At 40.6% G+C, this 141,225-nt stretch overlaps 13 protein-coding genes and 2 long non-coding RNA genes across 25 annotated transcripts in view; 3 read left to right on the forward strand and 12 right to left on the reverse strand.

Moving 5' to 3' along the window:
• Positions 1-2,237, reverse strand: part of fyna (FYN proto-oncogene, Src family tyrosine kinase a) — a 17,801-nt gene extending 15,564 nt beyond the window's left edge. Inside the window, exon 1 of one of the 2 annotated variants that reach the window (XM_019254463.2) lies at positions 2,056-2,237. The gene's annotated coding sequence lies outside the window, so the exon portion shown is untranslated. Of the gene's footprint in view, positions 1-1,875; positions 1,998-2,055 lie in introns of those variants that run through there. The other variant, XM_027275256.1, reaches the window with a different exon arrangement.
• A 3,916-nt stretch (positions 2,238-6,153) lies between these two features.
• On the forward strand, positions 6,154-8,867 carry marcksb (myristoylated alanine-rich protein kinase C substrate b). Its single transcript, XM_010746653.3, has 2 exons — positions 6,154-6,588; positions 7,511-8,867. Exons 1-2 carry the CDS (start codon positions 6,493-6,495, stop codon positions 8,096-8,098), a joined length of 684 nt encoding a protein of 227 aa, XP_010744955.3. The 5' UTR covers positions 6,154-6,492; the 3' UTR covers positions 8,099-8,867.
• A 3,065-nt stretch (positions 8,868-11,932) lies between these two features.
• Positions 11,933-27,885, reverse strand: col10a1a (collagen, type X, alpha 1a). 2 transcript variants are annotated; one of them, XM_019254469.2, is made up of 3 exons: positions 27,720-27,885; positions 16,274-16,418; positions 11,933-14,405 (listed from the first exon to the last, which is right to left on the reverse strand). In XM_019254469.2, the coding sequence occupies exons 2-3, from the start codon at positions 16,401-16,403 to the stop codon at positions 12,571-12,573; spliced, it is 1,965 nt and encodes a 654-aa protein (XP_019110014.1). In that variant the 5' UTR covers positions 16,404-16,418; positions 27,720-27,885; the 3' UTR covers positions 11,933-12,570. The 2 variants fall into 2 exon arrangements, with proteins under 2 accessions (XP_019110014.1, XP_010744956.1); XM_010746654.3 differs by lacking the exon at positions 27,720-27,885 and adding an exon at positions 16,776-16,883.
• A 9,077-nt stretch (positions 27,886-36,962) lies between these two features.
• Positions 36,963-44,506, reverse strand: si:ch211-266g18.9 (transforming growth factor-beta receptor-associated protein 1). Its single transcript, XM_027275277.1, has 11 exons — positions 43,703-44,506; positions 43,324-43,518; positions 42,987-43,141; positions 41,694-41,776; positions 41,182-41,529; positions 41,031-41,088; positions 40,808-40,951; positions 40,492-40,626; positions 40,275-40,419; positions 39,774-40,195; positions 36,963-39,670 (listed from the first exon to the last, which is right to left on the reverse strand). The coding sequence occupies exons 1-11, from the start codon at positions 44,367-44,369 to the stop codon at positions 39,527-39,529; spliced, it is 2,496 nt and encodes an 831-aa protein (XP_027131078.1). The 5' UTR covers positions 44,370-44,506; the 3' UTR covers positions 36,963-39,526.
• A 1,344-nt stretch (positions 44,507-45,850) lies between these two features.
• On the reverse strand, positions 45,851-48,780 carry fhl5 (four and a half LIM domains 5). Its single transcript, XM_010746655.3, has 6 exons — positions 48,671-48,780; positions 48,296-48,476; positions 47,954-48,128; positions 46,968-47,137; positions 46,607-46,793; positions 45,851-46,436 (listed from the first exon to the last, which is right to left on the reverse strand). The coding sequence occupies exons 2-6, from the start codon at positions 48,455-48,457 to the stop codon at positions 46,285-46,287; spliced, it is 846 nt and encodes a 281-aa protein (XP_010744957.1). The 5' UTR covers positions 48,458-48,476; positions 48,671-48,780; the 3' UTR covers positions 45,851-46,284.
• Positions 48,781-56,147: 7,367 nt separating this feature from the next.
• Positions 56,148-62,472, reverse strand: fut9a (fucosyltransferase 9a). Of its 6 annotated transcripts, none has more exons than XM_027275267.1 (3): positions 62,200-62,472; positions 58,890-58,958; positions 56,148-58,620 (listed from the first exon to the last, which is right to left on the reverse strand). In XM_027275267.1, the coding sequence occupies exon 3, from the start codon at positions 58,610-58,612 to the stop codon at positions 57,530-57,532; it is 1,083 nt and encodes a 360-aa protein (XP_027131068.1). In that variant the 5' UTR covers positions 58,613-58,620; positions 58,890-58,958; positions 62,200-62,472; the 3' UTR covers positions 56,148-57,529. The 6 variants fall into 6 exon arrangements, with proteins under 6 accessions (XP_027131068.1, XP_027131067.1, XP_027131064.1 ...); XM_027275266.1 differs by having other exon boundaries at positions 58,890-59,003; positions 62,200-62,471; XM_027275263.1 differs by having other exon boundaries at positions 58,890-59,156; positions 62,200-62,471.
• Positions 62,473-64,472: 2,000 nt separating this feature from the next.
• Positions 64,473-69,236, reverse strand: manea (mannosidase, endo-alpha). Of its 2 annotated transcripts, none has more exons than XM_019254465.2 (5): positions 68,953-69,236; positions 66,847-67,441; positions 65,846-65,955; positions 65,625-65,701; positions 64,473-65,517 (listed from the first exon to the last, which is right to left on the reverse strand). In XM_019254465.2, the coding sequence occupies exons 2-5, from the start codon at positions 67,331-67,333 to the stop codon at positions 64,884-64,886; spliced, it is 1,308 nt and encodes a 435-aa protein (XP_019110010.1). In that variant the 5' UTR covers positions 67,334-67,441; positions 68,953-69,236; the 3' UTR covers positions 64,473-64,883. The 2 variants fall into 2 exon arrangements, with proteins under 2 accessions (XP_019110010.1, XP_027131052.1); XM_027275251.1 differs by lacking the exon at positions 68,953-69,236 and adding an exon at positions 68,745-68,811.
• Positions 69,237-70,118: 882 nt separating this feature from the next.
• On the forward strand, positions 70,119-71,830 carry LOC104936457 (uncharacterized). The gene is made up of 3 exons (XR_797600.3): positions 70,119-70,229; positions 70,598-70,730; positions 70,821-71,830. It is a non-coding gene; the product is annotated as an uncharacterized LOC104936457 (long non-coding RNA).
• A 522-nt stretch (positions 71,831-72,352) lies between these two features.
• Positions 72,353-83,728, reverse strand: LOC104936456 (serine/threonine-protein phosphatase PP1-beta catalytic subunit). Its single transcript, XM_010752489.3, has 8 exons — positions 83,596-83,728; positions 79,880-80,011; positions 74,557-74,787; positions 74,370-74,474; positions 74,206-74,277; positions 73,772-73,923; positions 73,067-73,201; positions 72,353-72,964 (listed from the first exon to the last, which is right to left on the reverse strand). The coding sequence occupies exons 1-8, from the start codon at positions 83,645-83,647 to the stop codon at positions 72,860-72,862; spliced, it is 984 nt and encodes a 327-aa protein (XP_010750791.1). The 5' UTR covers positions 83,648-83,728; the 3' UTR covers positions 72,353-72,859.
• A 1,204-nt stretch (positions 83,729-84,932) lies between these two features.
• Positions 84,933-91,908, reverse strand: LOC104936458 (phospholipase B1, membrane-associated-like). The gene is made up of 23 exons (XM_027275068.1): positions 91,819-91,908; positions 91,623-91,674; positions 91,418-91,498; positions 91,035-91,100; positions 90,691-90,946; positions 90,404-90,508; positions 90,210-90,305; positions 90,049-90,120; positions 89,883-89,960; positions 89,713-89,773; positions 89,578-89,636; positions 89,065-89,132; positions 88,933-88,976; positions 88,685-88,784; positions 88,551-88,602; positions 88,341-88,421; positions 87,515-87,580; positions 87,280-87,374; positions 86,919-87,000; positions 86,160-86,264; positions 85,968-86,063; positions 85,755-85,829; positions 84,933-85,627 (listed from the first exon to the last, which is right to left on the reverse strand). Exons 5-23 carry the CDS (start codon positions 90,706-90,708, stop codon positions 85,373-85,375), a joined length of 1,608 nt encoding a protein of 535 aa, XP_027130869.1. The 5' UTR covers positions 90,709-90,946; positions 91,035-91,100; positions 91,418-91,498; positions 91,623-91,674; positions 91,819-91,908; the 3' UTR covers positions 84,933-85,372.
• On the reverse strand, positions 90,743-94,726 carry LOC113744600 (phospholipase B1, membrane-associated-like). The gene is made up of 16 exons (XM_027275069.1): positions 94,676-94,726; positions 94,483-94,552; positions 94,272-94,379; positions 94,080-94,127; positions 93,613-93,681; positions 93,185-93,259; positions 93,044-93,104; positions 92,904-92,962; positions 92,599-92,672; positions 92,440-92,483; positions 91,819-91,927; positions 91,623-91,674; positions 91,418-91,498; positions 91,035-91,100; positions 90,923-90,946; positions 90,743-90,772 (listed from the first exon to the last, which is right to left on the reverse strand). Exons 2-16 carry the CDS (start codon positions 94,540-94,542, stop codon positions 90,743-90,745), a joined length of 960 nt encoding a protein of 319 aa, XP_027130870.1. The 5' UTR covers positions 94,543-94,552; positions 94,676-94,726.
• A 2,229-nt stretch (positions 94,727-96,955) lies between these two features.
• On the reverse strand, positions 96,956-100,424 carry LOC113744613 (uncharacterized). The gene is made up of 4 exons (XR_003461677.1): positions 100,335-100,424; positions 97,453-97,644; positions 97,113-97,168; positions 96,956-97,017 (listed from the first exon to the last, which is right to left on the reverse strand). It is a non-coding gene; the product is annotated as an uncharacterized LOC113744613 (long non-coding RNA).
• A 58-nt stretch (positions 100,425-100,482) lies between these two features.
• LOC104936455 (protein yippee-like 5) lies at positions 100,483-104,542 on the forward strand. The gene is made up of 3 exons (XM_010752487.3): positions 100,483-100,617; positions 102,019-102,167; positions 102,285-104,542. Exons 2-3 carry the CDS (start codon positions 102,027-102,029, stop codon positions 102,507-102,509), a joined length of 366 nt encoding a protein of 121 aa, XP_010750789.1. The 5' UTR covers positions 100,483-100,617; positions 102,019-102,026; the 3' UTR covers positions 102,510-104,542.
• A 3,367-nt stretch (positions 104,543-107,909) lies between these two features.
• Positions 107,910-119,828, reverse strand: lclat1 (lysocardiolipin acyltransferase 1). Of its 3 annotated transcripts, none has more exons than XM_027275104.1 (6): positions 119,777-119,828; positions 113,791-113,958; positions 113,168-113,366; positions 112,029-112,175; positions 110,687-110,803; positions 107,910-109,741 (listed from the first exon to the last, which is right to left on the reverse strand). In XM_027275104.1, exons 2-6 carry the CDS (start codon positions 113,956-113,958, stop codon positions 109,215-109,217), a joined length of 1,158 nt encoding a protein of 385 aa, XP_027130905.1. In that variant the 5' UTR covers positions 119,777-119,828; the 3' UTR covers positions 107,910-109,214. The 3 variants fall into 3 exon arrangements, with proteins under 3 accessions (XP_027130905.1, XP_010750788.2, XP_010750787.2); XM_010752486.3 differs by having other exon boundaries at positions 119,705-119,812; XM_010752485.3 differs by lacking the exon at positions 119,777-119,828 and adding an exon at positions 119,415-119,770.
• A 7,129-nt stretch (positions 119,829-126,957) lies between these two features.
• lbh (LBH regulator of WNT signaling pathway) lies at positions 126,958-137,463 on the reverse strand. The gene is made up of 3 exons (XM_010752484.3): positions 137,182-137,463; positions 131,953-132,055; positions 126,958-128,895 (listed from the first exon to the last, which is right to left on the reverse strand). The coding sequence occupies exons 1-3, from the start codon at positions 137,208-137,210 to the stop codon at positions 128,650-128,652; spliced, it is 378 nt and encodes a 125-aa protein (XP_010750786.3). The 5' UTR covers positions 137,211-137,463; the 3' UTR covers positions 126,958-128,649.
• Between the last annotated feature and the right edge of the window lie 3,762 nt (positions 137,464-141,225).

Consider the following 141,225-nt stretch of genomic DNA (forward strand, 5'->3'; position numbering starts at 1 on the left):
ACAACTCTGACAATCCTCCTCCTTTTGGCTGCCATTCTCTGAAATAGTTACAATATTTGCTTGTGTCGGACAACGGAGTTCATTCAGCGTATCAACAACAAGACAATGGCCACATTTCACTCTGCTACAAGATTATCAGCACAATGCAATTCACTGTTGAGTCTTTCAAAGCATTCTTCACGTACTGAATGAAGTAGTTATAAATCCCACAGCTGAGCTTCATACAGTATGTACGTGTGGGTTTAAACCTAAACTGTGATTTGGTGTCACAATGTTCACAGTTTGAGGCCATTCAGTCGTCAGAGAGATTTGTGCCCAGTAGATGAATATTTTCCAAATAGGAGAAAAGGGCAAATTAGAAAAACTTTTTTTTTTTCCACAAACAGGAGCAGATTCTCGCTGCTTCTCCCTGTCAGTCTGCACTGAGGGGGTTTAAACTGCTCTTTCCAGATCTTGTGCCAGTGGAGGGCAATGTTCAATGTAAGAATCCACTGGAAATAATGATGTGGTGGGACTTCAGCGACAGAGGTTGGACGTTTTGTGGTGGAACTGAGTAACACTTTGGTTGATAGAAAGCGCAAACTGATGCACAAGCCACACGCTGGATGTAGAGCCGCAACGATTAGGCGACTAATCAATTAGTAGACTGACAAAAAAATGAATTGGCGACTACTTTGAGATTTGTTTGTCATTTTTTTTTTAGCAAAGATGCTAAAAAATGTTTCTCCATTGTGCTCAACTGTTTTATATAATAAAAACTGAATATATGAAGAAAAAAAGATATCAACAAGGACGTTTTCTGACATTTCATGAACTAAATCAAAATGTTGTTTTGTCTGATAAACAATCCAAAACCAGAAGAAAAGATAATCAGCTTACGATAATCTTAAGAAAAGCAGCAAATCATCACATCAGAGAAGCTGCCTGAAACCATCAAATGTGTCATTTTGGCTTCAAAAATAACCCTAATTATTGATCTGATTGATTGACTGATCAACTCGTGGCAGCTCTAAATGAACATTAGTTTGCAGCCTTAACTGTATGTGTTGACCGACACAAAATCAACCAGATACTTTGTGAAACAAACACATTCACCCCTAACCAAAGATGAACCTGGCCTAAATATTTCACCTCTCTGATGGCATATTTCATCTGAACCTGAAGGCCTGAAGTAGCAGCTTTACGTGCCAGTGTGTCTCCAGGCCTAAGTATAGGCTCAACTGTATGGACAGAGAGGCCCTGTGGGGAAATGTACATGGTCCATGAACCAGAATCTCCTTTCATTCACATTTGATGTACATCACGCACGGCAATTGTGTAGTCATTCATGGACCCGTGACAGGCTGAATCCTCACAGCTTCAGGGCGCTCGCTGCATATTTACAAACCAACACACAACTACTGCCCAACTTATTGCACATGGATGGAAACTGTGGCTTGTATCTTCCAGCTGCACACACTTTTCTACATCATGCCCCGGTGTTTGCCAACAAGATGGATGTCTGCACCTCCAGACACATGAGATAACCCGATTAGGACAGCTTTAATTGGATATTTAACGGCGTGGCAATGCAATTAGTTTAAATCATATGACAATTATTTTGAGGTGAATCAATAGGAGGCTGTCTGCAGGCCATTGTGGCGTTTATCATGTGTGTGTGTGTGTGTGCATGTCCTCAGTGGTCAGCTCTGCTCTGCAGCGCATCCATCCCTGCTGCTGCTGCTGCTGCTGCTGCTGCAACACAAGAGCCCATTCTCCACAATCACAGCACTGCAAAACATCATCCACAATTACCCCCACCACCACCACCAAACCACTGTCTCTGTTTGGTCCTCTTTGTGAGGACAAAGTTATCCATCAAAATAATACACGCACCTCCATCTGCAGAATGACTGGAGCGAATACAACGAGCCACACACACTGTGTGTTATTTATTTCTCTCTGTCTCTCCCAGCGCAAAAGAAAATAGGGGACAAGGCGGGTGCACCAATTGAAATTCAACACAGGGTAAGAAGGAGGAGGTTTAAAAAAAAAAAAAAAAAAAAGCATGCTTACCGCAGAAAAAAATCCAGATTAATCCATCGGAGTTTCCAGAAGGGAAATCGCCGATATGTTTCTACTCTCTGTTTGTGTTTTTCCCTCGCATAGAGAGAGAATAGCGGTGGGATACCCGACCCTGCCGATTCAGGAGCTCCTGTCGCCGCCGTGCGTACAGATGATGACGATGGCGACTATAGAGGCAAGCTCACAAAAACAACACATGCATATTCCGGATAAAGCTGTCAAATTAAATCTGTTTTTCTCAGTGAAATAGAACATATCACCTCAAGATGAAAGCAATAATAGAGATAAACAATTCTAATGCGCTTAATCAGAGTATAATACGGTAATCCAACTAACTCTGTATTAGGGAGATTATGTTAAGCATCACCAATAAGTGAGTTCTAAACGTGCTTTTATTCTGAAACACACATGCTGTTTTATTTTCCGGTTTATCTGCGTGCGTCTTTACGCAGGCTGTGATTGCGTACGGCTGATGCAGACCCACACCGACCGAGAGACTGTGACTGACAGCGCCTTCCTCCAATGACAGGCTACAATTCATGGTGGTGGTGGAGACACCTCCTCGTCTGTGGAGTGACTGAAAAACAGGGCAAGGTTGGCGAATTGTCTGTTTTCCTTCAAGTGTTCAGAGCTGAGCTCTCATTTTCTTTTAGATAATGTGAATAAGAAAGACACAGACCCACCTGCAGAGAGAGACACACATTAATCAGAGCGTAAAGAAATTCATAAATCTTGGAGTCTAATTTTTTCTTTCATCCCATTGTATGCAACAATTTCCCCTGGTGGTCTAAGTGGATTAGTTTTTGTTCCAACTAAAATGCTGGAGAGTTTTTTTGTTGGAATTAAAACTGCATACATAATTGTCTCTCCATGAATGGCATAGGAATAATAGACGAGTGAAGTTCCACCGTAATGATCAATAGTAATTCTCTTGAATCTTTCCAAGCAAATGAAAGATTCGTTCTGTGTGAATGCAAACATCAGAGGTGCAAAATGCAACATGTACTCCAACAATGAGGACGAACAATCTTTACCCGGATTAGTATATGTTACTTTTTGGATTTACGGCGAGTTAACCTGCTCAGGAATGTGTTCAAGCATAAAGCTGACCTCCGACCTCCACTCATGTAATATTCCTGCGGTTTCGCAACTGTTTGAATGTGCCAGGCATGAACTCCGGGATTATTTGGACCAACTAAACAAGCCTCTTAAATCAACTTCTTTTGGTGTTCGTCCAAAACAATTTGTGTCTACAAGCACGCTAGAGGCAATTCAGAGTTCAGTGCTTTGACATCCGAACAGGAAGAATCAAGAATAAAACTATCAACCCTTCAATTCAGATCAGAGTCAGGCTGCAGTTAATACTTATGATCATTATCGAATAAACCTTTTTTGAGTAATCAATTCATGGTTTTGTCTATACAATGTCAGAAAATACAGACACATGTCCTTCACAGTTTCACAGAGTACAAGGTGTTTTGTATTGTCTAAGACCCAATGACGACAAATATAAATCTTTATATATTTAATGATAGGAAACAAAATTCAAATGAGATATACTGGCAGAAGATCATTAAACAAACTTAGACTGCACTGGCCTCTTAACACAAACATTGCCAGAAAAACAAATGTCACTTCAAAAGAGAAAAGAAATCTGTGCAGATTGTGAAAACAGTTTTAATATTTTATATTTCACACATAAAAGATACTATTGGGGTTTGAACTGCGTGACAAAGTGGGTGAGAACACATTTTCCCTGAGCAAAAATACCAAAAATCTGCTTTGACTTTGCTGCTTTTCTCTGTTTTTATATTGTATAATTTACAGACATCAACAAGGATGTTTTTAAAAAAATATTTTCTGACATTTTATGAACCAAACGACAATGTTATTTTGTCTGATCAACAGTCCAAAACTCTAAAATTCAGTTTATGATAATCTTGAACTCAAGCAAATCATTACATCTGAGAACACGCCATCTGTCAGGCCTTTCCCACAAACTAATAGTCGGACAAAACAAAGCACACTGTACATATTTCACTATTTTCTAGCTTTGACAGTGAATGGAGACGTAGAGAAGGACATTGATCATTATTGGTCATCTCTACTGTTTGTTAGAGGATCATAATTATAAAAACTGTGCGGTCGGTCTAAAAAACAAAACAAGCCTTCTCTGAATTGGGACGATTAAAGGCCGAAATGTTTTAAATGAGAAGTTTAATGGAAATCTTTAACAGGTTTAAGATTGTGTCTTGATTTGTGCCTTTTTATAAGTTAGTGTTCAATATTGCTCACACACACTCCACCTGAGACACTAACGTGACATCTTTATGTCTGAAGGTCTGTGTTGCATGGTGTTGTTGGAAGCACTTCATGCCCTGCTGGCTTTGTCCCCCTGGTTTACATATTCATGGCAGCTCACCATAATAATTACAGCTTTGCATGTAATCAGAATATCACAACAATGAGCGTGGCCTAGTTAGCCTGATGAAGGGAGGGTGGGTGAAAGAAGTCACCCTAATCCTCAAACTGTTGTCTGCATGGCTTAGTTTTTGAACTCACTCTCACGCTAATTCTCCACAACCAGGAGTCATGTTCGCTTAAAGTGCTCGACGTGCAGCCTCTTCTTTCCTTAGAGCCATTTTGGACCGGTAACCATGGAGATGTGGGTCATGCAGTGATGGCAGGAGAGAGGAGAGACTTGTGGCTGGTGGTGGAGTCAGAGCACTGCAGGCTGCTGGAGCAGAGGGGCCATAAACTCTCATTATATCTGGGTCACTGGGATGCTCCAGCTGCAACATGCAGACAAGACGCTATTATGCAAGAAGAGGGATGAGGGAAGTTGTGGGCACAGGGGCTTATAGTTCCAGGGGATGTCTGTTTACTGAGCGAGGCGTATGTCAGGAGGGTGTGCGGGATGATATAATACGAGACCAGCTGAGCGGTGCTTTCTCAGCTCAGCTGTCCAAAACATGCTGCTGTTGTGGCACTTGTATATTAATTTAAAAGTTTGAGACAAACGACTTCTTTGTTGCAGCTTTGTATATCAATAAATATGGTCAGGTTTGGTTTACAAAAATATGCAATAAGGATGTAGGCTACATTATTTCAAATTATATGTTATATTATTATTCATATCATCAGTGCATCTAGTAGGATTTTTTATTTATTATATTTTCCAAGTATATCTTAGATTTTTCTATCTTATGTATTATTTAATATTTTTGTTACCTTATATGCAATAATAATGCAGGCTATATTATTTCAGATTACATTGTATATTATTGTACATATACCATAAAGATGTGGGCCATGTTAGACAGTGGGCACCTTCTTAAGATTCTTCATTCTTGATTTTCATTTTATATTCTAACGTTATTCTATTTTTCAGTCATGATTGTGTTGTGTATTCGTCTTATTGTTGCACTTTTGCGTAAAGGGAGTCAGGCAAATTAAGAATTTCATTGCTGTAGAAACTAAACACAAACTGTATAAACATAATATGTGTTTTTACTGGGCATATGACTGGATACGAATCTTGAATATTATAAATTACATTGTTTTGTATATTACTGTGTATATACCATAATGATGTAGACTATATTATCTAATATTATATTGTATATTTATCATAGTATGTTGTATCTTGATGTATGACCATACAATTACAATACTTACTGTATAAATAAATGTAAGAGTGACCCAGTGGAATTGATTATTTCTAAATATTGTTATATTGTTTCATTCTAAGTCAATATTGTGATGGTTGGACAGGTATCTATTTATGGTATGTGTATCATCATTGTTTACATTAATATGGGATGATCAAAGGTTGCTGTGATGCTCTCTGCTTTGAATCAGCGTCCAGGTGAATCTTCAGGATGTGATGATGTGAGATTTCTTCATTTCAGTGCGAAATATAATGAAGTTTGCGCTTCTGGAGTGGATATAAAAACAAGTTGTTGGCCATGTTGTTGTGTGTCTCTCCTATTGTCCATGTCCCCCACTCCATGTCCCCCTCCCCACTCGTTGGATTCCGGACTTGTGATTGGTGGAGAGGGGCTGGCTTTGTCGTCATAGCCCCAGTGCCCATTCATCAGTGGACTTGGGCGTTGTACTCCGCATCTCATTTGCGGCGGGGCCAATTTCTCCATTTACAAACTCTTGCTCGAGGAAAAAAAAAAAAAAAATTGAAAGAATTCGCGTTTCTTTTTGCATCTTTGCCACATTTTTCTCCTCCTCCACCGTGCAACTTCTCTCACGTCTCTTTGCGGTCATTTCGGTTTTCGGCTTGATTTTTTTTTTGTTTCCCTGGAAGAAGGAGGTGCCGGCGTTTGACTTGATTTTTTTTTTAGGGGGGGTGAGGAAGCTTTGCGGTCTTTGTTCATTCATTTGATCGGTTGGGGTTCCTTTGTTGCACCAAAAAGCATGGGAGCACAAATCTCCAAAACCGCTGGAAAAGAGGAAGCTGCGGTGGAAAAACCAGCAGAAGGTGCAGCTGTTGCAGCCAAGACAAACGGACAGGTAAATCACATTTTATAATTACCTCAAGTCTTAATTACTGGAGCGGATTTTTTTTTTTGTGCGTGTGTGTCTTGATTGTAGCAATGTGTTGCGTCGATGGCGGCTCCATGTTCCCTGTAAGCATCCACACGCACACCGGCATTCAAGAGAAAGTGGCCACATGTACCACCAAGCAGGAGCTTTGTTACAATTTCATGCACTTTGTCGCATTGTTTCAAATAAATGCAGCATTTAAAAAAAAGATTAATTCATATTTTGAATATGAAGATGAGGCTGCGCATCAAATATGAATGTTTAATTGTTTAAATGACTTAATTTATTATAATAAACACTCAGTTCCTTTTTTTAATCTGCAGCTTTTTAAACACTGTTTTTAATTCATGTGTTTGAATGTGTTCAGCCGGGGGTTTGTGGCTGCTCTCACTGACTCTCACTGGTGGCATGGCCATTTTAAAAACGCTACCACGCCTTTGTTGCCAGGTTCAAGAAAGGAGCCACGTTTTTATAGGGCACACACCACCTATAAAATGAACAATGTATACCAAACACAAAGAGTGTGATGAGAGGAGTGTGTGGAAATTAAAACAACACACATTGCTTGATAAGTTATTTTTAAAAAAGGTGGAAATAAAAATCCCCAAATTCCTGTGTTGTATTCACCGGCACTGAACGCCACCTGGTGGATTCCTGCCACACTGCAGTCTAACAGATTAGCCTACTGCTGAAAGCCACAGATCTGTCGTCACTCTCCTGGTAACAGATGTTGCTGCAGTTTTAGGGCTATTTTCCCATTGGTTCTTAGCAGTGGATGAATTTAATTAAATATCAAAAGCATGTGCAGATTTTTGCAGAGGCATTCTTGCATTCAAATGTAGTCCAACCCACGTTTAACTCGACATTTTTCATTCTGTTTCCCTTCCAGGAGAACGGTCATGCCAAAACCAATGGGGATGCCTCTCCGGCTGCAGAGGAGGCCAACAAAGCCGATGTTCAGGCCAACGGCAGCACTCCCGCTGAGGAGGCACCGAAAGAAGAAGGCGAGAAAGTAGAGGGTGCCGAGGCCAATGGAGAGAAGGAGCCGGCTGCAACAAACGGAGAGGCGTCTGCCAAGCCGGAGGAAGGCACTCCGACCACCAGCGAGGATGGCAAGCAGAAGAAAAAGCGTTTCTCCTTCAAGAAGCCTTCCTTCAAGCTCAGTGGCTTCTCTTTTAAGAAGACCAAGAAGGAGTCTGAGGAGGCAGCAGAGGAGGGAGCGGCGGCAGCAGCAGCAGAAACAGGCGAAGGAGAGAAAGCACCTGCTGAGGAGGCCAAACCAGCTGAGGCTGGGGAGGAAGGAGCCAAGGAGGCTGCAGCTGAGGAGCCAAAGGTCGAGCAGGAGGCGAATGTGGAAGAACCAGCAGCAGAACCAGCAGCGCCAGAAGGAGGAGAGGAGAAACCAGCCGAAGCTTCACCTACTGAACCAGAGACGGCAGCCAGTCCAGAGGCCACGGCCGCCGCAGCCGCTGAGTGATCCTGCTGAACGAGACACCGGAATGAAGGAGGCGATGGAGCCCGTGCGAAGGAATGCGAGGACTTGTCTAAAACCAGGGATTTCTTTTTGTTAATTTTTTGTTTTTTGTTTTTTTTTGTTGGTGTTTGTTTACTATTCTGCAACCATCTCATCCATAATGACTGCAACGTCCTTGGCAGTGATGGACAGGAGGTGTACTGGAGAGTGTGCTGCTTCCTCACTGCTCATTGGTGCTTGCATTTGTGACGTGAGTGTGAAGGTGCGAATGTGAGTGTGAATGTTTTTTATTTTGTTTTTGTTTTTTTTTCCTACATGAAACCATGACTGTGTTGACACGTTGCTGAATTTGACATATTTTATCAAAGTATTTGGTGCTGGGCAATTGGATGTAGCAGCTAAAGCTGTGTCTGCAAGATTTGACACATTGTGATATTTAAAGGGAACGTCCTAAACCAAGTCTTAAATGTTGTCTTTGCAGTGCACAGTTGTTTACAACTCTTAAACTCAATGCTCCTGTGGACACGACCATTCCTGAATGAACTAGATTTAGTTAACTGTCAAAACGATAGGTGCTCATCACTTCCCATTTAGAATCCACCATTTCAAAACTCTGTAGTAATGCACGTTGTATAGACTTTGATATTACTGGTTTTATGACTGAGATGTACCTAAATGACTGAAGTTTTTAACAGATTACCCATTGTAAATGAAGTTTTCTTGTTTTTCACCATTTGTAAGATTGAATAAAATTGGGAGATGTTTTAAGCGAGTTTTGCATCAAGCTGTGATGACTACAACGCCACTGAAAACCACACTAGAGCACACACATTTGGGGTTAGATGTGAAATCTTTGAACAGTGTCTTTTTCTTTGTATAAACTCGAGGCCTCGCCTCATTTTAACATGGAATGTAACATTTCCTACAAACTGGTTTATAGGTGTTTATTTTCTGTGAGCGACGACGAATAAAGGAATGAAGAGACAAAGTGGCTCATTTATTCGTAGCAGACATCGAAACGTCTCTTTAACTGAGTAGACGTGAGATTTAAATGTTGTGACTGAGATCGGTTACTGCAGGGTTAAATGCGCAGCAGTCATTTGCAGTACAGCACCCTCATGTGGTGCATCGTAGGAAGAAAAAAACCTAAGGGGGAAGTCAATCAGGCAGCGTGTGGAGAAGTATTTAAAATCTGTTGGGTGGGATTTAGAATGTCAATATAATAAAATCTAGTTAATATGGTATAAATCTAAGTGACCACCTTCAGAAGGTTGCTTAATTACATTAGGGAGAAGATTCACTAGGAAGTCTCACACCAAGATACATTTAAATTAACTAAATGAAAGATTGTTAGAGATGCATGAACTCTTATACTACTTTGGTCTGTGTCTGTGGCATACACCTGTGTTCGACAGAGCCCCATGGAGAGTAGGACGATGACGGAGAAATGGGGTGGGCAGGAAGGGTGCAGATTACGAGAGCAAAGGAGGGTTAGGAGGGTATTTATGGGAATGTCGGAAGTAGCACAATTGAGGCGTGGTCCTGCAACAGTTTTTCCTCAAGTAAATACATTTTCACATCAAAATGATGTCACATCAGGGAACCACACTAGCTCACCTAGTAGCAGTGTGTCCCTACTGCAGCAGCATAGGCGTGATCCCAATCTGTGACCCTTGGCTCCCCCTTTCTGTCTGCCTTCAGCTGCACTGTCAACGGTGAAAAGAAAAAAAAAAAAGACGTGTGAAGTAATGACAAAACTGCACCCCAGTCAACGCATCACGTCCTAGTGTATAATTATCACAATTATCTTTCTTTCTTGAAAACAGCCTCATTTGCAAGAATTCAAAGTGAGACGTGCTCGATGCCCTGCAGTATTTTTAGGAAATGACTGACTTACTCAGGGAAACAGCCGCAGCGTAATTATGTGATGAGATTCGGGGTTAAGTTGTGCTTGATTCAATCACGGAGCTGCTGGTTTTGCACCCTAAATGATAGAGTTTGAAGCAAACATTTTTACGGTGTCTAGAGTTTTAGTATCTACAGCAAACAACTGCAAGCGCAGACCTAAACTGATGCCTACGCTCACCATCGACAAGTTGGGACTTCTACAAAACCCCATAAAAACCCCAGAATCTTTTTAAGAGTAGCAGAGTTTGCTACAAACTCTTCCAGGGTGTTTTTTTAGCCACCCACAGCTGTACTCATGCTCATTTCAAACCATCTATTTCCTTTGCACCCAGTTTAACCTTGTGTACTGCTGCCTATGACCACCGCAGGAAGGGTGTGTTTTACACATAATATTTCTATTTCTGCTTCCTGGTCTGCATGACCATATTGAGCAGGTTGTTGAGGGATTTGCTACTCATTTCAGTCCTTAGTGTGCCTCACATGGATCGCATGCATAACCATGAAGTATCACATCATGCCACACACCACTCTCCATCCACATCAAAGTGTTTTTCAGGTTCTTAAGCTTCTTTCTAGACAAACTGATACACAGGATTATGGATGCATACAAACAACACATACACGTGAGCCTGCTAAAAACCCCAAATATTTCAAAGTAAAAAATATTCCTTAAAGCACAACAGATAATTTTGGAGTGTGGTTTGTGGAGTCGACCAGAGGCACTGCTCCGTCTGTGTTCCTGTTGCTCCCACCTCATGCACCAAGCCGCAGACGGTCTCTGAATGGTAGTCCCCTCAGATGGCAATCCCCAGTGGTTTCCTTCAACCAGCTTCCTCTCTCTTCTGTCTTTTGGGCCCCTCACCTAACCACCGTCTCGCTCTCTCTCCCAGGGAAGATCAAACAGCCGCTGCTCTGCCAGAGGACCATCCCTGTCCCTCATCCCACATGCTCACTATTTTCAGAACACCTATATTCAGACGTGCATGGTAGAGTAGCTTTTGTAAACCTTGGCTGCCAAGCCGATATGCGGGGAGAAATTCAGACTTGTCCATCTCAGCTTCTATACAGGCACCAATGGTGTGAAGTAACTAAGTACAGTTACTGAAGTACTACTTACTCATCTGTGCTTACTTTAGTATTATAATTTGTGTTTCCATTTTACATTTCAGAGGCGAGTATTGTACTTATTACCCCACTACAGTTACTTGAGTAACTGGTTATATGCACATAACACTACTTTTAAAAAAGCCTGGATTCAAGAGTGCAAACCAATAGTAGGCTATATAGTATAGTATATGACATTATATTGATGCTTATGTGAATAATAGCTCAAGGGGGATTTCATTTCTTTTGATTGCAGGAATTTTAATTGTCATGGAATGATTGGTAATACTTTACGTCCCCCTGTAGCATCCAGAACAATACAAACTTTAAAGAAATGGTTCATAACACACTAGTAGTTGTAAGTGCATATAAGGACCTTTCAAGTGTTAATCAATGTACAGTATTTGCAACTGTAATTGCAATTATAACTGTGTTTTACTAATTGATATTTAGATTTGGGTGTTATAAACCATTTTGCTACTTGCTACATTTTGCTACTTTTACTTTCATACAAAAATCTGAACTCTGACAGGGACTCATGAGAACATGACATCTAAGTATGTCATGTAGCTAATATGCAAGCATTCCTTAATGATCTTTTTTACTTTTTATATTTTCGAAGAGATATAATATTTTTGCAAAACTTGTAACAGATTAGTTTGATTAACAGGTTGCATTAGTGAAGCTTTAATCTACTGCTGTACAGAAAGGCAAGTAGAAAGGTTTTAATCTTGAAAAAAAAAGTTAAATAAATCACTTAAATTAAATACACAGTCAAACAAGATACAGTAAAGACAACAAAGAGCTTCGGAGACAAAACATTTGTTTAGACATCTTTTATTTTGGTCATTATGCTTTACATGACATAATGCATGTTCAGGGATATAACATGTTGCTGGTAGTTTGTGTTTGTATGACAGTATTCTGGTGACTTATCATTATGGTCAATTTGACCATGATTATTTCACAATATTCAAGTCACATACAAGGATAACAAGTTACAACATGTTGCACAGAAAGTATTTGTGTACTTTTATTATTGGTCACCCAAACAAAAACAAGCAGGTACAAAAAAACAAAAAACAAAAAAAAAAAACAGACAAACACTAAATTAAGAATCACCAGTTGAAGTCAGTATAAAAGGAACAGAGTGGAAAAGAAAAAGTCAGGACACAACACAGTTATAACACCTCAATTTCACATGCTGTCTCCATTACAAAAGCTCACTGGTAACTTTGTGGATTGCTTCCCCCATCCCTGATCACCTGTTTTTATAAATTAGTTTTCCTTCTTCTAAGCACCCATTTCTTGTAGTTTTCAAGTCGAGATGCTACTATTCCTCAAAGAAGGGTGAACTGCCTGTCTGATTGGTTGAGGAAAAAATGAACAGGGAGTTTACTTTAATTTGAGAAATAGATTGCAAATTTAGTTGGTTGGCTTTTGGGAACTACTGTATCAACGTATCACGTTGAAGCAATAAGGAACCCAGAGAAAGAGCAGTGGACATTCTCGGCAGCAAAGACACCATTGGCCTCATCATCGGGGATCTGGACGTAGACTGTGTCCTGCTCATCGAGCAAGAGGACAGCACTACCGGACATCTGGTCCAGGAAGCCCTTGTTGTACTCATCATAGGTGAACATAACAGGCTGGCCGTTCTTGTACAGAGCAACCAGGGCATGAGCGCCATTAACATGGATGCTGTAGGCGAAATAGTAGACTCCAGGAATCTGGCAAGTGAAAATGCCGCTCTCGGGGTCATAGTGATTCTCAGCATTGTACACAATCTGGTCAAACTTAATGGGGGTGCCAGCAGCAGGGTAGGGGGTGGCCAGAGATGCTGTGAAAGCAGACATGGGGGACTTGACCATAACCTCACTCATTCCCATACCCTTCTCGAACACAACCTCACCGGGAGGACCAGGGGGACCAGGAGGGCCAGCTGGGCCAGCTTCTCCATCAGCACCAGGCTCACCGGGTTGACCAGCAGGACCCTGAGGTCCGGTGTGACCCTTGGCAGCCAAACCAGCAGGACCGGGAGCACCAGGCAGACCTGGGTGACCCTTAAGGCCAGGAGTACCAGCGGGACCCTGGGGACCAGCGGGTCCTCTAGGACCTGAAGCACCATCAGAACCAGCAGCACCTGGCTCACCTGGACGGCCAGTGTGACCTTTGGGTCCAGCAGGGCCTGGGATACCTGGGGCACCTGGTGTACCTGGGAGACCTACATGACCCTTATCACCAGTAGCTCCAGTGGCTCCTCTGGGTCCAGGAGGACCAGCTGCGCCTGGGTAACCCTGCTTGCCTGCGAATCCCTGTGCTCCCTGATCTCCCTTGTTTCCCTTAGGTCCCTGAGGTCCAGCTTCACCTGTGTCACCTTTAGCACCAACAGCGCCAGGCTCACCTTGGAAACCTCTTGCACCCTGAGGTCCAGCAGGACCAGTGGGGCCAGTTGCACCAGTAGCACCAGTATAACCTGTTGGACCCTGCTCACCCTTTGCACCTGTGGCACCTGTGGCACCTGTAGCTCCCCTCTCTCCCTTCTCACCATTTGCACCTGGCTTTCCATATCCGGGAACTCCAGGGGCACCAGGAGCTCCACCAGGTCCCTGGTGGCCTTTAGGGCCAACTGGGCCAGGCAGACCTGGGGCACCATTCTCACCTGGTTTACCTGCAACACCTACACCTGGGGCACCAGTGTGACCCTTAGGTCCCATTGGTCCCATTGGACCTGTGGCACCATCCCTACCTGGGCTACCTGACTTTCCTGGCTCACCGGGAGCACCTGTTCTTCCTGGCTTTCCAACTCCAGCTGCACCTGGTTCTCCAGTAGGGCCCATAGGTCCCTCTGGTCCTGTCTCACCCTGAGGTCCCTGAACACCAATACCTTTATCACCCTTAGGACCTGGCAGACCAGGAATACCTGGATGTCCCTTCAGACCAGGCTCTCCTCTAGGTCCCATTGCTCCAGGAAGACCTGAAGGTCCAGGCTTGCCAGTAGCAGAGAGGCCGGCGGGTCCAGGGCTTCCATGAGCTCCAGGGGCTCCCCTTGGTCCCTGAGCGCCAGTGGCTCCGGTGTCTCCCTTCTCACCAGGTGCGCCATCACTGCCAGGTTTGCCAGGTCCACCTGGGGAACCAGGCTTGCCAGCAATGGAGCGTCCAGGAGCTCCAGGAGGTCCAGGAGGTCCTTGGGGGCCGGGCTCACCTGTGGCATCCTCACCTCGCTCACCAGGAGGGCCAGCAGGTCCCTCAGGGCCGGGCTCACCTGGAGGACCAGGCTCACCTGCCACTGCCACCACTGTGAAGAGTGAAACCATCATCAGTACCACCAAAACAAACAACAGCAAAATCCCCAAATACAGGTGATTAAAAGAAAGTTACAAGTTGTACTTGGTATAGTGTAGGACAAAATACACATTTCACATCCTCTTGTTTAAGTTTTCATTACACTGTAGTGGAAATGTAAACCTATAATCTCTGCATCACATTCATGCAACGATATCCTAGAATACAGGGTTTAGTATCTCTCTAATTATATCCTACTCGAGTCAGTAGTAGTAAGTACAAGAACATGGGTGTACTGGACAACTGTAAGGTTTAAGTGGGTGTGAGAGTTTTTGGCAGTATCTTGTTGACTAGTAACGCGGTTGTTCAATCAAATCCGAAGAAAAATGTTCTCATGCGTGTTGCTCTTGTATATTTCGTCAGAGATTTGAAAAGGATGGGTGCACTAAAAACAATTTTATTTGCCCCCAATTCAGTGATATTTGATTCCTGGAGGTGGGGCCATTTATATTCCCAGGAACCAGTCCTGTACTTTTGAGGTTTCACTTCATGGTGCTGGTTCACTGGCGCAAATTTATAATATCTTATATTATCTATATATCTTAAACTTGCAAATCCTTCAAAATAAATATAGAAATTTGTCTCTGCTTTGTTCTTAAAATTAATGTCTAGTTTATAATTTATTTAATGTTCGGCTCCTTTTTTTTTTTTTTTTACTGTACAGAGCAATATCTCAGGATCTTGTTTGTCAAACAGTAGGTCTAAATGAGAAGACGTCTTTTTTTTTATTTGCTGCCTTCATGTGGTCACAGATGTTTGAGTGTAAAAGGCTCGCTCCTTAGCTAACTGCAGCCGTGTTTAGATAAAGCCAAACAGATGTTTCTACTTCTGTGTGAAGCAGGCACACCCAAACAAACCACTCTGCTGGGTGACTGGACTGTAATTGTCAGTGTCAAACTAAAAATAATTCACTAAAAGCTACTTTCTTAAATAGAAATAGCAGTGTGTTGATTCACACAAAAGCAACATTTCATATTTTGCATTGCATTTTAGCCAACACATGAAACAGACCACACCATAATTAACATTTTTAAAGGGTAGTAAAATGCGTTTCTGTGGGACACTAAATATACTATACACTATATATATACACACATAAAAGGATCCATATAGATATACATATATAGAGAGAGATTTTGCAAAGCATGAATGCCTGAAAGCAAATACACAGTCAACATTTACAGCAAAAATGACTATAAATGAGATGTAACATGCATGTGAAATCATTATTAGTCTTGTAACATTATGCTCCTCAAAATGTTAGATGATCAGATCATTTAAATCAGAACTCAATAAACAATAAGCAATAAAAAAAGAGAGAATTGCTGATCATGCAAAGAGCATAGCACATAGTTAACAAAGGCAAATGAGAAAGCCCTAAAATGATTTACAAAATGTTGCAAATGTGATTGCTTTGGCTGAATAAGAGACAAGCTCAGTCAAAACTACAAAATAAAATGTGAAAGCAAAGCTCTGCGCTGAGTAAATGAGCACTTGCAATTGCAGATCTAACTGGATGTGACAGGAGAAACGTGTGTGTGCTGTTGCAGCCAATCAGAGCACGAGGCAGCTCCAGAGCAAAATGGAGTTCAGTTTTCAAAGTAAAGTGCAGCTGGCTGTGGCCGGCATCTGTCTGACTGCTTCTATTTGCAACAACAAAGATGCTAATTCACAAGCTGAAGATTCAAAGGTAAGGCAGGACTTTCACAAAGTGTTGCTCGAGTAAAGATTGTCTTCAGAGAAGAAAATCTGACTTCAGGAGCAACTTTCATGAGGACAAAGTAACCAAAAACAGTTGAAATGCAAGCTGTGTTTTCTTACCCTGGCTCTTCACAGAGTAGGGCTGATACTGAGGGGCAGCCTTCACCAGTTTCTTCACCACGTACCCCTTTCCATGGGCAGCAGCCGAGGCCACCACGAGGAGGAGGATGCATGCTACTCGTACGTCCATCTTACAAGATCCAACCTGCAGGCAAAAACAAGGCGACAGTCAGCACAAACCACTTTCAAGGTACAAAGTGTCGACAAAGTTTTTCTTGAATTTTGAGTTATTTTACAGAGTTTAAAAACTTGTGTACAGGCTGTGCATCTCCACTGAAACTCAACAGGGCAACAGGCTACAAGTACAAGTTAAACTTTTGGATTCAGTCTCAGCATCCTGGAGCCTCCAGGATCTATCACCCAGGAAGCTCTAAGCCAGCCAAAATCTGCCTCCCGTCTCTAGCCTGCCATAGGAATAGCTCAAGGCCTAGACAAAGCCTAGATGTTGTCTACGCTCCCCCAGAGATAGAGCTGTTCTGCGGGGAAGAGAAATCACACATACCGGCATCCAATGAGGAGAAAGTCAGTCTCTTCAGCACCAGTGCTCTCCTGGTGCTGCTGTATATCCTTAGGGTAGGAGCACAACTGAGGATATGCTGCCTTTTAGCACAATGATGTGGGTATTTATACTATATCTACTCCTCGCATCATTAAAAAAAAAAGGGGAAAAAAAGAGCCCCCTCTACGCAAGTACCTCCCTCCTCAAAGCTAGGCTGTAATTAGCAAACAGATCTGCCCAAAGCGGGCATGTCACATCAGGGTGCCTCCATGTCTTGAGTATCCAGACACATGATTATCACTTATTTCAGTCTTCTTCTGAACTAGAACATAATCATGTTCGAAGTAAAAATAAATAAATAAATGAGCAAAGATCACAAGGAATATACCTAATCCGCTAACACCTTTACATTTTTAGTCTTTTTACACTTACATTTACAGTTTTTCAGCAACATTGCATATTTATTTTTATGCTCAGGATATGTTTATATTTATGGATGTTTATACGACCCCCTGTTTAAATATAACATCTTAAAATACAGCACCAGATTTGTAGTGGCACCTGTGTAGCTTCACAAAGCTTGCATTGAGGATGTACAAGTACCAGACTCATCTGCAAATTTACATCTTGTCCAGCCGCTTGGCACAGACTCCCCCTTACCTTTCCTGACTGTCTGGACACCTCCACCCCTGCTATGATAAGATAAACAAGGGGAATGGTGGGGAAAGGTTGTCCGGAGTGCCATGGATAAAAGTAGTTTAGTCGCCTCAGATTGAAAGCTAATAATTTGATGTTTATTCCTGATGTAATGCTGCCATTTAAGGGATGAACACATTTTCATATATTTAGTGTTGTACATTTTCTAGGTATTATTTGGTCAGCTTGTCATTTGAGCTAATTAAGGACAAAGTGGTCTTGATTTTGGTCTCTATTTCAGGAGGAACACTTTTTCTTAAGTTGTGTATTTTTATAAGTGTTTTACCCTCAAAACACCTAATAAAACTATATAAGGAGTCACTGGAAAAGACATTTGGGCTTGTTTCTGTGCAGCCTTGTGAATGCAACCCAGTGTGTGACAGCCCCTCATATGCAATACTGATGTTTGGACACCAGAGGGCAGGTTTTACTGTTGCACAGCACTTCTCAAGGAGGTGCTGCTGCTGCAGCTGCTGCGGAGAAGGGGCCATGCCCCTGTGGTCACTTGTTATTTTTGGTCCCCATGGTGCACATACATCATCAGAGGTTTTTCAGGCCTATTCCTACAATTAGAGCTGCTTTCTGTCATGATGTTGTATTTCCTCAATCAGCTCGATCCTCCTGTATTATCCTCCCTCACCCTCCACCTTGCCTTGCTTACTTTGAGATCCTCCAACTGTAATTTCTCAATTTCAGCCCGGCCACATAGGAAATGCATACACCCAAATAATCACATGTTCTCAAACACACAAGTGGCCGTAAATGATGTGTAGGGTACTCTATATTACATCCCAGAATCCTCCTGAACAAGGGACCATTTTTGGTACTTCCTGTGTTCTCACGTATATACATACTGCTGACAACATGTATGTATTTGCAGAAAAGATGATGACGAGTTGCCCGATTGAGGGCTTCACCAAGTTTCTATAAGAGGCGTCTTATACAACACGTGAGTGTGACAGGCGTCTTTCACCAGGGGTATAATTAAAGATCCTACGACATGGAGCTAGTTTTTTTGGAAATTAGATCAAATTATCTGCAATTTTCCAAAGTGCTACCTTTCTCAGCTTATAGTACTTAATCATGTTTGGCAAACATTGTTTAAGTTTGCTCTTCCTGTCAAATAAAACATAATGTAATTTGTGATCTCCATTTCCAAATGTTTGAACTTCTGCTCATAGACAAGACAGGAGTGGCGACAAAGGTGCAGACTGACTACATCAGGCTGTATGATAAATGAAATGTCACCTTACATGTGCACCTACAACTCAAGCAAGAAGAGGATCGCTTGCAGGAAATAGTCATATTTTTCACTTAGATTTCACATGTTTGAGCTCGCTATATCAGTCGAGCAAAATCATGTTTACCCTGCTCGTGTTCAGCACTGGGAGTTTCCTGTTTTGTTTTAATCACTGGTGACCGGGAGACTATTGTATGTGTTCTTCATGCCATCAATTTTGATATTTTATAGTCATACTGTATTATTTAAAAATCTCTTTATGCCCGTGTGCCAAGAGGAAGCCAAGCTTTACCAGATTTAGTCACATTTAGATGAAATGACAGAGCAAGAGAGGGTGGAGTTATGATTTTATATGTTTATAGGTTCGGATGATTTCAGTTTATTTATGTTTTTCAAACATTCTGCAGCTAAACCACGGCATAAGAGGTTCTCCATATTTAGTCCAATGTTCTGAGAACAGTGATTCATCTCTTCATGCATAAAAACCAACAACAACCTGCATCTGCATGTGAGCCAGTGAAGAAGCAGACACGTTCATGCTGAGCTTGAAAACCGAAGTGTACTTTGGCTTGAGGAGGACTTGAATTAACAGTGTAATTTTGATGTTGTTTATAACCTTGCAGCATATTTTTTGTTTTCTAAACACGCCACTGTACTCGTTTGCAAAGGACTCTGTGTCCTTGGGCTTGTAGTGGCAGAACTGAAGGCTATGAAAGTGCATGGCAGCTCTCTCTCTCTCTCTCTCTCTCTCTCTGTCTCTCTCTTTCTCTGCTCAACTCGTTACAGCACCGCAGAAGCATTGATGTGGTCGGCAGGCTTCATTGTAATAACCATTAGGAATTAGGTCTTCAAACTGAACGGAGTGACGTCGCCTTGCTTTTATATTGTCGAGAGCCCCTCACTGTAAAACACGTGTTCAGTTTAGTGTCACTTCATTCACTTGATATACGACCTAAAACGCTTTTATTGAATTTAGAAGAATAAGAAAATAGCTAATTATGAACGTGACACACCCAGAGTCAGCTGAAGCGTCTCGAGATTACGAGTTCAGATTTAGTTTTATATGTTTTTTTGTTTTTTTTTTGTGATAGCAAACAAACACTGTACAGAACAATCTGAGGCACTCTCCTTGAGTATTTCCATTTTATGCTGTTTTAAACTACTTCAGAAGGAATTATTGCACTTTTCACTTCATAACATTTGGTGCTAATTTGCTGAAAATTAAATAATCTGATGATTTTAGATTAAGCTAAACCAGCAGTATTTAAAGTAGTTTACACCTGTAGTTAAATAGGCAGTTTTCTTGTACTTATGCACCTTTACTAAAGTGAAAATTTGAATGCTTTTACTTATCACTCAGTATTTCACTGTAGTATTTCTGCTTTTATTTAAGTAAAAGATCTGAGTACTACTCCCCTTGGTACCTGTTTAGAAGAATCACTCCTGCATTTTTTTTATCACCTTGTTCAGTAATAGATAAAAAAAACAAGCATGGGAATTTATGACAGGGCATTTTTTTTTGGTCTGACCCCTCTGCAGAGGACATAAGATGACATTGTGAGGTCAAGCATGTTGCTCAGGCCTTAATCCGTATCTAACAACAGCCTGTAGATTGCACTAAATTCCCCAGAGCGTACTGCTGGACAGTGTTACTGGCAATGTTAGTTATGTTTGTGCTTGTACTCTACAATGATAACAGTGTTTGGAAGAAAGGTTTTCGCATTTTGTCTGTTTTTGTTCGCTCCACTAGCCGGGAATTGATGTTTCTGGTTTTCTTCGCCGTGCCGACCAAGGCTCAACCCACACCCAAGAGGAGAACATAATTGGTGGTTGATGTAAGGGGACCCGACCAAGCACGTGAGTTAAGCAATGGCTAAAGATACACCATCACGGCTGGGATACAAATTTAATGTTTCAATAAACTCTTCGGACCACTAAGAGCTACTTTAAACTTTATGAATGGCAGACTTGACGGGGGCCCTTGTGAGTGATTGGTGGGGAAATTACAGGGTCCTAAAAAACAAACATGGACCCGAATGGAGCCGGAAGTGTAAAAGTAACTGAAAAATGGCAGTGGTGGTGGTAACCTAAGAGATGAGGGCTAATGTCTGGGAGGTTACCAGTTTAAAATCCCAGAGTGGCAGGAAAATGGTGGGGATAGATGAAAAAGCACCCGTTTGATGTCCAGGTGTGAAAGCATGTAGCTGTATAAATGTGAAGCAGTGTGTTTCCAGACACCGCTAAGCTGTTTAATTGTGTAAGCGCGTGAAATTTACTATATAATTAAGTTGGAAATATTTGAAAATTTGCCCAAACATGCCTGTGATGTTATCACCAGTCTGCCGGATGTGGCTCCTGTCACACTTCTTAAAAGTGAGAACTTGCTTATTGCCAGTCAACCAAGTGCTGCTTTATCTCGACTGTGAGATTTGATTGCTTCCACAGTTCACTTGGCTGCATGTTTATTTCTGGAAAGGTCTGACTCAGCTCCTGGTTTTAGGGAATCAGAGTCTTAGAGTTGCAGCGGCCCAAACCTAATTTAACTAGAATTACTCAGCCAGACGTTTATGGGGTGCTGCAAAACGGCACACAGTTTACTACAAAGGTAAAAAGTTCAGAGAAACATATATAGATATTGTTCTCATGCTTGTCTTGTACTTTAGCTAGGAAACAATCTTTGCTTGTTTTAAAAACATTCCACTATTCTCTGTCTTTGCCTTGTCTTTTAAGTTAAAAAGTATCTGCTTATTGTGGGATCATTAAAAGATATCAAAGTTAAATAAAACCTCCTTAATGGGATTTTCAGCACTTAAGTGTAGGTGGAGGAGTCCTGTATTTAAGGATAATGACTAATCCGCAACATCAAGCCTGCGAAAATTTCAGGTTTCACTGTCTGTATCGGGCAGCGTCAGCCATTTCGCAACAAACGCCAAAAAAAAAAAGTGTGGAGAAGACAGGAGGATGAAAACGCCCAGCTCTCTGATTGCAAAGTAAACTGCATCAGAGCAGCAGAGGTGGATTTATATTTGACTTGTCAGTTCATAATTACTTTTGACTTAAGCACACACTGCAGTCGGAATGTGTCGGAGGGAGAATGACACTTTGCCTGAAATACAGAGTGACAACCAAGAAACAATGTTTATACAACACAATGTCACCTCACTTTCTGGAGCAGACACTTAGCACTGCACCATAATGACTTGCGGAGAGACAGGACAAGTGTTGTTTCTGTACACTATGTTTGCTTCCAGCCAAGTCTGTCTCAAAATAAGTGTAGGAACTGAGCTGTTACTTAGTGCCCACACAATGCACATATCTTTGCACGCTGTGCTTGTATATGGAGACATGACCGCGGGACGTCAGCTAGAGTTTAATGTACAGTATGTCCATAACAATGCTCGGGTCACAGTCTCAATCCGGTGTGGTTTGGAGGTTTGTTTTGCTGGCTGATGGCCGATGTGTGGGCTGATACTCTGACCGGAGCCAGAAACAGTGGCCCTCACTGAGTCTAAATGGGAATCATTCCACATTATATAATATACACAAACAAGATCATCCTGTCTACTCTCTACTAACAACGCAGCAGTGTTCAGTGAGTTCTTTTATTGCCAGCTAACATTAAACAAATCACTAATTTAATAATACACTGAGAATAAGTCCGTTTACATTTGATCATTTTAGTACATTTTACATTTTACTGACAAAAACCGAAAAACACTTTCACTTGAGTGAAACCGTTGTTTCATAAGCTCCTTGTTTTTGAGTGTGTGTTTGCCTTCTGTTTAGTTTTTATGGGTTTTTTTTTATATAGCGTTATTTCCTGTGTTCACTTTATAATGTTTGCATCGCATAGCACCTTGTAACTCTGACTGGGTTGGAAAAGTGCTTTACTTTACTGAAGTTTACTTACTTTCTTACTTACTTTTACTTGAGTAACATTTTGAATTTAGGTCTTATACTTGTAGTACAGTGCAATATGTAACATTTCTGCGTTATATGTTTTGTTGAGTCGTGAACTGACATCATCCCAAATGTTTCGAACAATGTTTAAACCAGTGAAATACATAATTCTATTCAAAGTAACACTTTACTTTACCTCCTCAAGTTACTATAACTTTTGGGCAAACATGGGATACGTTAGAGAGTGAGAAAAGAAGTTTGCTAAATGTAACATGAATAAAACTTTAAAACATCACCTTGTCAGTGAACACGAATACTCCCTGAGTCACGTCAGATAAAATGACATCGGCAATACTAATTTTTACAATGAAGACCACGATCCCGTGCTACTTCACGACACCATCACGTACATCTGTTACATCTGTGGTCGTATACATGTGAGAAATTACATCCTGTGAGTTTAGGTAAAGCATCTGTCAGTAACTGCTGTAAGTTTGTCATATCAACTCAAAAGTTTGTACAACTGTGAGTCTTTTACTGAGTCTTGAGCCAGTCGAATCAAGTCCACATTGGTGCTTACAGATCGAGTTCTTATGTTAGAAATTGGAGGAGAATCAAAGCCGTTTGGTTAAACTGTACTTGAAATGAACACCAACCAAAAAACAAGTGACACATGCACTACTCTATTTGAAATCAGAATTATAAAAATGGCAAATATGCAGTTTGGTTTGTTAATTGAATTCAGATGTCACCAAGAATGTAACATTGTTTACACGTGTTTTGCCAAAAACCTGCAAAGTATATTAAATTGGCTCTGCAATCTGAAAAAGAGTTTGTTATTGGTCATCCACAGACACAAGAACAGCCCAGAATAAATCTGTGTGAGAACACACAAACTGAAGTTTCATTCCATATGGTTTGCATGTTGGTAACTGGCTTCTCGTTGTGTTTGTTTAATGGTTTAAGGAGACCAGACTTCATGTTTGCAGGATATTTTGAAGAGACACGCCAAAGGTGGATCCTTTAAAGCAAAAACACTCACATGGTGAGTTTGTCCAGAGCCTCACGTGGCTTGTGATTGTGGAAATGGAAAACAGTCAGACACAGCATGGGTCCAGGGTATTTCTTGCCTTCAGTGTATCTTTTGAACACCCACCAGAAGGGAAACCGTAGACTATTAAACATGTCTAACCACAGGTCACCCGAGACTGTCCCTGACATTTAGAGAAAACAAATCTGAAGTCAAAAAAGTGTAAGAAAAAAGAAAAGCTCACAGGCTAAATTTGGCTGTGTCGTGTTTAGTGGACATTCAATCAGAAATGTAAGAGAAACAGAAAGAATTAACGTTTGTGTTCGCAGTGAAATTACAAGTGATTTAAACCTTTTCCACAAAGAAAAGTCATGGTTGGGCACATCTTTAAGGGAGCTATTAGACCTGCATTTATATGAAATGAGCTGTTAAACCGTTTCTTTTTTTAGGTAGGTATGTTCAGGATGATGTACAAGATATTTGTAGCCCTATAGCTTCTACCTTTTACAAGCACTTGTTAATAAAAAAAGCTTTTTGTGGAAAGCTTAAGGTTGAGGCATCTAATGGGCTGTATCATGGCTGGGTTTTGTTAAATGATGTATGACAGTCAGCTACATTACATAGATGAAAGCTATGGAAATGTAATTTTATAAATGAGAATGAGCATAGCTTCATGGGGGGTCTAGATGAGTTTTTTAAAAAATTTTATGCGACTTCATAAAAATCCCAATGTTTCTTCCTGGGTGTAAAATTCAGGGTTCACAAAAACAATAAATTCTTCCAGGTGGTCTGCAGAGCCAATGGTGCAAAGCAGAACAAAGAGTTTGTTATTTTGATGAGCCAACAGTTTCTCTGTGGAAAGCCTGTTTTACTGTCCCGTCCAGAACAGAGCCAAGTGGTCTCAAACACAGAAGGAGTGTGAGTCATTGTGCTCTGTAATTTGGGCACACTGCAGCTGTCTTAAGTGACCACGGCTGTAGACCTGTTAACCAAACTGATCCACATGTAAAACTTTCCCTTCCTCTCAACACAATAATTATAATGTCACTTCCCAGAGCTCTCTCCCTGAATTGCAGCATGTATAGGTTTAACTGCGACGACAGCTTGCTGGAAGATCTTTCTAGGACAGGCCTGATGACTATTTTGGGTTTCTGACCTTCTTTCCCGACAATGAGCCGCTGTTAATCTCTCCTATAATTCCTGTACCAAATCTCCCTTTTTTTCCTGGATAACGCAGCTACTGTAAATACCATTTTTCCAAGGGTATGGGCTTTGCTTTTAAGGCAGAGCTAAAGCCTGTAAGTACACGTCTTTCTCTTTGGTGACAGAGTTAGAGCTGGACAGTCGACTCTGGATGGCACAAGGTGAACGGCTAATTCGGCAAATATAAGACTTTGAAGAGCTCCCATTTGGTATTTTCTCAGCTATTTACAGTGTATTTCAAACAAAATCTCCAAATGTGGAAGTCTGAGGTCCTGTGGTAAAGGAAGAGAGAGTTACAGCAACTAATACTGGTGCACTTTTTTCCTCTGCTACACTGTTTACATTGGTCTAGTCACATTCTGGTCAGATTGCAACAGCTCGTGGTTGAATAAAACTGTGGTTGTAGCCACTGCTTGAATCTTAACTTATGCCAGACAGACAGGTGGACTCAGACTGTGTCTGGAAACTCCTGCAGTAGCATTTAAATGGCAGCAGCTTTCTCAAGTGGCTGTCTAATAGAGGGATAGAGCATTTGATCAAACATGTTTTCCAAGATGGAAACAGGCGTCACTAACAGACTGTGCGCTGCTGTGTGCATCTCATTCAGTGAACCAAACCAACCATTTCCAGGAGGCTGTAACCACTTTGGTTGTGGGAGTGAATTAAAAAAAATATATATTTTTTTTTATTCGAAGCCATCTGTTTCTATTTCCACTAATGATTTGTTTTACAATAAAATGATGCGTCCAACTCCAATATTTGGAGTTTTTTATGACCTTTAAATTATTACGATGGCATCATTTTTGTTTTGAATAAAAATAAATGGAGGTAGGAGGGAAGCAGTGTGCATTGGTTCAGGGTGCTAAAGTGGGAAATTGTATATAGTTGCTTTGAACCTATTGCTGCTCTCTCTGTTACCAATTCTGTTAGCAGTTATCTTTTCACACACAAACAGGATACAGAGTCACGTTAGATTTTTTTTTTAAGAGCTGTTTTCATCCATGATGTGATGTGGTCACTCTCCTTTTAGCTTATGTTTCTAACTCAATAAGGAAGTATCTGTCTCCTAATCTGCTAAATGTTATGTTCACTAACTAGTTGCTAACTTGGTCTGTATGTGGGTTTATCAGAGCAGCCCTCTGGTTCTCCACATCCCCAGCACACCCCACTGCTCGTGTGCAGCCAGCACAAAAGGGAGTGAGAGCGAGAAGGGAGGAGGCACCACGATTTACACACTAACTTTTTTTTTGTCGCTCAGCCAACGCAACTGGACACAACTGGAGTAACGAGGGAGGAGGACTTCATGTCAAATTCATACTTGCGCAACTTTTGCACTCTGATGACAGTTACAGCTGTTATAACAAAACAGTGATTTACGCTTCAACGGTTACATTTCAACCTTTTTCACAGACACCAGAAGCTACATGCAACTTGTACGCAACTACACACACACACACACATATATGTTATCAATGCGTAACAATCTGATTCCACAAGGCTACACAGAAAATCAAACATGCCAAAATCACATGAGATAATTATTGTCTTTAACAGTAAGTCGGTTATTTGGTTCAGATTTTCTTCGTTCACTGTCAAATTCTGGCTGTGTGTGAACTTATCTTCAATGTGTGTGTGTGCGTGCAGGCTTGAATGTCCTCTCGTGCTTTAGTCAGCCACCTCCTTACCACAAGAGGCTCATAAATTTTACACAAAGTTTTTGGGAATAGTGGGACTCGACACCCTACTCTTCCCCTTGTTGACTTCTGAATCTCTCCTATTAATATTATTATTATTATGATATCTGTGTCTGTACAGTTGTGAGGTGTGTTTCAGCCTCACAGAGCTGTATTCAGTTATACCTTAATCTACAAGTACCCACTAGAAACCTGTAACACAAAAATTCTCAAGAGTCTTAAGTCAGCGTAGAAACCACATCTCACAAGATTGCTTTTTACTTATAATTGTTTCATACTGTATATAATTGCTAGTTAGGCACTTAACTTGTCAGAATGTAGTCTTCAGGAGCTCTCAGGAGGCCTCTTAAAAGTATCAAGTTTGCATGGGCTGATGACTACTGAGCCTCTCCTTCTCAAGATATCCTTAAGTTATGATCTAAGGTATTAACCTTTACCTGCCCCTGGGCTTGGGGATGTGCACCTATTAGACTTAAGTGCTTCCTTGCTTAAGTGTAATTAGCTCTGCTGCCCTACTCTGTTCATGGTGGTGTAAATGGACTGCGCCTCCTCTTATTGGTCACAGCCAGACAGAGTATCTATGGCTAAACCTCCTCCATCCCAGGACATCCAGGACATTACCACTGCCCTCCTCACACCATTCTGCTCCAGTCCACACCTCAACAGGGACCATGAAGGGCCTGATGGAAAGAGTCATTTCAAAGCACCTCAAACCTCTGGGCTAGTTCTGGCCTGGACGAAGAAGAGGAGAGGAGGAGGATATTAGCCAAGCTGACATCCATCATGAACAGCTCCTCTCACCTGTCTATCTTAGATCACAGTCACACATTACATTTAGTCATTTAGCTGACGCTTTTATCCAAAGCGACTTACAGGGAGCAGTTTAGGGTTCAGTATCTTGCCCAAGGACACTTCGACATGCAGACTGGAGGAGCTGGGCATCGAAACACCGATCATCTGATTAGTGGATGACCCACTCTACCTCCTGAGCCACAGCCGCGTAACAGTCAACTCTGCTTCACATAAACACATCTGGTCCTGACTTTTCACACACACACTGCCAACGCACACAGATTCAGACAATGCCAGGAGCCCTCCAGGCCATCTTTGTAAAGTGGAAATCCATCAAGTCAAGCGAGAATCACGCTATGTAAATACCTAAAATGAGACACAAAATTGCCTACCTGTTTTGACACCTTTTGCGTGATTAACGGTTGATTGAAGAAGCAAAGATAATCACCATCGACTCATGCCATGTTGGCCGGCAATAATGTGAAAATGAGGAGCCAAGAGGTGATCTGGAGAAAGGGCAGGCCAGTGGGATCGTTTATTCTTGTAGAACAACACACCATAAAAACCAAAAAAAAGATTGCAGATATGTGGAAACACCCCCACCTTTATACTCAACAGAAGAAAACAGGGTAAGGCAACCTCCACCAATCCGAATCACGCCAACTACCTAACTACAAGTTACCTTTGGTTGACTGGTCACTTCAATTTATTCGCTTCATGGATAAATTTCTCTTGGCTTTGGCTTTTTGGAAAATAAAGAATTCTAGATCAAGGCTTTGCTCAAGGGGACATTCCTTAAAAATCCTCAATCAATCAGAAACTGTTTCTGGGAAATAATGCAGAACTTTTTATTATTAGAATAAACAGATGTTCCCATGTTCAGTTTAGAATTCAGGCACAGGAACAAGCCGGCCAGGCAGGTTCATATAAGGACAAAAACACCGAAATGATAAACTAATTCTTCTTCGGGTACCATTGTAGGTGGCTTGTTTGAACACCTACAGCCACCTGAGCGTCATTTTTCACTTTTGGAAATACTGTCTATGGCTCACATTGTCACTGCTAACATGCCAGCATTAAGCAGGTATAATTCTTAATTTAGGGTGTTAACGTGCTAACATTTGATTAGCACTAAATTCAAAGAACAGCTGAGGCTGATGGGAATGTCTTCAGTTTTTAAGCTACAACTTTGACCTGATTTGATACTTTATAGCTTATGTGCTTTATTAAAAGTAATAAATTGTCACAAAGGGAACAATGTCTGCAACAAATTTCAGAGCAATCCATCCAATAGTTGTTGAGACGTTACTAAAAACCAAAGGAAAGACAGGAAAGTCATGTCAAATGTATTTATATATCCCAAAATGACAGATTGCCTCAATGGAGCTTTAAAATCTGTACAGCATGATTTTGACAAGGAAAGACATGCAACAGAATAGAGCTCCCAGTCCCAGAATAGACATCCAACAAATATCACTTGTACAGAACAGATCGGCCAAAAAAATGACAATAAATACTCATTTTCCTGAGCTGCTTCAGGTCTCCTGAGCAACACAACTTCCTCTCAACTATGGAGATCTGGAAGGAGCACAGGCCACACAAACACAGAAGAGGCGGCAAAGCATTCAGACAGATAGGAAAGACAAACAAACACAAAGTGGGAGAGCGAGACATGAGAACATGCAATAATAGGGAGAGAGCAGAGAAGAGGTGAGGCTGAATCTCATGGAGGTTGATGATCCAGATCCAAATGTTTAGATGAGGAACCCACATCCAAACTCTCTATTTCTCCACAGCCAGAAGAAATAGAGAGGTCCCACAATGACCAACGTTCCAGCAGAGCCTGAGTGAAAAGAGAGAAGAAGGAGGAGAAAGCAAGAGATAGAAGTGTACCTGCTGTAAGTAAATTTAACAAATGGTGGCGCTATAGGAAAAGTCATTGTCACTAAAGTCAGTAGAATTGGAAGTAGGACTGGAAACAATAAATGTCAATGCTAGATTTCATGATGATCCATCTGATAGTTCTTGATCAAGTCTAGATGTGGGTAGCACGTTGGCATGATTAACATCTGTACATGTTTGTTATGATTATATTTATTTCATGAATCTCTCACCAACAACCGGATTTACTCTTATCTTGTGGCCTCTTGCTTGGTCAATCTTTTCTCCCCGGGCCTGTAAACCTCCTCCTCTTCTTCCCAGTGGTCCAAAAAGCCTGTGGTACAAACAGTTACACTTCCCTGGTTCTCTGAGCTCACAGTCCGGGAAACTATCCTTAAACTAAACATCAGGAAACTATAAATCACAGGAACTTGATGTGCAGCCGTCAGAGGACAATGGAGGGAAAACCAGAAAACATTTTCTCCCTAAAATTTGATCACCACCAAAATCAGGCAAATAGTTGACTCAGTGTCACAAAACACTACGTACTTCTTGCGGGTTATCGTACACGGGATGGGACAGGAATTTGGATTCACCTATCTGATACTTTATGGTAGAAAAGTTACACAGTGTTACTTTAAAGATTGAGGAATCCTTTTTGAAAATACACACCATGGAGGAGTTTTCTTTAAACGTATGCAGCATTTATCGACATTTTGAACAAATGCTGAACAGGAGTTTTAAGTTGACCTGAGCTTCAGGTCATGGTTAATGAGGGATTTCATCCAGATGGCAAATGTTTGAAGTCAGGTATTATGTTGCATTTCTAATGACAGAGTTTGGTTCTGTTGTTAAGTCAGTGTAAATTGCATACATTTACTGTTTTCCTAACAGATCTAAAATAAGATATTTAAAACCTAAATGAGATTAGTTTCATGTTTGCTATCTTATTTCAAAGCCTTTCACTTTATACACACATTATGAAGCCCCTCTGTTGATTGCACAGTTTGATCCCATCTATACCTCACAGACAAAGTGGTTTGCTTCATTGAAATTAAGCTAATTATATTCCACGCCTGTACACATGCAGCTACTGTAAGCTATACTTTCACCCACTATTATCTCTCCAAGGTTTCGTGACTGTGAAACACCCTCTCTCCAAATTAAAGGTCGGAAATGTGCCAAAACCTGACATTATAAGCTGGGGAGCTTTTTTTGTGTGTGAGTAAAATGCTCCCCAGTCTCCCCAGTCTGTCAGTCTGTCCCAGTTTGACATCAGCTGTCACCTGAGAGCTTAGCCTAAGCTTCAGTTTGTGCAAATATGGTCTTCTTCTCCAGTCTGCACACAGAGCACCAGAGCTAAAGTGAGCTCCTCCAGACGATTTAAGCTTTATGCCCTGTGATGAAATAAAGCAATAAACTGCAAATGTCAGTCATCACCTGAGGATAAGAAAAAAGACTGGTATGTGCAGGCGCACAGAGCAGCACAGACACCCGCAGTTTGTCAAACACATTTTCAAAACAGACGCCTGGAAGGCCTTTTTCAGTCTTTTCACACCACAGCCATCACAGATAATTAATCAGTTTATTTATCAGACACCGCAAGTCTCTTGTTCAAACATGAACCGTTTATTTCTGAATCGTTTTAAATAAAAATGGTTACTTATTTAAATTTCTTTTTTTAAATCCACAACCAAACACTTTATTTATACAGTACCCTCCACCAAGTTTTATACACTATGCAAGAATACATAAAATCACAGTCATCCTGCTGTGATATGGAAATGTATACCACAAAATATAGACAGATAAATATATTTATGCCCGTTCTATAATGTATTTGTACTGTAACGGAAAAAGAGAACAATTCAAACATTTTTGGCCTCAGGATTGGAACATAGAGAACAATTGTACTGTACTTCCCCTGGTTTTTATGGGCTCAAAGAACACACATACCCAGGTTTACTCACACATATAATAATGGCTGTTGCCATGGTTTTGTTGCTTCATTAAGCAACATGTTAAGCATACACAATGTTATGTTATAGACCTTGGAGTTGGTTTTGGTGTTTAGACAATGGAAAGCTAGAGAGCTTTATTTAGGACACTGTGATTCAGTGTGCTGTCACCACAATGATGACTGCTCTTTGATTTAACGCTGCATCTAGACCCACAGGGTTTGAGCATATGCTGAAAGCTGACTTAACACATCATTCACCAAATGATCCATCATGGATAGAGCTGGAGTCTCAATGGCAGGGAGGATGAAACAGTGTCTTTTACTTAAGTATAAATAGGATATATTTAGACTGTTAATACTGCTGCATCAATGTGTAAGTTGCATTTTACTGTTGTAGCTGGTGGAGGTGGAGCTAATTTTAAATACTTCATATACAGTTAGGTAGTTTAGTCCATTGGTTCCTAACATAACCAACCTAAAGCTTGATAGTCATGTCTAAGTACAAGGTAAGGCTGGAAAGTAACCTTGTAACTTTAACTGATGTTAACGTGACATTTATAAAGATAAATATAGAGTAAAAAATGTTTCCCACTGAAAATGAGTAGATTATACATATAAAATAACATAAACTGGAAACACTTGAGTAAGTACTGTACCACTTTACCATTGCACTCAAGTGTAAACCTACCGTGACGTTACCCATGGGTTTGTGGACAACTCTTTTGAAGCCTCAAATTTGGCATTATAGACGTTGTCATCTTGGTTTTGAGGAGCCAGAGATTACATAGGTTGATGAGAGCGTGGAGCTGGTGGGTGACGCACTGCGAGTTGGGCTATGCTTGTTTTTTTTCCAAGCATTTACAAATGCTATCGTGTTACAACTAAACAGTACATTAAAATGTGTTTCTGAAAACACTTGAGGTCGGAAATCAGCGATGTAGTAACAGAAACTTGATTCATATTTGATCAACAGTGGCTAGTTTTACAGTTTGATTTGTAATCAGTGAGCCCGGTGTGTACACTGGGTGGACTCACAAGGTAACCACACCCGAAAACATACCCTGCTGTATCGTCAGTGTTTTCCTGGGGATGATAATCTACAAAATGAACATCATGCTGTATATAAGAAGACTTGAAACTAGCAACTGAGACCATAAACTAATGGGAAAACTGTTTACTGAGGTAAAAAAAGAAAAAAAATCAAGTGAGTAAGGTAATTTTCACATAGAGCTCAATGCAACCAGATTTTTATTTTTGTAGCCATGACCGCTGACATTTCGATCACAGATTCTGGTGTGTTAGGCCCAATTCAAACCAAATCTGGCGCTGCTAAAGGGTACTGCGTTTTGGCTATGGCAGTGGCGCTGCAGAGGGTGCACTAAAAAATTGCGGTGGAGAAGTTGAGCCAGATTAAACTTTTTAGAGAAACTGAACTCTGGGTTGAATCCATGAACTAGACTATGATACTCCAAGTTTTTTGTTTTTGTTTTATTTCTTTTGTTTTATTTCATGTACCAAGCTTCTCTGTCTGTGTCTGGTTTTCAGTCTATCCTGCAAAATAGTGACACGAAGAAGTTTCTTTTGGTTTGGTCCAATGAGTTTAGAGCAGTGGTTCTTAACCTTGTTGGAGGTACCGAACCCCACCAGTTTCATATGCTCATTCACCGAACCCTTCTTTAGTAAAAAATAAAATATGATTTTTTTTACTGGTGCACAAAATGAACCGTGCATTAACATCACCTTGTTCAAATAACAAAACCAACACAGTGCATGAACTCACAACAACTTACCTCAGTGTGACTTCTGCTGTTGCCTTTGAGAGACCAGTTCAGATATGCGTGGCTTCACCTTGGCAAGTGCCAAGTCTCATGTCATTTTCACAGCAAAGTCTGTTCCTTTTCTTAGTTTTTATGTCCAGCATCCTCAAAAAACAATTGCTCACAAAGATATGTTGTAACAAATGGTATAAAAAATTTCAGGGCGGAGGCTCCACTGAACCCCTGAGACCGACTCACCGAACCTCTAGGGTTCGATCGAACCCAGGTTAAGAACCACTGGTTTAGAGAGAGAGGGAGAGAGCGAGCGTTGGTTGAGCGATATAGACACAGAATAAGAGTGAGGGAGCACCAGTATTGGGAAAGCCGGTGAATCAGCAAAAAGAAAAGTTCATTTCTGATTATTTCAAAGCAATTATATTCAGCACAAATAAACACAACCCTGGCATTGCCCATTACCACCCACATACCACCACACAGCCCTGCGGTGATTTGCTGCAATGCATGATTTGATCTGAATAGGGCCTTGTGCTACTAGTAGCTATTGTAGCATCAAGCCACGTCTTCAACCCCAACTGACACTGACTCAAGTAACATCCTTGAGTCATTTATCAGATTTCACACAGCCACAAAAGGCTTTATACAACTTTTTTTATGCAGGAGGACACCCCAAAATTTGTCTAAAACCCACAGGTTAACAGCTAAATATTAGCTTTTCTTGTGTACTCTCTGGTCGGCCAACATCTTGTCCTCTTTGTGAATTGTTCCTTGCATTTTTTTTAGATGAAAAGTAATGCTCAGGCACTCCTGAAATACCCTCAAGTATGGGTATGTGTCGGTGCATGGAACCACAAAGTGCAGAGATGTCGTGCTGTTTCACGTCAGCTAAGAATCGGTCTATTCTTCTGCGCTCGGTGGTAGTTAGAGTTCATGAAAGACTTAATGAAAGCCTTCAAATGTCCTTCCTTCGATGCTCCCAGAGATGTTCGATTTGTAGAAATAGAATTGTAATTCTATGCTAAAAATGATACACCTCTAATTTGTCTGTGCTCTGATTGGAGCTTCGATTGCTATATATAAGTTTATAATAGCTCATGGGAGTTTTTCTGCTCTAAACTAGAGATTACTTGAGATTCCTGCTGCTGTTGCTTCAGCTCGAAGCTTGAATGAGGCTTTTTTTGGGGTTATATTTGGCTTTCTTGCTACCCTTGGGCCTTTATTGTGTGGGTTACAGTAAGTTCAGTCCCAGATAGCAGAGGCAGGGTGTTTCAGACTCCAGTGGTTGATATCAGGGGGTGCTGGGACACTTTTAACTCCCTAGCCTATGTGTTGTGGTGAAGGGTGTGTTCATCTGTGGGAAGGATTGGCGCTAAATGTCTAATTATGCGTGAGCCCACATTTTCAACTTTCCCAGGGTACTGTAACTGTAACTTAATGTGACACATGCTCTGTAATCAGTGATGTCAAACACCACACAAGGCGCAGTCTTGCAGATAAAGCTATTGGGGTGCCTGTGGTGTAGGGCATGCGTGCCTTCTGTTGTCAGAGCTTTAATTATGTTCGTTTCACACAGTACAGACCATGAAGCCATTTTTGTGGCACTAACTCATCACCTTCAGTTTGCTAATTATCCCTTCATGAATGTCAGCAGCATGCTCTGAATTAAAATGTAGAAATTAAGATGTACTGACACATGTTGATGTGTTTGTTTTCTTGCATGCTGTACTATTAAAATGCCATATGGATAATGGAGTTTATTTGTATGACTGGGTGTGCAACAACGAAGCAGTTACACTGCCGCCCAACTTTTAGACTGCTCAGCAGGTCTGTTTGTTTCTGTTCCCAGAAATCCAAATGATCCAGAGATGAAAGGTGCTGGACCTGGAAACAAGACCAGACTGAAAAAACAAAACAGGTGAACCCCTTGGGCCGAGTATTTAACTCTCCACCTGAAAATCACTCAGAGAACAGAAACAGCATATACGAGGCTGCCAAAAAAAGACTTTCCACAAATGAACTCTCGTTCTTCATCCAAAATTTCAGTCATTAGTCGTACACAGTACAGAACATTAAGCTAATGTGACTTAAGTTTTTTTAGGAATATCTCTATTTGTGGCTGACTTCAGGTTGGAGAAATAAATGAATGTTATGTATACATCTGAAGCTTTTCTGTGAGATTTATGGCAAGTTTGGAAGCTCTGAAAAACACCTAAGGGAATATATGAAAATAATGGGCTGAACCTAACTTTCTCTATTTTAAGATCCCTCTCCTGTTTCTTTGCTGGAAGAAGGCAGAGGTATGATCACATGATCCCGAATGTAAAAGTAGTATGACATTTAGGGAAATATGCTCATTAACTTCCTTGCTGAGAGTTATGTTGAGCATGATCTGTACGAAGTAAAGTGATGATTGTTACACATTTTTTTATAAGTCAGATAAAAACATAAATAAACATAAATTTCTGAGCTTTAGGGGTGTAGGAAGGTGGATTTTGTTACTTTTGGACCAAGCTAAAATAGCTGTCTTAATGCTAAGCCTGATGGTGATATTTACTGTGCAGACATGAAAGTGGTATCAACTTTCTCATCTAACACTCAGGAAGCATGTATTTCTCGAAAGGTTTTCCTAACAGGTGGTGTTACAGGCTGCGTTCCTAAATCATTTATTTCTACAAAATTATACCCATAATTCACACAAGGTACTGTGGGGGCATGAGTTTAAATTGGCCATGGACTCGAGACATGCATGCACAACCGATCGTATGACTAAAGTTCTTAAATGCAAACTACCGTATCGAGGCACACATGGGAGCTATTTTTACCTAATAAATGTCACAGAGAAGGGTGAACTAAAATCTAAATATGAAGGAGGAAAATGAAACCACTGTTCGCCTACAATACTTTTCTTCACCCTGATTAATTTCATACAGACTCTAAGCACTTTACCAAAATTCGTAATTGTATAATTGACTTCTTAGGGAATCTAATTATCTTCAAATTATATTTTTGTGGTAAGGGTAAGTATTCTGAAAGTGGCAGCTATGTACAAAATTTAAATATATCTTAATCTTATTCAAAATAGTCAGGAAAACACGGAAAGACAGTAAACGCTGTCGCCCCTGCAGACACATTGAAGCTGTCTGTACCATACAGCACGATGTATACAATTCATGCCTCGTGCAACAGGGCAGGGTGGGTGTCTGTGGTCACTGTCTCGGCCCTCTGTGTCTCCAGCGGGCCACCCTACACATTTCTCCCAGTGGCATTCTGCCAAACCCCAAGGTAGCAAACCATGAAAATGAGAGCCTTAGTAGTTAAAAAAAGCTATGTTGTGATCATCCTCTTCATCCATCTATTTATTCTCCCACTTGTTCTGCTATATCTATAGAATTAGTTTTGCTAGGGAGAGTGGGAATTAAAGTTCAATCGTTTAGGTTTTCTGCTACCTTACCATTATTGCTACCAAAAGGGTTGCAAATTAAGATTCTCCTTGTCTCCCAGCAACCACTAAGAGACTGAAAAATGCGTCATAAGGGACATGATACAGTAATTTGTGGCTTTGACTATAAATATGATGCATGATGCACGGAGAGGCATTGTGTATTCATTTTCCCTCGTGGGCTTTATTTAGTGAGGTACCTGCTGCAATTTTCCTAATCCCGAGGCAGCTTCAGCCTTTTTTTCTTCTTTTTTTTTTACAGGTGTTGCCAAAGTTTGGAATATATAAATCTATGTATTTTTTTTTTATAATATTAAACACATAATGAAACCAGATATTTTAGCCGTTGTATTTTCATCTTCTGGGGTCCCACAGATCACACTCAGAGAATAGTGCTGAAGAAACACAAACTGTGTTTATATATGTCATGAAGGTAACAAAATACACAAGTGAACATCAGGTAATTTTTATATTGTAGACAAAATTATGTACGTTGTTCTCCACAGTGCTGTTATTTCAGGTCAAATCGCCTCCAGAGAGGTCTAATTCACTTTATGGACAAATAATTAACAAACTGCAATGAAAGAAACCCAAAAAGATTTATTGGGAATTGGGAGGTCCAGTGTAGCTTAAAAATACGATCAGCACCAATCACAGATATAAAGCACAGGAAAATTCATTGTATTTAATCACGTCATACAGCTCAGAGACAGAAGTAAACGCAAACAGAAGTAGTGCATCATTTTCTGTAGCAGTTTAAAATCACAGTTCTCATAAACTTTGTTAAAATCATGAAATATCAAGCTGTTAAAAACATTTTAAATGTGTTTTTGTTGTTGTTGTTGTTGTTACAGTGCCTTCAGGACACCAGACAGAACCCTTTTCTATGAGTGAAAGTGTTTCATGCATTTGATAGCCACTTTATGTTAACATATAAACAAATACATCCTACAGTCCAGACTGCCAACATTTCTTCTTAAATTTAGAAAAGTACAAGAAGAGAATGTTCTTGTTTTTCCTCCTGTGGCAGAACGGATATATATATTGGGAGACCAATGTCTGGATACCCCAACATACTTTCCTCCACAACTGTTCCTTTTTGCATCCAATCCACTCCCCTCATGTGTAAAATGTCCATCTGGCCAGCACCCTGCTGCACCCTGCAGTGGTCCAAAACCCCCCGCCTACTCCAGATTGCAAGAGTGTGACATTCACATGAACAGAAAGTACTCAGATCAACTTCTTCTATACAATTAGAGGTTGCTCTAAATGCAGTACGTTTTAAACAGGCCTTCTGGATTCAGGTAGAAGAGGGTGTACTTGTTGTGTCTGTATATTTTTACCTTTTGGTTACTTATGGCTGTTAGTCAACATCAAAGATGAGAAAAACATTTCTGAGGCACGGCATAACCGCAGGTGTTCAAAACAACATTAATACTCCCAGAGGATGTCCGTGAGAAGGGTAAGGAGTGGACATAATTCTGTCCATGGGTCCACCCAGTGGTCTCCGGCCATCAGACACGGCCCAAAGCTCGACCAGTCACAGAGCAGCAGCCCTCACAGTTAGTCCATATAAACTGTGAGAGGTTCGTTCACATCTCAAAACAAGTAGGAAAGAAGTGGATGCTTTGTGTTTGTCTTTGCTCTGCACTGATACCTTTTTAGCAGTTTATCCAGGAGTGCTTACAATGTCCAAACAGTAGATTAAAACGAAATACATAGATTACAAAAAATTACAAGGAGCCGATATGCGGGGATTGGACGTGGCAATTTTCCTGCAACCACATGAAAGAGAAAAGCTAGGAATGCGGTTTTCTTGGGTTTTCTGTGATATGGATTATTTTGATGAGTCACAGGTTAAATTTATACACTCAAAGTAAGAAGTTTCAAATTGAAGCTTAAGTCAACTGTATTCTTGAAGCCCTTAATCCTAGTTACACTCTAAAAAAAGGCTTTGTAACACCCACGGTATGAAACACAACTGTGAGAACAATGAAGTCCCACAAAAACCTCATTTAAGAGGAAAACTGAAGAGGTCTTGGCAAGGGCGTCACAAAGACATAATCCCCTCTAACATGCTCATAATTCACTATTTATCTACATTGCAATTAGTCACTCACCCCGGGCCAAAAAACTTACAACTACTGCTCCAGCTCCTTAAGGCGTCTCCTTAACTCCTGTCCCCAAAATGCATCAAAATAAAGAAACACTGTCAGTTATGGTTAGCCTTAACGACTAAATTATAACAGAAATAGACAAATATATCTGGAGCATCATTTAACCTAATGATATGTGTTTAAGTTTATTTACAAGATTTCCATACAGTACATGTCGACACGCTGGAGTTTGTGTGTTATTATTTGGCGAACGTTTCTGTCATGTTCCGTAATCATACAGGGTTGACGCTGGTTAGAAACTGCCTCTGATTTCATGTTCCATACACAGAGCGTGCACAGACATGTCTTTCTGGTCGTAAAAGTATCAGAAATGACCCCGAACCTTTGCACTTCTCTGACCTGTTTGCTTTTCATTTTTAAACCTGTAATTGTGATGTCTTTTTTTATCTGGTCATAAATGTATATTAATGCACGAGCTGAATAAAAAAGTCTCTCACGTGCAGCCTCTCATTTGTTGACTTTCTATTTCCAGCTCTATGCAGACAAATATACGCAGTCAGTGGAAACCATGACGGCGGGGATGCATATATACAGTGTTGGAGGATGGTCAAATTCCCTCTGGTCGTCAGGTTGACCACAGGTGGTTTCCATGTAAAACACCACTGTCTGATCAGTGAATATATGCCCCTGAGTGTCCTCCACAATTCACTTTATAGCTATTGCTGTCTGAAAAGTCTCTAGGAAATGGCTCAGACATACCGCCCTTAAAAAAATGCACTGCTTGCTCTTTTGCATTTCGAAACCAGTTATTTACACAATGTATTTTTCTTTTTTCTAATTAAGGAAAGTGTCTGCTGCAAGGTCCATGAATTGAATCCTTGTACAGAGTTTGCCTAGATGACAGTCTAATCTAGAAAAATTATCGGGTAGGACCTAGACACTTATCCGGCCAGAAATGAATGTGATTGTCATTGCAGTGATGCTCACATTCGCATAAACAGACAATAGATTGGTCTATCTGTTCTCTTTATGATGATGAAAAGCCAGTGCAGCTTGTGTGCATCAGCTCGCCACTGAGGTTACAGGCAAACTGTGGCTCTCCAAGGTCCCTCTGACAAACCTTACACTTCTGCCCCTTGTCCAGTCTGAACTTTGTCTGCGAGGCCTGCGTCTGCAGAGGAGAGAGTGAAAGGGCATTCGGAGAGTAAAAAAAATAAACAAGAATACACACAAACTCACTGGAGCGAATAAAAATGTGAAATTGTTAAACTCACCCAGACGACCTTGTGCCGCATGAGCTCCGTCTGGCTCAGCGCCTTTTGCAACCTTGCCATCCGCCTCTGGTGCAAGGTCTCTCTGAGGGATCCAACAAAAAACTGGGAGACTAGTTGGACGGACCAGGAATCAGGCAGAAGCTGAATGACCTTCTCTGCTGCAAAGACCCGAGTGTTACTGTTCAGCAGATCCACTGCAGCGCTGGTGTGATCCCTGGAGCTCAGGTAGATTTGGAGCAGGGTCAGCAGCAAAGTCTGTCTGAACTGCGAGTCTCGGCCCTGGGATGCCCTGCAGCAGAAGCCCTCTGCAGCCTGAAGGTCTCGCTCCTGGTGGACGAGTACCTGCAGTGCCTGAGAGTGCTCATCCATCCTACTCAGGAGAATGGCTTTCTCTGCATGCAGGGTTGTTGATTTGACTCTCTCTGTGATGGGAATGAAACAAGACTTATGATTTAGTAATCATTCTGAAATGATTTATGTTCTCATGAGGCCTCCACACACCATACACAGTGGTGACATCATAGAATTTGGATTCCCATAGCTGCTCCTGCAACTTCCCTCTGGTCTTCCTCAAATCTGCTTCCTCTTCCTGCTGCAGCGCCTGGGTAACATATGCCAGGGCCAGCCGGTTGTGATGTCTCACCTCCTGGGGGACAGAAAATCATGTCTCAGTGCATTTAATAAAGGAGGCTGATTAGATAACTCCTGCTGTACCCACCTCGCTGTTCAAATTATGGATCAAGAACTCAAGATACGAAAGCAATGCCAGTGGGTACTTCTCCAAGAAAGCAAGGACGTCTTCTGTCTCAATTCGATCATCTGATGGACGCCTGCTGAAAATCTGCACACCTATCTGTTTCACATAAAGGAAACTTGTTATTTTCCATTTTGATTTGATTGTTTTGTAAGTAAACCAATTTAGTTAATAGAGTGGGTGTCATTTCGCTGTGTGTTTATGTGTGTAAAACACAGTTTTCTTGTGCAACTCTGCCCTCTGCAGTTAAGTTGAAAGCATGAAAACTCAAAAAAGGCACCTCCTGGTTTTTTTGCAAAGTCCAGTCTGCAAATCTCCACACAGCATCTCTGTCTTGGAGTTGACTGAGAGTCCACACTATGTGTCCATAGACATCTGAGCAAAATGAATCTCTGTGGATGTCATCTGCAATTTTCACCCAAGTCTGGAAGAATAAAACATGTTCAAACACACTTCTTGTCCACAAAAAGTATAAAAATGTGTGGGATTTTGGGAAATGATACCTTTATTGCATCAATTTGATTCCCATGGCTTTGGTAGAGGGAACCTAATGCGAAAAATCTGAAAATAAAATGAGGTCAAACATTATGCATAACATATACTTAAATATCTGTGACCAATAAATCACCTGTTCAAATAATTAATCATTTTCACCTGTCGTGTTGCTCCAAAACAGGAACACACTGCGTCAGGCTGCACTCATTGGGAAATGCCACAAGCTGCTGCAGATTTTCATTGTCTTCCAGTTCTACGTACAGCCTCAGGAGGGCGCAGTCCACCTCCTTAATGCACTCCAGGCCTTTCTCAGTCCCCTTGACTGCACTGAGAAAATCTCCCAGGAAGCCCAGGTAATGATGAAACGTGTTCCTGTCCTCTTGCCAGACCACCTGGAGGTCTCTGGCCTTGTTCTCTTGATCAAGCTGGGATTGAAAGTCCTCGCCGATACACGACTGTATGTCAGGGTAGAGACGGATGATTTCTCTGGGGTCAAGCTCCCCATTGCTGTTCAAGTGGGTAATGAGTATTGATTTGTGTTAGACTTAAGTGTGCTATTCAGCAGAAAAGAGCCACTATTCACAGAATCCACACATTACTGCAAAGTTTTCTGTGATTTATTTTATTCGTGTTTAGAATTTGGAGTGTCGTGAAAGAGGTTTTACTCTCACATGAAAAGATCTTTGGCTTTGGAAAAACCCTGCTGGTAAAAATGAACAAATCCAGTCAGGCAAGTGATGGCCTTATGCAGCTCCTGTCAGTAAAAAAAGAAGAAAAAAGTTAAAATCAGACATATTCAGGCATGAACATGAATATTCAAAGCACTAATATTTAAGCTGAAATCGCTAAGGGAGAAAACTGTGTCACAATATGTTACACTAAGACATTAAAACAATGCAAACCCAGACAAATGATAAAGACCGAGTGTATTAATTCTGATATCTTCTTGCCTCTAACCTGTTACCTGAGATATGGCACTAAATCTCATACACCATCTGCTGTCCTCGGTTGCAATCATCCAACTGGAATAAACCTACAGTATAGCAGCTCACAACAATATACTCAGTCTGTGCCTTCGACATCCTGGTTCAATCTGTTCTACTGTGATGAAATATTAAATTCTAACACTATAATGCGATGCCAGCTGGTCTGTAATGCATTCATATTATCTACACATCAGCGGTGTGCCTGAATCTGTATAATGGTGAAATTACAGCAGCACTGAATGCTGCCTTACAGACAGACAGTGCAGAAAAAGTGAAGCTCAGGATAAAGGTCTTGAAGTTTAACAGCTAAGTACTTAATTTCTTTTACATTTCTGCAATGAATGAAGTATTTGATAACCTGTATAGTCTATGTCTGGGCAATCTAAAAGCAATTTAAGCTATAGGTTAGTTTGCTTTTAACAAGACTGCTTTTTTCCCATTATGATTGAACTACTGCCTCATGAGACTCAACTGAAAGTTCTGTGACAAAGACCAATCTTTTGAATAGAGGCCTGTAGACAAATTCTCTTTCTATACTGCCATTCAGTCGTCTCACATTTGGCCACACTAATTTCTTTGCTGTCATTATCTGGAGCTGATGTCATGAGTTATGTCATAACATACACCTGTATGTTAGCATGTCAGTCTATCATCTTCATCTCCGCCTTCATGTGCACCCCTTCAACCTCCCCATCATCATTCATCAGCAACCACCACTATATACCGGTAAATATCTCAACAACTGCTGAAGGAAATAAAACACTCTTTGCAGACAAGCGTGGTTCCCTGACTGTTTATTCTAGTGACGTTGGTGATCTTGTCACTTGAAGGTTAACTATATGTTTTGAAGGCAGGTTGTTTCTTTTAACTCGAAGAAGAAAAGGAGAAACGAGAAATACTATAATTGCGTCTGTCTGAGTTATCCTCAGGAATGTAGTTTTTTGCGAGGAAGGCATTCGTCTATGAATTGCATTTCACCTTGTATGAGTCAATTGGACAACGGCTTTGAACTCCATCCAGCAGCAACAAGGCCTCCTCGACCCTCTCGAGCTTTACAAGTGCCTGGATCTGTTCTTCGAATGGCACCAGACGCAGGCTGAAAATGTCTCTCTCTGTGAACACTAACACGCCATCTGTGGGGAGATTTGTCGTTGGTTTTTCTGAAACACTCAGTGTAGGTGAAACAGTGATTGACTGAATCAGTGCAAATTGAGATAGACAAAGCTACATCTTTCCAAACAAAACCACTATTTGACGAGCCTTTCGGTCTGCAATCTGCCAGGATTAGGAGATGAATTGACGTTGCCTGGTTTACCTGACGTGGAGAGCAGACCCTTTGCGCCGCTGAGACCCACAATCTGTTTGCGTTGCTGATCTACCATGCTGTAGACAGACAGCACTTGGGGCTGCAGGGTTAGTATGTAAGGGAAACATACGCTGGCTGCCAGCACCTCCTGAGGCCACTGTAGGGGAGGCCGCTGGCATATCCCTGTCTTCATCACAAACATGCCTGAGGGATGAGGATGGAGAAATTACATCTTGGAAAAACATATATCCTCTGGCTAGATGGATATATGAGTGATATGAGATGATTAACTGTAAAGCTGCTTTGGAAAAGAACCATATAATGACACGTGGAGATGTCTGAGCTCAACAGCCTGTAGAACAACATGTACCACAAACATTTTGATTACCTAAAGATCCAGGCCCGTTTAGGAGGAATTCCCCTCGTCCCACTGAGGTTGCGACAACGTGCTGCCTGCTGTGATTGTGAGGAAAAAGCTCCTCACTGCTCCCGGTCTGAATATTACAGAGTAGATACCTGTCGCTGGTAGCTACACATAGACAGGCACCATCTACCGCCAAGGCTACAGGGTCCTGGAGCATTGAGACTTCCTTTACAACCTCCCAGCTGTCCACTCCCACCACGTGGATCCGGATCACCTTCCTGCGGCTGGAGGAAGTCACCATCTCCATGCATGCTGTCTGGGTTGTGAGCAATGGGTCATACACCTCAAACAAAGACACGTGCTGGATCTTTTTCAGACCTGGAACAGGCTCTAAGGAGAACATGTTCAGGGCAGTAACGCTCCTGTCCCACAGGACCAGCAGATGGTTGAGAAGTGGGACTGCCCTCAGTTGGACTACTTGGTTGCTCGAGCCTAGTTTTCTTGCCCTACCTTCTCTGATTTTGCTCTGGCCAGGACTGGGACAGATAAGATGCAGAACTGTTGCATCTTTGGTCCCTATATACAGGTTTCTGTCATCGCACTCAAGGCACTGGATACTGGATTTGTCCTTTTCTTTTGGGGCTGCTTGCTTTTCATAGACATGTGTTTGTATAAATGCTTTAAAATCCATTGCAGCAATTTAAGGATGTTTGATTTTTGTAGGGTAAAAGTATATTCCTAGATCAAAGCTACAGATCTAACATGTAAAATAAGACGTCCCTACCTCTCCGCTGTTCTCCCTTCCTCTTTAACCAGTTTATGAAGTGTAAAGTAGTTTCTCCCCATGTGACTACACCCTGACAGGAAATCTATGTCAGCATTTTAACGTCTCTCATCCTGCCATGTGAGGACACTTACACAACTCATCCAGCAGCCTTTACCAAGCAAACTTTTACAAGTGTCAAAACAATAGGTATGGTAAGGAAGACTTTTATTTTGAGATTCCCACATTCAGCCTCACTTGTATTCTTGGCTTGTATACCGACAAGTTGCGGCTTTGGTCAGTGGATAATGAACAAGTAGAAGAGCAAGTGATCTGCTGATCAAACCATATATGGTTTCTCTGTTTGTTTACAACATGAATGTTCTGGGTTTGACGAGGTCAAGAGGCAACTGAAACTGTTTTACGGCAATGATTGTCTAAAGGGTAACTGAGAGGGGATGGCGTGGTCGTAAAAAAGATTTCAAGCCTACCATCAAGGCTTTATTTGTTATGCTGACGTATGTGGACTCCTCCTCTGGATGGCATCATTGGAGAAGAATAAGATATATTAGGATAAGCAACAGCATGATATACACTGAGAGGTCTTTATTTCACATGAGATGCATTAATCATCTTCACCTCAGGATGAATACATTTTTGATACAGGCAATCATAACTAACGTATATATGTAAGTACACAGCAGAAATATATGTGTAATGAAAGACAGAGCTGCATTGGAGAGATATACACGACTCACAAAAAGGATATCTGACTTTCATGTAAGATTCATGGAAAATGTAAAAAGTTCATGCTACAGTGATATTATATCATGAAAGTAAGGAATTCAAGTATAAGCAAATGGGGAATTTCTTAATCTCAAACAATTTATTGACACAAAAACATTGGTGGGTATACCTCAACAAAACATGTCAATGTCTCAGTAACTTGTCAGGTGTCCTGAGCATCGCTTACAGCTCGACTAGACGTCTCATGCTGTTCACAAGGCGACTTATACAACCCATTTGAATCCTCACACTGGCCAGGTACTGTTGATCGATACAGCATGATGAAGAGGACTGTTTAAATACAAACTGTCATTGAACCATTTCATGGTCGATTCATGGATCATACAGATTTTTGTGATTAATCACCGTGTTAGAGAACAGCATGTTATGCAATAAGTACTGAAACATTTTGAACAGTTGGACGCGTGCATTCAAAGGTTTAGAGATGGTCAAATTAAGTTCACCTTTTTGTGAGTAGCATATGTTTTGGGGTTGCAAATAAGTAATTGTCATTGTTAATTATAATACCGATTATGCTTTTGATGAATAGATTCATCTCTTTGCTTATAAAATGTTAGAAAACAGCCAAAAAAAAAAAAAGAAAATACACAGAAGCTGGAACCAGCAAATGATTCAGATTTTTTTCTTGAAAAATTACTGAAACTTATAATTTTTGACAAGAAAAAAAAACTTTGCAAACATATTAGAGCTGATGGCAAATGGTCACTTACTCGGTTGACAGAAAATGTATTCTATTAAACTTTAGTGAGGAAATAAAAACAGTTTTTCATTTTAGGAAATCCAAAAAAACAAAACAAACATTCATTAATTGAACAATGGTGTCCTCACTCTAAAAAAAACATGTTTGTCTCTGTGGAACATCACAGTTTTTGTGTGTTGTGAGAGGACTAATGGTCATGTATAACACCAAAATAAGCATTTGACATTCAGACTTTGTTTATGTACCAGGCATGCTAAGATGAAATATTCATGGATGCACGGTATCTGTATCAGAATATGAGCTCTTGTTGTAACTGTGACCCCTTTACGCGAAAGGTCACTTCTCTCTGCCGCAGTCGGTGCACAAGATGTTGTCACGCTTGGTGAGGAAGCCGCGTCCCACCAGCGACACGGAGCACTGCATGCAGGTAAAACACTCGCTGTGCCACTGCCGCTCTTCAAAAGAGATGTACTTGGCCCCTGCCAGACCTGCGCAAATCAAACAAAGATCCATGTTTATACATAATGCGCAGGTTATTAATGCATCTTTACCCTGTTTGTCTGACAGTTCCTACACAAATGCAAATAAAGGCATTAATATGAGCAGGAAGACTTGGTGACAGTGTCAGAGTGAATGAAAAACATGAGCAGTGACTCACTGGTGATGGGCTTGGTGCAACCCACACACTTCTTTGCATACAGGTTGCTGAAGCATTCGAGGCAATAGGGGAAGTTCTCCCTGGAGGTGAAGCGCTGACCTGACAGCTGCTTTCTGCAGCCAATGCATAGGAAACACTCGCGGTGCCAGGGTTTGTCTTGGTAGGTCACTCCACCGATTGTGATGGCCTAGAGGTAGCACAAATCCCCACAAGGTAAGAGGGAAATAAAAACTGCAGTGACACTTCTACCACTAAGCTTCATTTTACTAGCACAGTGCGAGTAACATTAAAATACCAGAGTCAGGGGGATTTACTGTACCGCAGCGGTCAATACATATAAAACACTCAGCTGTAACCCTACCTTCTTACAAGCACAGCACTGGTAGGCAAACTGCTTCTCGAAGCAGGGCACACAAAAGTAACCAGTGTCTTTTGGGATGAAGGATTTGGTTCCTATTGGCTGCTGGCAGCGGTGGCACAGGAAGCAGGTCTCATGCCAGCTGTTCCCCTTGTATTCCATTTTGCGGGAACCTGGCACAGGGGATGAGAGCAGCTTAGTCAGCATATGGTACCTCTATGACAGAAAAACACTGTCGCCCAAAATAGTCCTGCTTAATCTGTAGGGAGAGGACGATGCAATCTTAATAATCTTCAAAAGAATTTTGGAAAAGACGGAAATTGCATTGCTGTCTAGTGTTTTAACTTTTTTTTTCATGCATCTTTTTCCATACATATAACAAAACATCTGCAGTAATTGTTGTACTATTTTCACACAGTCGTCTTCAGGAGTTGACTATTTCAAGTCAGTTTTTCTGAGCACTTCAGCGACTTCTTAAAGCTCCATTTAGCGGCTGTTCTTGAGCTTTTTTATCGTGTCACATGATCTTACTCAGCAGATGGAGTTTTAATGTAATTGTAAATGCTCAAATTGAAGAATAATTCAATCTCCGTCTTGAAGCCAACATGGAGGAAGGTGCAATCCGAAAAGAAATAAAAAACAATTTTCCAGAGCGCTCCATGTGCTGAGGAAAATGGTGTGATATGATTGAAAGCTCCAGAATAGTTACTAAATGGACCCTTTGGTGAGATCTGCAAGAAAGCAAATATGCACAAGCTTTCAATTTTATTACCTGATCTGATAATTGTTGGTTAAAAGTTGAAATTAAAAGTACATTTTTGGATAAGGACAGCTACTAAATGGACCGTGAACTTTCAATGTCAATAATAGATTTCTGTTCTTCACAATATGTATTGTCATTAATCTAAATCTGAGTATCCTAAGATACATTTTAGTTGATAACATCCAGTCCTATTTATCATTCAGCCATCATCATCGTCCCAGCATACCTGGCATGACGGTTTTCTTGCAGGTTGTGCACTTGGAGGAATAATCATTGGCGTAGCATTCAGTGCAGAGCAACAAATCATCCTTGGCAGCAAAGGCCTTTTCCACCAGAGAGCGGTTGCACTTTGCACACTTGAAACATTGCTCATGCCAGTGGCGATCCTTGTAGGACAAGTCCTGCAGGTTTTTTAACACATTGTTTATTGCACTTGTGGATATTCTGTAAAATAAAATATGTACTACTACGTACAAAAATACATCAAAACCACCTTTAGGCCTGAATCTAAATAAACATAACGTATATCATTATTTTAAACATCAAAGCCATTTCTCTGCTTCCTTACCTTGCAGTTACAGCCAATTGGTATAGAGCAGCCGTCACAGCAGTTAGCAAACAGGTTCTCATAGCACTTAGTGCAGTACTGAGTGTCCTCTTTCATTATGTACTTCTTCCCCAGCAGGGAGTCTTTGCAATAATGGCAGTCGAAACGCTCGCTGGTGGACATTGTTGTTTGCTTTTCTTAGCTGCAGGTCAGAGAGAGCAGGAGAAAGAAAATAGGACAAAGAGTAAGAATTGGAAAAATGGAAAATGCTTTATAATAGTCCAAGTAATCTTTTCTCCCTCTCGTCAAGCAACTGAAAGACCAATTTTTTCCCCTTTCTTTCAAAAAGAATCTTTAAAATAAAAAAAAAGAGTGTTGCATTAAAGAAGTCTCTACCTCAGTTTATATGGGACGAAGTTGAGGCTGAAGCTGAGAGCCAGCGGTCCAGGCACAGGCATGGAGCAGGGATGAAAAGGGGTGAGGCAGGATTAGGGGTATCCACTGGGGGGGATCTTCTATAAATACTGGCCCTCTTATTAGCGGTAATCTCTGGGGAGAATGAACATGCCCCACTACATCATTCTACACCTTTTAAGGGAGCTGATGGTGCAGAGATCACTAAGCCTTTGAACTGAATGAATCATTGCTGCTTTATTTCCAAAATGTGTGTGAAACAATGAGAAATGCAGTTTTAGGACAAGAGCTTTGATTATTTTTGGAAAGCATAACAGCCTACTATGCAACTAATGTCAGGGCCCAAATGGTTGATCGTATTCACATGAATACACATTAGTAGAAGATGAGATCTGAACCTAAAGATGCGAAGCATTTTTTTCTTTTCCACGCATGAATATCAGTTTGGAAATTGGTACACATCAGAAATAGTTGGACGCTATTTGGATGCTGTGACTGTGTCTGGACACACTTGTGGCCTTTGTCAGTGCCTGCTACACACACAAGCAGTTGCAGATGGCTTATGGGAGGTAGGTGCCAGCAGCTTCATGGTTGCCAGGTACTGAACTATAATGCCAGGACCTCTCAGTAGCTATTGAGAGTGCCTTGGCAGCACTTCAGTAGGGGAAAGCTGCAGGCCTGTAGATGTTCAGTCCATCCACGGCAAAATAAATGGGGAGGAGCAGAAATGACAGTTTAATGGTGACCATCTTGTAGATAGCGATACTCTTGTAACTTCATTAAAAACCTATTCATAGCATGTTCCTCTGGAAACAAAAGATAATCAGCAATGCACAGCAAAAACGCTTTATTGTTGGATCATTAATAAATATGGTTATTTTGAGACCCTGTTTGACACAACAAGCTCAAGTTTTACTGTAAAACACTCACAAATGTGCTGTTAGTTATCCAAAATGATGAGCATAATGTCATCCAAACCTGCAAAGGATCAGATCTCATTAACAATCAGTGATAAATAACGTGACTGGAGAAGATTATGACCATACCATTACCACCAATAACACTGGTGGTGGAAGTTATTGGGTTGGTGTTATATTGTTCCAAACTGTCAAATTTTTTCTGACTCTAATCGGTTTGTTTGGCTCAATCACATACACCAAATTACTGCATTGTTATAGGTTTTAAAAAATGCATGAAACAGTACAAATCTTTCTTTTCTAGTTGGCGAATTCTTCAGCATCTTTGACAGACAGTCGACTAATTACTTTTGAATCTTGGAACATGTGCTCATATCAATTTTCCAAAAGGATCAGGGGGCGGATTTCTTCATAAAAATAGCCTGAGAAGACCACCGGCCCAGCCCACAGGCTTAATCCCTCATATACACACACACAGGAAGGTCAGTGACAGGGATGAGGCTGTGAGGAATGCAACTCTCTCTTGTTGAACTCTATTCCCTTCTGTTTTCTCTTCAGTACCACTCCTTGTAAAGAAATTCATCTATGATTACTCTTGTGCATAAGTAAGAAGTAATGCATTGTTGGATCAACAGATGATGTTGGAACATGTGTCTGTGGTGTACTTGGTGCACTCTTCTACAAACCTCTGAGGAATAATGTAAGCCTCTGACCTACAAGCTGTGTATTATGTAAGGCTTTCAGCATAAAATAACAAGAATTCAGGTATATGAGATATCTCTGATCTGATTTGAAGCTGTGTCACCCTCCAGGTTCGTCTTATTTCTAAGTAGGTGGATCCGCCGGATTACACAGAGTCATCTGCTGCTTTGGATTAAATTACCACTGTATTGTATTCTTGCTCCCTGCTGGTGTCCAGATCAACGTTTGCAAATCACAAAGCCATCCAGACCTTAAATAAACACAGAACCAACTGTAGGACGAGTATAGTCACGGCCTCTCAAAAGCTTCCAATCTGCGTTGCATTGGTGGCTACCAATGTCTGTCATCGTATGACATCAAGCCAGGGTGGACCAGGGTGACCTATATTCACCGACAAAAACTGTCATGTCTTTGAGTGTATTAACATAATGTGAAGTAGATTGCATGTGAACAGGATACTGAAGCAGAGATTATTGTATATTGGGTTTATATTGTCAGTGATAATCTGCGTTCATGCATGTCTTATTATAACTGCTCTGATTTCTATCTGATAGCTAAAAGGTGCTGTTTTTTGTCTTTGGGATTATTAACTTCTACGCCGAACAGTGCCAACTCTGCAGTGCTAAAAGCTTGCTGATCTTGCATATTCTTTTTTGCCCGTTTAATCCTCTGAAGTCAACCGTTGAGCAGCTGCCAACAGATTTCGTCTAGCACCAATAAATAGGCCTTTATTTGACCTGGACTCGGGTGTCCTCTTATCTTAATGTATTCAGTCTTTACAATAAGGTGTGAGTGGATGTTTTTTTTCCACCTCTTAATCAAATGATCTCGGAGAAGAAGAGAAGCATTTACTCTGGTGGCTCCTTTGAGGTGGTGACTTGTTGTAGACTGAGACAGATCAACACGACACAGTTGCATCTCTCTGTAGCACAAAAACCTCGCCGCACCGGAGTTGACAGCTGGTTGGCATGGTGATGACAACATAAGTGGGATCCATTAGGTTGAGATGAGGCCCAGCTCCAGTAGTTAATGAGAGGACTCACACAAACCTGGCCCTTTGAGCAGGGCCCCGCACTCTTCTGCGACATGGAGAGCTTCGCTTTCAACACAGCGTTTTTGACTGAACAAGATAGCCACACAGGGGGTTGGCAGGGGGCGAGGAGATACAATCTACAAGTCTACTGTCTCACAAAAACCTTACACCCCTTCAGGGAGGCCCTGTGAGTGCCCGGGTAATGCCTCCACCACCAACCTTGCCCCCAGCCCTCACCCACCACCCCCCAGTTCTCACCAAAATGAGTCATGGTATGAGTGGGTGACAAGACCTGTCACAAAGCCAGACATCTGATCTCCAGTACTAAAGAGGAGAGAAAGTTGTCTGCCCCTAGGAATGCACAACCCATTAAAATGTTCTCCACTTCGATCCCTCGCCTCCTCTCAGCCCTCAGAGTTTGTGGTATTTGGATTAACTTTCTAGACGAAGCTGATCACCTTTGGGTGCCAGCAGCAGCATGTCAGCGCACAAAAGATACTTCAAAAGATCACCCAAATAAGAAATGCACACCTGGACGTTTGATCAATTATTTACAGCCTGGAAACAAGAGATAGCACATAAAAACAATTCTTACCTGCGAAAGGGAAAAATCTCAATCTTTAGTCAACCTCAGACAGCTTCAGAGCCCAAAAGAAGACTTCCTTTAGTCTCCAGCTTTCCAGTAATAATGATGTCATCCTCTGCGCCTTGTGCTGGAACAATTCCTATTAGCGCAGCAGAAATAAACAAGCTTAAATCTACTATAAATATTCCAGATTGTTGGTTAGATCCAGACAAGCCCAGCAAGCCTTAGCATAGAGTGACAGGCAGAGATGTTCATTGGCACTACTACAGAATGATACTGATATACATTTCACATTTTAAACTGGTGGCAAATGTGTCAGCAGCTGTTGCTTATTTACACATCTAGTAGATGTAGAGCAATATTAGCATTAATTTGGTGTTTGGTGGTAGTCCAGTATCCACTCTCCTCACAATATCTGGCTCTTTAGCTGCTAAATGCTAAGCTTTGTTGACATTGTCTGTTTGCTGTTTGGTGCTGAGCAGTTTTTTTGTTTTTGTTTTTATATTTTTTTCACTGAAAATGGCAATATGAGTGGGTAGATTGAGCCAAAACAGTGTAAATGTGGGGCAAAAAAACAAAACAATGTGCTAAAAGACACTAAAAACACTGTTGGGCTGAACAAAGCTGTAATAGGGTAATGATTTTCTGTAGGTCACTACAAGAAACAACTTTCATATCACACAAAGTCATGCTTTCTAATAAAATCTTGATTTAGGAAGTGCAGATACAGCAGCAATCAAGTGAGATGTGGGAACCACTGCTTAGCACAGTGTCCCCTTCTCTTTGACACTGTCTTGAGTTCTGAAAACTGGAGGGACAATCCCCCCTCAATGTCACCTGAACTTTCACATAAATCCCTAACTGACATCAATGGATTATTTGCACCACTGATCCTGGCAACACAGACATTTATCACACACTTGTGACCCGCTCCGTTGAGCAGGGAGAGTTGACAAAGACGTGTCATCTCTGTGTAGTGGAGGAGGCGACTGCAAATACCAGAGTGCTAAGGGAGGATATGGTGTAACTAACAACAGCCCCGAGGATCGAGGCGTAACTACCACAACACACTCTCCTCACTCTCATCAATCTCTTATCAAGGCTTTTGGATAGCTATATATATCTCCACTTGCATTACATGGCACTGGACAACAGTGTGGGCAACATTTGTGGAAATTATATTTGATATAGATGTAATAACTCTATAATTGGTGGCATCATATAAAATGTGTTAAGACCAACTTAACTGACTGGAAGAGCTTTCACATGTGCAAGATACACGTAAAATGATACTCGTAATTAATGTATAGTTATTTTGGAAAACACCTTTACGCTCTTCCGTGCAACGAATTAGGTGAGAAGACTGAGACTGTTCTCAGATCTATATGGTAAATATGAAGTAACAGTCAACAGCTGGTCAGCTTAGTTTAGCATTAAGTGTAAACAGGGGGAAACTGCAAGCGTTGCTCTGTTAAAGGTAACAAAATCCACCTACCAGGACCTTAAAAGCTTATTAATTAACTTTTTTTTTTAGTTTGTTTAACCACTTGTAAATATTGCAACATTTGACAATGCTCTTTGCACAGCTTAAAGGAGCAGTGTGTAGGATTTAGTGGCATCTAGCGCCGACCCTCCTGTTTCACCCTCTCTTTCCTATAGGAGAAACTATGGTGGCCACGAAATGCAAGAAAAACGTGAAAACACCTATTACGGGCCAGTGTGTAGTTCAACATGGTGGACTATGTGACGGTTTGTAAGTATAAATGGCTCAAAAACATAACAATTCTTGTTTTCAGGTGATTATACACTAATGAAAACACAGTTGTGCATGTTATATTCCATTACTTCCATATTCTGTAAAGAATAAACTTTAAATGAACAAGATATAGGCTAACTGTATCCACCTGTATCCAGTCTTTCTGCTGAGCTAAGCTATCATCTACCTCGTGTCTGCCTATTTACTGTACAAACATAAAAGATCTTCTCATCTAAGTCTTTGAGAGAAAGCAATATTCCTTTAAGGCAGCCAGTGATTTGTTAATTTTCTGTTTTTAACAAGGTGAATGGCCCAATGGGAGCACCCCGCTGCACCTACCCAAACAACCAACACACACAACTCCCAACGGATATTGTTACAGGAAGCCTTAATATTCCAGGCAGCTTTGTGTCTCTTCCATGACTACATGACTTATAATGAAAGTGATAGCATCTACATGACTAATAATGAAAGTGATAGTATATAGGTTAATAAGTTGATATAGTTTATAGTATATATCATATATGTAGTTTATATAGATTGATAAGTACGGTATATAGGCTACAATATAAAATGTATTCATGGTATTTAATTCCAAATCTTCCTGCTACTTCAGCACCACAGACAACGGCTTGGATTTATCAATATAAAGCATAGTTAGCTCCTGATATTTCAGAGCCATGGTCAGATAATAACTTGTACAAACATCAGACAGATAAAAGATGAATGAGTCAGGCAGAACAGACTAACATATTCAACTGAACAACCCCTCTGCCCCTGCACACTCTCTGCTGCTAGGCGATGGAGAGGAGGTTAACAAGAGGAATGCTGATGGTAATTTCACTAATAAAAGGGGATGACACCTCATTCAGCCTTGCGCAAATCACCTAAGAGCCACAAGCAACAGGAGAATATGCTTCGAGTTAAATGGAAAATTATTTCAAAAGGTTACCTTCAAATACACCATCAGCTGTCTCCTTAGAAAGAAGTGCTGTACGCTCCACTCATGTTTGCTCATTTATCCATATCTTTATTTTTCTTTGACACTATCAGACAACTACAGTTAAAACACAACATTTGGCAAAATACAATGATTTGGCAAAAAACTTGCACTGATTGACTCACTGATTAGTTCAGTGAACTGGCAGAAAATGAGCGTTTCTGGAGAAATCTTCACGTTTGACCGCACAGAAAGATTTCATCTCACTCAGTAGTATGCAGTGTTTTTAAAAAGGACTCTGGCAAAAATAATTTAAAATAAAATAATCAGTGCCAGGTCAGACAGTATCCAGAGACATCCTGATTTACTCTGGTGCTGTGACACACTCACAGACTCAGACGGGGGACAGAAAAGCCACAACTCCTTGTGTTTGTTTTTGTGCAAAAAAAAAAAAAAAAAAAAAAAAAAAAAAAAAGAGAAAAGGAAGAAAAATAAAAGAAACAGACAACACACACACACACACACACGCACACACACAAAAACTCTTTTGTTCCTTAATGTCACCAACAACATTGGACAAGAAACCTTTGTTTTCGTACATGAGATTGGACTGTACAATATGAAACCAGGAGTGGCAGTTTCATAGTTAATCTGTGGGACAGCCAAGGTCTTGGATGACAGTTTCTGAACTCACAATAGCTCCATCTAAGACAGGCACCAGCACAGTGAGTCACACAACTTCACATGAATAAAAGTGCTATATCTCTGCTGCATTTCGGCATGACTTTTTTTGAATCAGGTCATGCCAACAGGATTACAAGATCCAAAAAATAAAATAAAATAAGAGTTCTGTGTAAAATTGCCTCCCCTGATGAAAACATTCACCTCACAACACTGAAACCATTGTCTCTGATGTTATCCTTTTCAAGTGTCTCTCTCCTTTCACCTCGATTCACAGCCTCTCGAGGCTCTAACGATACCCACGAAGGTTGCAGTGAAACCGCATTCACTGCCTGCCCATACTTTTGCACGTTATAAAGAGATTTGAACATTAAAAATATATACAACAAATTGTTTCTTTTCCTCATGAATGCAAACACCGTTGGAGCTTCCTCTGTCTGGTGCACATACAGGAATGATCTGCGTTCGTGGGCTGGTTTGATCTAGATGATTCAGATCTTGATAAGTTTTATATACAGATTTCACTATGGCATTTGGAACCATAATAAGAAAAATAATTAAATTCATCCTAATTTACATCAATGGTCCCGTTGACAGTAAGGAGATATCAAAATGAAACCTGAACCTGAAACATGTTTGAGTACTTTGACCAAGAAGACTGCTGCTGATCTTGCATAAAATGTTGACATGGTTTTGCACAGTACGTTCTGTAAAAACTTAACTATCATGTCAATAGCTGCTGAGTGCTGTTGAGATGCATTGTTCATGGATTAGCTGTTCTGACAACATTTAAAAGTCATGTGATATGTACAGATGCTAAGCTGTCTTTTTTTTTAATTTTTATTTTTTTTATTTTAAATCCTGTGATTTTGAGTGATGTAGGGCGGCTGGAAAGCCCCACAACTGTAAACAGGTGTAAGAAAAAAAAAATCCAGAAAAATATTATTCACATGCAACCTTTAACTTCCCAGAAAAAAAAACTTGCAGTGTGATCATTCAAAGAAAGGAATAATCACATCTTTCACATTGTTTCTAACAGGTCCCACATGTGGGCAGAATGTGATCTGATTTAAACCAACATCAGCTTCACCCATATTGCAACGTCTGCCTGAAATAGTTGAAAATATCACTGTAAATATTTTGGGTCACATCATGGGATGACAGCACAGTACAGTACAGAGATATAGCTTTTCCATATAGCTGTTCATGTTGTGCTCTTTCCTGTCACTGCTCAGTCCAAAATTACAGATTTTGTAGCTCAGCTCAGAATGTGATAATAAAAGTACGGCTCTGTACTGTACAATCATCATCCACATGGGACTCCAACTGCACTGTGACACATCACATGTGACAATGAACAATTCACAACATGATTAAAATAGTAACCTCCCTCTCGCAGAGCAGAGTCACATCTGCTGTCGGAGAGAGGCTACCGGAGTAATGATCACCATATGTCATCTACAACCACATAATATGATGACCGTCTGTCTTGCTGTACATATGTCATGATAGGTAACAGTTGGATTAGCAGTGCAAACTTATTAAAAAAAACTTAGGAAAAAAAATGACAGCTACATAATTTCCAAAAATACACAATATGTACATGACACAATTGAATTACTTTCACATTTGAGTTCAGTAAACAATGCATAGGTGACTGCATCACAAGCACAGATGAGATTGTTTTTTTTAATCATATAGTGCCTCACTTGAATAAATATTACATAAATATTTTCACTTTTTATGTCAGTCTCCTTCTGCAGCCAGCTCTAGTCCGATGTCCACCATTTGCCACCTCGTTAAAACAAAAATACACGAAAACAAAACACATCCTTGCATCGTGGATGTTACGGAGCATCCACACAATCAAGTACTCATAGTAATAATCAAACAAAAGAAATAAAATAAAAATAGCAGCAAATGTGGGCATGTTAAGCAAAACATAGGTTCAAATAACAATAAAGAAATGTAGTGCATTTGTAATCCATTACAAATAAATAAAATGAATAAACATAAAAGGCAAAATAAGGCTTAGCAAATTGGCTTGCAAATTAAAAAGGAAAAAATAAAGATGGATGTCTCACTGTGCCACTGAACCAATAGAAAAAAAATCATCATTCAGGAGCTCGGGACAGCACAGTAATGACCCTTCATGTTAACCTGAAGGACAAAACTCAAAGCGCTGCCTTCAACAACAAAACAAGCACTGCATAGCCCTTCAGAGCACTATCCGCCCCAGTACCACTTGTCAAGGTTATTGAATGCCTTGTACTCCTTGTGCCTACGCAGGTAATCACAAGCCAGGCATGTGTGCTCTGCCCAGAAATAGGCCTTCTTTACTTTAAAGTGCCGCCGCCACTCAAAGTACCTGAGGTACATTTCCTCATTCTTGTCCAGGAGTAGCAGGTAATCAGCCAGCTCCTTGGGCGAGGTGAAGTCGTCCACGTGGATGAAGGCGTCTCCCTGGATAAAGTTCTCGTAGTTCTGCCTGGGCGGGCCGAGAACTACTGGCACTGTCCCGACAGAGAGTGGGTTGTACAGTTTTTCAGTAATGTAGTCCTTGTGGATGGAGTTCTCAAAAGCCAGGTAGAACTTACAGCTGGCGATGGTGGGGAAGTAGTCTTGGTCAGAGATGTATTCCCCGAAGGCTTGTCCATACGCGTGAACCTCAATGTGTTTGTACAGCTCATTGTAGTACTTCACCCGCACGTGGTCCTGGTTCCAGTTGCTCACAATCCAGCAGATCAGCTTGTTTTTGCTGGGTGGGACAAAGTCCTCATCGCCCTCCGCTGCTACGATGGACCCATAAGGCACTTCAATGTCAGCATCCTGACGGTAATTCAGAGTCAGATTGAACATGTTCTCGATCCCAGGCAGCTGGGAGGAGTGCGACGGTGACTCCAAATTCATCCATATCCACTTCTGGAAGGATGGTCGCTGGAGCGGCGGCAGGTTAGACAGATCGGTGCAGATGTCTCGGTGATGGATAACGACCCCATCCGACTTGTTGTAGAAGTTCCTGTCCGCTGTGATGAAACAGCCCTCGATGTTGAAGAGAGAGCTGCACACACTCAGGTCGTAGGTTTGTCCAAAGGGCCAGAGCCAGATCAACACAGTGGTCACGTTTTTATCACTCTTGGTAGAGAAGAGGTTCTTGACCCGGTCTGTGGATACTGTTGACTCTACAGGACCTGATAACCAGCTGGTGGATGGTTTAAAATACATCAAAAACAGAGTCACAAAGCATCCCAGTATGAAAGTGCCGAGCAGAAGGGGTCGTAGGATTCTGTGAAAAGGTGCAGATGGCATACTCCGTCCTGAAAAGGGCAAACCAAAGGGGAAAGAAAAAACCAGAATGATCAACAGCATCCAGCCTAACCAGCCAGTCATGCAAAGGTGTTCCACATGATCACCACTTGTTTATATAATGAATCATTAACATCATTTGTGCCTCAGTTAAACACAGTTGGCTTCTGAGCATCTGCACGTGAACATTCACTATGCTTGCTCTGATCTACAAGGCACCTACTGCTACTTTGGATCAATACACAAAGACATGTTGCCTCCTCATGAACATAATACGAACCTGGTGGATTTGACTGAAAGCTGAAATCCAAGCAAGAGTAGAGGTTGTGGGAATCAGAAGGAGCAGTTCCTACATTGGGTCGACAGTGGGATCAGTCTTCTTTTTGATTCAATGCTCATAGACAGAAAAAAAAAAAAAGAAAGAAAAAAAAAATGCAGTTCACAGCTATGAGATCCCCCTTTGCTCTCACGCTGAATAACAATGATCTATAGTGATCTAATGAGGTGTGTTTGATCTTGAACGTACAGGTCTTCTTAATGATGCCTCCTTTACGTGAGCAGAGAGAGAAAAATAAATTAGAGCTGGAGAAGGGGAAAGAAACGAAGCATCAGCACAGAAACAGCATGTCTGGAGGTTATAGACAATCAACGTGCAGACAAAAAAAAAAAAATTACTTCCACAAAACAAATCTTTTAAATTAACTGGAAAATAAAATGAAAACACTGAAGGTTATTGCAAAACTGACAGTTAATCTTGGATGTTTTTTCAGATGTGCTAGGTAAGCATGGATGTAAGCTTCCAGCTGTTATTAGTTTTTTAGCATATACCACATATTGTAAGAGGGTGCTGCCATCTTAAGGCTGACGAGGGCAGAAAGCCCCCTCTGACTCTTCAGTTCTCCGGGGCTCAACACACCTGCATGTTGCCGTAAAGAGGCCATGCAAGCAGATTGAGACGCAAAGTGCAGGAGCAGACCTTGAAAAAGGTGACTTGCTTTTTATTCCACACGTCACTGATGCAGATTTTCAGCAAGACCAGCTCCAACACTGATTTTCCTCCCCATCACCTTTCCAATATGGACATATGGAGAATGATACTGGCCTTGAATGTATGACAGCGGCCCTTCATCTCTCCCATCTGTGACTTGGGTACACTGATTTGCACACAAAGGCCACATGAAGCAGTGGCAGATGAGTGCAACTCCTTTTAAAGGCTTACTGTATCAATACATTTTCATGTAGTGAAATCCTCTTACACCAATGCAACATGTCAGCTGCAGCAGCAGCGATAAGCTCTTTGCTACAGAGGATGCCATACATACTGTACGTTGGTGTCAAACATGTGAAACAGTAATGCAGAGAAGAAGAAAAAAACCCCAACAGGCCTATTAAATGTGTGTGTGGTTAGGTTAGAGTGTCTCCATGGTGATGGTGCTGAGGTCAGAGTGTTTAACATGAGATATGGCTCACACAGTTTATATGTTCCTCTCTCCCCTCCTGAGTGACACATGTGCAGCTCAAGCATTCATTCAGATTTCAAACAACTGGTTTTGTCAAATGGATTGTGATGTATTTGGGACACGCAAAGAGCATCGCATGGGTGAGTGAGCCTGCAGCGGTGCTATGTTTGAAATGATGGGGGAAAAAAAACAAGCAAGCACAGATTTGGGCATCACAAGGATGCAAATCCCTGATGTGGGTTTTAGTAACAGGTAGGATAAATGACATGACCGTCCTAGAAAAAAGAAAAATCACATATTTTCACTGTGATTTATGTGTACCGTGTCAGGAAGGCCACAGCACTGATTGTAAAAGGACACTCCATCCCAGGTGAGAATCAATTTCCACCGAGCCACCGAGCACTGAAGGTCATTTTAAAAACGTGATGCTATAATCGAGCCACTATTTAAAATGGTTGTCTTTCTGGCGTGACACTGCATCCAAGTTGATGAGGAAAACTGACTCGCTGGAATATTTCAAACACACATTTGCGCACCGAAAACGCGCAGAATATAAATAATAATAGCGTGCAGGATGATGCTTTAAATAAATAAAAAAAAAACGCTGTATGTGCGATGCAAACGCAGCTGAGATGTAAGATCTGAAATACAAGTCGCATTCAGTGGAGAAAAAATCTTATATTTCACTACAGTATAAACTGGCCAGTGCATTAAAAAAAAAAGATGTCAAAGGAGAGTGTGAAGGCCGGCTGGCAGTGAATTGATTGTGGAGATCATTTCTAATTAGCTGGTGAGGATTTGCCGTCAAAACCAGGTACCGCTGCTCATCCATGGTGTGTAGAGAGGAGAGGGGGGAGAAAAAAAATAGCCATGCATTGCACTCACCATCTCGACAGGCGTGAGTCAAAATAGACCTTTCTTCTCATTTCCTCCAGAGGTCCGTACCCTTTTCAAAGACACCTTGCAACATACGGATGATGTGGATGCGTTTGGAATAATAATAGTAATAAAAAAAATCGCGCCCGTCCGCCGTATTTGCAGGAATAGATCCGGAAAAGCTCACATCCATCGTCTCCATACAGAAAAAAAAAAATTGTGGTACCTTACTGTAGCAATGTGCGCTGAAGCTTCCCTCCTTCTCAGAGATGCACACACCGACGCAACGGATGATGGTTGCAAGAAGGAGAAGGAGAAGGAAGGGGGTAGGAAAAAAAAAAGATTGGCGGCTACCCAGACAGCCTGCACACTAAATTCATGGCTCGGTGTGTGAGGACGCCATGTATGCTCAGGGATGTGGAATAATTCTCCGCTGCCTGCCCATGCGCTACCTTGCTCTGTTTACCGTCAATGCAGCTGCAGGCTGTGGCGGAGCTCCAGTGTGTGTGTGTGTGTGTGTGTGGAGGATGAGGAGGAGGTGGTGGAGGAGGAGGGGTGGTTGGATGCTGACATTCAGCGTTAGAGTGCATATTGCATTTCAGTCATTTACTCAAGGCTTTCATTTGAATAAAACAGGTGAAACATTTTTCTGCTGCAAGATCAGAAAGGTTTCCTCCCATTGGGATGTTAGGGGTGTGTGTGTGTGTGTGTGTGTGTGTGTGTGTGTGTGTGTGTGTGTGTGTGTGTGTGTACACATAGCTGCCTTTTTTAGTGATACAGCGGAAAGAAAGCGTAACTATGACCGCCAGTCAGTGATGATAGTGCAGCACAACCTCTAACTACATCAAACATCAGTTAGTCATTTATACTAATTTCCACAACATGTGGATCTAATTTCCACACTTGCTGCTATGAACGACAGCTCACTATATAATTATTCTACAAATAAACAGCCACTTGAGCCTACAAATGTGGCACCATTAAACCTTTAACTTCACAAGTGAAGCCTGTCAGCTCATCCATGAATCGTTTAAGAAAGAGACACTAGCAATTTATGATCACACTTTCATAAAGCTGGGAGACTTGTGTGAGACTTACATTTTTGTAGGTCAAGCTCAAAGAATACTCATAATGCAACTTATCTTTTGTTAGAACCACACACTGCTTGGTAAATGCCACAGACGTCATGGTTTAGTGAACCCAAAAATGCAGACGGGTTGGTTAAGTAAGCAATAGGTAACTTAAATAACTTACTGAAGAGGCAGGTAAGCACAAAATAACTAAGATGTGGCTGGCCACTCCAGACAAAACAAACTCAGTCCAAGGAAAATACCAAAAAAACATAAATAAGTCCAACAATGCAAAAAAGAAAAAAAGAACTGGGATGCTCTATGAGAAGCACAAACATCAAACAGAGCAGGACTGGAGACAACCTGAGGAGAGAAAGAGGGAAAACAGATGGTATTTAAACACCCAATTGAAGACAGAAGGACAATGAGACACAGGTGAAAATAATCAGGGTGGAGCCAATGGGTGGGACTGGATAAGACAGGTAAAATTACAGACACAGGAGGAACTCCTTTAACATAAAACGGGAACCAGAACCCAAAACCGTGACCACTGATGTATTATATATATGGACACCTGACTGATGAGAACTGCTCGCTTCGTGCGTACACCAAGAAAGTTATCTAGTTTCCAGGTTTACTTCCATGTTCTCAGGCCAACAATCAGTTGCGGCTACAAACGTGAATCAATGATTCATAATAGTACATAGAGCTCAAACTGCTGTGTTCCAGGTTGTATGAACGTCTGTCATCATTTCACCGCTTCCTCTTTATCTGCAACTGAAAAGAAAGCGGACAGTGAAAATCTGGAGCGACATCAGGTCATATTTCAAACTGAAACAAAATATTTGATAACCTATGAGCCTATTAAATCACTTCCTAGCTAACATTACTGTTTGATAGTTTTACCTGATACGATAGGAAAGGTGTAAATGAATTCTATTTAAGCCTGTTAGTAAAACACACTGGATGTTTAATCATGTAAGCTGAGCAGCTACCAGTTCCCGGTACGTTAGAACCGTTCCTCATCATACTTCTTAAACTTTTGTGTTGGATGTGATCTGTGTGAACATTACAAAGAAATGTGTTCATAATGTTATATCATGTTACTGATTTACCAGAAACTTTATGAGGTCGGGTTTATGTGATTTGTAACATGAAGCACCGCATTATGGCATTATCCTTTTAAGAAAAACATTTCAGCTTCCCGTCATCAGATGGCCAATATAGTGAATGACCACAGTGTAAGGCAAGGTTAAAATGGCTAAACCTATTAATATTGTCTCAAACAACAGTGTGAAATACTATACTTTATGAGTGGTCAGTGCTGTAGTATCTTCTTCTGTTGTCTTTGTCTCGGACTCGTTGGTATTTGCACCTGTGCCTGGCATATATACATATATATGTATGTATATGTACGTTCAAAACAGTGACATCTTTATTGCTTAACAGTTGCCTTTTTGTTACAATCTCCTATGGCACTTGTCCAGAAGAATCTAGGAACCATAATACATTTTTCATCATTTATTTTTATTTCAGCTGCTCACGCAGCAGACAGCGGTGTCTGGAGGTGTCTGCAAGTTTAAAATAGCTTGGTAAACAAGTCTGTGTAATGAATAGAGATGCTCACAAAGGTACATTTTGTTTGAAAATCTCATTTTTCTTATTTAACTGCATACAGCATATTCCAGCTGAACCATAATGAAAATACCTAATGTACCTAATGTGATCCTACAGTGTGATTACACTGCACAGATTCCCTTTTTGTCTTTGGACAGTGTTGAATATTATATCAAGTTAAATGTATATACTTAAAAGAAAATAATTACCTTATTAGTCTCTGAAGTGTTATTATAATGCATTTGCTTGATGATTAGTATATGTAATATTGTAAAATAATCATCTAAAAATAGAAGATGTCTCGACTAGTCCTGGTCTTGGACTTTGACTCAACGAAAGGTGTCAACCACTGCGAGTAGTACACCTCATGACAGGTAAGCTGATCCTTGTGTGAAATCACTGAGCCCATTCAAAAAAGCGTATATATCTGCCAATCCAAGCGGTATTGAATGCTTTAACCTTAAAAAAGTGACATGAAATGAATCTCTTCCAGCCACTATGCAAATTTTGCAGAAAGAACTTTCCAAAATAAAATCAGGTGTTAAAATGACGTATGCAGACAGAAACATGCAGCTTTGACAACACGTACCAGACATGTTAATATAGTGTCAGATCGTTAATAAGGCAGCAAACTATTCTACAAAAATAATCTTGTTTTTTCCCTCCACTCTCTGCATGCTTTTTGATGCCTATCATCCCTCCGCCGTTGTCACTTACTTTTATTCATTTCACATTTTTAGGCTGACATGTCTTTCAAATATTAAGATCTATGTTGGGTTTTTTTCTTGTATTGTTTTTGGGATGTGGCTGGATGAGTTGGAAGGAGAGCTAGACACCAGCTTTACACCAGCAGGCTGCTTTGTTTATTTGCGTCTTTCCTTCCGTTCCAGGGTGCACTTTTTTAATTGAGGTTTAATATAGTCACAGATTACAGAACGGCAAATCATGCCAACGTACAGGTTCAGCTGAAGACGGTAATAAAACATGCTGATTATGTTATGAAACCAAAAATGTACAAGGCTGTGTAAACAAGAAGTAATAAGACATCAGTTAAATTAACAATAATTCAACCCAGTGTAAAAAAAAAAAAATGATGATGTGGTCCGCTTGCCTGTGGCTTTGAAAATCATTTGGTTGTTCTCATACAGTTATTCATTATGTGCATTTTGTTGTGCATTCTGTAACTAGAACTTCATTTAGCGTCTTTTATGTAATCATTTAATACAACCACGAATAAACATTTGCTATGCCTCAGTCCTGCCATTTCCGTCGCTCACCAGCAAATATCGCAGCCCATTTGCGAGTTATCTCCAAGTAGATTTCAGGTTTATTGGGCAAGTAGTCCAGATACACGGTCTGGCTTGATTTGGGAATTGCCATTTCAATCTGAGTACCCTCGTGCCATTCATTAAAAGATGTTATGGAGATAAAATCGGGCTTGGCTTGTAACGCAGCACTCAGTGAAGTTTCATAGTATTTGCCGTTAATGCGGTTTCGAGTGTTCTGAAAGTTCCAGGGTCGAATGCTTGTGTCAATATACCCAGGACCCACACTCGGGATGAATATCAGGCTGTTATCTTCACAGAAAGCTTTAATCGAGTCCCAGTTCCGTTGAGTGGACCCATAGGAAAATCCATTAGTTGCAAAGTAGGTGTAGAGACCATCAAAACCGGCAGTCAGGATATCCCTCTTATGTTTCTCCTCAACCAGCAGGGCAATGAAGATGGCGTCATATGGGGTATCCCTGATGCTGTTACTCTCTGTGTGTTTTAGCAGTTTGGCCCACTGCTCAGAGTTCATCAGATATGAGTCATACACGTAGAAGAGTGGAAGAACCTTACCAGTGTTTGTCCGGTACCTGAAGAAAGCAGGATGTTCTCCGTATCTGAGAAGAGGAGGAGGTATATGACACGAGTGTCATGATAACAGTTACTGACTGATGTGATGAGCCATAACAGAATAATTACCAGCACTAAGTAATCACATACTCACTTTTCAATGATGTATTTGACATTGGTGAACATGTTGACTTCATCTCTTCCTTTGTACGGTTCAATGTGAAACGCTACCTGGAAACACACACGCACAAAATCTCTAAACTTCTACATTTTCCAAACATTAGATGTTTTTAAGCAACTTTGTATGTCAAACATTTAATCCCCTGCTAAACACAAAACGACTACTACTAAACTCACTCATATTTTCATACAGACCTTAATATGATATTTATGTGCCACTTCCAGCAGCAAAGGCACAAAGTCATCCGTTGGATCACCGTTATCATCCTTCATATTTGGAGGATACCAGGAAACAGCAATGACACCTGAGAACAAACACATTTATAAACAGACGCCTGAACCTGAGTGAAAAAAAACACTGTTCAGAAATATAATAGGTTAATCACATTTTATACATGTAAAGCAGTGATATTAAATGTGCTGTAGGAGTAACACAGCAGGAGTCAAAGTGTTGTGTCCACAATTGACAACATAAATCATAAAAAAACCTGCAAAACTTGAAGTTATACAACTAGTACGCCGATTAGTACACACATGACTACATTATGTATTGTAACGAAGGGCTGGGCGGCAACTTAATATTATCCTTAATTGACATATAAAGCATAACAACAAGGAGATGATGAAAATGAATTTGAATGAATTAATACTTTTTTTTCTCTTCATCGTTCAAGTTTTCAGATACTGTTCATATAACAGTGGAATTAATGACATTAAAGATCAGTTTTATTTGATTTTGCATGTGATATTAAATGCTTAAATCTGTATTCAAAAAGTCCTTATTAATATTGTGATAGTGAAGGTCACACAAAACTTTTCCCCTATCTAAATATAGATTCTGATACCTCTGCCAATACTGAGTATTGATCCTACACCAGTGCTCCACTTTTCGGCAGATCATTTTTATGTAAGGTAACACGAGGCCAGTGAGTGCTGTGGCACTATAGTCAGCAACCCAACATAACTGAATCAATGCAACTTAAAGCAGAAACACTGAATTGTATAATGATGTTATCTGTATTTAAAGTCAATTAATCAGGTCAGTATGCCCTAGACTCCTTTTGTCTTGCCATATGGCCCAAGATAATATCACAGTATCATGACATCATCACACAGTGATATCATTGTAAAAAGACAACTGGTAATATTAAGTTACTGTCGAGCCCTGGAGTTACGTTTAGGTTAATTTCTCTTACCAATGGCTGCTGTACGTAGCTGCTGCATATGCGCCTCCATAACGGAAGGATCCTTGGAGCTGTAAGCCCCTAAAGAGGGGTAGAAGTTGGACCCGAGGTCATTAGGTGGGACGTGCCTCTTTTGTGGATACCCCTGAGCCACCTTAAAGTCCCAGTGTGGCAGCTGCACGTGGTCCCAGTGGATGTACCTGCCGTCAAACTTGGGGTTCCCATACCACGTGTAGTAGAAGGCATGGAGATAGTAGTTTGGAGGAGGGAACTTCCTCAGCGTACTTTCCAGTTCTGCATCTTTTTCTGACTCAGCAGAGTCGTTCATTTTGATTTGCTCGGGTTTCTTGTCGTCTTCTCTCTGAATCTCATTATTTTTGTCCGGGAGGCTGAACAGTGAGTCCTCTGGTGTAAGCGCCTTCAAGACCACTGTTATTATGAAAACAAGCAACACCAAAGCAATTAACGTGATGCAAGATTTGCGTCTAAACCTTGCCATTCTTCAGTCAGTGCTTCAGGCTATCCACAGTTCATTGTTGAGATAGCAGCGAGGGATTGTTGTTGGATCAGGTGCCACTGAAGCCTGTCCGGTGAGTTTTTGTTCAGCCTGGAGGTTTGAGGAAACGAGGACAACATCAGAACTGCAAATAACAATTGTTTTCTTTATTAGTCAGGCGCAAATTCTTCAACTACTGTTTGTATAACCAACAGTCCAAACCAAAAAATATTCAGTTTGGGGCTGATACTAAGGTTTATCTCCTTGATTGATTGTTTTAATGAATAAAACAGTGAAAAATGGCCATCACAAGTTCTTAGACTCTGAGGTGACGTTTTTAAAAGTCTTGTTTTGTCTGACCAGCAGATAAAGGACAGTGTTGAAACAACAATAATCTCATTTGACAATGAAATGTTTGGCATTTTTGCTTTAAAATATCACCTAAATGAATCGATGAAAAGGTTCAGTGTGTAAGATTTTGTGGCACCGAGCACTGAAGTTGTTGTAGAGTGCCACCAAATCAATACCCCAAAATTCACAAGGGCCACATCTAGAGCTAGTGTTTGGTTTGTCTGTTCTGGGCTACCATAGAAAGCTGGCAGTCCAAGATGCCATGAAAGAGGACCCGCTCTCTCTGTAAATATAAAGGGCAACAAAAACACAACATTTCTAATTTGCCAATAGATATTTCTAAATCGCAATTATGGGTGGCTGTGGCTCAGGGGGTAGAGCGGGTGGTTCAATCCCCAGCTCCTCTAGTCTGCATGTTGAGGTGTCCTTGAGCAAGATACTTGTTATGGAATTTTCTATCCTAAGATCAGCAGTACTAATTTTTTGGCTTTGGTTTACAACAGTAGGTGCCAGTCTATCTCAACACTGTGGTGGTCAGAGTCAAAGAGACCTATTGCCCCCCTTTTAGACATAATAGATAGTTTGCTGTTGACGTTCCAATCTGCATAAACTGACATCTGTGTCTCCAGACTAGAATATGCTGACAATAACACCTGCAAGAATAAAAACATTCTCTTTGACTAATTCTGGGCGTGTAGTATTTGTGGTGTTATCTTGGGGTTTTAAAGTCGATCCACCAGGATGAGTTGGGCAGAATGTGAGACCGACTCAGGCACTTCTGATGAACTTTGAGAGTGTCGCTAATTCTCCTTGGGCCAAGCGTCAATAAATAATACACTGAACACTTTCTTCCTTCCTGACCTCCACAACAATACTGAACCCCAAAACTTGCTCCCTGTAAGCCGCTGTGGATGAAGGCGTCAGCTAAATGTAAATGTAAACACTGGACCTTTAATTCATTATTATTTTTAAAATTGCCAATTAACTGATTAATCGACCAATTGTTACAGCTCTACTTCATTTTACTACAATATTAGGCAGAGAAAAAACAGCAAGTTCTCACATTTAAAAAGGCTGCAGTCATCAAATGTGCCAGGTCATTTTAAATGACAGAACACAAAGCGGAAGTCTTGTCACATGTGCACTTACAGTACGTCCATGATGTTATTAACACACACACACACACACACACACACACACACACACACACGCACAGCCATGCATGAAGACACACGTTAACAATCCAACAGTGCCAGCTGGTCCAACTGTACCTGCATTGATGAACTTTAGACTTGTCAACAGACGCAGAGGTGACACAATATTAGTTCAGTCCGCCGACACAGTCAAACATTTCACATGTTTCCGTGTCGCTTTGGTTTTAAACAGAGCCGGTCCGACTCTTCGTGAGTTATTGTTGTTGTATGAGATGTAAAAGACAGTCAGGACACACACACATACACAAACACAGCCTGCATGCACTTCTGCTGCAGCAGCTCGTCCCGGAACACGACGTCCCAGATCTGTAAAACATCTGCTACTGCGACTGCGCAGTGACTGTGACCCATCCAGGCTGTATATGAATCTGCTGCTGCGTCCTGTCCGGTCAACGACAGAAGAAGAAATGATGTCGCCCCCACTCGCTTGGGAAGGTGTATTACACAAACAGTCCGCACTAAAAAGACCAAGAAATTAATGCCATATATTTTTTTTAACTCAGTGTTCAATGTGTAACATTTAAGTGGATGTATTGGCAGAAAATGCATATAATATTCATACATATGCTGTCATTAGTGACGAGTTGTTGGTGAATACTCACCTGAAAATAAGATTTTTCAACATATAAAGTGTTTTTGATGACTTAGAACGAGACTTTCCTACCTACAGAGAAAGCTGGTCCTCTTACATGGAGTCCACCACAGTCCGGCACGTTGGACCGCTATGTTTACACAAACCAAACACTGCCTCTAGATAAATAGATTTTGCATTGTCACTAAATCCTACATATTGATCGTTAAGTATTGGAGGAGGAGTGGAATTCACTTGGTTGCAATCTGCAGCCCCAATGTCACTAAATCCTACATATTGATCATTAAGTAAAAGTAGAAATACCACAGTATTCAAAATCTTACTATAATAAAGAGAAATATAAAAGTAGTAGCATCAAAATATAGTTAAAGTACCTAAAGTAAAAAAAAGTATGGAGAATATTTTCAGTGTCAGGTATTTTAATCTATAATATCACTATAATAGCCTCTTGCCCGAAGTCAGCTTGGAATGAGGATAAGCAGTTACAGAAAATGGATGGATGGATATGATAAATATAACAATATAAATAATAAATGTAGTGCTGTGTAAGTATAAAGTTGTATAAAATGAAAATACTCGAGTAAATGTGCTTTACCTTCCAATAATGTATCAGTTTCTATAATTCCTGATTTGAAAAACAACAAAAACAACTTTCTAAGTCGGTTGCTAACGTCAATAAACTGACTAAAAAGACAAAACAAATCGTGATCATCTCCATCATCAGGCACTATCTGTGTAGACAGTAAGTGAAACAGACTGAAGATTTATCTAGATAATGTTACAAAGATGTATTGTTAAGTAGTTGTCTTTGCAAAAAAAAATGTTTATGCTTCTAAAAAAAAGAGAAAAGTGTTTGAAATGAGTTTCCCTCACTCTACCTTAATTTATCATTCTGTTTTAAAGTTTAAATGTTTTGAGGGATTGTACTCTTCAAAGTTTTGTTGCTTTTTATTTTATTTAGCTTTCTTGTTAAATTCAAAAAAATATGTTGTTTACATTGGAAATAATAATGAAACATCAACATTCAAACCATTACTTAAGTTGATCTCGATTGATTTAAGTTATGTTTATAATATCCCATAGCTGACTGAACATTATCTACTTATGCAGACATATATTGACAATGGAAGTACAGTTACAAAGGCCTCCTCGGCACAGAGAGGCGAAAAGGAGGAATGCTCTCTCCGATCAGACCCCCCTCTTGAGGTCGGATTTCAATGTCGATATGACGACGGATGTACAGGTTTGGCAAGATGGGCTATTGGTGGGATATACGGTTTTATTACAGAAATTATACATATGTTAAAATGTATCAATTCAAATCTTTCCTAAGGATAACTCCAAACTGAGCAGACGGAGCACCATCATCTACTACACTCTCCTCTTTCTAAAAGTGGGGCTGTCGATCACCTGTGCTTGGATCGCGTCTTACTTTGACCTGGGACCTGTACGTCTTCTCCTGCCCCTGGTATTTTGCTTCAATTCAGGGCTGATGCACAGAGCTCTGAATTGGGCTAAAAGGCGTCTGCAGGGCCTAGTCACACAAACCGTCGCACTGGCTTGAATGACACATATGCAGTTTCTCGACAGCACAGAGACACGCATGCAAAGACATCAATAAAAAGTTGACACCGACTTTGGTTTCCATCCATTTTAATTGAATTTATAGACTTTCAAACAAACTTGTACAAATTGCAAAACAGCTTTTGGTAACACCTCATTGTTTTCTTATTATCGTTATTAGGAAATAAATTAAGTGAATAAAAAGTAAACAATGAGAATAGAGAACATAGAAATACAACAGAAAGAATAATACCACAAAGAGCAAAAGAAAGAAAAGAGGCAACTGTTTTCCACAAACTCGCTGCAAGTTAACTGCCAACCAGACTAGTCTCTGGTCAGACCAACAGTCAAACTGAAGTTCCTCCTTGTGGTAAATGACACAACATTTTGTACTGGCGATGTAATGAAAAAAGCCCATCCTGAAATTCACAACATCTGATTTATACTACTTTTCACTGCACTACTGCATTTAAACACCAGGTGGCATCACTACCACATAGCAAAACGGCCGCCCACTCCTGACTCCACCAGTTGTCTTAGCAGAACAGATTGATGTGAAAGGAGAATAACATAAACGCTTCCAAGAGCGAATTTCCTTCATCATATTTGTTAATTGTGTGCTCTATAAACACAATTCAAAGAATGTGGAGCATTTTGTGAAGCTTGCCTTCTAATTATTGGTCTTTTTTAACACTGAACGGGTTTACTGGGATAAGTTAGACACTTACAAAACTTGAGCCAGTGCTGTTAGATATTTTATATCCTTATGTGCTTCTTCATATAAAGACTAGGAAAGGATAATTCCAGAAGCACTTTTAATACACCATGTATCCAGTATGTCTGCAGGTAAAATACTGACCTTCATATTGTGAGCAGAAAATGAAACCTCTCAGCATCTTTTGACTATAAATCAAGAGGATTATTTGGAGGGGGAATTATCCTGATGAGAACATAATAAATAGACCCAGGAAAAAGTCAATACCAGCTCTGTGTGAGAAGCGGCATGTTTTCGTGTGGGTGTGGAGTCGAGGCACAGGGAGGCATAACGGAGCGGAGGAATCGATGCCCAGAGGGCGTTGTGTCCGAGTAGAGCGCGTCCACTGCCAGCAGTTTCTGATTTAGCCTCTATATTTCATTCACGGTCCCTTCACATTCTTTGCTTCTTATGGGGTGGCGCACTTGTTCATTGGTTAAATATACAAAATGTGCAACAACCACAAGTTCACCGCACATGCTATGATGTGTTTCGACTGTTAAACTGGAATATGAGACGTGTTATTTGGGTCTTTTTTTTTTTTTGCATTGCATTGCACGAAAACCTCAGTCTCATTAAAATATGCATTGGAAGGATTCTCTCCGCTTTTTGAGAGGTCAAGGCAAAACAATGTTTAATCTGTACTGTTGTTTTGGTTAGACTGAAAAAGGATTCGTCTGACTCGGTCACTTTGCCTCTCCTCACAGAGAAGGCGCTTCTTTTCGCGACACAGAACCTCGAATGGCATCGGAAGTAAAACCACAAAAAAAAAGATTATCTGTTAATAATATCAAAAATACCAACAAACAGGCAAAAAAACAAAAAACCCAGATTGGTCACAGCAAATTTATGTACACATACACATTAAGAAAAGAGCTGTCAGTGGAGTTGGGGAGAGGGTGGGTGAGTGGGAAAGAAAGAGGAAGAGAAAGATTCGGGCAATTAGATAAGCCCTGTATCTTCACTATACAGGGGAGTTACAGGGGTTGCCGTGATGGCAGACTAGGGACGGACAAGGTGAGAAGGAGGAAGGGGGGAGAGCCAAGGCTGTACGTTCACCTCTTCTTGGGGGCTTGGGCGGTGCGGGGTGGGGTGACAGGCCGACCAGAATTTACACCACCATACTGGTACTTGGCCTTCTTCTCTGAGGGCTTTAGGATCTTTAAACACAGAGAAAGAAGAAGCACGTGTAAGTGTTCCTGAGATAAACACAAGAACGCAATTAGCATTCATGAACGTGTGTCCCTTTAGTTTTACACTACCTGGAAGGAGCACATGAGGGATTCGTCGACGCTCATCATGCCGCCTGCGTTGTCGAACTCCCCGCAGTAGTTTGGAGCAGAGAAAAGTGTGACCAGTTGGCGTTTGGCAAAGAACTCGTATCCATCCTCCACAACCTGTTAGAAGACACATGACATTATTCCGCCGCCTACAGCGATCGATACCAAGAAATCACATCTTCAGCTAGTTTCGGTACATTGCTGAGCTCGAGTGTACAAAACCACCTACACCTGAATCAATATGAAACCCCCAACGCAGAGCTGAAATAGCCGTGGCCAATTTAACAATAACAACTCTTGTGTTAGTCCTTCAGTCCTTTAATCAATTAACAGAAAACAAACACATTTCAATTCTGATCAGGTACAGATACCCAATGTCAGGGTCAGTCCTCGTTCTGTTTTATAAAGCAGAAGAATAACTGAAATGAAGTTATGAATTGTGCATTGAAAAAGGGATGAACAGGAGCAGAAAACTGGGGGCTACACTGCTGCACAACCTCTTTTAATATGTGGTGTAGCTCGGGTGTCTGTGTTTGTGCCATAGACACACAAATTAATGGAGGTCAGCTGTTGTGAGGGGTGCACGGCCAACCAATTTTTAAAGCACGAGATCTGTTTGCTCGTCATGCTCCTTCTGCATCCACGCTCAACATCCAGCCTCTCCGCCGTCATTCTCTTCATAAGTACCTGGTGGGCTCTGCAGATGAGGTCCAGGTCATGGCGGTTTAGGAACTTGCTGACCACATCTGCCCCAAAGGTGAAGGAGACCCCGCGGTCGTTCTCTCCCCAACCTTGTACATCCTTATCTGGGTCGGACCACAACAGGTCACACAGCAGGCCTGAGAGACGCACGTGGAGAGGAGAGATAAAGAAGATAAAGATCAAGGGAGAGTAGTTGAAAGGAGAGTGTAGACACTCAACTGGGCGGGGAGGGAAGAAAGTGCTAAAGATCCAACGGACTTTGTTGATGCAACACAGCAGATTTACTGATGTAATAGTCATTCAGGAAGAAAGAAACGCTAGGTGTTGTGATCCAAAGGTCAACTTTGAACTTTTTTTGATGCGAAATCTAGGAAGTGAGGAAGTGAACATGCTTGCACCTAAATGCATGCACACAGTACCTGTATCAGGCACGTCTGTTGGCCTCATGATCCTGCGAATCTGCTCCATCGACTGCAAATCAGGCGATAGCCCTAAAATAGAGAATAAAGGAGGTTACTTTTGATTTGGAGTTGCTGGAATATATTTTGAACAACAGTTTATATTTATGCACCAGCTCTCTTACCTCCGTGGCAGCAGAAGATCTTCTCATCAATGATAGCGGCAATGGGGAGGCAGTTAAAACAGTCGGTGAAGGTCTTCCACAGCTTAATGTTGAACCTGCGCTTGCCTGGTGGAACACGTGCGCGTTATTAGAACCGAATATGTGCTTCAAGGCTGTTTGTGTGCAGTGTGGGTGTATCTCTACTCACACTCATCGTAGAAACCGTAGATGCGGTTGATGGAAGCACACTCATGGTTGCCCCTGAGCAGGAAAAAGTTCTCTGGGTATTTAATCTTGTAGGCCAACAGAAGGCAGATGGTTTCCAGGGACTGTTTCCCTCTGTCCACGTAGTCGCCCAGGAAAAGGTAGTTCGCCTCTGGGGGGAAGCCACCATACTCAAACAGCCTCAGTAGATCTGTGTACTGCCCATGGATATCACCTAAAAAAGGGAGGGAGAAGGGGAGATGTTAGTCGAAGGACAATGAGAAGAACTCTGATAGTTGAGTGAACAAAATTATTAAAAACCGTGGCAGTGGAGACATAGATCATGAAAAGATGGTAGAATATTAATAAAAAAGCCTCTAACTCTATAAACTACATATTCTCCTCCCCACACACACACGTGCACACAAACTCTCTCTTTGAATCCATTTTGATTTTCAGAACACAGCCAGACATGTAGGCTGCTGGGGATATATGACTATGTGCCCATGCCTTACTGGGACTACGTACAGCAACAAGCCCAAGGATACACACACAAAATGAGCCATTACAAGAGCAAGATCGATGCTGTGGCTCATGGGACATGAGCTACCGGGGGAGAGAACGCTGACAATCCAGGTTAATCACAAAAATGAAGGACACACATACACAGATCCACACAAAACTAACTTTAATTTTAACAGCTCTCCCAGGATTCAGGGTCACCCTCGCCTCTCTCTGACAAGCAGTCAGCAGGTAACGATGTGCTGGAGACTCTCCTACCAAAGCACAGGGACTCGGCAGGGGAGCATCACTCCATCACCTAGCCAAGACCTGCTTCCTTTTATATCCTCTTGCACCAACTTAAGAGCTGCTCTAATTCGGTCTAAGTGTTCCAGACATAAATGACTGCAGAGAGCCTCAGCAGTAAAAGACTAGGACAATAATAACAGGCCTTATTGTGACCAAAACGGAAAGCAAATTCATATGCCACACTCTTTTTTTTTTAAGGCAATGCTTCATTACAAGATGGCACCAAATACAAATTAAAATAAAATAATAGGCCTTAAACTGTGCAGCAGCTGTCTGGCCCTGAGATAAAAATGACCAACAAAAATTGGAACTTTATATCATGAGAGTGGCTGACACGATTTTTTCCAGTTCCAGATATGCGTCAGTGATCAAAACGCAAACCACGACTGGCACCAAACCTATATGTCTGCAGGCCTAAACTTATTTTTGCCTGTGTCTTAAGATGGCATGTGAAAACACACTTTTTTTTCCGTGCAAATGAAAAATTAAAGGAATAGTTCTGAGTGTTTGAAGTCTGGCTCTGTCTTATACTCAGTGCTCATGTTGTGCTGAACCAGTTGTGTTTCACCATCAATCATTTTCTTTGCCTTGGACATGCAGCCCCAGCTTGCCGTCTAGAGTGTTGACACAAGTACAGGTAATAGTAACAACTTCACAAACCTTTACATCAATAATACAATATCAAAACTTCAATGAAACAAGTCTTCAAGTATTAATGTGGTGCTCCAGCAACAGAGTTCAGGTCACGAGCTGTCAGAAAGGCTTTTAAAATCTCCAAACTAAAGCTTTAGTTGCTGCTTTCTAATCCACCTTTGAGTTTTAAAGAAACGATAGGTGGAAAGTGGAGATCCATGTGTCAAGAATTCACCAAAACAATTGTTTTTTTCTAAAAATTATTGTGTTCCAATTATTATTTCAATGTTTGTCATAGTGGCAAAATAATAATATAGCTGAGGAACCAGACCTGAAAGCATGAAAACACTGATTTTCTTTTAGGTTTGGCAGTCTGAAGGAAAACACATACTGGACAACAGATTAAACACAGAGTAAATGCAGAGGACAACACACGGAGAACAACAATTCTTGTTTGTACGAACAAAAACAGAAATGGACATGAGGCATGAACAATTAGCCTCGCTCGTTTGTGCTCAGAAAAGGAAGCGAAGCGCGGGAAGAAAGCCACGTTTGGATAAAATGGCAACATGGACTGTAATCTCTGCAGAGACAGCTGGGGCTGAGTGAACTTTCTAAGGCGCAGGGCTAACTTCAGCTGAGCTGTGGCTCTGTGGTAAAATCCAGGATTAACTGGATTATAAAATAACACTCCTTCACCACACTCACTCTCAGCATTATCGCTGTTTTGCTTTTATTTCTCTTTCCCCACACCTGTGATGTTGACTCTCACTGTCTATAATATTCTGTAACTTCTATTAATAAATCTAATAGCAGCTGCCATTAGACTGGCTGTTGTCTGACCGTTGAAAACGTCTCCAGAGAAGGAAACCTCTGCAGGTGGAGTTGCTGCATGACTGCTCTATCACGAGAAATTGTAGGATGGCAGTGAATTATTAACTCAAGATTGCTTCTGCTGTGTCAAAACAATCTGAAAATAGCAGCAAAAGGTATTTAGAGTTTAAAAAGCAGAGGTTGAAAGTTGAGTGTGTTGAACCTGAGGTCAGTGTTAGAAATGAGAAAACAGAAAACAGCGATAACAGAACTCGACAATAATAAACACTCAGAGCATCTTATGACTCCCCAGGTGTGCCACCCATGTGATGCTAACATCTCCTGTACACTGGAAGAACAGAACAGACAGATTAGTAATAAAAACAAAAACGCCTATGCATTCACAATGTAAAGGCACTCGTATCTTTAACCTTGCATCAGAGCACTGGTATTTAAGTTATGATGGTGGAATCAAGTGTTCTGTCGCATGACCTTGTGTAGCCAGATAATCAAAAGCACCCACATAAAAACACAACACCGGTGTTAGGAACGGAGTAATAGCAATCAGAGCACATTTTAAAATGTAAACAGCGAATAAACGCTCAGAAAAGAGGCCTGACTGTCCTTCACTGTAATGTACTCTGCCTTTGCTCTTCTAGATGGCATGACACGCAAAATAATGTTCAAATAACAAACGATCCAATTCCCACAAACAAACGGGAAGATCTTAAGAAGCTGTCAGGCCTTGAAGTATCTCACAACTGTCCCAGACCTAACACCCGTCGTCCCAAATTAAAGTCATTTTTCATTCTCCATAATTAATATAGTTTAATAACTTTGTTTCAGTAACGTGCATCACTTCATTGACTCACTCCGGTCTACCATGGAAGTTCTGCTTGTTGTTCCCTGCACTTATATCTAAAAAATAGAAATCATCCTCTGTGTTTGGCCACCATCAGTTTCCAATGCCCTTTTCCTCGACGGTCTGAGGAAGTCGTTAAATTTGTCACGAGTCGCTTTTTAAATTTAAAGTTGCTTCGGGAGTCTAAAAACAGTAGATCTAGCGAGAAGGTCACCAAGTTGGCAACATTTGGTTGGCTTCTGAGATTGATTTTGTGTGTGACGTGGCGTAGAGGCTCAAGCTGGTGCCATGTGGCTTTAAAAAAAAAAAAAATTGAACATAACAATTTTATTCGAAATGATAAGTTTCTCTGCTTTGCCAGAATTGTCCCAGACACCGCATGTTTGTGTCTCAGGTTTTTATTGTCTCTAAGACAACGTCCTTAATTTCAAGCACTGAAAGCTGTGCAAGAATACTATGTATTATATGAAACATGTGCCCTGTGATGAACTGGTGACTTGTCTAGGGTGTACCCAGCCTCTCGTCCAAAGTGAGCTGGCATAGGCTCCAGTCCCCTGCAGCCCGGGTGAGGATAAGCGCTTACAGAAAATGGATGGATGGATGAAAAAATAACATGTTACATGTTATTTGAAACTTGCATGATTTATGGCAAGACGTAAGAATATCACCTTAAGGATACATATAGCATCTCATGACACACACACCAAATAAATGTGCGGCCATATTTAAAGCTTGATATACGAATTAATTACCAATCATATTCTGCTAAAATATGGCTGCAAGTTGTTTCATTTATTTATTATATTAACTCCAAAATGTTTTCATCTCACTCTCTCTGTGTTTGCTACTTTTCAGTCAGTGCTTGTAGACAGAAAATAATTAAAGGCGTCCTAGACAAAAGCTGAATCTGTGCCCAGAGTTTGAAAATGTATGATAAACGCTGCCGCAGAAGGCAAACACGCACGGCACAAACATAGTGTGCATGCTTGTGGTCTTTCTTCAGCTAATTCAACAGGCTAAAAAATCAGTGACATTTCGCTGGGAATCAGTAAGGTCTTATTATGGTTAGCAGGCAACCCGATGGTAATTTTCCACCAGATTGTGATTGCAGGGTGCTGTTAATCATTATCATCTGTCTAGATTATTTTAGTACCCAAATTGCTATCTACACATCCTCACAATGAGGGTTTGATTATTATTATTATTGTCAACAACACTGTAATTAAAAATATCCAATTTTATATTATTCTATTTAAATAAATGATAAGGCCAAACTACCAAAGCTGCTGGCTTGGGCAAAATAACACCAGTGGCATTAAGTTTAACATGTATGTGTGAGAGAGAAAGCAGAACCTGATCCATGTGGCCTTAGTAAATAATTAAAGGCAGTCACTGTTTGGTCTTTACAGTCAGTGCTGGTGCTCTGAAAGATTGACATCACAGCCGTGGGTCAAGGTAATCTGTCCGGGGATAGAAGTTCAGCAACCAAACAAAGAAAGTAAAGGAGGGACAATGAAAGCTCACGCACTGACAAATAACACCACCTTGAGCTCATGAATGTTTCAGAGTAACGTGCCAGGGTCATGTCTACATGGACGAGATGAGATACGGATCATAATGAGGCAACATCCAGTTTGACGTGAGACAGTATCGATTAGACCTAATCAAATTACTGCTCCTGTTATCGCGTTTATCATGTAAAACACTAATGCTGCCATCTGAGGTTGATAGAGTGTTAGGCCTACAAAACAGCTATTGCAAAGTAAATGCGTGTGGGAGGGAGCTGGTATGAGGACAGCCACAAATGAACTGTGTGTAGGCCCGAGCCTATATGTGAGTTTGTGTAAACTGTAGACAGCTCAGAGTTGTTTGCAGTTGCAGTGCTACACTGGAGAGAAGAGATAAAGCATGTGGGAGTGTGCAGAGATGTGCACGAGCCAGCTAGAGATAGTGAGAGAGGTGGAATTTCAACTCTGTCGAGAGGGAGCTCACTTGCAAACGCCTTTGCGCCACTTTGGTCTACCCATTTTATATGTCTGTAAGATATTGAAACACAATCTGTGTATATGTGTGTGCAGTTTCCCTATATGTGTCATTCTATAACATCCACATAGAGAGGGTAACCCCAGGCTAGGACAGTGTTATGTCAAAGCAAAAAACAAACATGAGGTGGTGACAAAACGTCCTTTAACAAGAGCAGGACACTGACCACAGATCTTCAGGGGCGCCTCAAGCTCCAGCAGGATGGGCTGGCTGAGGAAGATCTCCCTGGATTTGATACAGAGGCCCCGCACCTCTGCCTCCGTCATCTGGACTATCTTGCCTGGGCGACATCCTCGTACTGGAGAGAAGAGAAAAGACACCATCAGTTCTGTTATCATCATCATCAGTGGTAACCCCCAGCACCATCAGGTTCATCAGCATGAGACCATGATACAAGTATTTTTCACCTGAAGGGAACACATAGGGCACACTCACAAGGCAATCTTAAAATCTGATGAGCTGTGTAATGGATCTGTAGCTTATAGCTGCTTAGTCTCCGCCATACTTAAGAAACCCACTGCTTAGACTATGAGAGCAGCTTGCATCCTCAGCTCTGGTGTGGGTTTATTGGCTGTGTAGTCGCACTGTTAGCTTAAGCCTACTTTCTGGCGTTCTGCCACAGCTCTGGGTGCAGATTTATCTCACGACGATGAAAAGAGGAGTGAGAACTGCAAACGTTTGGCCACGGTCAGCAGCTGAGCCAGTCTGAGAAATGAAAAGTGAGATTATGTAGAAAAAATTGCTTCCTTGATTTTACCTTGCGGCTTGTGTAAGACTAAAGTTTCATCTAGTCTGTCTGCATTTCACATATCGGACGTTTGTACCTGATTTAATATGTGGACGGCCCGGGTTAGTGCAATATCTGTGAAAGATGGCTCCATTTCAAGAGCGAACACACAGTCGTCGGAAAAAGTTGAATTCATGGCAGAGCTGTTGTATTGGCTCACATTAGACTTGTGCATGAAGTGGCTGGTGAATGTATAGTGGCTCTAAAACTGATAAACTGTGCTTTGTCATTATATAATGCATGTATAGTAAATAGTAACTGGATGTGGAAGAGTAGCAATCTTCATTTAAGTCTCAGTTTGACGTCACGAAAAGCAAATCAAATCACAGCGTGAAGAGGAACCATTGACGATGGAAACAAAAGCAAAGAACAGATCCATGACTGAGGAATTATGTAATAACTAACCATTATGGTATCGCCTTAAAGCGATACGCCCACTAAAGATACATATTTACTTAAAAAACAGTTTACTTAAACACTTTTCCTATTCGCCTTTTGGTTTCCTTAAAGGATGACACATTAGACAACAGGCCAAACAGGGAGTAATTCAAAATTCATATTTGCATAAACACACACGTGTATATACATTTTTCCTCACACCCTGTCTCATTAGTCATGTAATCCAACCAAATCTGAGAGAAGTGAGTGAACCGGAGGAATATGGATCGTCACAGATGGTAAATCAAACTGCCAAAAACTATTCTAGGGCTGCACCAACCTTAATGAAGTGTTGCTTCACACCATCAATTTTCTTTATCATCCATCTACTGTATCGGCGCCGCTTCATGCTCATGGTGTGAAGCATGAAATTGCGAAAGCAAGGCTCTTTACTCAACTGCCGGGCCTCATCAGGGCCGAGTGAGTTAAGCTTGGATGCTTTAGCCTGCCCCCAGCTTTAACACTGAACCTTTCACTAACTCTTTTAAAAAGCAGATTACGTTCTTGAGAACATTGAGGGGCCACGGCTAAAATGAAGCAACGACAAGAATTTGTAACCATTGGAGACCAAATCACTGTTTGCGTGTGCGATTGTGAGGCTGGAGAAAGTAACTCAGTGTTCCATAAGTTTTAAATCCAGTGAATAAGCACTCTCACTGTGACACTTTGCTTTTTCCTCAAGGCCAAATTTTCTCACACAGCAGAACTGTACTGTAACCTATTATGTAATGATGGGATGCAAAATAAAGCCTCAAGGCCTTTAAAGTTATCTTATTTAGAAACTTAACACTGGATACTTTCTAATGTCTTGATATGTTAACTCTCTCTACTGAAAGACAGACTTTTTAGAGGCGGTCACACCCTGCCTTTTTCAAAACAGTCAACCCTCGAGCTAGGACACGGGGGAAAATAAACAACTTGATTAATGAGAGGTACAAAACCATTTTAAAGACTGGCTATGGTTTCTGCAGGCACAAGACCTGGACTGATCCAGACTAATTTAATCAACAAAAATCACCACCCCTGTCATAGACGCCAAGGATTGCTTACAGACAGATGAGAAAAGATGGCAATTTAATACGGCCATTTATCATCTTCCTAGATTATTTGCACGTGTACTTGATTCTAACCCTTGAGTAAGTTCACACCTAATTACAAAGCTGGGTAATTATGTGAGAAGACTATCAAATGATAACATGAAAATTAATTAGTCAAGTCAAGAAAATAGGAGGACCACAGTAAAAAAAATGACCACCTATTAACTTTTGTTCATAAAATGAACAACACAATCAACAAGTCAACTGCAGCACAAGCTGAGCACCGAGCAAAACACAGCGTGCGCCGGATCAATATCAATGAAGGATCTTATGTGCTTTTACTTTCAATCCATTTCACCATTCGGTAGCGACGTTACCATAAAGATGAAACTGCGAGAGAGAGAGAGAGAACACAAGGCGGTCGCAGCGGGAATTTCCAGCAATAACTATAAATAACAAATCTTCACATTTCAATGCTGGCATAGTATCTCATCCCTCCAACAGTCACAGATACTGCTTGGAAAGTATGCCAAGGACAGCTGAATTTGCCTTAGTGGTCTGGTCTGACTCAAAGGATCTCTCACAGGGGAGCAGAAACCTGCCCGTCTTCTTCTCGAGCAGGTGGACGGCCAACACAAAAGGATTTTTTAACACATCGCTCTCTCTCTTTCTGTGTTAAACCTAAAACAACAAATGCAAATAATTTGAATATGGACACATCTATACCAGAATCTGCAACTTGTGTTTTGTTATCCACCTGTACCGGCGCTTATAGATCTGATGTGTGCACGCCGTGGGCCCAGTGAATCACAGCAACCTGCCCACTAAGATACACCTACAAACCCAGAGAGGAGAGAGCTGCACAAGTTAAAAAAATCAAATGACCTCAACATAACAAATATACAGTGACCAGGACATCAAATATCAGATGAAAAGCTGGACTATGCATTAGTGTTTTAGGCCTATATTTCTGTAGCTTTTTCCAATAATATATAACATTAAAATAGGTCACTAATAGAAACTGAACACCATATATCACATAGACAACTCAACAGCAGCACGGATATGAGGCAAAACTTGTGAAACCGTGTCAAGGGCAGGGGGTGAAAAATCAGCGTTATTTTATTTTTATACCAAACATTGACTTTAACCTACATAACGGTTTTAACGGTTTTGACCGTTAGTGCAACGGCACATTAACGTGTGCTGGTGTTTTAACGTTAGACCAACCGTCACTGCCCCTCCTGCTCGGACATCATTTGGAAAAAAAATAAATGAGCCAGAATACAGAAAAATAAATATATATTTATATATAGCAGATTTAAAAGTTGGATTAAACGGCCGCGACACATTTAAAATATTTGCCATAACCGCGAAACCTGAGCGATGTAGGCGTTCACCGTCCACAGTGTTTATAAACACGGCCGGCTAACGGTAACGTTAGCCCGAGCTACACCGTTACGAGCGGCGGACGTTAGCCCCACCGAGCTAACACATTTCCTGCGTTGTTTTCCGAGGACAACCGCCGTAGTTACGGAACACACCTCACGCCAGGCATAGTGAACACAGACAAGCTTAACTCCGCGTAAACACTAGAGAGACCGTATTGAAATCGTTCACCTTCCAGGAGCCGAGAGATGAGGCTGTCCACGTTCAATTCACCCTCCGCCATCTTCAAACTGATGTGGTACAAGTGTTGGCAGGTTCGAGTCCCGCCCGCGGACACCAGGAGGCGCTGTCGTCAAGAAAACTAAACCGGATGATGACATGAACTATAGCGAAGAGTCACTTTAACCAGCTTTGTATTTAACAAAAGGAGTTTAATATATAATATATACACTTAAAGTCCTCCATCCAGCATGCATACACGTTATTATTCTGAAACTGATCCCAAAAAAACAGACATAATTTTTGTTTGTTTGCAGGGTTGGGGCAAGTTTGAGATAGTAGAAGCCATACATGTACATATAAAAATACAAATTTACAAATAGAAGTCATGCATTTCACCATCAGAATCCTCCCTGTATGTAAAGAAGCATTTGTAGCTGGTTCAGATGGAGCTTTTAAGTTTTTATTGCAATGTTTCATCATCTTACATACATTTTTTTTAGTTGTTTGCCTCAGAGACATTTTTATACTATTGTTTTAGAAGTGAAATTAATGAATAACCTAATAATTAAATAAAGTGATTATGTGTTTTGTCAGTAAAAACAGCTGTAAAATCAAATGTACTAGAGTAAAAAGTAAGTTTTCCCCTGAAATGTATGTATACATATATATAATAGACTAGACAATTAAAATACCAAACTGTATCCCAGTACGTGAGTAAATCCACTTTACAACCACTGTATGCTAATTACGCAATTAACAGAAGCAGTCGGTGGCTTTCATCACTGTTAAGAGGTCATAAAATAAACACTTATGTTTTATGAGTCAGCTAACTCATTGATAATGATTCAGGTAATACATGCGGTCTGATGAGTGTTCAGACACAATCATTTGTGCATTGGTGGTTTGTGTAATTTATGATACAGTGATATGTCCTGGGTACATGAGATAAATACCATTAGTGTGTAATGGTGATGATTTTCTGGACAGGCAGACTGCAATGCATCAGGGCTGATTGCCCAGATGTCTGTTTAGCACTCAGATTAGAGTTTATATGAATTACTGCAAATTATTTATTCCAAATAACCAGAAATTATTTGTACAATCAAAGGTATTAAACAAAGAAAACATAAAACAATGTCGACATTACATTGTCTTTCCGTGTATTTATCATTGCACAAAATGGCCACATTAGATTCATATTTACATCTACCAAGAGTGAACTGTTCATTCAGAAATCTGCATTGATCTGAAAACTTCTGAATTCAAATATATTTTCATTTAAATAAAATCAAAACACATAACAGTAGTAATAAGTTATTGTGCAATCAATAATTCCAGCCTTTATTTTTGTGGATGAAATCTGCTGTGTTTGAAATATAGTGGTCGGTAATTGCATTGTCTCAAGTCAGTTGTTAGACCAGCTACAACATTTAAATACAATTTAATGCAACACATACAAAATATGAAGGGATGTATTTTTCATGAATAATAAATGATAACACACCTTACTACAGTTTTTTTTTAACCCTTTCACTTCATGTCTTATTTATTGCTCTCCCTAAGTAAAGACTGGTGTAGCTTTTCCACCTTCACTAATACTTTCTGTGGTTAGGACAATATGACAATAATTAACTTCTCTAGTAAGGTCAAATATATGACAAATATAAAAAAATATCCTTATTATCTACAACCACTTTAAATATTGCTATTGTTGTTTTGTAGTTGTGGTTCTTACATTTTGCCTTATATAATAATAGAATAGTAGAAAAATACAGTAAGTAGCTCTTTAAAATGTAGTGCCTGTCATCTCCCCTGCAAACGTCATCACCCTCTTGCTTCTCTTGGCTCTGCAGGAGAGGAGGAGCCAGGTGACACCCCCGCCAATCAGAATACCCGTTATGGCCAGCACAGCAGCGAGCCACCCTGGCACATTGTCCGTGCAATTAGAGGTGAGAGGCAGGGTTGTGCTGTGTGTTGTGGGTGCTGTAGCTGTGGTTGAAATGGGGACGCTGTTCTCCTTTGTGAAGATGTAAGGATGCTCCTGGAACACGCATGAATGAAGGTCATTCACTTTTATGAACCAGTCAAAAGTCATCATGCACAAATTGTACAGATAAATCACAAATGGGTCAACAATGTCAGAAGTGCTGGTATGGCAGCTTTCTTACCTCTGTGGGACACTTGATGTTTTTTCGGCCATATGTGAAATTGTTGTATGTCTGTTTCTTACCCACTGGCTCCAACTAGACATAAAACAGATGACATATTTGCTCAGTCCGTGACTAAATCGCAGTTAGATGTGGTCATTTAGAAAGAGTTACCCAGAATGCTTCCCCTGTCAAACACAGTTAGCCTTTAACTGTTCGCCTTGCCAGACTCACCATATTATTCCACAGAGCTGCAGCCATGTCAGAATGTCCCCGTTCACTGAAGTGGAAACAGTCAGCAGAGAAGTAGGTGTCGTCAGGCCTGCTGTCCTGGAGAAGAAATCATACAACATGAGTGTTTGTAGCAATTATGTGCTTTGGGAAGAGCTTGTGCAGTGGAGTTTTGGGAGTACACGGAGGGCTTACAGCATTCAAAGGAACGACAGTGTTCTGAAAAAAGGGCTGCACAACCACAGCAAAGTCTTCTCTGCCATCATAGCGGTCTCCGTACACCAATCTTTCCGTCTCGACCTGAAAGAAAGGCCGTAAATGCTCATTAAACTATCCAAAATCTATGAAAATGCAAATATTTTCACTTCAGAAAAGTTAAACTACTGTGTAGACACAAGATTTAAATTGCACATTGGACCATGATTGAATCCAAAGCAGTTGCGATGTCACACAATCATGCTTGTATGTACACATCTCAGATTTAGATCTAAGGTAAGTGCAGAGAAATGTTTCCCCTTCAGCCGTGGTGTTGTGGTTCCTGAAGACATGGGACGTACTCCCGTAGTATTTGCACATTGTGACTTAACGTCTGCTGCTTGACTTTAGGGAGTAATGATTATTTACCTTATAAAAATGAACAATAGCCACAGAAGAGCAGTACAGATTTTGCAATAAATACTGGCACACACATCACTACTGAATGATGCACATCAGAGGAGATTTAGATGTAGGTATACCTAATGCCAACTGAAAAATAAGTGGGTATGCCCTGTGTATATCCTTCACTACACCACTGTCTTTCAACAGATGAAAGTGAAAACTGCCTTCTAGCGTCGAGCCCTGCACATTCATCATTCAGCACACATAAATGTCAAACATTTGAGTGAGGTAACAAAAAGCAGAACTCATTTTTCAGTGTAGGGAGACTTTAACTAGATGTTCCTGTTTGCCAACCTGTAGCTCCCGATTGATCCGTTTTATTTCAGCCAGCTCTGGGGAATCCTCTCCTGCTAACAAGAAGCACGGGCAGATATACCTGAGGATAAAATGTGAAAATAAACAGCTGATTTTGGAAAAATAAAATGTTTTTATAATCATGACTGACTGATACATAGCGCTACCTTTCGCATAGTACAAAACTGAATTTGTCATTTGATTCAGGGATGAGGTATCCTCTAATAAACACCAAATAATTAAATATTTCTTGGCTGGAACGACTCGTATTAGATCAATACTGAGATGCTGATGAATCCTTAAACTCAGTGGTCTTGAGTCATGCAGGATTGATTTAGCATGAGAAGATCAATGAGCGTACTTTTGTAACACATTGCACCCGAGACTATCCCTTTTGATTCTACGAAGGCCTTCAATTTCCAGAATCTCCATGACGTTGACAATCACCCTGGGAACCTACAGCCAGAAAGCAATAAAACATGACCTTTATATAGTTTCATAGAGTTAAATTGAATCTGATCTAATATTTTTAGTCTTTTATGGTGTTTTTTTCTAATCAATAAACTGTTATATTTTAGAATATAACATATTTTTACCTCTTTGTAAAGCATATCCAAGCTTGTCATCATATGATGGCTGTAGTTCTGAGGTGACAAAGTGGCCTGTAGTTTTGAGAAAAGATTACACACAACGTACATTTATTAATTCATCATGAATCTTTTTTTCATTAGCAGCTCTTTTCTGTTGTTACCAGAGAACAGCAGAATAATTAAGACCCATTTCAGGTGTGTACCTAAAAAGCATGCATTAACCAAAAGAGCACAGGCCATGCAACATGCATGAGCGTACAAGCAACAACTAACCCTAAGCTGTCACTACCACAGCCTCAGAGCTCATCTTAAATTGATGCTGATGCTTTGATATTCTGCTTCAAAGCACAAACATTAAAAGAGAGCCTAGACCCTGTCAGTGGAGCACGAGGAGCGTAATGGAGAGAGGGGGAAGAGGAGACAAAATGAGAAAGGAGAAGGAGAGAGAGAAAAGGAGGGAGAGACAGAGACAGGATGAAGAGAGTCTGGGTTGACCTCTGTGTTGTTTATGCCTCTTAGAGAACAAGGCCTGTCACTGTGCCTCGTGTGCTTGTTTAATACAGACAGAGGCTGAGATAGAGGAGAGTGGGGAGGGGCGGTATTTGTGTTGGAGGGGTGAAGTGACAGAATGTGCTCATTGAAAAGAACCCATGTCTGCTCTCATCTTCCTCTGACACAATAAAACAATTAGGGGAGGGCTGTTCACAAAGCTTGATTATTGTGCTCCAGTGTGCAGGAGAGTGATATCATGAGACGTCTCTATGCTTCGAAAATGTCCTTCGTTCCTTGGATCATCCTGGATTTCCTAGGGCGACTTCTTGAAGCAACTCACGCGGTCATTGCAGTACTGACACAGGTCATTGCCTCCAATGAAGAGGGTCACCAGCTTCCAGTCATTCTGGAAATCCACAGTCTATAAAGGATGGAGGACAAATCAGAAGCAAAGAGATGGAACAGAGATGACATTTTTGCACAACACAATCACATTATTTGTGCATCAGTACATGCATTAGTACACCATAGTACCATAAATGAAACTCACAGAGTCATTTTTCATGATATCAATCAGACGTCGGACCTGCCCTGGGATTCCTCTGTATGAAATTAGAGATTTTCATGATGGAACAAAATCCATGAAGGTGAACCATTCAAACTTGACAATATATCAAAACTCACGATATTTTAGCTCCTGATACAGCCACATTGAAGCCAGTTTGCTTTTTCCCTTGTCCCTTTGACATTCCTTTGATTTGAGGATTGAACTTTTTCAGGATATCTGATGTAAAAAAGACAAAAGAAAGAGGGGAAATTACTGCTCAAGAGACAAAATACTGATTTTGTTACAGTCCAACTCTGTCATCTAGTGGTGCTAATATGCATTACATGTCAAGAAGGCTACAGGACAGATGAGGTTTGGGACTTACTGGGTAATGTTGTGACAGTCTCCAGAGTTTTGTCTCCTCCGATGCTTGTTAATAAAAAGCAATCAATGAATCAAATGATCACAATGCAATGAAATAAATGTGTTATGTATAAAATATGTGTAAGTCTCTCACCTCCATGACACCCCCACGTACTCAGTTCTTAGCAGCAGAAGACTCTTTGCCTTTGCACCAAAGCCGGTCTACATGCAGAGAAAGATGGTTCTACTATTCAATCATTTTCAGACACATTTTTTCTCTCTGACCCATTAAATTGATAATGTCCTCTCAGCTCGCACATTAACTTGATTTATAGGTACCTAGAGAAAAAGTAAAGGACAACACAATCGACCCAGGAGCAGGTCATCATTTAATCATTTAACTTGAAGCATTATTCAAACACGCAGAACTTCATTCCTAGTTCTAAAAATACGGCAACCTGGATTTTATAGAATTGGTGAGTGAAAAATGATGCACAAAACAAGAAAATGTAATAACAGCATAGGCCAAAAATTGGTTTACTGGTATTATTTGCAACATTTGTTACAGTATGCTACTTATTAAGTATTAAAAATAACACAAGCAAAGGTAGAGGTATATTACATATTACCTAGAGAAACTCTCGGTCATTCTTGTGTACAAACTTACCGTTAAAGAGTCTCCCAGAGCAGCCACCACTTTAATGTCTGCTGGTCGTAACCTGTGAGCTAATAAAAGATCAACATGAGCATATTACACGTCTAATCTTTTTATGTCCCTTCAGGTTACGCCTCGAATGCTTACCTGAAGTGGGCACAGAGTCGGATGGAGCTGTGTTAACACAGGAAAAGTCACTGCCCCAATTCTAAAGAATAGACAAAGACATTTATAGTTCAAATCTATAATGTGGCATTGTGCATAATAAATAACTTCTAAAGTTGTGCTGTGTACGAAACACAGAAACTATGACCTACTGTAACGGGAGCAGGGGTGGGTGGAGGGCCAGGAAAGGTGTAGTTGCTGTTGATAGCAGTCCTAAAAAATGGGTTGGTCTAACAAAGAAATAATCAAAACGCATTAATACACACAAATGACAAGAAACAACAACATTCAATGTCTATTTTTCCTTTTTCAAATTACCTCAGAGGGACACTTCAAATCAATGCCAGATGCGAAGTCTTGTCTAAACGTCTTGTTGCCCACTGGCTCTAACTAAGAGATTGTGACAGTCAGTGAGTTATTTTGTACGCATGTAATAAAATACAAATGTAGGAAATGTCTTCTGATAAAGCAAATCCTACCATGTTGTTCCAAAGACCCTGAGCCATGAGGGTGTGAGCTTTCTGGCTGAGGTGAAAACAGTCGGGTGAAAAGAACGAGCGATCAGGCTGGCCATTCTTTTGAAAAAAGAGAAGGGATTGGAGGAAATTTTTAGAAAACCCCCCCAAAAACCCCCACAAAGGATATGTAATGTTTCAGGTGTGTCAGTTCTTACCTCTAACCTGGGAAGGTAAATCTCCCTGAGGAAGGGCTGCAGTACCACAGTGAAGTTGTCGTAGGTGTCATACCGCCCAGAGTTAATCAGCTCTCTAATAGTATGCTGGACAGAAAGGCAACCAAAACATGAAGACCACAGAAGTGTTTGACTTCTCAGTCATGAAATTATTTTTATTTGACAATGAAGAAATTATGATGATTTAGCCCTTAAAATTTGGTAATTTAGGTTAAATTAACCTCCACAACCTCCACATTTGCTTATGTACAAAAAACTCAACCTTGTACCTGATAGGCTTTATTCATGTCATTGACGTTCTGGAGTTCACTAGATCCTTCTTTAGGCTTCAGTATGCAGGGGCAAATTAAACTGAAACACAAACATTAAAACAGTTAAATGACGACTTGATCAGTTTTGTTTTAAACAACCAGAGATCACTGACCTGACCAACCACGTGGGACAGCGCAGAGTTTTATCACTGTGCAGATCACGTAATGGTACAATGTTTAACAGCTCTACCAGATTGACGATGGCACGAGGCACCTGGATGACACAAAACATAAAGCTTTAGTGTGTGATTTGGATTATGACTTTAAAATTGCTTATATACTGTAGACTGATAAAAACATACTTCACTATGGAGGATGTCAAGAGCTTGGCGGATACGATCGACCACATTCCTCGGTGAGAAAAAGATCTGTGGGAAAAAGCAAATGTGAAAGAAATTACAGCTCACACAATGAATTGATTAGTCATCTTTTTTTCATAATTGATTAATCATTCGAGTCAGTGAGTCTTTTTTTCGAGCAAAGATGCCAAACATTTGCTGGTTCCAGCTTCTCAAATGTTAAGATTTGCTACATTTTTTTTTTTGTCTTTTATAAAAGTTTCTGGACTGTTTGCAATTTGAGTGTTTCAATTTTGGCTCTGGGAATAGTGATAGCTTTCAATATGACAATCTGAAATGTCAAAATTATTGCAAAAAATCTTGAATACACAAGTAAGAGTGCTCACACTGTCTGTGCAGAAGTCACATATGTCATTGCCACCAATAAACATGGTGATCACTTTCCAGTCGTTGTGGAAATCAATGCGCTGTAAAAGAGATAAGAGGTAAATCTTTTGTTAATGTGGTTATTGTGAACATAAAACTTCGACAAAGATTACATCAGAGCATATCTCTATGCTGTATTTCTACCACAGCTCACCACTGCCTTACCGAATCAGTTTTCATTTTGTCCACTAGGACGCGCACCTGTTGCACCATATCACTGAAAATAGAAACAAGTATTGATGGAAACATTAAAAAAAGTTCAAATTCTTTGTTCTGGTGTGTCAGAACATAAGATTTGATGTATTATGATTCAAAATGAGTAAAAAGTAAGTAATGCCAAAAATAAAGGAATGTGACTGACCCACTCTTCGCTCCTGCCACAGCCTGATTGAGGAAGGCCCCAGCAGTGTTCTGATTACCTATTCCCGTTGAGAAACCGGTCACAGAGGGGTTAAACTCCTTCAGGATGTCTGCACAGCACAAATACAAGAAAGGTCAGGAAGAAACAAAATGTTTGATTTGACACACAGAATTGTGTACATTATGTATTATGTAAATTATATAATCGGTGTAGCACTGAGCATAAAAGTTAATTCTACAAGATCTGAAGTCAAAGTCCACTGACTAGCTTTTTTTCTTGGTTGAAAGCACTGGAAAAAAAAGTGCACGTCGATATAAATCCCTCTTGTCATGTTTTTCTATGAATGTGATATTATTTGACAAAGCAATTTCTAACTTTTGATAAGATGAAGATGCAGCATCTTATCATTGCTTCTCGAAGGCATCCTAAAATATATGAGCTGATTAAGATCACTGTCCAAAACGTATAAATGTAATGATGGTGATAAGACACAAAAGTCATAAAAGCACAATGCCACTATTGGCCAGTGGTGGACATATTTGACGAGATAAACCTGAAGTAAGACATTTTTATGTCATTTGATTTTAGATAATGCTATTAGAAAAACAAACTTAAACATACTTGGCAGAGTTGTCACAGTGGTAATGTTTTCATCACCACCAATGCTGAAAACGAAAGAAACAGCATGTTGGTTTTAAAAGCAGCTCACAAAATTACCAAATTAACTCTCGTATTTTCCCACACTATGAAATGAAAAAAAGGTGCTTGAGCTCATCTTACCTCCATGACAGTCCTCTGTACTCACTCATGACTAACAACAGGTTGTCTGCCTTTGCACCCACACCATTGCCTGCCTGCAGAAAACATCAGATAAAGAAATATTTATTGAACCAGAAGCACATACTGCAGTGTGGGTTGAAAGCCACTGTGCATCCATTGGTTATTGTACAAACAGTACAAAGATAATAGATCTGTTGTCCTGTTCTTTATATAGACTGTACTCCTATCATCATGTCTATTAGGATAAGTACATTTGTAGATATAAAATTGACTACAGAAAATAGTACTTGAAGGGAAACACTCACAGTCAGAGAGTCACCTACTGCTGCCACCACCTTGATATCTCCCGGTCTGAGTTTGTGAACTACACAGAGAACAAAGTGGTTGAGTTTGTCCGGATTGAATTACATTTCCCAGAATATATTAGCAGAATACGATCTTTTACCTGAAGTTGGTGTAGTGGGAGATGGAATGCGGTCTGTGCAAGGTATCTCTGTACCCATAATCTGCAAATACACAGTATTTTAAATAGGTTTAACTGTTGTCATTCTACACTGTAGTTCTGTAATCTACATAAAAGACTTACAGGATCTGTTAGTGTTGAGGCTCTTCCCTCGCGTTCAGTGGGGGAATTTTTCTGTGTCCGCAGGAAAGGTCGTTCCTGGGATGAAAGTGGAAAAAGTTGCACGAGTTGTGAATGGGTAACATTTAACTAACTAACTTAACTAATAGATATCACTATGAAACTACCCCGCTTACTTACTTACATTAAGACAATATTTTATGTATTGCAAGTGGTCTGAAAGTTTATGTTTAAATACGCAAATAAGCCATTAAGGCTAACTTTCTGTGAATTCAGGAGAAATCTACACATGCAAACAGACAAAGTCTAGTCACATAAACATCTACATGTGTATTTTCAGCATTTTCTTTCCACGCTAAGACTACACATGGTTCAACAACATTTAGGAGTGACATTTTAAATAGACTGCACTATAGGACGTCATGCCTCACCTCGGTAGGGCAAGGAATAGTAATGACGTCGAGGTTCATGATCTCTTCCTGACCTGTCGATGGCTGGAGCTGGAGGAGAAAAAGTCATGATTCAAGGATGGCCATTCTGTTCAGCCAATGACAGCACACTGCCAGACAGTACTGATTACACAATTCTTGTATCAGTGTATGAATCTAGAATGAACAAGGCTGGAGAAAGTCATCACGTTGAACAACTTCAGTTCATCTAGTACATGTCTTATCTAATCTCTCGTCAGAGTTATAAACGTTCAGCATAATCAATGTTCCATCTTAGTTTTGCTTTGAGGCATTATGGTGACACTATTGGTTCATTACACAACTGAGACAGTCAATTTCAAGGTCAGAACAATATACAGATGAATGTTGAAGGTTTTAAAACAGCCAAATGTACACATACAGTACTGATATTTATTATTCAGATATATATTTGATTCATAAGAATTTACCAGGTTTGTCCATAGCTGAACAGCTAATTCGTCAGACCATGTGTTCTCCTGCAAAGAAAGGCATGCCAGTTGCACATTAACCGTTTCAAGGGTCTTTGATGTTCCTGGAAGGCAGGCTGTATAATTTACAGCTGTCAGTTACAGTATTTTGTGATTATAACCAGCGCGTGGACGTAACTTTTCTTTACTTACAGAGTCTGAGCTTTGTTCGAGGATAACTGGGGCAGACTGCAGCACGGCAGTGAAGTCCACCCTTTTGCTGTGCCACTTTGGATTTTCCAAAACGTGACTCAAAGAGTCCTGAAAACAAGATAAATACATTGTGTCAAGTAAGTAGCCAAATATAATTCAGATGAGCACGAGCCACAAGCACACAAACACTGTTCATTTGCATGTATTTTACCTGTAGTGTTTTCAGAAGAGTGGCTTTGTGGAATCGCTGGTTTATGTTTTTATCTCTCATACAGTCACACCTGATGCCAAATAATGGCAAAGCACATCATTGCATACACACATACATGTAAAAATGTATAGGTATATACATATATACATATATATACTTTAGCTTTTTAATATCTTAAATTCTGAATACTCACTTGTCCTGCTGCTCATGTGCGCTCCAGACCACGACGTGAACTAAAGTGTGATGCAACTGTAAACATACATCCAGCATGTTAGTTGTTTTTTTTACACAGTTCTATTTGTTTATGGCAAAATTGTATTTAACAAAAAGCACAATACCTTTTTCTGCAACAGCTGCAGAGCTGCTTCCACTTCCTGGACAACAGCAGCAACATCTGTAGCTATCTGAAGCACACAGTTAGACACTCTTAACATCCTTTACTAACTCTAACGTGTGCTACATCATCATGATTTTGTTGTCGTACGGTAAGTAATCTTACATTTGGTGAACAGGCACAGATGGAATCTGCCGGGACAAACAGAAGCACAAACTTCCAGTCTGTCACCTGTAAAGATATAAGAAAGAGCAATCTGAGCAAACTCTACCCAAAGTTACATCAGGGTAAAATCTCTGTAACAGGTTCCAAGACATTAATCAGTTTCAGTTTATTTTCCTGTTTAGTGTCATGAAGGCCTATGCCAAGCTATGATCAAGCTTTGAGCAGGTAACTTGTGAAGTCATACTCTCATTAATGCCTATGAGAAAATGAGTTTGGAAATCACCCAGTATGTCTTAGGACAGTGGAAGAAGGTACCCCTAGAAAACTCCTATGAGCATGGGGAGAACATATAAACTATGGCCTAAAAGTGTTGACTACTGAGACATCATGCCAACCCATTGCAATTTCAAAATGCAGAGAACTCTGTTCTTTCTGACAATCATTGACAATCACATTTTTCTGCCTTTTTCCTTCCATGAAATGAAATTTTGTCAAAGGTCCACATGTGGAGTCAGTTGGTTTATCTTAGCACACTGAAAAAGGACAAAACAGTTACCCTGTCTCTGTCCAAAGGCAGAAAATCTGCCTACTAGCACCTCTAACCTATGCTTATCATGGTTTATTGCCTTCATTAAATCTGTACAAAATTTTAAGTGTAAAATTTGTAGTTTTATGGTTTAATGGGAATATTTATTGGCCGACTGGGCGCAGTAACTTCCTGGAGTCTTGTTGCAGCCAAGAAATAGACAAGAGATACACAAGTTGTATACTTTTACACACAAATAGAGGTAACTGCTATTTATTTTTATCATATGTATAGTGGATGAACTAAGTATAGAAGTCTTTTCATCAAAAGAATATAATGCTTAAAATAGACAATAATGTGTACCTGATGTGAAATGGAGAGAGACAGTTCCTCAGCTTCTTCCAACAAGCTTCTGCAACACGCACACACACACACACTGACATGAAACACACTCATTTACACATTTATGTGTGTAATTGTACAGGTGTGTGTGTGTTACCTGGGCTGTAATGAGGCCTGATCCACATGTTGAGCGATCAGTTCAGGGTTAAACATGGATAGCAACTCTATTCAACGCAAAGAGACACAGTTTCACTGATTTAATCTACAGTCTGTATAATGTTCTTGCAACAGGATTACACAGTGGATTATGTACAGTACAGTATGTGTGATAACAGGAAGCTGATGAAAGCTTTCAGTCATGTTGCCAGATTTGCTTACATTTATGTGAAATGAAGGTCAACAACCTTTTTTTTATGGCCCACTCTCTTATCCTTAGAGATAAATAGCACCCAAACCGTATTATGGTCCTGACTACGACCTTCAACTGAACTATTTAAATACTTTTACCTATTCGCTGATGGTGTGACAGAGCAAGGTTTATGAACTACGACAAAATCAATGACCAGGACAACACCTGAAAGCATCCTCAGAAAACTACAATAAAAAAACTCAACATACTGAATGGTCTGATACTGCTAAAGTGAGAAAACAGAAATGCAGCATAGTAGTATGAATCATGTTCAAAAACAAAATAAAATGTCTTTATTTCATGTGATTATTCACTTCTTCCTTTGACTAAAGAAACAGTGAGAGTTTATAGACTTACCAGCTACTTTATTGACCACTCTGGAGGCTTCAGCCCTAATTATAAAAACAGATACATTATCAGAGCGAGTGATAAAAGTTAAAGCAGCCCAGGTAGCAAATGCCTTTGCATTATCACTTCCAATGATTTGAGTATTACTGTCTGTCTACCTGTGTGAAGGTGGGATTCCCAAGACATGAACAGCTGAGATATCAACAGGCCTGAGAGTATGAACTGATGGAAACCAAAAAATGCATTCATTTAAATAAGAACACTGACATGACTAATGACGCAGTAGTCACTTGAGATAGTGAACACATTAACATGAATACTGATGATGATTGCAGGGTGCAGTATACCTGAAGAGGGTGAGGATAAGGTGGTAGGTATTGGTGAGCAGAGTATTGGCATGTAGTTTTCTGTCTGCACAGAAAAAAAATACAAACTTACAAAAGTGTGTAGAGAGGATATTATGAATGCATAAATATTTTTAAAGAACACCAACCGAAATACAGTACCTTCTCTGATTTTTGTGTTGATGGCTCATTTTTTCGTACATCAACGTTGATGGCGTCTAAATGTGACATAAGAAACAAAACACAACTTAAGAAGAGATCCAAGGCAAGAGGGGAAAAAAGAGGGATGATGAATGAATGAATTCACTTATTGTAGTTCATACTCGTGTTATCAGACACCGCTCGTAAACGTATCCGTATCCCTATATTTAACAACTAACCTACAAAAAAAGAAGACTGGCTTTTCAGTTACTAAATCATCCTGATCTCATCACATGACTGTGTCACCTTGCACACACAAATAATTCAATGTACAAAATTTGCTGAATGTCCTGTAGTTTACCTGTAAACTGAGCGCAGGATCCTGCAAGAAGGGCAGACAGAAACAGGAGTGCAGATCTATCCATTATGAGGCGAGATACTGAGTTTCTTCCACACTGAGGGTAATTGTGTAATGCCCTCCTCCTTTTTTTCCCCCCTCAGCCTCAGAGAAAGAATGACTTTATCTGACGCTGACTGTAAAAGCACACTGTACCTGTAAAGGGGGTGGAGAAGGAAAGGTGTTCCCAGGTAAGAAAAAGAAGTGGAAAAATCACTCTTTTATTCTCACTCTTATCAGTTTATCTGGATAACAATCAACCAAACTACAAGTCATTCCTCCTCTCCCTATCTCTGCATTTTATCTGTCAATGTGTGTCCGTGTCACAAGTATTTTTTGTGGCACCAGGACACACAAAACATTAACCATTGTCATGTTTTGACAGTCTAACACTGTTTATCCTAAAATCTCAAATAAAAATATGATCAAATATCATTATATATTAGCATTTGGCAAATTAGCCTTTGTATTAAGTTTGTCTACTTTATGATTAGGACTGACCTCCTCCATCCTTTTAAGGAACAGGACAGAGTTTGTGGACACAGTGATAGTAACCTGAGTGATTTTCCGGGGAAATGAACTAATTTCTGTTTCATAATAAAACTCATTTGAGTGTAAAAGCTCAAACAACCATAAATCGTCTGCCTCTTAATAAAAGTTTAAAATCTTAGCTCTCTGGCTTACAGAGAGAGCTTTCCATGTTCAAGTACATCATTTATAATATTGACAGAACCATACAAATCATAAGGATACAGTCCACCCATGCATTATCAAGACCAGCTTATCCTTTGCAGGATCACACTGGACAGGTCACCAGTTAATTACTGGACCGAAAAAGGATAAAGGGCTCATTTTTAATACTTTTTTATACATTGCTCTTCAATTTATATTTGCTTTACTGAATGTCTGTTCATAAGATAATTTGTAAACTGTCATGATAAATGTAACTTCCTTGAGTTTCGTATATTTTATCAGAGTTATATAACCATATGTTAACAACCAGCAATTAAGTTTAGTTTTGGAGATGACATGAGATTAGATTGCTAACTGCTTTATGAGTTTGTCCTTAGATTGACGTGACAGATAGCCTGACCCTTAACAACGAGTTAACGAGTTAACAACAAGTTATGTCGTAGAAAAATGTTTGCAGTTTATAATGTTGTTGCAGTATATTGTTTTTTTCCTTTTGTTTGTCGAGGAGTTTGAAGGTTCTGCATGTATCCCACTCGGAGCTACAACATGTTTTTGCTCATTACTACAATCAGCGCCTGGTTGGTTGGTCAGTCAGTCGATTTTTTAGTCTTTTTCAACCAAACCTTGCATGTGTTTCCTCACAGGGTTTTTCTGTACCCTCCAGGACTTTTTCACACCACACATTTTGACCTGTCATAGACGCAAAAATACAGGAGTTATTCAAGTCCCAGTAAGTCATGACAGCGAGTTATCGTGCACAATAACTGAATGAATGAATGAAATTCAGCCTTTTTATTATTACACATGTGCTTTTCCTGCCATAACATGTCAAAAATGCCCAATCCTGCATGTTTCGTTCATGTCATGCTCAAAATGACTCAGAGGTAGAATCTGTGGTGAAGGTTGTTCTTAAATTTTGACATAGTTTATTTTATATTATATTTAGTGTATAACAGTACAGAGCAGCTCATAAACTGTACTATTAACCCGAATAGTAAATGTTATGGAATTTTCTGTCCTTAGGTTACACAAGGTCACGTGTGGGCCTTGAGGTCCTCATCAGTATTAATTGTTTGGCTTTGGTTGAGAACAGTAGGTGCCAGTCTATCTCAACACTGTGGTGGCCAGGGTCAAAGAGACCTGTTGCTGCCTTCTTAGACATAATAGATAACTTGTCGTTGACAGACATCTGTATCTCCAAACTAGAATATGCTGACAATAACACCTCCATGAGTAAAAACATTCTCTTTGACTAATTCTGGGCGTATAGTATTTGTGGTGTTATCTTTGGGTTTAAAGTCTATCCACCAGCACAAGTTGGGCAGAATGTGAGACCGACTCAGGCACTTCTGATGAACTTTGAGAGTGTCTCTAATTCTCCTTGGCCAAGCGTCAATAAATAATACAGCATAAGACATCAGAGACCTGAACAGTAGGTTTTGCTACAATAGTGTGTCTGTATTAAGTGTGTTTTTTTCTTTATTATGCTAACAATAATACATACTTTTCTTTCCTTTTTTGTTTTTGTTTGTGTCCAATTCAGTGTTTTCTCTTACCTGATGCTTGTCCATTGTTGCATTAGTGTGTTCTAGGTTAGGCTAGCTTTAATTTTTCTAATGCACGATGAAGCTCTTTAGCAGAGTGAATATGGCCAGGAATACTGGGCGCCATAACAAAAAAATCAAATTTGGCCCCCTTTTGCACAGCTGTTGTCACCAGATCTCTAGGACCTAACTATCCCATCAAAAGCTTTACATAACTCTAATTAAAGGCTTGCAACTGTTTTTGCGTCTTGTAGTTCAATACTAATACTAGCACAATATTTACTGCTGGTGATTTGTACATGCATGCAAGTCTGCATACAGTATGCAGTGCAGTTCACTATTTGATGCAAGATTAAAAGCCACCATAAAAATGTACTAAAGGCCATTTTTATTTAACTTTTACTTCCCAAAACACGTAAGAGATAATTAAAATAAAATATTTGAAATATATATACTCAATGATGATGGTTTAATAATTTTATATTGGTGTTTACCTATTTTTTGGGGCCTATTTTTTGGGGTGGGCCCTTGGAAACTTTTGAATGTGAATATATATAATATATAATATGTGTTTTTATGTATGTAAACCCTATAATTATGGATACAGACCCTATCTGCTGACACCTCGTGGAGCACCGGTGGCCGCCCCTGCCACCGAGCTGAATTACGTCATGACCGGATGTTGACACTATCTTCGGAGACAGGAACAGCTGAAAAAGAACAACAAAGCCACGACGACGACGACGACTCGGGGGGGAAAGAACAACAAAGCCACGACGACGACGACGACTCGGGGGGGAAAACAACAGTTGCGCGGCTAAAATACACCAAAAACCCCGGTGACACCATCGCTGGTGGGGACATTTTGTGCCGCTGAAACACTTCTGTGAAGGTAAGACGCCGTCACGCTGAGCTGAGCGGAAACAAACGTTTTGTTTTTGTCCTTATCGCTGTTAGCTGGACGGCTAACGTCACGTTAGCTCCTGTTTTTGTTGTTTTGGTTTTTTCTTCCAGTTGATTGAATGAACACGACAACACTCGACACAAACTGTCCGGTGGAAAGCAGCAAATTATCCGCTTTTTGTCAGTAGTTATCATTTAAATTGAGGTTATGTTTTTTATTATTTTTCATGAAGAGGGTTTTTATTTTGAGCACCATTTAAAAGCTCAGCCGCCATCTACAGTCAGTCAGGAACAAGAAGTACTTGTTGAAATAAACAGATACTACAGCAGCAAAATACACTTAAATCTCACAATGTTTGTTTTTATGGACTTTATTCAGCCTTATAAATTGTTTTTTTATTTTTAAAGAATATAAACTCTGCAGATTACATGTCCACTGCAGCATTATAAACATGGTTATTGCCTGTATTTCTATGTAAAGAAAGTAGAAACAGTCATGATGACATATGTTTCCACAGGAAAAGTCAATTGCAAAACAGGAACAGTGCCCCAATATCTGTCTGTCTGCACACGACGAAAAACAATCTCAAAAGAGGATTCATACACCTTTTGTCAACCCGAATATTATGAATGATTTGTCTTATTTGGTATTTTCCATACGGATACTGTCAGACTTGACTATCTTATTTGGTATTTTCCATACGGATACTGTCAGACTTGACTATTTTTTATTGTGATATAGAGAATTATCACAAGTTTTCTGAAAAAAAAATATTGAAAATAGCTGTTTGATTTAATTAAAAGTCACACTATTCCTTGACAAATCAACTTTCTTTTCATAACTTAGCTGATTGATTGGTTGGGATTCTCAGGCATTTTAACCTATAGACAGTTGGTTCAACACACATTACACATTGATTTGGTAAAATCTATAGCACACCTCTGAATGAAATGACCGTCTTTACACCTCGTTATTGTCATGTGCACTGGTGGCACATTATAAGACTCAGTCCATTTGGAGCACTTTGTTAGGACCTTGAGATGAGACATTAAAGAGAAACCAAACAAACCAAAGTAACTCCACTTTGTCCTCATTTCGTTGTGGTAACTTGAAGCTAAGTTGCCATAGATGTAGCATTTCTAGATATACCATAGCCTGGATAACTGACACTCTTCACATATTTCAATGTGACCATGAAACAGCCCTGCTCAAATTACAACATCACCCATAATGTCCTCACACGCCCAGGTGCAGCTTCCTCTTTATAAATAGTTGTGTGTTCTGAAATTTGTATTGCTTTTTTCATGTTTTTGTTTATTATGTCTTATGTTTATTTAGATTTCCATCAATAAACAGTTTGGTCTTCTTCTTTTCGTCTCATATTTTTAGATTTGACGATGGGGCGTATCTTCTTGGATCACATTGGCGGAACACGCCTCTTCTCCTGCGCCAACTGTGACACCATCCTGACCAACAGGTCTGAGCTTATCTCGACACGTTTCACAGGAGCCACGGGCAGAGCTTTCCTCTTCAACAAGGTACAGAGACGGTCGTGATGTAACATTTTCCCCCCTGAATAAAACAGGGTACGCTTATTCAGCATCTTGTTCCCTACTTCAAAATGTGTGTGCATGCTCGTGTCTCAACCCTCGCAGGTGGTGAACCTCCAGTACAGCGAGGTGCAGGACAGAGTGATGCTTACCGGAAGACACATGGTGAGGGACGTCAGCTGCAAAAACTGCAACAGTAAGCTGGGCTGGATCTACGAGTTCGCAACAGAGGACAGTCAACGGTACAAGGAGGGACGGGTCATCCTGGAAAGAGCGCTGGTTAGGGAGAGTGAGGGCTTTGAGGAGCATGTCCCCTCAGACAATTCATGAGCCCCTAACCCTCAGATTAACTCCTCTCCCGCTCCTTTATCCCCTTATCTCTGCGTTGCGAACCACCACCTGCAGACTTAGTGGTCAGTGAAGTTTTGGCTTCACTCCCCAGACCCACACACCACCCCACCTTCCCTGTCTCTGGCCCATGACCTTAGACCTCTGCTGATTACAAGATTGGTTTGCTGGTTCTATTCTTGCTGAATAGGCTCCCTCCTAAAATACTTCCTGATTTATGTGTCACAGGGCACCACCCCAAAACAGCTGGGGACACAGATAGGGAGTCGTAACTTCACTTGTTTCAATGTTCGCGCACAGTCACACAGAATTTTCAACATCTCTGCACAAGGCATGCTTCACACTTTTCATATGGTAGTTAAACACTTGCATGATAATAGTTACATATATATAAAAAAATCACCTGGTTGTTTTGTTTATTTAGATAACTGAAGGCAGTAGAGCTGATTATGTTCAACATCCAGACATGGGCAAAACAACCAGCCCACTCTACACAGTAATGTTAAATGAACTGATGGATGTGTCACTGTACAAATTGCTTTCAAGAGGCTTGTGCTTCTGTGTTGTCAACTTTGTCTCAATGTATTTGTCACTGTTGAGCACTGAATGCAATTAAGATCATGATAGCTGTTCTATATCAGTTACCTTTTTATTAGCTGGTACTTTAATGAATGTGTTAGTGTTTCTCATCCAAATGATACCGTAAGTATCGCACAGATTGATGTCATATTTAAATATTTGTTGTTGTGTTTGATGACGGTAGGAGTTTTATTGCGATCCTGCTCACACGATGTGCATTTATTTTTTCGATCGACACATTCTTGTACACAAAGTAGCTGCTCAAGTGTCTCATTCTTGCAGTTAACGACGTGGAAGTGATCCCCTGTACAGTCCACGGTCGTACAATTGATCCCACAATTGAATTCAGTCCTACCACTCTCCATCTGTTAGCATGGATTCTGTGCCTGTGTGATGTGCCGTGTGAAGAGCAACATGTCACTTTGGTGACTTGTGAGGAGCGTTTACCTTCCAGCCACGTGTCTTCAGTATGACGGAGGATGAATGTGTCTCAGACAGGATGGAGACATTCTCTGGCTGCCTGCTGGCTTAAGGACAGGATTATGAGAGGATGGGTCATAGCCAAGACTGTTAGACAACGGGAGACAAGCTCCACTGGAAAAAATAACCTACCAGTTAATACATTATAATGTTGGAAACAACAGTCTGAAAATATGTTTAAATCAAGCCAGTTACAGCTGACTGCACGTGCTGTCTCCTGCTTTCAGGATAGTGACCCATCCTCTTTTTATAATCTTTAGGCTCAGGGCATATTTGGTCATAAGATGACTTATTTCTTACAACACAAAGCCAAACAAACTTTAATTAGGCTTTAAAGTTGAGCCTTTGTCCTCTGACTATGCCAGAGCCTCCATTTTATATCGTCAGTGTCCTGTGAAGATTTCGATCAAAATGTCAAATTACTAAAAAAAAAAAAAACTCTCTATCTCCATGACATTTGAGGTTATTTCTTTGGAGTGGCTTGTAAGCACATCATTGTGGCCCTGGTGTAACATTGTGCCATTTCAGAGAGTGTATGCCTGCAGGCGTTACCATACTGGTCTAGCCTTTACTAATGTTTTTTGCTGCCTTTACAAGGTCATGCAAGAAAGTGCAAGTTGTCATTTCTACAACGAAAAGAAAAACTAAAAGAAATATAAATGGTTTTCTACAGGACACTGACACCATCAATATGCCCGAGTCAGTGCAGTGTACAGTCAATGGCCATGACAGAATATTGTAAGCATTTTGTTGTTCACTTTTACTATTTTATTGATAGGCCATTGCTTTTATTTGCTTTATTCTATATGATTATTATTTTATTGACCGATACATTTATCTTATTGTATATTTTCTTGATTGGAGGTTTGCTAAAAAAATGTTTTTTCCTTGTATGGCTATAGCAAGGTTTTCTCTGATGTGATTTCTAAATAAACATATAGTCTTGCTGGGTTCAATTTCTTTGTCTTATTTGTGTTTTCCTTGTAGCTTGCAATATATTTTTATTATTAATTCATTATTAATTAGTTATTAACCACCCAGCCATATTTGAATGATTAAAAATATCAACAAGTTTATGAAATTAGGTGTCAAAATCAGGTAAATATTCATATTCTCAGCTCTAGGACAGTGGGGGCGTGTCCGTCGAATGTGCTGAAGCCACGCCCAAGTCAAGCAGCCATTTTGAAGCCACTGATACATGTCAGATGATTTTAGAAAATGACATGAGTAACTTTGAAAGACTCCGAGTGAGATTAATTAATCTCTATCGCTCTGCCAGGGGTGCAGGCGTATCCTCACGGTGGCCTCAGCGTGTCATCGAGCCACCCTTTAAGGACCGCCCACAAAATCCTGGACTGAAAACTGTTTTAACCTCTAACTCCACATTTCAGTAATATATCGTTCACAGTCTTTTCACGTGTTTTCAGCAACTATTTTCCAACATATTTCATGTATTTTGAAAGAAACCTCAGAATTGTATTGACACAGACTTTAAATAAGTGTGAATACCGTCTGAAATCAATAGAGAGGTGTCATGCTGAAAACATCTAAATCTATTGCCAAATTATATTTTTCTTCTCTCCTCCTTTTTTACCTTTTCCTTAAGATTTTTGCATTTTAGATTTCAATCTGCTGCCCAAGATGATTTTGTAAATAAGTGCACATGGATTTACAAACTTAAGTGTTTGGATATTATGTTCATGACCATAAAGGGATCTGGGGAAGGGAGCACTTATGAGCAAAACTAAATCCTTACACCTCTAGGTGGCAGCATGACACTGAGAGACAGGGCGATTTGAGAAGATGTTTTCCCTTGCATGCATGATGCTGAGTCCATAGCCTGCTTGGCATGGTCTGTACAGCTTCACTGCAGTCTGGAAATACTTCAGTGATATTACACTTCAGAGTAGAAACATGAATAGTTAAATAAATGTCCTACACAGGCAAACATTGGATCAGTTTGCTTAGAAAAAAGTGAAAGAAAAGGCAAACATTTCTGAAAATATGTATATATTTAAACTCTACATTCCATTTTAATCCTACGTATTGAGTTGTCACCGTGAATCACCCACAATGAAGAGGTTTGACTGCATTGGATTTATATATAGACAGTGACGATTCACCCCTAATCCACCCACTAATATTGCAGTGCTGCCGTAGAGTTATTTATAGCTCTGATCCTGTTGGAAGGCTTTCTTTGTTAGTGTGTCTGTGTCACAGTGGTGGAATCAACAGCAGATCTGCCTTTCTGCAGTCACTCCTGGAGGCAACCTACACAAGGTTGGCAACCTGCTCAGACAAATATTAATTAAAGGTTGTTGAACACAACAAACTGTTCTGGTCACAGCTATTTATGTAACCACTGCAGTTGCCTGTTCTTTGTTTGTCTTTTTGAAGGATCCAAAGCATTAATGGATCAAGAAGATAGATGTTTTTATGACTGTATTGAGAGCCATTTAAATGCCGGACATGACTAGAGGCAAAAAAAGGGAGGCTCCATCTCCACAGAGCTCACTGTCCTGCTTTATAATTCATAGTAGTCTGACTTTGTCCCTGTGTAACCTCAGGATTATCTGTTTGTCGTTATTGAAAAAGCCATCGGGCCAGATAAGGATAATTACATTGCCTTGTTGATCCTATTATTCTGCATAGAATTGGATAGACGTGGCACAAATCTACATCTGACAGTCTTTACGTGTGTGTGAGAGAGCTGAGAGCTGTTTTTCCAATACCCTTCACTTCCGCAGTGCTCTTGGACAGAACCTGGGACACCGAGATTCCCTTAAGACTTCAACCGTAATCTCCCATGAGTGTTTAAGGGATCCTATACATCAGTTCTGTTACTAAGAGATGCAGTCTTTTAGGACCAAATCTAATAACAGGAAAAAGGACGCACTAGTGAAGCGATGCTCTCATGTGCATCATCCATCTCCCTTCCACCCACTGTCAAATCTATCAGAGCAAATTTGAAAGTGGGGCGGGAGGACACCGACCAAAAAAAGAACCAGGAGCATAATTGCACCCTTAATTGGCGCATGATTCATCGTCCCAAGACAGCTATTTTAGTTTATCCTCGCCTTTTGTCTGTCTTTGATTCCACGGGATGTCAGCATCACGTCCCCCATCTCTATGCCCCCCTCCAGAGAGCAGAGATATAGGATATAGGAATAAACTTCTGTCTTCACACACACACACACACACACACACACACACACACACACACAGGAGTGACATCACTTTGTCAGCAGGAGAAAATAGCATGCTTTCCATTGACATCACTCCACATCCCGTTGCTAGGAGACAGGGGAGTCAACATTAGTTACTATGGCAACTGCACTTCACCTTCAAAGCTCCTGACCTTTTTGGTTGTCTATGGTAGACCAGAATGTGTGTTTGTGTGTGTGTGTATATGCGTGTGTGCAAAACAGACCAGGCAAACTGTGGCCCTGGTGTTGTGTAACACGAAGCATTCAAGGGCTCGTTGACTCATTCGCTGCAGTGTGATGATGGTTTATAGTAAATTCTAAGACTGCAGAGGCGAATGTTCTGCAGCGGCTAAAAATGTCAGTAAAAACATGACAGCAGTGTTAAAGGAAGTGTTGTTCCACACGAGCTGAGTGATGAATAAGTGAAAGAAAACACACCGTCAACTCTGACGTAATGGTAGTCAACACTTCCCAAGTTTAGTAAAATTTAAAAGACATGACTGGAAACGTGAATGAGGTGATATAGTATATTTATTTAGATATATATATATATTTATTTATATATATTTCCTCCTTTAAGAGCCTGACTCAAACAGTGTCCACTGTGTTTTACCTGAGGACAGTGACGTTAAAGAGGTCCAGCATCAAAAAGTGATTGTAAAATGGGCAACAGAAAACAGCACAAGTCAAGAGTTATACGTGGAGATTCTAGCTGGTTCGGAGTTGAAAACAGATATAGTACCATTTTTGGTAAACTACTACATGCTCATAATTAAATTTTTAGCACAGCTAAGTTTCACAGTGACTGGAAACAGCCCCTTTACACTTTTTGACTACAGGAGCTTTGGATTCTTATAAACAAAAAAACAGACAACTTTCTATCGTGTAGTGGACTGGGACAGACGTTTGTCTCACAAAACAGGGTTTAAGTGGCCTATCACACATTGCACAGTGTTAACAGAAACTGCTATAGACTGTCCGAGACGCAAATGTCTCCTGACTCCCAAAATTTAACATGGTTTGAAATGGTACTGAGTGGCAATGAGAGTCAATGGCTAAAAGCGTGGCTGAAGCACCACTCCAATCTTGTTTCAAATTCTATCCTTTTTTGGCACAATTGGAGTAGCTTTCTCAGCTGTCATTTGCTAATTGAGTTTAGCAGGCGCATCAATGCCAGTCCTCTAGAGAGGGACACGGGCAGAGGTGGGCATTACAGGGCTTTTTTGGATTAGGTTGAGTTCATGGCCAGTTTTCCACTCCAAGTCTGGTGCTCTATGCCACCCTGCACATCGAGGGGTAATGTTGTCCCAACAGGACATTCTTCCACCCCGGCACCACCCACATCCTGCCTCTACAAGGCATCCCTCGATTCCCAGAAAGGGCACAAAGCTCAACAGCTTCTACACTTATCCACACATAAGATCTCAATCAGATTTTTGATCCTGATAAGTTGATGGCCACAGGTGTTACCTCGGCGTAGCTGGCGGGCAAAAACATTACCAGTGGTGGGTGAAGATACCCTTTCCTGACAGGACAGACTACGTTCTGTTTGGTTACTTTTTGAAATCACATCTGCTTTTCACACCTTTGGCTTTTTTGTGCAAAAGCTACTTGAGGAAACAAGCAGTCGAACATATTTCATGTTTTAAGACCTATACAGTAACAAACATCATCACAGAAGTTTTAAGGACTAACTGGGAAAAGTTTATTCCCCAATTTGTATAAAAGGTTAATTAAACCCAATAAAAGGTAAACATATGATACACATATATACCTGTATATTCCTTAATAATTCTCTGTGAATTACACTAGTCCTTTTCTTTCCTTGACTAGAAACTAGGTCCAATCAGTCTATCTCAGCTGACTACAGTGCTGATTTGAATATTCGTAAGTCAAGTCATCATATGTAGAGGTGGTCTGTACTATGGCTCTGCTCCATAACTTATGACACCGATATAAAACCAAGGGCAACACATACAATAAAACTGGTTTCAAAATGACATGGCAACAGTAGAACAAAAACTTGACAGCGCTGTTTCATGACACACGTCTGAGGTTCTGAATAAAAAAACATAATTAACACAAACTGGTAGAAACGCACCAACAGCGAGCTAAACAACAGTAATTATACAGGGAGAGACATACAAGTGACACATTATGTGATGAATTCCTTGAATCACAGATAAATGTACATAACATTCCTCTTTTTTTTTCTTCAACAGAAAGGTAAGCTCTCTCCTCTGAAGCCATGCATACAGACAGGAGATGAACTTATTACTCCCTTTCTAAGGCATGAAGCATTGGGTCCCTCAAAGGGATCCTCTAGCCCTCTGGACTAAATAAGCCAAGACAACCGAGTCCTCAGTGTCCTTGCTGAGCACAGGTGGAAACATATCATTGTCCAGTCAGCCATCTTCCATCCTCACTGCATCTTCCCATCGAGCACCTTCTTCTTCTCGCCATCGTCTGCAGCCATGGACTTCCAGTATCGATGACAGGACATCTCCAGCAGCTCCAGCCCACCGATCAGCTTTTGCTGGGCCATGTACACTCCGACCATGACCAGGAAGTAGAGCCTGAACGGAGCCCACAGCCACAGGCCAGTGAAGCACAGAGCGATGAAGCCGCTCCAGTACAGAAGTGAGGCGGCTTTGATCAGAGCCACTCGCAGCTCCGACTTACAAGGTGGCACGCGAGCAACACCGTCCCTGTCGAAGGCTCGGGGCTCGCCTGAGTAGAAGTCCCGCAGACGGATCTCCTTCTCAGCCCAGCGCTCCCGACACCACGACTCTAGGTCAGAGGAGGAGGTGGGAAGTGAAGCCACTGAGTAGCGGCGGACGTGAAAGTGGATCTCCCGAGGGAAATGCCCCAGGATCAGGTGGCGTTCTGTCTGAGGGATGTTCTTGGGGTATGCCACTGTGATATCATGGACGGCATCGAGGTTGTCCCCTGGGAAAAGAGACACAGTTTCAAATGATCAAAAGGACTTCTTCTAGTGTAACCAAAACAAGACGGAACTATACTCTTTACCTGCTGTAAACTGCATAAATTCAGACATGACACTGCAGGGAGATTTAATATGATCCTTTTTCCACACCGGTTATGTACCCTTCAAAATCCCAGCTCTTAACTCAATTACACATGTACCTCTAATTTATCCTCTCTCCGTTCCAAAACTACCATGAGCTCTCTACTGTCATCACTGATCTTCAGTGTCCTTACAACACACATATAGAGCTGAATTAAATATTAAGCGGGCAGGATGACACCTGCCAGCGCCTGCTCCTGTACAGCTCAGCTCTACCGTGGTAAAAATAGAGCAGAGAGGGGCACAGCGGACTTGGACAAAGAACAACATGCACAGCATGTCAGTCAGCGGTGCAGAGAGAGGGAGAGGAGAATTAGCTAAGTCTGATGACATCACACTGATTCACAACACCTGCTTGGAGTTAGTGCCATGCTCAGCATCCAGGGCGGGTGGGGGATGCGATGGCAGGGCCAGAGGTGGTATTTAAGAACTCTGGAGGACTGCCAGAATTAGCTCATAGGGAAACATGAGAATCTCGGGGGTGTTGTAATGGCTGGCAGTGGGATGAAGCATATGTCTGAGACTTAGAAAAATAACAGGTATGACGCCTCCTCTTCAAACAGCGTCAGGGGATTAACTACAATCATCATGATAGCATGTCATTTTCCCGTGGTTTTGCTGATAAAATATTTCCATCATGATGACAGACGTTGTGTCTTTATGTGCTTTGTGGTAACATAAACACACACGGCACACGTCTGACGTTTCACTGACGATTAACAATAACATTTAACATTTTTTTTTAATCAGTGTATCGCTGACATGTTTTTGATTTCAGAAACCTTTTGATATGGATCACGCCTGACCTTTTCGCAGTCTGTCCACAATGAAGGTGAATCCAGTTGTGCGGGGATGCAACACGTACTCAAATTTTGGCAGATTGTTCTGGGCAGCGAACACGTCACTCTTGGCTCTTGTATTTTCTGCAAGAAACACAAACACACGATAAACCTATGGCAACTGCAGGCACCAGGTAATGTTGTATTAACTAATAATATTACATAAGTTATATGCGTTAGTTGCTCTTAATGAGGTGTGTCTTTGGACAGCTGCTTACCTACAGAGTAGCTTTACAGTCAAATTTCTACTTCTTCTAATGTGACATGACAAATTTTTGCATATAATGTTATTTAAAAAGTAGAACTTGGTTGACAAGATACAATCGCACAAATAACAGTATACTATTTTTAAAAGAGCAGCCAAACAATAATAACGTTGGTTACGGGATACGGCCACGTTCATGAAATACATCCAACAGTGACAAACACTTAGACATTTGTAAAAACCACAGGGGGACATAAACACAGGAAAGATGAGTGTTTATTAAGCAAACATTCCTCAGGAACTTGTTGCAGGAACATGTAAACTATATCATGACTCATTAGTCATGTTATGTAACAAGTAGCTGAGGCTTGTAGGACAAAGAGACTATGGACAGACTTGTGTTGATCAGCTCTGCTGTGATTTGTCATTCTTATACAGTCTTTCATTCAATTCAGACAAGCTCTACAAACTTCATGGAAATTTTTTTTAATAGGGGCTTAAGTGCTCCCAGGACACGATCCTGTACACGGAGGTCTGTTTGTACGTCCCTGGAATAAGTATTAGGAGGGTAAAAAACAGGACTTCCACATCTGAACATACTGTATAGATCCCCTTGTTTCTTGCGTCGAATTAAGCCTCGAGGTTTAAGAGGCTTAAACGTAGACGCATTTCCACACGCAGAGGCACAAACACCAAAAGTGAAACAATATTTAAAGCCCTAAATCTGTTGTCCAATTATGATGTAACTTAACTGGACACCCTATGACATCATGGTATGTAAAGAGAAGTTAAGCTTCTCCCAGTAAAGCTACTCGGGACTTTGATTGGCTTAATGGTGATCTGAAAGGGCTTTAGACGCTGGTGTCGCTGTTGCTTGGGTTGAAAGGTCAGAGCATTCTTGCAGAAATGACTGTGTGTGGTGTGCGTCAAGGGATTTGGCTATGCCTTATCACCTGGAAATTGTATTTGCATAACAGTGTCAGTGCAAAGGTGTAAGACAGGTGCCACACAGAGCTTTGGAAACTGGTTGGTGGGTAACATTCAGAGAATAACAACGGAACGGAAATGGAACGGAAATGGAGTGTTGCATTGTTTGTTTCTCACCGGTGAGGTCCGTGCCCTCCGGGAACAGGAGCAGCTGCAAGGGCTCTCTGATGTCACAGAAGTAGTCTAGCATGTTCTCCATGTGCTTCTTGTCATCCTCCCAACGGCGCTGAATAAAGACGAAGCAGGCCACCTGCATTGCCCAGCCTGGGAAATACATACAGTGTCTTTACGTGTGGAAATGATGACTTCACCTGCTCAAATGATTCTATAAGACAGCAGGCAAACATCTGTGTTTTCCAGGAAAAGCTTCTGACATTGGACATGTGCCTCTTCAATATGCTGGGGTTTTTTTTTCAAACCAGCATGTTCCTGCAGGAAAGAAATTCTTATTTTCTTTGTTTATGTTAAACTACCCCCTGTTACCAGTTTATTAGGTACACTCAGCTAAAACTAATGCAGAGTAATAAAGAATCCTGCAACAAATCGTCCCTTCAGGTCGTAATGTTTTTGTTTATACGGTTTTAGAAGTGCTGATTCAACTTTATGATCATTTTGGAGGCTGCAGTTTGTGTTGCTGTTTAACTGTATTGTGTTATACTAACAGATGTTTTTTATTATTTTGTCCACCCTTATTGATGTCACTAAGGACAGGGTAATTAACACCTCTGTATAATACAATGCAATTCAAGGGAACCACAAACTACGTCCTCCAAAATAAATCAAAACAATTTCTACAACACTGAACATTATGACCATCATTAAGTTCTAGTTATTGCAGGGCTGGATTATTAGGCTGCATTTGTTTGAGCTACACAGATTTGTTTTTATTCCATTGTGCTGTTGCACAACACTTCCTCTTTTTATATTGAACTATATTAATTTTAGTGATTTTACTTCCCCTTCTATTAAAAGCCAACTGCTTTGCAATTATATTTTTGAAGAAATGCTTTGCAAAGCATCTCGACATGTTATAACAGGAACTCTCACAGGTGTATTAACGATGGGTGCATTTCACTTAAGGGAGGTCCTGCTATTGTGGGTGACATTTAATGAAACAGAGCTGTCGGCATTACTTTATTAGTTAATATTAAGTTCGTCTGTGTTTTTACTGCTTTGAGAAGTCTGAATTCCTCCTGTGCATCAGTCCATTATGTTATGACGTAGAGAAAAAGGCAAGGCAGCCGCTGTATACCTACCAAAGCCGGGCACGGCCTTCAGGACAGCCTTGAGGCAGATCTTCTCCAAACGTAGGTAGCTGTACCTGAGCAGACAGCACCACAGGAACATCCAGTCCAGACGGGTGCGGTGGTTCATGATTATCACACTTCGCTCCCCTGGAATGAAGCCATCACCTGTTATCACCACCTTCACCCCGAATACCAGCTCTAGCAAGGACTGCAGAGGGCAGAGAGGCCAGGATGGACAGAGGATGAGGAAGAAGAAGTACAAAGGAGGGAAGAAGGGACGGGGGCAGTGAGAGAGAGCAAAATGGAGGAGAGTGGGTGATCAAGGAGAGAAAAGAATGATCATATAAAAAGGATGTAGAGGGAGAGAGGAGGGACTGGGAACAGAAAAGATGGAAAGAGAGTGAGAGGAAAATAAATTAATAATGCCATCAATTTGTGCGGTCACTGTAAACAAGATTTGCATAATTGTTCTCAAGAGTAATCTGAATAAATCAAGTTTGCTTCTGAATTAGAGGGGAGGCATGAATAAGGCTGAGATGACGTAGGTTATCATGTCTGTGTCAAACGGATGACTTAAGACCATCTGGCAAGCACAGAAGTAGGCTGAGTAAAGGCTAAGCTGGTTTACACACCACAGGCAGGGTGAGCCAGGTAGCGACGATGCGATCCGTGATCCAGCGATACCAAGCAGGAGACAGCAGCATGAGGGGCAAAAATGGCCCCAGCATGAAGACGCTTCCAAAGAAACTACCCAAAAACAGGGTCACCACAAAGTACAGGCCCCGCACCGACACAGCCATCTGTGGAGAGATGAATGAGACAGATTAGATTAGCTGGAATATAAATCAAAAGATGAATAAATAAAACATTCTTGAGCAGTCGAAACGTGAAGCTGAAGTTGTATTTAAAGTGGAGCAACTCTGGAACATGGAACAAACGGGATTATCGACAGTCTCATCAATAGCAACGGCTGCCCTTCTGTTGTTCCTCTGACATATTTTCCCACAAACAGTGGAAAATCCAGGACAGACATTCCTACTGTGGAATGTAAATAGGGGAACCTTTCTGACTGTGGCTAACAAATTGTGGGTGCATGGTCACTAAATCAAGTGTGGCTGTGGCTTGAAAATTAATCACTGAATGCATCGCTTCCTTAAAACAAATAATCGATGGTAAAACATCCAAGACTTAAATCAACCAAAGCTCAAAACTCTTCACAGCTGCGATGCCGTTTTCACAATGAAGTTACGACAACATGGAGGTGATATAGAAATGTGAATCAGAGGTTTTGCCGTACTGTTGTATTGCATTGTGTTATAGTATTTTGTCCCACATGTACATGCTATACATGTATTAGGCTAAGATTTAAATATTAGATGGTTTTTTTTTTCCATGAATTGTTTCTCTGATTTTCCAGGAAAGCTACTACATCATAAGACATATCAATAAAGTGAGGTAAAACTACTGGGACAGAGGATTTCATCCATATTACTCAATCCTGGTACACTGATAATCTGTAACATCAAAGTATACAGAGGGTCACACGTGCAATGGAAACTTTTATTCCAATTATCTGACAACAGAGTAATAAAAAGGTACAACTGAACTAATAACCTTCCACTTTATTGTCCTTTGATAAATGGGTAATGACTTCTCTACAACCTTGGTTTGATCTACTTAATCAAGTAGATACCCTTACTAATATATGAGTCATGCATTGATTTACCGCTGCAAGCATTACGAGGCATTTTAAAGGACAGCTGATGATGTAAAAACACATACATACAAACTGCGTCATGCTCTGGATGAACATAAATGGAAACCATTTACGTCGACTGGTTACGCACGTTCATAACAGTAGCTCCAACATAGTAGAAATACCACATGGTCATTAGACGCCTGAGGGAAGTGAACTGAGCCTGTAATCCTTTGGAAATTCAAAACCCAAGCAACAGGACCTTCAGTTGTCAGGGACATATCTGATAAGTTTGATGGGGGGCTCATCTGGACATGCCGATGGGGATCCCTTGTCGTTTCAATGACATCAGCGGTGACCACTTCAGCTTCCAATGGTAATGTTACACTTATCAAAAACAGGTCGCTCTTGAAAATCTCAAAACACAGGTGGTTTTTTTTTTTGTTTTTTTACTTATTCTGTCCAGTTAGCTCTTCTCAGGACTGTGATCTCGCCTGTAGCACCTGTTTTGTTGCACCTTATTAGAACATTCACTTGGTGACCTCATATTTCCTAGTCTGGCTCCACCAAACCTAAGAAGAGCAATTTATAATATAAATTTATATATAGACAAGTCATTTAAAGCACCTGCGATGGTGTGCGGGGTCTTCATGACGATGAGAGCGATCCAAATAGCCGCTATGCAAAGTGACCTGGGATGCCCGAATAAGACTTTATTTCCATGTAGTCAAACCGAAACTTTAAAATCTAGGGCGTGTGTATGAATAACACTCTCTCGATAGCAACCGAGTCAAACTGCCCTTAAGGAAGTCACTTCATCTAGTTTGTGTGATTATAAGAAGAACTCGTACTTCTCATCAAGTTTTTTTTAATCACTAATTCTGTGATTAGTACTACAAAAAGTTCATTACAAGGAAGTCTCCTGAGTTAAAGGTTAAAAGTGGAAATACAGTGAGTCCTGGTTTGATTAGGCCCCGAGTCGACCTTGCTGCCGGGAGACTTTTCATCCAGCAGATGTTTTCTTCTCTTATATGAGCCAGTTCTCACCTTTCCACCTCAATTACTGCAAAGACTGCACAAGCCTTCGGTTCACACTACCTGCCCCCAACACTCACACATCATCCTCACCCTCTGCGGCAGCATGACGCAGCAAGTCTCACGGCAATGACCTGAAGTGGCTGAAGGTGCATTTAAAAAGATGCAAGTGTTTTTTTTTTGTTTTTTTTTTGCCTACATGATTATGCAGGCAATAAGGGTTTAAGGGTTACTGGTTATGACAACGGAAAATGTGAGGCATGACACGAGGTGAGAAAAACAGGCTTGCTCAGCACAATTGCCACAATTAGGCTGTGGCCCACAAAAACAAAAAACACACCCTTGGGTGGCTGCTGGAACAATCAGACGAGCCTATTCATACATACGGCAAAAAGGCACAACACACCTGCAGCCAGAGATGTGATAAGTGAGTGGAATTATGGACATTAAAGTGTTAAATAAACATGTTTTTCTTCCGCTTGGCGCGCACACCTGGGACATAACACTATTTATATAAGGCATCCACGGAAACACTTTTGTTTCCATACTCCAGAGCAAGTACCACTTGCGTGTTTGATTTAGTTCCCATCCGTTTGGGTTAGTTTAACATTTATTTAATCACCATAGTAATGATTCAGAAAGCACTTCCCCAAACACACCACCACATGTAACACACGGCATTCTCAAGTCTGAATTCTCTGGCAGTCATTTTGCATTCCTTATTTTAAGCCAAGACCAGACATCCCAACAGAGCAAAGCAGAGTGAAGAGGTCAAGCATGTCTAGGCTAAACAATGAGCTTAAGTGGTGTGTGTGTGTGTAAGAGACAGAGAGGGAAAAACAGAGGGAGGAAGAATGAAATAGATAATGCTGTAAAATGAATTGCAAATAGATTTAAGTGCAGGTATATTTTACAACCTAGAGGGCGCTTTGAGAGAACAACACTCCTCCACAACGGAAAAACTCTCCAACTCGTTCCAAAAACTAATTTATTAGATTGATTTCTTAGCCTACAAAAGTTTAGTTCCTAAATCCTTATTTAACTTTTGATGAACAAACTGAATAAACGCCATGAAAAGAAACATTAAAGATATAAAATGTAGCTCGACAACCACCATCCGTCATGCCAACAGGGACTGAACTGTTTCACTATCTAGGTGGGAAAATGAAACAGTATTGAAAAGAGTGATGAAACAATAACACTGTACGGGACACACATCCATTTTTAATCTGAACAACTGGAGGTCATAGTGAGCTGGAGAAGCTGAACAACCTCTGGATAAAATGTTTCCATATGGTACAACCGTATGTTTTTCTTTCCTTAGAGTTTATTCTATTTAAACGTAGAGACTTTAAATAGATATACCTCATGACTTTATATTGTGTGCCTGTTACTCGTAACTGCTGCTGCAACACAGGAATATCCCTTCAGGGGATCAATTAAGTACTCTATCTATTTATGAGACTTACTTTTTTCAAATTTTTATTTACTTTTTATTATTTTTTTCTTAGTAACATACATATAACTGCCAATAGAGCCCAAAAAACTACAACCTAACATAAATATAACATGAACGTAACATGACGAGGGGAGGATTGTGCATCGTGTAAAGCAGCGGAGTCAAAAAAAAAAGCACATCATACCTAGAAATATAAGGATGCTGCTCGAAAATAGGGGAAAGATTAAAAATAAAATCTTGCTGGAGGGTTTGATCTCGTCTTTGCGGTCTATATGAAATCAGGTCTTACAGTTAACACATGGCTGAGCCTTCAAAAATATCAGTTTGGTTTCGTAATTCTCTCCATAACATATTTATTGTAAACTACATCAATCCACTCGTTTATTGTTGGTTTGTCTTTCTTAAGCCATTTTCTACGGAAGCCCTAAAAGGCCATACATACATACATTTTATTCCACCCGTTTTCCCGTGATAACGAGATAATAATTCGAGATCTCGAGGAAACAAAACGATAGTCTAGTGTATTAAATCAAGTGCGCCCGTATTACAGAATGTATGGCAAATGCATGTAGTCCATAATACGGAGCGAGCAAACCTATCACGCCACTGTAAAGAGTAAATATTGTGCATAATGCCCCTTTTCAATTCAAAATAATGAACTTTGAGGCTGAATTGCTCAAAAATGATACAGTAAATATGCTTTATAGTGAACAGTCAGGATGGTCCTGAGATCAAGTGTATCAACCTTTGTCAGAAATTATGGATCAAAGGGATTTTACAGTGGCGTAATAGGTTTGCTCGCTCCGTATCATGGACTACATGCATTTGCCATACATTCTGTAATACGGGCGCACTTGATTTAATACACTAGACTATCGTTTCGTTTTCTCGAGATCTTAAATTAATTATCTCGTTATCGCGGGAAAATGGGTGGAATAAAATGTATGTATGTATGTATGGCCTTTTAGGGCTCCCGTAATTTCCCGGTCAGAGCCTTTTTACACCTCACTAACAACACTCTCAACTAGGGATGTAACAATGCATCGTGACATGATCGGTCAGCAGTTTACTGTGATTGTTTGTAAAGAAAGGAGATATCTGTCATGTGTTTTGTTGTTTAAGATGCAAGTTGCACTTTTTATAAAGTACACAAACAGTTTCTGTAAAGAAAGATTTTTTTATCCTACAAATAAAAAGATTGTTTTATTTGGTCATTTTGAATTTAAAAAAAATCGTATCGTGAACAAAAAATCGTGACTGGAATCAAATCGTGAGTTGAGTGTATCATTACATCCCTCTATACTCTCAACAGGTATTTGTCCCACTTTGTCCACCCAGATCACATAAGTACATGACTTTTTAAAAAGTTTAAAAGCATTTTCTATGAGACTTAACTTTTCTTTGTGTTTGTATGAACAGCAGCAACTGCACAAAAAAAGCAAAAAAAGAAGTGACTGAGTTTGGGAGCAAGGTGCATGTCAGTGGATCTTTCCAATGTGCCATAATCGATTACTCTTTGTGTATTATATGTGATTAAATTACGAAACCACGCCTTGTTGAAATAATCTAATCAAGACCAATAAGTACTTAACGTGTCATTATCTTACTTTTTTTCCATCACCCCAGGCAGGGGTGTGGCAAACAAGGACTTTAAACAAGAGAGCCAACATGAGTTCTCCAAGTTCAGCTTTTTTTTTTAAGCCCTTAACGAGATTTACCGTGTGCTGTCTGTAAATAATCCTCCCCCCTCGGTTTAACATGTTGCTACGTAAATAATTACCTAACCTCCAGTGATGGATGCAAATAAGAGACAGCACAAAAGTCGAGCTTGCTCATGGAAAAGCTAATGTTATCACAATGTGAGAGCATTAAGAGTCTATATATATATATACTGTAAGGTGACTACCTGTTGTCAGGTTGTCTGGCTGCAGGTGCAGGTCAACAACAACAACAACAACAACAACAACAACAACGTGCAAACCAAATCACACAAAAGCTAGCTCATGTTTAACCGACGCTAGCAGCAGCAGCTGTCGATAAGTGTGCGTATGTAACAACATACCCACCTCCTTAGTGTTTGTCCTCCAGATTTCTTTTTTAAAAAGTGTCTCTTTGTTTGGTGAGCTTGTTCTGTTAGCTCCAATAAGTCCAAACACTTGGTTGCGACATAGCAGCTTAGCAACCAAGCCAGTTAGCAGCTACATGAGCTAACAAGCTTATCAACAACAAAAAACAAAAAAAAGCGTTTTACAGTTTTTCCTCGGAGCTCAAACTGTCTCGCCTTGTTTTCCCCGTGAGATAAACAGCCGAAAACAACTTCACTTTTGTTTTGTTTTTTTAAATGTAGCTCACTTACTGTGACTGCAGCAAAAAGTATAGCCGCCTTACCGCTCAGCTAACAACGACCTCTCAACTTGTCAACTCTCACCTGTCGGTGCGGCCACGCGGCGACAGGTGGCGCTGTTTGTGCACGAGCTGCAGCCGCATGCGGAGCAAAGGTTTACCCAATGCACTGTAGAGTCCACGTGGTTGTTATACTTTGAGCAGTTTAGTTAAATTACCAGTATCCTTATAAAGTCTTATATGTAGAAACTGTAAAGGGGGAGAAATATGTGCAGAAATAATCCATGCACACACTGCACATTTCTCCCTACTTTGCACAAATCAACACTATATACCTCTGTACAATATATTTTATTCCATTTACTATTGCTATTTTGATATTTTATTACGTATGGTTTGCTTTTAATATTATATTTGTATTCTTATGTTGTCTCTTGTCACTGTGTGTAATGCTGCTGCTGCACTGTAATTTCCCAGCTTGGGATAAATAAAGTATATCTATCTATCTATCTATCTACCTAATACAAGTATAGTACTAGTACTACTAGTATTATAAGTATTCAGATTGTTAACAATGTAAATATACTAATGCAACAATCAGCTGAATGTACAATAAGTAGTGTCTGTTTGCAGAACTATGCTATGTGCTCTATGTGTTATTTTATTATGTAGTTGGTAGAGATAGACTAACTCTAACTTTTAACTTCAACTTACTATATTGTTGTACAGTAATATGTAACAATGCCTTCTTTAAAATGAAGGAAAAAAATCAGAGGTTCATCTGCAAAGTAACTTGTAACTGTATTTGTAAGGTAAATGTAGAATAGAAAGTACAATAATTACCTTTGTAATGTAGAAGAGTGGCAACGTAGCAAAAAAGAAAAAAGACCAGTATCTCAGAATTGTACCAAAGTACAGCACTTTTTCTGCTGAGCCTTAAACCTGCAGTGCAGAATGCACAGAACAAGTCAAGACACTTCACACATGGACGAGGAGAAAAAGGTGATTTAGTACACCGAATCTTTCAAAAAATCATTGTTTACATTAATATTTGTGACCAGGTAAGGATTTTAAAAAAGGAATTTATCTATTTAACTAACTTAACTAACAAACCACTGTCTTTTTAATCATTAAAACAAGTTAACAATGAACAAGACAAGTCTGCCCCTTGGTTGAAGTGTTTCAAGAGTAAATATCCAGTTCAGGTTATTTCAACAGAGTCTACCTAATGGCCTACTTCATTTCTGGAAGTTTAACCTTTGCAATGGCGTAAGTATCTTTAAATCAAGTCTGAAGACACTGAAATGAGACACCACTGCACAGGTTTGTCCATTTCTATAACTCACTAATCTTTACAGAACTTTTTGCTCATGTCACAGTGTTTCTCCTCAAGATCCCTGTGTTAATAATATGTCAGAACTCATTCGAATCTCAAGCATGGTATTGATGATATACTTCTTGACCGAGTCCCCCAACATACCCTTTTAAAGTAGTGTAAATCCTAGAATGTGTCATTTGTTTCTTTTACCCACAGTTATGAGTTGTTCTACTGTTACAAATTACCTCAGCATTCAGTGATGTGTGTGTGTGTGTGTGTGTGTGTGTGTGTGTGCACAGATTGGTCAATGTGTCTAAGTGTATCCGAGCATGTACTCTTTCTCATGTACGCTGCTGCTGTGTGTGTGTGTGTGTGTGTGTGGTGAATGAGGTAGAGACAGACTGACAGACAGGGTAAAAGAGAGAGTGCACTTAGTCAAACTCAAGACTTTTCCATGACCTGCTCCCCATGGCATGCACTCTATCTGAGAGACTGAGTGAACTGTATAGCTTTGTCAGTATAAACTTCTCAAGGGTCAACGCATCACTTCAGAGGGGAACGGAAAAAAACTTTGCTTTGAAACAAGCTCTCATTTTTTCAGTTTGGTGCCAACTCACCTTCAAAAGAGAAGCACATCCACATGATTAATGACGCTTGTCTAAAATAATTTAGGAAAGGCAATCTGATCAGGTACTCCTAATCATATTCCCTTTGAGAATTACAATTATCTAAGCCCTCTGGTTACAATCACGGTCATTTTAATCCATGAAAAATATATAAAACATGTACACTTTAGCTGTGTTTGCTGATAAAAAAACGACATGGGAGGTAAGCCAAGTCAAATGCAACTTATCTTACAGTGAAAGTTAGGAAAAAATTATGAGATACACATAGAGAGCAACAACATTAATTCATGTTAGACATGCCATTCCACTTACATAAGTCCACGCAGGAGAGACAGAGTGACTTTTTCGGTCTTTGCACACTGTGTTTTGGTTTATTTTCAATGGAGTCTATGGATAGCACTTTAACGAGCTTTTATTGAAGAAAAAAAATCTCATCTAGTTTGTTTTTTTTAAACATTCTTGCCTCCTGATGACCTTTTGTGCTTTTTTTGGTAGTTCAAAGTAGGGACACGGATGATTTAACTTGAGTCTTCTTCTCTTTCACTTCACTTCCTCTTCACATTGTCTGGGCCTCACACCTGTAACACCACACGCACGTTGCTGTTCCTCCTGTTTTGCATCTTAATTTCTGCGTGTTTATCTCCGTTTGTGTCCTGGTCCTATCCTCTCTCCCTCTCCCTCCCTCTCTCTCTCTCTCTCTCTCTCTCTCTCTCTCTCTCTCTCTCTCTCCCTTTCCTCCCTTTTTCCACTCTGGTCTCTAGGCAATGAGGATTAGAGTGGCGGGACCATAAGCAGTCTATTTATATCATTGATAGCCTATGGAAGAACAGCAGGCTGTGGCTTAGCACATTAACACACAAAACTACAGTACAAAGCGGATGCCAGCAGACTTGTATTGATCAGAGCTTTAAAAGCTTGAGGATGAGATGGAGCTGTACCTTACATCACGCTGTTAAATAGAGAACGAGTCCCAGGGCGCTTAGGCTCATCTGTCCAAACATGTGCTGTGGTTGTGTGTCCAGCAGTTGCATTATGTCTTCAAAGGTCGGACTGTTGATATGCAGGTACAGAGAGCAATTTGGCAGAGTATTGAGTATGCTTGACTCTGATTAATTGAGTTGTTGTAAAGGCTTAGTTTTGAATAGCAATCACTGCTTTGTGGTCCTGTGTCCTCGACCGGTGGATCACATGGTGCTGCTGGGTTTTCAAATGTCAAGGAAAGGACAGTTTACAACAAAATTACCTGACTGACCTCCAGAGGTCTCATATATGTTTCTTTTTCCATTCATGTCATTTGGAAATTTTATGAGGGCACAATAACACTGTTCCCAAGTGTCATTTCTGCTATGGTTGCATTTTGGCTTATCTCATCAGGTCTTATCTAAATTGGCCACCAAGAGAGACAACCAGTGTTGAACCTGTGATTTATGCGTGTCACATTGCAGGTGTTTTTCTAAGCTCTAACTCCTGAACATCCTTCATTTTCCTTGACTGACCCCGTACCCCCCTAATGCTCCCTCCTTGTTGTACGCCTCTCAGCATATCATACTCTAGCTCTTCCCTTGTTGACAGTGCCAGATATGTGTCTACGCTTGGTGGGCTGTCTCCAGACAGGTTATAAATAACTAGCAGAGTTTTTTGCTTCATGTCCTGAGAGCTCTACTTTCTTCTCACACTTGAGGAACCATGGGAAAAGAATCTTTCCCTTACGCACATGGCACTCATAATAACAGACACGGTTATACATAAAACCTCTGAGCACATGTGCCTGTTTGCAAGCTCTGCACAAACACACAGACACAGTTATGCATGCACACACAGAATAAACCTTGGTGGCTTATACTGTAAGGTTGCAGTACTGAAATAGCAAGGTTATAAGAACAGGGGCACTGTTTATAATGAAATGTTAACTTACGTTACATAACCTGCACTGTGGGAATGCAGAGTACATTTCTACTGTCATGCAAGTATGGGAAACTTGCTGAAACAACAGAATGGGATAAAAGTCTGGGAGAGCGAAAAATAGAAGGAACAAGAAAACAACTACATCGGAGAAGTAAAATGAGGGAGTGGAAAAAGAGTTTATCGGATAAGCATTATTTTTCTCCTTGTGACATGATTGAAGAGGGAGAGGGTTATGTTATGGGTACATGAAAGGGTTGGTGGTGTGAGTTTATGTGTAGAGGAGTGACAGTGAAACAGCGTTAATGTGGACTATAGTTGGGAGTCGGGGAGAATTCAGGGGTTGGCAGGTCAGACTCTGCTGACACACTGGGATCAGCGATGGGATTGTTTCCATTGGAAAGAATTCCAAGAATGAGCTAGAAGAGCTATCAGTGACTTCACTCAGAGGACTCTGACAACAGTTTTAATACATAGCCAGGCACACGCTCTCACACATATTTAAAGATACTGCCAACAATGGTGTGCGAGACACAGTCCGTTCCCCGATGTCACCGAGCACTCAGTGGCTCTCGCTCACTGCTGGTCTTACCAGTATTCAAAATGAATGCTGTCACCTCTGACCACCAGCAGAGTGGTTAGGAAAAAGTGCAACAGTGCAAAGAAATAGTTTTCACACTGAAGAGATACAATCTGCCAGGAAGTTCGCTACAGCACGACAGCATGTTCAAATATCAACATGAGGTTAAAGGCACTTGAAAAGGGAATTTCAAATCATGAAATAAGTTAGAGATTGTTTATTAATAGTGTGTCAGAAAGGCTGGATATTTTGGGAAACTTCCTCGCGGACAGTTAGATTAGAGGATTGATGCCTGAAGTAGCCGGTAGCCCGTTAGTTTGGCTTAGTTTAGCATAGCTTTGGATTAAACAAACAAGATACGACCTGTTAATTAGTGAGCTTTAAGGTACGCTGTCTGGTAAAGCAGGTTTTATTACAGTTTATTCCAGTCTTTATGCTAAGCTAAGCTAAGTGCCTCTGGCCCCAGTTACATATTTAGAGAACAGAAATGAGAATAGTATCAATATTATCTTCTAACTCTAGGGAGAAAGAATATTTGCCAAGATATTAAACTAGTTTTTAACCTACACACCCTTAAAATAATATGCTGGCTGCTGTGTGGCTGTGGTTTTATCAGTGGCTTGGCAACATAAGCAACTGCATCCTTTTCCAAACTGAGCCCTGTCCTCTTGAAACCAATGAGTAACACACACACACACACACACACACACACACAAACACAAACACAAAAAACAGAAATCAAGTGAGATAACCAAAATTGTTCTAACTTTTGCAGGAAATGTTTCATTTATGGTATGAATATGATTGAGAAAATAGGTTTCCGCGGCCTTTAAAGTAAACTGTCCAGATCATGGATTTTTTTTTTATTAATGTTGAACTCCTGTTAACCTTCCTTTCAGCCATGCCTGTCAAAAGTATGCCTGTGTGCAAAAAGACCAAAAAGTCAACTTGCAGTTCAGGTGTGTTCAGCTCAAAGCGATTCTCCGTCTTTGTCTTTCCAAAAAAAAAAAAAAAAAGAAAGTCAGTCTCAGGGGTTGACTCATTGGGAACAAGTATTTACACATCCCTCATTGGGCCTGTACTTTGCTTTATCCACCTTTCAAAAATTATAATGATCAAGTCTGCAAACATATTTGCCCTTCTGAGCAATAACCTCCTTGTGTCACATTTAACTCTCGATTTTGCTTCGTCATCCCAACACTGTTTCCCCTCACAGGAGGCCAATGTTATTAGAGGATCATGGCATAAGAAGCTGTTCTGCAGTGAATTTATCAGGACATGCCGGTTTATTTTCTCCACTCTCTGCTCACTTCTTTAAAATGACTCCAGTGTGTTGCCTGTGTGTATTGCTTCTCTTGTGGGAGTGATGCTTTGGTATCAAGGGCAACAAGACGGCGTCACAAATTTTAATTACTGGTTGCACTAAAAAGAAGTTTAATTGCAAAGTCCTTCAGTGCGTTAATCAGCTGAGACGTGGCTGAGGTTGAAAAGTTGAAGATAAGAGCTGCTCAAAATGTCAAAATGCTATGGAAAGATGTGTCAAGGGCTTCCTTTCATGTCTCATAAAGCCACAGAAACAGAACAGTTTATTAAAACTGAAGCTTCTCACTATTCCTTTCTCCAATAATATTTGAAGGACAACGCAAAGGTTCAGAGGTTTCTTGCTGACGTCACATGATTGCGTAGCTGGATGCAAAATCAGTTTCTCTAAGGACCGTGAATGTCCTTTTCCTAACTTCTTATGAATTCTTCTTTCCATGATCTCATGACATTTTCCACTGAGATCAAGGAGCAGTTGTTAAGAAAGGGATAAAGGACATTCCTTTTCTAGCCTGTTCTGAACTATCCAGACGCACACACACTCTGCTGCTGACCACCATTATCAGCTGGGGGGTATTAATAACTCTTTATGCTCCATTTTTTCCAGGAAGGAGGAAGCAGGATAGAATGTCAGTTCATTGTTCCCCTTCCAGGAAGTGACCATAAGGCCCTGAGAGTACCACCTTGGCCAATGTATCAGGCCCTTGGCCCCTAAAGGCCCTACCGCAGCAACTCTGATAGACTATTCCCGGTACTCGGCAATCAAACGTGACCTATGGGTCACTAATACAGTACATAGCAGCAAATCACCTGAGAAGTTTCCACTGTAACACTGATCAGAAAGCTTTCTGTTTATTCCTGTAAATCCCCTAGTTCCCCATTAGAAGTTTTCCACTCAACCACATTTTATTAGTCTTGTATCATTGTGGTGAGTATTTATGGACAGAGTGAGGAGTTGCTTCCAAAGGCTTTTATACTCTATCCTCAATATTTCTGCAATTGTAAAAAGCCTCCAGAAGCTTTGTAGGTCAAAACTGTTCTCTATGAAGCTAGATGGCATCATTTTTAAGATATAAAAAACAAACAAAAAAACATTTAAGACATTAGAAGTGAAAGCTTTTCAAAGCTCAGGAATTAGATTTTGTTGAAACTAAAACTCAGATTGTGTGTGTTTGTGTGCAAGTTGAAGACAGGAAGTAGCATGTGGCCTGCTCTCGCTTCTACATATACGCAGTTGATACATGCATCTGTATTCGTAGAGAGAGAGAGAGAGCTTCTGTATGCGAGAGATGTCAAGCAGGAAGTACCCTTGCTTTCTTCTAACCACTGCAGATGAAGTGAGTGGGGGAAAGAAAGGGGGGTTTCTCATAAAGGAAAATTAAAATAAACACGGAAGTCTCTTGGAAACAGTACTTTAAACGTGCAGGAGGATTGCCCCTGTAAAAGACTCATTTAGTTAGTCTTGTACCATAAAAATGGTAGTAACTCTTCAATTATTCTCACAGAGCGGAATCACAAAGTTGGATAGCAAATTCAAATGTTTATTTACAGCCTCTGTAATTGTCACAGAGAAAAAAGTGGTCTAAATACAAAAAATAAAATAAAACACAAGAGAAAGATGGCGGCTAATCTCCCTGAGCTTTACAAAAACAATGTGGGACCTGTAGGTGACAGACAGGAGAAAGAGAGAGATGTTCTGTACACAGCCCTAATGCCACTCAAATAAGAAATTACAAAGAGAACAGACACATCTCAGTCGTGACAACAGTATTCATATCGTGTACACAAAAGTGAAATCTTTTCCACAAATTGACCGACAAGACTTGTTCCACAAACAATAAGTGGTAATTTAAAGAGTGAACAAGAGAACACCAACTTTTGCAACGCAAACAAAATGACAGACATTACTACCAGAGAACAAATAAGATTTCTCCCCCCACCCCCCCAATGTACAACAAGTATCAGGACTGATTATATCGAGACTAAAAGACTTTCAGATATTGCCTAACTTATTTGTGAACTACAGTGAGAATTCACCGTGACAAAAATATGGCCTGAACAGGAAGACGAGTCAACTTCAGGTGTGTACAGCTCAGAGCGATTCTTAGTCTTTGTCTTTCTAAAGAGGAGGGAAAAAAAAAAACCCAAATCAAGTACAAACAAGATCAGCACACTATAAGGCCTCAGGGGTTGGCTCATTGGGAACAAGTATTTACATATCCTTCATTGGGTCTGTACATTGCTTTATCCACAATCTGCCTTTTCAAAAATTACAATTATCCTTAACCTGCTTATGTCATATTTAGTTCTCGGCGATGTACCATTCTGTCTTTGTAATAAGGCTTACAGGAGGCTGATGTGATGAAGGGATCGTAGCAGGACTGCAAAACAAGCCTTTGTACAGTGAATTCATCACGTAAGCACAAGCACAACATGCTGGTTTTGTTTTCTCTCACTTTCTGCTCACTTCTCTAAAATGATTCCAGGTTTCTTTTCTTTTTTTAACTGTGAACGCCTGATGCAAGTTCAGAAAAATGTCATTTTGTTGTGGACAGGGGATCCCAGTAACATTTTTACACAAGAACACCCACTTCTCAAAAGACAAAAAAAAGAAAAGATCACAAAACATTCACTTCTCAGGAACAGACAAAACTATGGACAGCAGTGGCAAACACAATAATTAACATATCAATCCAGAAACTGAACACAGGTATGGACAGTGTACTGTAGACGATAATTCCCACGGGTACCACAATAATTCTGTATAAGAGTATCAAGTCTCTGGGGGTCATGACGCCAGCCATTTTGGAGTAAAGTACAGAGCAGCCGTAGCCCTCCTGCAGTGTAAAACTGTCCATGGAGCACTGAGCTGCCGCTGTCCAACAGGACATCCACTCTGGGCCGAGACACACGGTGGTAGGCATGGTAAGAAGTGTAGGTTAGAGGTGTGCGTGTCCATTCTTTAAGAAGTCCATTCTGGTGGGTTTGCACTTCAGGAGGATCAATTAATGTGTGAGAAGGTGTGTCGCCCATGTGTATTGCTTCTCTTCAGCGTGATGCTTTGGTGTCAAGTAGGCATCACAAGACTCTGAATGTGCCTCTGCTAGTTGAGTCTGTTGGAGTGCCGAGGTGCAGTGGAACCAGTGTGGGAAAGGGAGAGTCTATCAGAAAGACAGGGGGAACAAGAGGGTATGGGTGCTACGACACAACCTCTAGTGCTGAGAATCCTGTGTCGGCTGTCCGTTTGGGATACTGCCATTATTCTGCTCCTGTTCCTCCTCCTCCTCTTCTTCTTCTTCGTCCTCATCCTCCTCCTCCTCTTCACTGACCAGAAATTCCTCTGGAGGCCAGCGAAGCTCTCCGCTCTCGACTTCTCCCTCTGTCGGCTCGACCACAATGGATGGCAAACGATCTTTGAGCTTACAGCATCGGTCAAAGTCAGAGGGGTCTGGGAATATCTAAAAAAGGAAAGACAAGGATGAAATATGGTTATTCATTTTTCCATTAACCCTTCAGGAGTTAATACAATTCATTTCCTGAACTTCAAAGCAGACAGTTTCAGGCTAGGAGAGTGCCAGCTGTCCCTTGTTGTCAGGAAGGAAATTTGTGAGCATATTTCTGATCAGTGCTCAGGGATACCAGAATTTTGCCTTGAGCGTTGTAGAGGCGTTGCAGGCATTGCTACAAGGCTAAACAACTGTGAAGGAAGTGATGTGAAGACTAAACATCTGTGACGGGAAGTGGTTGCTTAAAAATCCAAGTGGCATATCTGCTCTTGCCCAGCCTGCATTCCTGGCCAAGCTAGCTCTCCACATACTTTTGGTGCTCGCTGAAAAACAAATTGCGCAAGCGAGAGATTTACATCAGTGGCTGTGTACCGGTGAATGAGACATGTCTAGTCAGACTTGCGGCAAATGATGCATCATGTTTAATCTAAATGCTTTTGCGAGGCATTGCGCCACGCAGCTCGTAGCAGCTTTACAAACTCATCCAATGCCACATTACCCACTACTCAGAAGATTATACAAGACCATAATCATTTCAAATAAACAGTAAATTGAAAAAATACAAAAAGTCTCTGAAAACAACATCTATCCCTATAACTGAGCATTTAGTGTTGAATACTTTATATTCCTGTGGAGAATGAGTTGGGGAAATAGTTTCCGAAACAACATGAAATTGTCTGTAAATCTAGACCGATACGTCTGCTTATGAACGCAACGTGCCACACTCAAATGTTTGGATCAAAAGTGAAGGGCATGAGAGACAGTCTGACAAAAGAGATTACATGCATTCCCTGTGCTGGCAAGATTGGACATCAACCTCAGACTCTCTCTGTTCTCAGGAACTGCAGAAACAGCCCAGGGGAAAAAGGCTGCCACTCCTGGTCCAAGAACAGCATTTTTGCTGTTGTTTGGATAAAGTGGATGAATATTTTTAGACCTGCATATTTCACTCTAAGACATTGGGAGGGAGGGGTGTGTGTGTATGTGTGTGTGTGTTTGGAGGGGGGGGCGGCGATGTCGCTGTCTGGGCAGAGAGCCGAGTGGAAAGAAAGCATTAGATGAGGCAGGAGAGAAACCGAGACGAGGAGAGAGAGGAAGAGATAGAGGGGATCCAGCTGTGTCCAAGTCTCCATGAATTCCATAGGAGACAGATGAGAAGGGAGGAAAAAGACAAAGAGCTATAAATATGCCTTGTGAATGTCAGAATTTGTCAGGTTATGAAAGCATGTATGCGTCTATTGGAGGCCATTACATTCTCTAAAAAGCAGCTGCGTGTAGAACCGTGCCAAGAGGTGTGATTACATGCGTGTAATTATGTGCGAGCGTGTGTGTTCATGTCTAATGCCTGCGTGTATCTGCGTTTCCTGGCCTGCGTCGCCAGTCTTCGCTGTGCGTCAACACCAAGGGGAGTCGGGCAGCGAGTGACCTTGCCTCTGGACCTCTGGCTAACACATGTCATAACTTGTTTCACATCCAGTGGCAGGAAGAACACATCAGCCGGGCACAAAGGCAACTGGCTATTTTAGGATCTTCTGGGGTACGCGGTGGAGTTGAGTGGGCGTGCACACTATACCCCTGAATCGTGACATTGCCTTTTGAAATGATAATTCAGGAACTATTTACTCATCCTTTTCCATTAGTAGGTCGTGTTCATTTCAATACCTTTTATAGGTGCAGCTGGAATTTAATGGTCACACAAGCCCCCGGCACCCATAATGGAGGAAGTGACTGGTGGCAACATCACCGCTTCATACAGAGCTTCTCTAAAGAAGTGGCTGGGACCTTGGGCAGAAGGCCGAGGTGAGGAAATACAGAGTGGGAAATGGAAAGAGTGGAGAAGTAGCGCCCTCCTTTTCTCCTATCCCCCCCACCCCCACTTCCGCTCCTCTCATCCTCTCAGACAGACTCACAGCTGGGGTGTGATCTGTGGGGAGAGGAAGCCAGCCTTTTCCTCTTGGTCAGTCTACATCCTCCGAGAGTCGACGGCTACATACAGCATCACATTAGCAGGATATTGTATTACGTTTATGAATGTATGAATGCACCCTTTTCGTACAAAGAATTAAATTATATCAATCTTTCAAACAGGAAATTGCATTTTAGCCCTGTGCGCTGTGAAAGCCTCAGCAGGTGGAACATGCTCAAGGATATTTTGGTACTCATGACCTGACGGTACCTCGCTAACCATTAGATTCCTGTCCAAAAACAAATTGCCTTTACTCAAGAAATGTCATCTTTTACAATAAAATGGTGTCAGTATTAAATTGGGCCCTCAAATTCTTTTTTGTCCTCTCCCGTCTTCACCTGGGGTACAAATGTGACACTAAAATAAGCAAGCAGCTGTGCGTTTAAGTAGTTTTGTTTCCAAGATGGCCCTGTTGAGCTGACAGTAAAACAAAGCCGCTGGCACCTTGTCAAGACCACCTGATGGCTGCTTCTCTCATCTCTCTGAATCTGCACCGTTTATTTTTGTGACAGGCCGCAGTAAATTGCAGACAATTTCCAAGACATACATTTCTTTTGTGTGTTTTAGGTTGTGACCAACCGTAACCTCAGACGTCGTCTTACTAACATTAAGAATGAAAAATGTAGCTCTGCAGTGTTGATGATCTAGATTCCCACCCAACTACTCACTTATCTGACAGATCTGTAACTCGTCTTTATGCTGTTACAATTCCACGTCAAAATAATTAGTAGCCTCATCATGTAAACATGATCAAACTACACATTTTTATACAAACATTGCTTGATTAAGGGTCTCGTAGCTTAAACGAGCTTAAAATACATTTAATATTCATTTATATTTCCGTCATCTTGTGCCAAATGCAGCTGCCGTTCCTAAATCATGTAAAAACATGCAGTGGCTGCTCCTTCCTGTTCATGCTGGTGTCAGTCAAAATCATTTTAATGAATGGATGGCGACGAGTATAAAATTCCAAGGCCACATAAAATTTATGGGCAGGGAATTGGGGACGGACGTGGTGTTTCACTGTCATGTGTGTGTCCTACCTGAAAGGAGAGTCTGTCCTTGCTGGGGCTGAGCCTCATGTCCTCCATGGGGGTGCTGCTGATCATCACCTCAGTCATATCGCGGCCGGGCACAAACACTGGGCTGCAGGGTTAAAAGAAGTCGTGTGATTAAATACCATGCGGTGGTGATAAATATCTGAAGTTCTTCTACGATCGAAAGAGAAAACGTGTGCTACACAAACTTTGCACAAAAAAAATAAATTCAGATATTTTTACAATATATTCAAATGCGGTCCACATTTTGTTTTGTACTAAATATACCAGGGGACAGTTGTACACAGCAGAGACTAAGGATACTACACGTCACAGTAATGAAACTGTCAATAACTGCATGAAACAAAAAGAGAAAAACCAACAAACGCCAAATCTATCAAACCCTTCCGTATGTATACACTCTGTCAAAATCTGAAAGTCATGGTTGTTTTACCTGCACATGTTTGACAGTTTTGTTTATACTCTGCACATCTTGACCACAACACACCAAGCAACCCAGTCCTCCTCTGCTCTGCTGCTCTAATGCACTGCAACGCTGCACAGCTCATGTGTGGCTTGCATATAAAAAAAAAAAAAAAAAAAAGTGGCCGTTTCTAAATACAGGATGATGTGCTCTTGCACTAGCAACTAGAGAACAGTCATTGTGAGAGTGTGCTGGGGGCGTGCTGTGGTATTTGACTGGGGTGGAACTCTGTGCACTCAGTTCCATCAAAGCTTGGCCAAAGTTTCCATTTTAGATGAAAGTAGCAAGAGTTTGTTTATCCATGTTCAGTGCGTTCACTATCCAGCATTGTCGTAGTAAAGCTTTAAACAAATGACTTGAAGCAGGTCCCAGGACTGACAGACGCTGTCTTGAGACAAGATGCTGAGCGGCCTTCTCACGCTCTCTATTTAAAGACTGTTGCCTTGTGGTCAGTGGCCACAGGCTTGTGGTTTGTGTGGTAACTGGCTATATAGAACAAAGAAAAACAGAGCAGGACAAGAGGCTCAGTCACAGTCCTGCATTATCTGATTCAATGGAGATTCGTTTAGGGAGCTGTATAGGCTTTGATCTACTTTGTAATTTTAAGTAAAAAAAAAAAAAAAGATTTTTGGAAAAAAGAACGATGACGTTATTCTGTGGTAATGATTATGTAAAAAAAAAAAAGTTAATTAATTTTTACCGTTCACCGGTATCATCTATGTAAAAAAGACACCCTTGCTTCACAGTCTACAGCTGAACGTAGTGAATCATTCATTTCATAAGTTACACAAACAGAAGTCCTAGTTAAAAATAAAACACTGTCACAACCTACAACAGTTTTACTTCATCTTCAATTACAACATGAAACATATTCTCTGGAATTTCTAGGTAAAGTACAGTGGCGCCTTTGTCTCCATTTATGACTCATACATGCACTGATACTAAAGTCATTTTACTGAAAGTAAAGTCTCGATGTTTACGGGCACATGAATTACCTTAAATTAAAATTTTGGTCTGTTGTTGTATTTCTGACAAGCTGCCACACTCTGCTGGGTAATAGATCTTGTATTCTGGGAACCTGAGCTGGACAAATAAAACCCGCATGAATTAGGCTTTAATTTGGTTTGAAGGCGAGACTAATCTTAGACACGCGAACTTCCATTCATAAGCAATAAAATGCGCTCTTGCTCAATTTGATGCTGCCACAGCCTTACTTGGTCTGGTATGATCAGAAGTTTATGGCGGCTAATATTAGCAAACTTTAGATAGATATTGCTGTGTCTGACTTGAAGATTCTTCTCAACTTGTGCGGCACTACATTTTTAGCATTTAACATATGTGGCCACAAGTTATTACTCAGCAACATGGTCTCACTTTAAAAATATAACAAAATGAATCCTCCCCTTGGCCCTAGTCTGTGGAGTTTAGGGGTCAGTCGTAGGCTTCCACATTGTGCATCTTAAATCTTTTAAAAATCGCTGTCAATTATGTTTTAAGGTGTATATTTTTGTTCAGAAACATGCACCATAAATATTGCCATCGTCATGTAGATTCAAAAGAAGCACAATTAACAAATTCATCCACCAGAAGACAAAATTGTGTCATACAAGTCAGGAGATCATTAACCCTTGAATTGTTAGTTTTTCCATCCCTTCACTTATACGTGACCCTTGTCTCCTTCATGAGGGAAACACATTAACATGTAGGGTGGCCCTACAGTGAAATGCTGCACACTGAATACTGTGAAATAACCTTTACTGAACCAATCACACGACACGGCATACTTGGCCGAAACAATGCCCGGATATCCAAAAATAAAAAACGAGCCTTGAAGGATACGCAAGGTTTATCATGGAAAAAAAATAATGTCAGCTGGGCCTGCTCTTGAACTTATTTCATCCTTGAGTGGGGTGCAGAGAGGGTGAGGCAGGCATGCAAAAAGAGGCGGAGGAGGGGACGGAGGGATGAACAGTGACAGTGAAGACCTGGGCAGAGGAGGAGAGGGGAAGAGAGGGAGGGAAGGGAAAGAAAGATAAACACTCAGGCCTTGCCAGTCATATTTCTGTTCAAGGATTGTATAAACATCCTGCTCAGCTAAGAATAACAGAACATCGGCCTAATAAAACATAAAGGGGGCACAATGAGGAGGAAGTGGGGGTGCACGAGTAACAAGTCAACCTGGGAGGAAACAAACATACACAGACTACAGTCACGTGTCTTACTGCTTCAGTGTGTCAAGCAGAGCTGAACACCGTCTCCCTCTCACAGAGTGGAATACTTAAGAGACGTTAAGTGATCTATAAGTAACCAATCTGTTCATGTACGACAGGAGATCAGCATGGAGCACCAGTCTGCGCCTAAGAACAGACATTTGGCAGTCATGTCTGAATGTGATGATGCCCCATCAGCAACGGCAAAACAGGCAAGTGACCAGACACGCGTTTTAGACAAACTGCCTTCACTGATTAATTTATGAGGCCTGTGTGGCGGATGGCTCTTGACCCCGTCAAGATAATGCATACCTAGACCTGCCGACATCCTAATGCCACAACGAGTCAGGGGACAGATGTACAATAGGTACAAGACACAGTCAGTCCAAGACACATTAGAGCTGAAACCAGTTGTTGATCATTTAAAAATCAGAAAGAATTTTTAAAGATCTGTAATTTTCCCCAGGAGGAAAAAAATGGCCCCAAATTTCCTGCTTCTCAACTGTCTTTCAATTATATATTTGAGTTCTGAAATACTGAGAAAAAACAAGCAATTTGGAAACATCACAATCGCCTAGGAATGAGTAAGGGAGAATAATCTGCACATAAATAATGAACACTGCATCTCCACTAGAATTGATTTAAGCAAAAAAAAATTTGAAAGCTACAGTCACATGAAAAATGACAGTTTCAGTGTTATCTGAATAAATAAAAATTACCATATTATACTCTATATAATTCAGATTTTATACATTTTAAACTCTGGATTAGAACCACTGAGGTGCAGACAAATGCACTGACCTAGTGACCAACGGAGGAACAGACGCGTGCATGTTTAGCCGCCTGCTCAGGTTCTGCTTTGTAAAACATCTACCTAACCTCATTAAATAGTGACCATATTTCCTGATAGTCTTACCCACGCATGACCCCAGGTTAATCCACCTGTCTCAAGCGTATACAAGACCAAGCTAGTTCAATGTGTCACTGTCCTGTAGTGGCACCAACGGGAGCTCCAAGTGGTCTCTGCTAAAAAAACTAACAAAAAAAAAGTGCACCAGAGGGGAACTGGCAACTCGCATCATCAACATTGTTTCCCCCTCTGCCACCCCACAGTTCTTACTACTACTATCATAAATCTCAGCCTGTGTGGCGACAGCGCAAAGCTGCTGACGCTCCATGCCAGCGCTGAGCTTTCCACCAGCCAGAGTCACACAGCTCTGCAGGTATGTGGGAGGTGCAGGGACTGAGTAAGACCCCCAGGAGTGTGCTGGAATGAATGGGTTGTATCCAGATTCCTGTGGGTTGAGTGTGCCACTGAAAACACATCATGGATCAGTTACCACTCCAGTGCCTTAAATGTAATTTTAGTGGTGTGCGTGGGAGTGAAAAAATCTTAGACCTTATAAGTCTTGCCACTTGATGCAAGCCACTTGCATAAAGTTTTCTATAGAGTTCAAGCCAGTGTTGACAGAAAAATGTCTTCCTGTTCACAGAGACAGAAAAACCACAGTGCAAACATTAAAAAAAAAAAGATTCAGCAGGCAAATCCAAATCAAATAATCCTTAAAGGTTTCTAGTCATACCTGGCTTAACTTACCCAGAAGAAGAAGACATTTCTCAAAACACTAACATTACAGAACAGAGAAGCTGACTGTAAGCAGAGGAGAGAAAGCAAAAAAATGTGGTTACAGTAAAGAGGTCGATTTCAAACTTCCTGGTAGAGACAGGCAGAAGCCTGCTGAGGTTTGAACAGCGCTCGCAAAACAATGTTTCGACTTGCATATCCTCTTTACAGACAGGAAAACATTCGACAGATAAGAGCGCAGAAAGGCTCAATAAGACAAAGAAGCATTCTCTATCCCTGCTTTGAGAAGTAACTCAAGGAGTCAGGGAAATGATTGTGAGGGGACATTGTGAAAGAAAATGATAATAGATAGTAGTAATAGATATGAGCAGAGTGCGTCCATCCATCCTTCTCCAATTGCATTGCACCTGCTGCACTAAAGACCAAAGGCTGAAAGCAGTGTCTTACTATATTCAAATGTTTAAGGACAGAGCAAAGTAAGCCTTATGCTTCCTGGTATACGAAAGGGGAAGAAAAGGAGTGCAACAAGGTGCATTTATCTGGATTATAGAAGCTGAAAATGAACATTGGCAACATGTATGAAGGTGAGGGCTGACAAGCATTTGAAAAAAAGAAAAAAGAAAGTGAGACATACAATTTCATTTTTGTGCCATGACATTTTCTAATTTCAGGAGGCAACACCCTACAGAGAATCTCAAAAGGAAAAAGAGAGTGGGTGTGACACAACAAAAAGGTGGCTGATTCTAAAAAAGGGGAATCACCAGGTGAAATTCATCCACAACTACAGGCCTACACTTCATCCTCCAACCTGTTAGGTGCAAAGCCAACAAATCTAGTGTTTGACACTTTGATTTCCATCTAACAAAAAGAAGAAGAAAAAAAAAAAGAGGCAGAAAAATCAAGCAAACCACAGCTGCTGACACATGTGAACAGGTGAAAGAGATCCGCGTACTCACCAGTATATCTGCGGGGAAAATACAGACATGAATTCACACCTGCTGTCAGTTCTGCTGATTAGGGAATGTAATTACACCCACTCTCTTTCTCTTTCTACTTTTCTTTCTTTCTTTCTTTTGTTGTTTGTTTGTTTGTTTCTCCTCCAGAAAGCAGCACAAGCGCGCTGACGCAAACCGAAAGTAACTGTGCGCCAAGACCGGCAGCCCGAGGACGAGAAGTCGCTTCTTTTAAATTGGTGCGTCTGCTCATCACCACAGTTGTGTTGAGTATTTATGCGAGAGGCGTGCGCTTGGTTCATCCAAAGACACGCCCCCTCTGTGCACCGGGCCACAAAAACCTCAATGGGTTGCTCATTATCAGCAGTAGCCAATCAGAGCACAGGTGACTCGAGGACCTCCGCCTCCATCCCAGCCCTGATGACGACAGTAGCGACTGAACACTTCTCATTGGGAATGGACCAGAAGATACTGCATGATGCTATTGATTTGTAGTCTCCAAGGCAACCAAATGACAGTCTTACCTCCTCTTGAATGGCAAAAACATACTGATTCGCCCCGTTAGGTAATCCGTGACATTTATACCAATGAGGAGAGAGAGAGGGGAGGAGAGAGCTCTGCCTCTCATTCACAAATACATTCCAAGGGCAAGTCAATGTCTGCATATTTCAGCAGCAATGAATGGTCCCTCCTGCTGCTTTTATAACATACAGCAGAATACAAAAGCATGCATGAGCACACGTGTGTCCACTACAAACTGTTTCATGACATCAAGATCATGTCCAAAAGGTATAAGTCTCTTTTTTTTCTCTTGTAGGTTAGGAGATAGTCGACCTTCACACTTTATAAAATACCCAGTTGTCTTTTTTCCCCCCTGCACGCAGTATACAGTACATTTGGTTCAGATGAAGCAGCTGCACAGGATGCTCTGTAGTTTTAGGGATAGATGATAAAATGGAAGCAGGTCTCTACTGCCACCTTGTGACTAAAGAAGAATGAATCCTCAGTTGTATAATTCATAAAAAGAAGAAGAAATGAATCATTTTGGAAGAGAGTAAATCTTTTCTCATTCTCTCGTTGTCTTTGTGCTGAGATTATAATATTAGGATTATAATGCAGCTCACACAGTTCAGCAAACCTGGCAGATCGCAAATGCCCTTTATTTGAAATCTCTTGGGTGACAGCAGATGGCAAACATGCCCGGCAGGAATCTGACTTTATAATGCTCCACAAGGAGTTTTTCCTTAAAGGTCCAGTGTGTAATATTTAGGCAGCTCTATTTACAGAATATGGCAGAATGGAATATATTATGAATAATTAGTTTCATTAGTGTATAATGACCTGATATTAGGGGCTGTTATGTTTTTAAGACTTTTAGAGGCTGCCATGTTGCACCAACATGTCTCTACAGTAGCCCAAAAACCGACATACAACCGTAACACTGTTTCTGACTAAGTCCTTTTGTGTTTATTGGGCGTTTCACAACCACTGTACCACTTTTTCTTTACACTAGGAAGGATAGACCGATAGCAACAACTAGACCGATAGATGCCACCAAATCCTCCACACTGGTCCTTTAATCCCTCAAATAAGCAAGACTGCATAAGATATCTAGAATATTCCTATTTGCTGGTACAGCCATAAACAAGTGTGCTTCCCTCAGGGTAAATATTCTATAGCTTCAATGAAGATTTGTAACAAGCTGATACTGAATATTTTGTGATGACGTCAAACAAAATGATGAATTATAAAAACATGGTGAACTATTTGTTCTTTGTCCTGACCACTGTCCTGTCAGACACCTTGACACCCTTCTGCATCCCACGTATTCAGACTGAATAACACACACAGTATGTTAGAGAGGCGTATGTTATATTTTCATTATATTCATTGCTATCCACTTTGTGCCAGTATGTTGGCTGTTTTGAAAATAACCAAGGACAATTGAAGGACAGACATACTGTAGCTCAGCCTACATTTCAACCCCTCCAACACTTGAATAAGAATCTGTTGTGGTCATGAACATACAAATTTACAAGGTCAAATAATTACTGCTGTGTTTTTCAGCAAAGGTGACACAGTCAGAACACAGACACAGGTTGTTTTTCTTACTGACAAATCAGATTTACCACTCACGGTTTGGTTGTCATTGGTTGGAGGGTCACCCGTGCATAATATCTACTTTGAATTATAAAGATCAGTGACATTGAACGAAAAGTAGTTACAAAAAATGACCAGCAGATGTCACACTGTGTGAGCCGCCTCATCAATGGGATTGTACCAATGACATATGACAATGACAATGACATATGACCAAGATAAACACATCATTGATATCGCTGGAAAATCTTTTCATTTGTAGCATGCTGGTGGCAGAAATCAGATTTCGTTACATTGTGTGCTTATGGACATTGATGACTGCCTTGAATTGGATCAGGTAAAACCTGCCATTCCTTCTAAATATAGCTTTAACCGTGAGACCTACAGGCAAAGGTTCATAGAGATTAACCCCGATCAAAGCCCTCAAGGAGTTTTATGCAAAGCTCAAGGAGGTTCATGAAAAGCAGATCCAGCCAAAAGGTCAAATTATTCAGGAAATGATCATATAAGAGAAATATTTGAAAATGCTGTCCCCTGAGCTTTAGATCTGACATCAAATCATGCAGCAATGACTCATAACCGCAAACCAGCCCAACAGTACCATCAGTGGTCAGTGGACAGTGTGGGTAAGGCTCCCAGGTGGGAGAACCAGGCAGCTAGCAGACTATCAAAACCCTCTGATAAAAAGCCAATTTGATATCTCTCTGGACTGTAAGGCCGTACAAAACCCATGTGCCCTATAAACTGATCTAAGGATGTCTTCCCACACAGAACAAACTTCAAGGTCTGCCATTTTACAATTACGTAACGTTGCAAAATTCAGGCACACTTTGTCTCAAAAGGATGCAGAAAAACTAGTCCATGCATTTATCACTTCTGGGCTGCAGCAATATCTTATTATCTAACAGGTGCATTGAGGTTTTTAAGACTGTAGCTGATCCTGAATGGTGAAGCAAAAAATCAAATTGTTTTGTCCACTACCCAAATATATTCAATTTACTGTCATATGAGAGTCTCAGAAGATGTATTGCTACAGTCTAACGTAGTATGTCCTTTAACAGACGGCATAAAGAGTACTTTTACTTTGGATACTTTAAGTAAACCTAGCTGATAATACTTACATACTTTTTCTTTTTTTAATGCATGACTTCACACTTCAGTATTACTACCTTCACTTAAGTAAAGGATCTGAATACTTCTTCCACCACTTTGCATTCTTAACATAAACTCATTTCTTATACTTGGCTAAAGATATGATCGTGTCAGTCAAGTTCAGAGTTCAGAACCCTGGATGAACTGCAGCTGAAATAGTATTTGGCAATGATGTCGATGCAGTATATATTTATGCTTTTTGGTTAGTGCACTGATACTATTTATGTTTATGTGTCACTGCAGCTTGTTAGCAACACCCTTGGTTGTGACTCAGCTAGTGACATCATCACTTTATGATACGATGATGTAATGAGCAGCTGCTGTTTTGGTAAATCAGCATGAACTTCTGCTGCGACACGTTATGCAAACTCATTAAAAAAAATATATATATGTATATATACCTACCTAAACCTCTTTTTTTACTGTAACTTTACAGTGCCTCATGTGGAACCTTCACAATCAAGAAATACATTTATTTTTCAAACATTCATTCACACAAAATGACCACAGGATGTCACTAGTGTCCACAGAATGGCCAGGAGATCCTGCACAGGGCCCTACGTGACATGACATTTACTAATTAAATATTGTTCGTAGCATGAACTAATTTAAAATATCGTTACAGTATTTATTCTCAATCATAAGAAAATAATTAGCTGTTGGCTGTATGAGGACATAAAATAAGCAGCCTGAAATGTGTTTTGAAAAATGTTTTAACTCATGTCAAGTCTGAATTGTTTTCACATTGTTATATCCAAAATTAACTTTTTCTGTTTATAAACCTTATTTGACCCA

This window comes from Larimichthys crocea, chromosome XXIV (genome assembly GCF_000972845.2).
Source record: "Larimichthys crocea isolate SSNF chromosome XXIV, L_crocea_2.0, whole genome shotgun sequence".
Classification (NCBI taxonomy): domain Eukaryota; kingdom Metazoa; phylum Chordata; class Actinopteri; family Sciaenidae; genus Larimichthys; species Larimichthys crocea.

Bases quoted from the DNA above. Each gene is read 5' to 3' on its own strand.
- marcksb (XM_010746653.3), top strand. From the start codon at position 6,493: ATGGGAGCACAAATCTCCAAAACCGCTGGAAAAGAGGAAGCTGCGGTG. The intron at 6,589-7,510 runs GTAAATCACATT...TTTCCCTTCCAG, and splicing joins CAGCCAAGACAAACGGACAG to GAGAACGGTCATGCCAAAAC.
- col10a1a (XM_010746654.3), bottom strand. The intron at 14,406-16,273 runs GTAAGAAAACAC...CACTCTTCACAG, and splicing joins CTACTCTGTGAAGAGCCAGG to TGGTGGCAGTGGCAGGTGAG.
- si:ch211-266g18.9 (XM_027275277.1), bottom strand. From the start codon at position 44,369: ATGGATTTTAAAGCATTTATACAAACACATGTCTATGAAAAGCAAGCA. The intron at 40,420-40,491 runs GTGGGTACAGCA...TCTGTCCCCCAG, and splicing joins TCCATAATTTGAACAGCGAG to GAGGTGAGACATCACAACCG. The intron at 39,671-39,773 runs GTGAGTTTAACA...TCTCCTCTGCAG, and splicing joins TGCGGCACAAGGTCGTCTGG to ACGCAGGCCTCGCAGACAAA.
- fhl5 (XM_010746655.3), bottom strand. From the start codon at position 48,457: ATGTCCACCAGCGAGCGTTTCGACTGCCATTATTGCAAAGACTCCCTG. The intron at 46,794-46,967 runs GTAGGGTTACAG...TGCTACCTCTAG, and splicing joins AGTGCTGTGCTTGTAAGAAG to GCCATCACAATCGGTGGAGT. The intron at 46,437-46,606 runs GTGAGTCACTGC...TGATTTGCGCAG, and splicing joins TTGCACCAAGCCCATCACCA to GTCTGGCAGGGGCCAAGTAC.
- fut9a (XM_027275267.1), bottom strand. From the start codon at position 58,612: ATGCCATCTGCACCTTTTCACAGAATCCTACGACCCCTTCTGCTCGGC.
- manea (XM_019254465.2), bottom strand. From the start codon at position 67,333: ATGGCAAGGTTTAGACGCAAATCTTGCATCACGTTAATTGCTTTGGTG. The intron at 65,956-66,846 runs GTAAGAGAAATT...GTTTGTTCTCAG, and splicing joins GCTACGTACAGCAGCCATTG to GTGTCATTGCTGTTTCCTGG. The intron at 65,518-65,624 runs GTGAGTATGTGA...TCCTCTTCTCAG, and splicing joins GTCAAATACATCATTGAAAA to ATACGGAGAACATCCTGCTT.
- LOC104936456 (XM_010752489.3), bottom strand. From the start codon at position 83,647: ATGGCGGAGGGTGAATTGAACGTGGACAGCCTCATCTCTCGGCTCCTG. The intron at 80,012-83,595 runs GTGAACGATTTC...TCTTCTCTCCAG, and splicing joins CATCTCTCGGCTCCTGGAAG to TACGAGGATGTCGCCCAGGC. The intron at 73,924-74,205 runs GTACTGTGTGCA...TGCGTCTCTCAG, and splicing joins AACAGACGTGCCTGATACAG to GCCTGCTGTGTGACCTGTTG.
- LOC104936458 (XM_027275068.1), bottom strand. The intron at 88,977-89,064 runs GTGAGAGACTTA...TTTATTAACAAG, and splicing joins TACGTGGGGGTGTCATGGAG to CATCGGAGGAGACAAAACTC. The intron at 88,785-88,932 runs GTAAGTCCCAAA...TTTTTACATCAG, and splicing joins GACTGTCACAACATTACCCA to ATATCCTGAAAAAGTTCAAT.
- LOC113744600 (XM_027275069.1), bottom strand. From the start codon at position 94,542: ATGAGAGATAAAAACATAAACCAGCGATTCCACAAAGCCACTCTTCTG. The intron at 92,963-93,043 runs GTAAAAGATCGT...TTCTCTGTGTAG, and splicing joins TCCCACTACACCAACTTCAG to TTCACAAACTCAGACCGGGA. The intron at 91,675-91,818 runs GTCAGTCACATT...TTCTATTTTCAG, and splicing joins GTGGCAGGAGCGAAGAGTGG to TGATATGGTGCAACAGGTGC.
- LOC104936455 (XM_010752487.3), top strand. From the start codon at position 102,027: ATGGGGCGTATCTTCTTGGATCACATTGGCGGAACACGCCTCTTCTCC. The intron at 102,168-102,284 runs GTACAGAGACGG...CAACCCTCGCAG, and splicing joins GAGCTTTCCTCTTCAACAAG to GTGGTGAACCTCCAGTACAG.
- lclat1 (XM_027275104.1), bottom strand. From the start codon at position 113,958: ATGGCTGTGTCGGTGCGGGGCCTGTACTTTGTGGTGACCCTGTTTTTG. The intron at 112,176-113,167 runs GTAGGTATACAG...TGTATTTCCCAG, and splicing joins GAAGGCCGTGCCCGGCTTTG to GCTGGGCAATGCAGGTGGCC. The intron at 110,804-112,028 runs GTGAGAAACAAA...TGTTTCTTGCAG, and splicing joins GGAGGGCACGGACCTCACCG to AAAATACAAGAGCCAAGAGT.
- lbh (XM_010752484.3), bottom strand. From the start codon at position 137,210: ATGTCTGTATTTTCCCCGCAGATATACTG. The intron at 132,056-137,181 runs GTGAGTACGCGG...TTAACCCTGCAG, and splicing joins TTTTCCCCGCAGATATACTG to CCCAGTGTTTGTGCCCGGCC. The intron at 128,896-131,952 runs GTAGGACACACA...TTCCTTTTTTAG, and splicing joins AGGACAGACTCTCCTTTCAG to ATATTCCCAGACCCCTCTGA.